The sequence below is a fragment of the Mytilus californianus genome, unplaced genomic scaffold, assembly GCF_021869535.1.
Source record: "Mytilus californianus isolate M0D057914Y unplaced genomic scaffold, xbMytCali1.0.p SCAF_9, whole genome shotgun sequence".
Taxonomy (NCBI): Eukaryota; Metazoa; Mollusca; class Bivalvia; order Mytilida; family Mytilidae; genus Mytilus; species Mytilus californianus.
Window position 1 is genome coordinate 5,465,387 of NW_026262745.1, and position 144,179 is coordinate 5,609,565.

General features: G+C 31.8%; 2 protein-coding genes and 1 pseudogene across 5 annotated transcripts; 1 reads left to right on the forward strand and 2 right to left on the reverse strand.

Moving 5' to 3' along the window:
* The first annotated feature begins 6,727 nt into the window (after nucleotides 1-6,727).
* Nucleotides 6,728-95,774, forward strand: LOC127714139 (uncharacterized). The gene is made up of 10 exons (XM_052220140.1): nucleotides 6,728-6,812; nucleotides 80,989-83,837; nucleotides 86,660-88,541; nucleotides 88,823-89,020; nucleotides 90,386-90,598; nucleotides 91,224-91,400; nucleotides 93,389-93,744; nucleotides 94,112-94,202; nucleotides 95,082-95,161; nucleotides 95,549-95,774. The coding sequence occupies exons 2-10, from the start codon at nucleotides 80,994-80,996 to the stop codon at nucleotides 95,585-95,587; spliced, it is 5,880 nt and encodes a 1,959-aa protein (XP_052076100.1). The 5' UTR covers nucleotides 6,728-6,812; nucleotides 80,989-80,993; the 3' UTR covers nucleotides 95,588-95,774.
* A 6,178-nt stretch (nucleotides 95,775-101,952) lies between these two features.
* Nucleotides 101,953-131,612, reverse strand: LOC127714446 (uncharacterized). 4 transcript variants are annotated; one of them, XM_052220504.1, is made up of 2 exons: nucleotides 131,258-131,612; nucleotides 101,953-103,952 (listed from the first exon to the last, which is right to left on the reverse strand). In XM_052220504.1, the coding sequence occupies exon 2, from the start codon at nucleotides 103,894-103,896 to the stop codon at nucleotides 102,019-102,021; it is 1,878 nt and encodes a 625-aa protein (XP_052076464.1). In that variant the 5' UTR covers nucleotides 103,897-103,952; nucleotides 131,258-131,612; the 3' UTR covers nucleotides 101,953-102,018. The 4 variants fall into 4 exon arrangements, with proteins under 4 accessions (XP_052076464.1, XP_052076463.1, XP_052076462.1 ...); XM_052220503.1 differs by having other exon boundaries at nucleotides 131,085-131,612; XM_052220502.1 differs by lacking the exon at nucleotides 131,258-131,612 and adding an exon at nucleotides 115,487-115,681.
* Nucleotides 131,613-143,073: 11,461 nt separating this feature from the next.
* Nucleotides 143,074-144,179, reverse strand: part of LOC127715762 (uncharacterized) — a 9,597-nt pseudogene continuing 8,491 nt past the window's right edge.

A 144,179-nucleotide genomic window follows, 5' to 3' on the forward strand; every position in this document is an offset into this window, starting at 1 on the left:
TTGAAGAGTCAAAATAGGATGAACGGATCATATAAACCCGAAGGCTAATGTAATACAAGCCCAAACGAAAAAATATAAACAAGTCTTAATTGTAAACAACGTTCAAACCTATGGTTGCGTTGGATAAAAACCGCAATTTTTATACGTGTGCATGCAAAACAAATTTCTTGGTAGAGTGGTCTAAATACAGCACAAACAACATTTTACAAAAGACCAATAAAAGTGAAAAAGTATATTTTAACAAAACGCATTTGACTAGCAGGTCGAACAACGAATGTTCTTAAGCCCTGCTGACTGCCATGGCGATTGCCAAATAAACGGATCACCAGATGTAAAAATGGATCTTAATTATTAATTTAATACCAAACAGAAAACAATAAACTTGCGGAAAAGATGGTATACCGCAAACATGAGGTGCAAAAATGTGTACACCATATCCGGATTTCGACAATTAATGTCTCTTCAGTGATGTTAGGAATCGAAACGGTATTTGGAAGGCCATATAATTTACCTCAATTTGGGATTGACTCTTGAATTTTGTAGAGTCGAAATAGGATGAACGGATCATATAAACACGAAGGCAAATATAATACAAGCCCAAACGAAAAAATATAAACAAGTCTAAATTGAAAAGCCCAAACCTATGATTGCGTTGGATAAAAACCGCAATATATAGGGGTAATCAGCCAGTAGAAAAAAAATTGAAGCTGGTACTCCAGGAGTGTATGCGCATAGCAACATTTTAAACCAATTTTACATCAAGATCATATAGTCTGTTGTACTCGTCGTTTGCTATTTAAGGAGGGAAATGATAACATTAAATGAAAGTTTTGTTTTTATTTCAACTTATTTCTATTTACTAGTATACTTTTTTACCAAAACGTTTTTTTCCCCGTGAATTTATAATTGATAGCGTCCTTGCTAAAACGGGACAAACATTGAAAAGATGTAGTTTTCATGGTTTACAGGGGAGGTAATATTTTGTCACTAGATTTCCTACTGGACACGATCCCGATAAATGAAGTTATATACGACATCATTGAGGCAAACTTTAATCAGTTGTTGAATAAACCTCGATTAATACAGACTTCCCGATAATATTTCATATGTATATTAGATAATATGTCAATTTCTACGAATATTACGCAATTAGACCATAGCAAGATTCTCCAAATATCACGATCCCGATAGAGGGCCACAGAAATATTAGCAAATCTTCTAAAAATGCAAGGCAATGAAAACAAAAGAGGAATTCAGTAAAACTACCAACCAATCAATCAGATTACTTGAAATCCAATTAATCATGAATTTTCAACAATACGTCAATAATGTATGGAAACGTTTCAATGTAATCAAAATTTAGAAAAGACAATATATCTTGTAGTTTTATTTAAAATTTACATAATTATACATCTTTATTTTACAATTTAAATATACACAAAATAATGAGGCTATCACATATGGATATACAACTCAAAGTAAATTCAATCTTCATCGACACAGAGAAAACGCGCCTTATGGATCATTTTTAGGGAGACAATAACGAAAAAAAATGAACACTGCTTTCTACAGTTTTTATTTTGTTCTACTCGTTCAACTTCATTGTCATTTGCGTATTATGTACCATGCGTTAGCCCGATTGGGTGTATATTGTGTCTTAAGTTCGTTTGTTAGTTGTTCTTGAGTGCGTTGTGTTGATCTGATGAGTCAAGCAATTTTCAACTGATTTTTCTAGTTTGTCTTATGTTGTGGTGTTACAACACTTCCAATGATATTTGGTTGAGCGCTGGCAAACATGTCAAACCCCGCCACAATCTGTATGTGCCTGTTCCACGCCAGGAGACTGTAATGCTGTGGTTGTCATTTTGTTACTGTATATCATATTTGTTTTTCGTTTATTGTTTTGAACATAAATCAAGCAGTTAGTTTTCTCGTTTGAACTGTTTCACATATATTATGTCGGGGCCTTTCATAGCTTGCTATGCGGTATATATTTTGCTCATTATTGAAGGCTTTATGATGAACTGTAGTTTCTAACTTCTATTTCATTTGGTCTCTGGTGGAAAGTTATCTTATTGGCAATCATGTCACATAAATATTCTCATTGGACATGATATCAAATCAATTAAATCAAATCTAAAATGATAACGTCTCAAAATAAAAAATTCCATTATTTTATAACTCTCTTTGCATGTAATTTAATGCAAATTTTTTTTATCATTTATAAAACATGAAATTGGTTCACCCTGTCATAACTTTGCATGACCATCCCCATAAACACGTGTATATTTGCATAGAAGTATTATCATGTATCAGCTAAGCCTCCAGGTTTTGGCAATTAAACAAGAAAAAGACAATACAGAGATTTATATTGCCATACAAAAGCAGTGGTAAGGCACCAATTTGGTGACAGAAAAATAGAGGCAATTAAAATTTCATTTCAAATCCAAAAACTATTAAACATCTTCTAAAAGTGTTACTGCATCTGAAAAATTTGAGATAATGACACTATTTCTGTTTTATCAAAAATAATTGCTCTTTTTGGAACAAGTGAAAGGATAATATGATTATTTATTACTTCTGTGTAAATCAGATTTAGTCGTCTCATATCTTCGGGACTAACACCCCTCAGATGTGAGAAGCCTACATCTAATATATACATGTAGTTACCACTTGCCTATCTGTATCGGAAATGTTGTATTGCCATAATTGGCAATTTGTATTTCAATGTTGTATTTAAAGTCATCACTTCGCTGTTTCTCAATGTTCACGAAATTTCCACATGATGTATAATAGTTAGTTCGTACCTATATATTCAGAATGAAAATATTACACAGTAAAGTGCAAAATTCTCCTTATTTTTTTTTTATGAATAACACACATATATCATAATCATGTTGTGTGAAAGAAATAAATTGGAAAAAGTAGACTGTTGTATATTTTTTCGTAACAAACTGCAGATAATGCAGAATTTTTTCCCCAGAAAACACGAGAGAAACATATGAGACATTATTTATTTTTCCTGTTACAATTAATTGTAGCATAATCCACTTATCATTTTTTTTTTATGTTGGGGGAATGTGTTTTCTTTTTTCTTTTTAATATCAATCAAGAACAAACTATTTTTTTTGATAATTGAAAGGAACAGGATTATACTTTAAAGAAATCTTAGGTTTTTTTGTTGTTTTTTTTTTTGTTGTTTATCAATTTTCAATGTATAAAACAAAGTATTTTTCACTTCCCTTCTGGAACAAATTAAAATCTAAAAAAAAATAGAAATAAGATATGCATTCATATAACAAAATTTAATTGGTCTGTGTCTACGGTTTACTTGCTGGCGAGTAGTTCCAACCAACAAAGTGTATTGTTGTGACGACATCGAATAGCGGTTGGGGTAGTGTGGGGTGGGTGGTCGTCAGTTTAGAAATATGTCCCTAGGAGGTCGTTGTGTGCTTTGTAAGAGTAAAATGTGGTTGCCGACAAATCTAAGTGTTTGGTTAATTTGATCCAATTCTCTCTGCTGATAAATATTTACCGTTCCCTTATCAAGCTCTACAAAAAATATTGAACCATACTTTTATAAATTCCTTTATGTTTCGACAAAACATTTGTTCATCAAACATTATTTTTTTCTAAAAAGTTGGTAGGCAACTTGCTAGATAAATCTTAATTTGTCTTGAAAAATTTATCCAAATACTGTTTAGAGATAAAAAATATTGTACTCAAACATTTACTGCAAAAAACATTAAACAAAGTGCAAACTAATAGGAAAGGATTTAAGTTAGATAAGTATCTAGTTGGTTAACCAGACTGAGTAAAGTTTTATTGTTTTATCAAAAAAAGTCATCTGCAAAGACCATGTGACGAAGGCTATCTTCAAGTCAACACATATCTCATAAATATTATCAGTTATCTTATTCGCATAAAAAACAAGTGCTGGACTTCTCAAACTTACTTCATTTTGTATAGGACACAATGAAGGCTGTCCTACATCTTGGAAGATGAAGTTCCGATTTAATTATGATGCAAAATCATCAAGCGATTTCAAGATAATTGCTTTTGTATGGGGAGGCGACACTAAATTGAGATATGGTTTCCACGTCAAGAAAACACAGTAACCGAACAACTAAACAAGGCTAAATAGCTAATTAATGTTTGTAAAGCTTTCGGGTATATATTTTGTGGGATCCTGTAAACAGCTTGTGTATAATTGGATAGAGAATCATTTTAAATGTCAAAGTGTTCTAAAAGTATTACAAGTCTGATTATTCAATGCTCTGCTATAATTCAAAATTCCACTCGATATATGTTCATTTTTAGAAACAACCCGAAACTACAATTCGACTTTAAACATACCGGTACTTTAGAAGTTTAATTGAATTATTTCCCTGGTTTACTTCCGTATAATCTGTTTTATTTTTCTGTTTGTGGTCGAATCAATCTTCCAATTAATATGATTGTTTGGACATCGTTTGTCATCTGTCACAATCCCATTATATTTTTTTTACTTTTTGTTGTTTTTTAGAAGCCTAATATTATTGGTAGGTAATGTTGATTTGTTTGTTTCATTTCTGTGTTTTAGGACTGCATGTAGCCGAAAACTGTCCCTAGGATTAGTGTATAAAAACGTCTGTTTGAATAATTCAGACCAACTGTCTATTTTGAATTGGTTATACTCTTGGTCGTTGGGTAGCTGCATCGGTCTTCGGCTTTCACTCCATACCAATAGATCAAGCCTCATACAAATAATTGATAAAAGACGTGTTATTAATCCTGTTGTATTACATCCTTAATTTCTGGTATCCTCAAATAGCAAAAATTACCAAATTATAAGATTATACTGGTGTGTTTACTGTCGTCAAGTAATTAAGGTAGATTGGGTGTCTAAATTATAATCCATAGAATTTTTTAATAATTTGTCAAAATGTAGTTTATATCATGCTTTTTTTTTTTTAAATAATAAAAAGAATGGGTCACGGGGCTGATTTTCACGCTACAGGTTGTGCAAAATTGACAGATTTTGTATAGATTATGCATGGAAAACGCAATTTTCTGCCATAAAACGAAAACTACACCATAGAATTTTGAGATAAAATATGAGAAGATAGCTCTAATATTATACTTTCAGATAAGAAAAAGAAAAAATGGGGCCACCGGGCCCGTTTTCTTGCTACATAATAAAATAGATAAATTCCTAACACATTCTATTGTAAAAGTAACTTTATCTGAATTATCTGCCCTTACATTTGAGTTGCATCCCCTTATGTGGCAAAGTTGGAAAAAATTGAATTAAACAAAAGTATTCTGTTTTTTGTAAAATACAACCATAAATATAATAAAACATGTCATTTTCTATATCAAAATGAAAATTCTTACACATGAATTACCCACTACTCTCAAAATTTGCACATTTTATTAAAGGTCTAGACCGATTATTTTCTGGTATTTCAAAATCCAAGATGGAGGAAGACACCCTATCTACCTTAAGGCTGTGTTCATATTGAACTAAACTCGGTGTTGTATTGGTATCCTCAACACGTAAGACTTTAATATGTTTCCATTGATGAAATACACTGTTAACATATAGTTTAATTAAATCAGGTTTTGATTACATGCATTCTCGAGTCAATGTAGGTCTTATACGGGTTAAGTATGCATACAACTCTATTCAGAACGTGAATTTCATTAGGAATATTTAAGGGAAGAACATCTATTGAATGTTTACAAACAAAAACGTTCAAGTAGACTCATTAACCCCAGTTATAGACATTATACACATCATTCACTTGAAAATTCTTATCGAATTTAGTGGACGCATTCAGAAACTGAGGCATTAATAGATTTATGGCAGTAGAATCATGGACAGGAACAATTTAATGGTATTTACAGGTCTATTTTCACGTGTCGAGGTATAACTAGATCTAGCAATCAACAGATGCCAAAAAAAGCACAACATCGTGAATTCCTCTCTCTATTTGCTAAATCGTCGATGCTGCAGGCGGGGTTCCATTGTTACATTGGGTTTTCTTACCAGTTTTCATAATTCATCATGCATTTCTGTATTTTCTTTTTTTGGAAATTTGGTGGTTGATTTTTGATACATTTTATATAAAGATTCAAAACATATAAGGATTTGGTATACAGAGGTCAACCTTATGACATTTTGAGCCCAGGTCCGATACGGTAGTTTGTTGTAAAAACAAAACTGCAGAAGATCTGATGTTGGTCGAGAAATACCAAACCCGGTCTGGAATATGCTATGTTAAAATCCATTATAAATAACATCGATCTTTTTGACATTGAATTTTGTTTTTTCCTTAATCCATCTAGATTCTAAACTTATTTCAAAGGATGCAACTTCTGATTTTTTATTACTATATTTTCCCTTCTACTTTCCAAGGCGAAACATTATTAGATCTTCTAACAGCTTTAATTAATCTTTTACCGTTTTATATTTGGTTACAACGCATATATAACTTGTTAGAAGGTTGTGTTTAAGCCGGAAAAGCTTGTTAGGAATGATTAATATAATTAAATCTTAATTAAACTTATTGTTACCAAAATTATTAATAATATGCATAATTAAAATTCATGTTGTGTCTCCTTATTATTACACAATTCCGTCATTTGTTTTATTTATAGCCATATATTACCCCTTTGACAGTATGCTTTGGTCTAGCTCCGTGATGAAAGGTGACAGTGTAATGACAAGCAATGTGCATTTTAAATCGGTGTGTGTAGAAACAGACAGTGCAGGAGTTAGCTCACAGACTGATAGCACGTGGTATGTTTGTATGCTGAAAAAGACAAAGGTATGTTTTTTTCAATCTGTTTCCATTTTGTTTCAAATGTTTTTACATTCTAAACTTACTTCCAGAGAAAAGGTAGTACTAAGTATAATGATTTTAGAACTGATTTTTCGTTTATCAAGAGTTGGCAAGATAAAACGGAAATTATTCATTGTCAAAATAATACAGAGTTATATTTCCATCACATGATAGTTATTTTTCCCATGATCTACGGTCTTCTTATACGGTTCATCACCAGCATTTGTAACAGAGTGCTGAGCCTTTTCTTCTTTCCTGATGTCTGGGTGGGTAATGTCTGGATTTGTAAACAATTTCATTTTCCTCTTTAGCTTTACAATGTATGGGGTATAAATCTAGCTGTTTACTCATAATCGTATTCCGTATAAATTCACTTGGTATTTTGAACTTGGTTATTACTAAAATTCGAAGGAATCTTTGTAGCTAATTTTCAAACAATTAACTGCTAGATTAAGATTTCAAATGCAAATACAACACATTTCTTAAGAATTCATCGAAACTCAAAACTGTTTTTTTTTTCACAATGGTCAACAACACTATGAGGAGAAGAAACTGCTTGCGACTAGAATGTTGCATCTAATTTCACCTCCAATATAGTTTAGGGTTAACCTCATATTTAGTATAACCTTGTTCTGCTTGTTTAATTGTTTCTACCTTTATTAATTCTTTCGTCTATTTCTTGCTGTTGAAATAGATTTTTTTATAATGTACGCTTTCATTCATAAAGTTGTAATAATGACATTGTCGTAAATCTAAATGTTTTGTAAACATGAACAAAGGTGAATAACATTTCTAAGTTTTCTGGAATGCATCACGACTTTGTTGTTATATTATCTATTAGCATTTTTTGTTTGAACGATCCACTTAATACTATTTTGAGTATTTTAATAAAGCGCATTTGAAGGAAAACGTATAAGTTGTATAATTATCAATGAGACAACTATCCATCTGAAACTAAAGGATGAGGATGCCTTTAAACCAAATACCGAATTAGACTTATCACCGGGTTTGTACTTATATGAGCAACACGACGTGTGCCACATGTGGAGCATAATCTGTGTACCATTCCAGAGCAACTGCGTTGGTGGGGTTCGTGTTGCTCAGTCTTTCGTTTTTCATTTTGTGCTTTGTATACTGTTGTTTGTCTTTTGATCATTTTTTGTCATGACATTGTCAGTTCGTTTTCGATTTCTGAGTTTTATTATCCCTTTGGTTTGTTTCGTCTCTCTTTTAAACAATATTATTTCTCCATTCTTTTAATTCTCCGTTGATAAGTGTAAACATTATTCAGAAACTAAGTTCCAACTCCCTCAGGCAATGTTGAAATTAATGAATTTAAATTAGCTATCATCTTTACGTCCCTTTAAGTCAGCAAGCTCCTCACGTATTCTATACATCCGGGGCTTTCAAATCTTTTGGTTTGAACATTCCAGATATAGGTAAATCCAGAAAAGTGCTTCAGACGTACCAAATTTATAACGTGTTATTGTCATTTGATCTTTTATTTGAACCTAGAATATGACTTGCTGTAACGATATTGTCCTAGAATATGACTTACTGTAACGATATTGTCCTAGAATATGACTTGCTGTAACGATATTGTCCTAGAATATGACTTGTTGTAACGATATTGTCCTAGAATATGACTTGCTGTAACGATATTGTCCTAGAATATGACTTGCTGTAACGATATTGTTAGTTGAAGGAGAACACGATTGGTATCATTACATATATAAGATACAAAGACAATTTGTCATTTTGGAATTATCAATTTTTAACGACAATGGCGAAAATGAAAAACTATAAACGGCATGATAATCTTCAAAGAGGTAAAAATTTCCCCTGTGTTTATTACACACCAGGGCCATTTTCTTAAAGTCCTTCAATGTTTGCTAAAATTACCATTATTATAGATTATGCCCAGGGGCGTAGCTGCCGTTAGACACTTTAGGCACGTGCCTACGCATAATTTTTTCACAAATATTTTTTTTTCATAAAAACAAAAATAGTGACAACGTTATCTGTAGATGCACATGAAGTCGTCAAAACTCTTTAATTATCAAATGTCATTTATACAATAGTCTATCATCCTTAGTGAATGGAGTATTGGATAGAATTGTATGTAAATTATGTTAGAGCTTTGGTTCAGATCATTTCACTTCTATCAACAAATACATGAATGAACCTTAACATGCTCAAAACCATGACATTTTATTCTTAGATGCATGATTTTTGTATAAGTTGTTGTTGGCTTTCAACTAGCTTTCCACTTGGTTTTCATCCGACCTACACTAAAACCCTTGCCAAGCGGGGCGTCCGTTTGGCTGTGCGGGATGTATAAATACGCAGTCACGTCTGGACAGAATGTGGGCGTCAAATCCTATGCCTAGTGTAAAGAGAATGTCACGCTCTATGCACGTTAAGAACACTTGCAACAACTCATTGAAGGGTTCGTAGGTGTTCTGCTGAAAGGCAAAATGTCTGTCCCTATCCAATAAACCCTCAATTTCCAATGGCATTTCCAAATTTCCAGACCTTCATCCTGGACGACTCCTATTACAGGATCTACCTGTTGTATTAATTGTAAATTTGTTTTTGTCCTGAACATGCATGGACTGTTTGCCACTGGACGTTTAGCAATCAATTAATCAATCAACTAGCATTCAGTAACTTCCAGTACTCTCAGATCAACGTGTAATGACCATAATTATTCAAATTCCTTAGGTAGGAATTTAACAGTACAGGATATCAGAAAATATGAACTTCTTGAATTTTGTTAGATAGTATGAACAGAACAGAACTTCTGGCTTTATTAGGCATCGACTGTGTGTGTGTATGTGTTTGTGTGGCCGGGGAGAGTAAAGGTTTAAGAATCAAAAGATGAATGGTCGATGCCTAGCTTAAAGGATAGTATTATTATATAGTAGTCTCAGTGTTTACGTGCATATTTTTTTAATGAAGGATCGTCAAAATGTACTATCTATTGACGTATATATATATATATATATATATATATATCAATTATCCTCAATCAAAAAGGAATAGATATGAAATAACTAAGCAGGATGTACTGCTTGATTTAAGGGCTACGCTGATCTACGCTGGACAATGCATATTGTAAATATATATTTTTTTTAGATTTCCGATTGTACTGCGTAAATTCATCAGTCAGATGTTATTGTAAAATTATTTATAATTCTTTGAACTTTTCTTCATGTATACTATGATAAAATTACCATAAAATTTTATGTTTTTGTACACAAAATTTTGCAACCAAAAATGATGAAAACGTTTTCCGTCGGTGGGCTTCGCCCCCCCCCCCCCCCCCCCCCGAGCCAGGATTCTTCCCTGGACATGCTGAGGTCTTGAGTAGCCCCAGACCCCCTGCCGCAATTTGTGTCTACAGTTTATTGGATACCTAACTACGCCCCTGATGCCTACTTCAAAATGTTAACAACATTTTGGATAGTTAACGAACAAAAATTTATGAATGCTTACAGGTGACATGAAACTGCTTTTTTGAAAGATTTTGCCCACAAAAATTTAGTTATTATGAAAAAAGTATAGGAAGAATATATTTAACTAAAACCAAATGTCAATTAGGAATAGTTTTACTATTTGTTTTTCAGATAAAAAAAAAATATGTATATATTGTCCTTCGATGCAGAATTTTACAAAATCATGTAAAATTTGCAAAATTGTCCTGAACAGCAATACGCAGCGATAAATAAAATTTTGACTTTATTCAAGAATGTGAACATTTGGAAAATTCGTTTAAGTGTATTATATATACAGACTCTATACTACTGTAATTCAGAAGGATTTAACAACTTTCTTATGTGTGCATGTGAGTGAAACACGTACATGGGAAATTTGCCAGATTTCTTTTTCTTTAAAACAAAAATAAGTTAGTACTTGTACAATTATGTTAATATAACTCATTCATCAGTTGAAATAAAACTTACGTTTATACAATTTGACTTCTAAAATCATGTTTTCAATAAAAAGCTTTAAAGTACTGTCTTACTCTGCAGTGTTCTGTTCCGATGGTATAGCCCAGTAAATAAATAACAATGATGTTGTGCATGCTTTTTTGGAAAGATGATAACCCATCGAAAGTGTAAGTTTAAGTTCTTTAAAATGATTTATATCTAATCAATCTTTCGCAATCATCATCAATGAGTTTTCTAGTACAACGGATATTGCAGACAGTGTACTGCATATTGCAATAAGTGAACCGTCAATCGCGATAACAGAAGCGAGTGATAAAGGAATGCACCTAGATTCTGGTAATGATTTTGGCATTACATATTGTTTAATTTTACAAACTATATTAGAGTATGTTTTGCAAAACGGTAAGAGATATCGTCCAAAATTACCACAAATTTGTTTTTTTGGAATCAAGTAAAAGTGCAAATATGCATACAACGAACTATAAGAAAACACCAAACGTTAATAGATTCATTTATATCTATCGCTCTGTTTAATGTATTAATAAAAATGCTTTATAATAAGTACATTCTTTTAAAAAAACGCAATGTTCTGAAAATTGGTATTTTAAATGTACAGCATATTGCATGAATTTCAAATATAGTGTACTGCAAATTGTAAAACATAAACGCTCGTTGAATGTATACTGAGAGGCATTCCACCTGAATTAATATACTTAATTGCAGAGGTAAATCAAACGATAGAAATCAGTCGGGGAAGGTATTCTGTTATAGTTTTAGGTCCGGTTTAGGGGAATGTGGTCACAGAGGCATTCTTTGATTCATTTTTGCTGTTTAAAAAAACTTTAAAACTCATCTGTTACCAGATTGAATGGTGTCAAACATACCCCTCTTCCTATAGTAAGGAAAATAAACGACTATAATACAGAATAATACGCTAATAGGGACAACAGATATTGCTTACATTACAGCAGTACTACAGACCACATCAAACAAAGACATCAAACTCATTCGAAAACAGACATAGCGCACACAAACATGTTTAACCTTGTCACATTCTGTATGTGCCTGTGCCAAGTCAGGAACCTGTAGTTCAGTGATTGTTTTTGATTCATGTCTGTCATATTTGTTTTTCGTAAAATCTTTTTGTTAAAAATTATGCCGTTAGTTTTCTCGTTTGAATTGTTTCACATATTTTATAGCCTTTTATACGCCGTTATGGGTTTTCTTTTTGTCGAATGTCTTGCTGTGGCCTATAATTGCTTACATCCACTTCATTTGAACTCTGGTGGATAGTTGTCTCATTTACAATCATACTCCTTATTTTTATACAAACAAAGACAAACAACTGCTACGCTTTTGTACATGCGAGCTTTTTACTGTACTTGTGTATGCACTACATCGTATCATGACATAGGTACCCTTTACTGTACTTGTGTATGCACTACATCGTATCATGACATAGGTATCCTTTACTGGTGGTGACAAAGGCAAATACATTAGATTTTCATTAAAATCATCCACACATCAACCAAACAGTCATCGGCAAATGTATGCAGTATTACTGTTTGGGAAAGTTAAAATTTATTTGTTTATGTTTAAGAAACTGAAACAAAAAGTTAGTCACTTTGGAGCTGCTCTCTTCTGTTTATACTGATTTACTATAACTTTTTAAAATTGATATTGATTTTTACCTAAAATTCATCATTCAAAACTTATTTCATAATCGATAGCGGAGGAAACTGGTTGCTCAAGATTTAAATCGCAAAATGGCAACATACCGCATACATCTAAGGAACAAATCTAAGGTTATACATTGTACCTTTACGTAGATGTGTACATTAAAGTAAATTATTTCAATGTAGAAATTCAACTATTGAGTGTTATCTTATACAAATTATGAAGGGACGGACTGCAAAAAATATTGTTCAAACGAAGGATAATATAAGAACTAGAATTTGAATCGTCTGTTGTCTATTCTTACGCAATCTCAATCTCGTAAAAAAATATCATGTAAATTTGAACGTGTCTCCCCAAAGTGCAATTCATTTTAATAACGGTACACTCCAAACAAGATTCCTGCAATTTACGGTACACCGATTCCGCACTTTTCTCGGCAAATTTTGCAACATTTAAGATATATTCATCATTAAACAATAAATGTACAGATCCATCTTATCTATCTAAACATTTTACATAAACGTTCATACAGTGTTGAAGATCGTACTGTGACCTATAATGGTTTACTTTTATAAATTTTGATTTGGATGGAGAGTTGTCTCATTGGCACTCATACCACATCTTCTTATATCTATATACAAAATCCATTGTGTAATGCGTTATCTGCCAATCAAATCGTTTCCATTGGTCGAAAATCCATTGCGTAATGCGTTATCTGCCAATCCAAACGTTTTTGTGTACGCTTTTGAATGTATTACGCAGATTGCAGTAGATTCTGAAATGGCGAATTTGACATCAATGGAAAGTCACTCAGTTTCATCGTATTGTCAACGTATATTTGTTCCGCCTAACAGAAGTTCCCCTGTTATAAACAATGTCATAATATATGTTCCTGTTGGAACAAATATTCTATACCCTTTATTAATTATGATACAGAAAATTTCTTCCACTTGGAACTTATATTATGAAGGAACTTCTACTAATTCATGACAGTATAACTATTACGATGTTTTTTTTTTTACAATATTTCCAACCAGATGATATAGATTTTCAATAGTTCAATTTTCAATTTTAAACAGTTGTTATTCAACACAAGCCAAACGAACAAATTATCCTGTTGAACTGAATTAGATAAAGCTAATACTAACAATGAACACTGCCCTTTCCTGGATCTTGATATCTATATCTTTAACGGGAAGCTTAATACTAAAATTTACGATAAAAGAGATGATTTTTCATTTCCTTTTGTTAATTATCAATGTTTAGATGGTGACGTTCCCTTTGTACCATTTTATAGTTTTATATATATCTCAACTTGTTCGATTCGCCCGTGTATGTAACAACGTATTAGATTTTAACGAAAGAAATCTCTCTATTATTGAATTTCGTAAATATAAATCAACATGCAGACATCTTATACGTTCAGGTATTTCACATCCCATCTTTTTATGGTAATATTTTATACAAAGCACAAAAATATCGTCATTCACATCAAAAGCTAACCAAACCTTTAAACAGACATATTCAGAAGGGATAAAGTTACGATATTGTTGTCAGTTCATTAAAGATGGCATTTTTTGGAATTAATATTGATTCACTCATAGGGTCTTTACATCGGAAATAAACACATTAATTCTAAAACCAGTTGCTGGCATGCTACTGGTTATGTTCTTCTTGTATATTTTATGATGTTAGGATACATGTCAGTAACTGTTAACAGTCCTTTGTTAATTTATGTTGATCATTGTCATTTTGCTTACTTTCTTCTGTTACCCATTCTAACATCGGACTCGGACTTCTTTTAAACTGAGTTTTACTGTGCGTATTAATGTGTGTTTGTTTATTCCACACTGACTAGAGGTATAGGGGAGGGTTGAGATCTCACAAAACATGTTTAACCCCGCCGCATTTTTGCGCCTGTCCCAAGGTCTTTGTTAGTCTTGTATGTTTTTTTAATTTTGGTTCATTTATATGTTCGGGGTTTAGTACATGGCGTTCATTTTCTGAACTAGTAAACATTATTGTTTAGGGGTCAGCTAAAGCCCGCCTCCGGTTGCGGGATTTTCTCGATGTGTTAAAGACCTATTGGGCTGTTTTCTGCTCTTTGATCGGGTTGTCTCTTTGACACATTCTCCGTTTCCATCCTCAATTATAAATACATACACAAATGATAGTTTTCATTAAGATATATTATATTATATTGTACATCAAAACTATGACTATACCTTAATTGTACTAGTCTTGAATTAATGTAAACGTAAATTAGTATACGAGTTTTACCATTGTGAACAATGCATAAAGTATGTAAATAATAAATAATATACATAATGATAAATTTAAACAATCACACGTATGTTAAAGTCGTGTTGGAGAGACATTTTTATGTTTACTTTAATTTATATACCAATTAATATTGAAATTAAACAAAGACAATTGTAAACACTCTGTATGTTTTAAGTTTACAGACACAGATAGGACAGGTAAAGGGAAAACGGTAGTATTTATTCTTCCATAGGCGACAATTAACATTTTTCTAAATTTAACACTATTTATAAACCTGGACAAAATATGTGTGATACTAGTACTTTATTATTCTGTTTTAGAAATTGAAGTCAAATGATATAATGACCATCTTCGAACGGAGCTTGTTTATGGCATTCATGCCCACTGTCATTTTACATCAAATTTATGAAAATTTGGAAACCTTATCGAATAATTCTCAAGAAAATATTTCAATGTGTTTCAAAATTTATATTGTAAATTGTAAATATACACACTGCACTTATTCACAAATAAGTAAATAAATAAATAGAATATATTATACCCTTTCATCCAATCACAGCTCTCCTAAGTTGACACCCTGCACCTGCCTTGGTTACACGAAAGTCCAACCTAAAGGTGGCACGGTAGTATTTCCTGGCCCATAAGGGATAATGATAGCCTTTTTAGAATTTTCACCACTTTCTAACACTGCTAAAAATTCTACATTCATAGTTAACTGAAGTACTTTCATTTTACTATTCAGAAATGAATTTGAATATGTATCATGACCGTTTACTTTTTTTGCTATCTTTAAGAACCTAAGGCCACTAGTGCTTTTAGGTCTTTTATCGTGCAGTGAATACAAAATTAAAAAAAATTCTCAAAAATTCATTTTCATCTGTATGTAAAATTATTTCATATTTTTCTACACCTGATTCATCCCTCAGTTTGGGAAAGTATGTTCAGTTGATACTGTATTTTTTGTCCAATCATAATGTTCAGATACATTGACTTAAGTAGGGTACACAAAAGAGCAACCTAAATTCTGGAATGCAAATACTACCGTGCTACCTTAACCAAGACATTTCAAACTTGAAATCAGTCATGACACCTATGATGCATAGCCTTCTTACTATGTAACATATTACAATAAAGAATACTAGTCTGCACTTATTTCTTACCAAAAAAAAATGAAAGATTACACCCCTACCCAAGATGGCAGATTTTCACTTTTTTATCATCTTACCATATTTACTTAAGGAGTGAACAAAATCCAAATATATGATGTTTCAAATCAACACAGAAGTCAAACATGGTGATTCAGGAGGAATTATTGGATTGCCAACTCTATTTATAGTTAATCTGACTGAAAGAAACAGTTTAAGCACCAAATCATGAAAAATGATATTAAAGTCCATTCCACATTTTACAGCATGCCTTACATTACTTTAAGCATTTCCAGATTATGAAGGCAACACAACAAGATTCTTTAGATGGCAGTTAACTATTATTCTAAAATCTTTTTGACAATACATGTACTAGAATATATCTCTAAGTTGACTGTTTGTCTATTTCTCATGTATGCATTAAGTTAAATTATGTCCCCTTACATAATCATTTTACCTTTATTGTGCTTTTCATTGTCAGAAAATCAAAACAATTAATGAAATTTGCATGGAAAATGAATAAACTATTTAATCTTGCTGATAAACAATCATAATTACATTCTTTGTCAAAAAAAAATGTCTTGTCAGTGTAAAGAAACCCCTATTGCTATCTCTATTTCAGCCAAATATGAGGGCTAAATGAATAAGTAAGGTCCCCTTAACCACTTGCTGGTTCCAAAAAAGCTCATATTGGTGTCATGTTACCACAGAACTACAAATTAAACCTAAAAAAAGCTAGTAAAGCTGTACTTGTGTGGAAAAAAATAAGAAATTATGCAATTTATTTATTTCGGTGAAAATAATAGGATGTACAGGCAAATAAAATATGTCGCGTCTCAAATTCCAGTGGTTGCACATGTGTCAGACACTGCGAAAAGTTAAAGCAAGCATTTATAATTAAAAATGTATTGCAAGTTACATAAAAATAATGAAGTTCTACTTTCTAGGTAAATTTTTACTTTATTACCCACAGATTAGGCAAAATTTGCTGAATCAGCAATTTTCACTCCCAGGGGTGGAATTTAAGGGCTATTTTTATCATAGTTGCCCTTAATCAACTTTTTATTGATAAACTTACAAATTGCATGGGTAAAAAAAAATCCTTCATTGATTTAGTGTAAACATGTATATCCCCCTTAAGGTGGCACGGTAGTATTTCCTGGCCCATAAGGGATAATGATAGCCTTTTTAGAATTTTCACCACTTTCTAACACTGCTAAAAATTCTACATTCATAGTTAACTGAAGTACTTTCATTTTACTATTCAGAAATGAATTTGAATATGTATCATGACCGTTTACTTTTTTTGCTATCTTTAAGAACCTAAGGCCACTAGTGCTTTTAGGTCTTTTATCGTGCAGTGAATACAAAATTAAAAAAAATTCTCAAAAATTCATTTTCATCTGTATGTAAAATTATTTCATATTTTTCTACACCTGATTCATCCCTCAGTTTGGGAAAGTATGTTCAGTTGATACTGTATTTTTTGTCCAATCATAATGTTCAGATACATTGACTTAAGTAGGGTACACAAAAGAGCAACCTAAATTCTGGAATACAAATACTACCGTGCTACCTTAACCAAGACATTTCAAACTTGAAATCAGTCATGACACCTATGATGCATAGCCTTCTTACTATGTAACATATTACAATAAAGAATACTAGTCTGCACTTATTTCTTACCAAAAAAAAATGAAAGATTACACCCCTACCCAAGATGGCAGATTTTCACTTTTTTATCATCTTACCATATTTACTTAAGGAGTGAACAAAATCCAAATATATGATGTTTCAAATCAACACAGAAGTCAAACATGGTGATTCAGGAGGAATTATTGGATTGCCAACTCTATTTATAGTTAATCTGACTGAAAGAAACAGTTTAAGCACCAAATCATGAAAAATGATATTAAAGTCCATTCCACATTTTACAGCATGCCTTACATTACTTTAAGCATTTCCAGATTATGAAGGCAACACAACAAGATTCTTTAGATGGCAGTTAACTATTATTCTAAAATCTTTTTGACAATACATGTACTAGAATATATCTCTAAGTTGACTGTTTGTCTATTTCTCATGTATGCATTAAGTTAAATTATGTCCCCTTACATAATCATTTTACCTTTATTGTGCTTTTCATTGTCAGAAAATCAAAACAATTAATGAAATTTGCATGGAAAATGAATAAACTATTTAATCTTGCTGATAAACAATCATAATTACATTCTTTGTCAAAAAAAATGTCTTGTCAGTGTAAAGAAACCCCTATTGCTATCTCTATTTCAGCCAAATATGAGGGCTAAATGAATAAGTAAGGTCCCCTTAACCACTTGCTGGTTCCAAAAAAGCTCATACTGGTGTCATGTTACCACAGAACTACAAATTAAACCTAAAAAAAGCTAGTAAAGCTGTACTTGTGTGGAAAAAAATAAGAAATTATGCAATTTATTTATTTCGGTGAAAATAATAGGATGTACAGGCAAATAAAATATGTCGCGTCTCAAATTCCAGTGGTTGCACATGTGTCAGACACTGCGAAAAGTTAAAGCGAGCATTTATAATTAAAAATGTATTGCAAGTTACATAAAAATAATGAAGTTCTACTTTCTAGGTAAATTTTTACTTTATTACCCACAGATTAGGCAAAATTTGCTGAATCAGCAATTTTCACTCCCAGGGGTGGAATTTAAGGGCTATTTTTATCATAGTTGCCCTTAATCAACTTTTTATTGATAAACTTACAAATTGCATGGGTAAAAAAAAATCCTTCATTGATTTAGTGTAAACATGTATATCCCCCTAAACCAAGACATTTCAAACTTGAAATCAGTCATGACACCTATGATGCATAGCCTTCTTACTATGTAACATATTACAATAAAGAATACTAGTCTGCACTTATTTCTTACCAAAAAAAAATGAAAGATTACACCCCTACCCAAGATGGCAGATTTTCACTTTTTTATCATCTTACCATATTTACTTAAGGAGTGAACAAAATCCAAATATATGATGTTTCAAATCAACACAGAAGTCAAACATGGTGATTCAGGAGGAATTATTGGATTGCCAACTCTATTTATAGTTAATCTGACTGAAAGAAACAGTTTAAGCACCAAATCATGAAAAATGATATTAAAGTCCATTCCACATTTTACAGCATGCCTTACATTACTTTAAGCATTTCCAGATTATGAAGGCAACACAACAAGATTCTTTAGATGGCAGTTAACTATTATTCTAAAATCTTTTTGACAATACATGTACTAGAATATATCTCTAAGTTGACTGTTTGTCTATTTCTCATGTATGCATTAAGTTAAATTATGTCCCCTTACATAATCATTTTACCTTTATTGTGCTTTTCATTGTCAGAAAATCAAAACAATTAATGAAATTTGCATGGAAAATGAATAAACTATTTAATCTTGCTGATAAACAATCATAATTACATTCTTTGTCAAAAAAAATGTCTTGTCAGTGTAAAGAAACCCCTATTGCTATCTCTATTTCAGCCAAATATGAGGGCTAAATGAATAAGTAAGGTCCCCTTAACCACTTGCTGGTTCCAAAAAAGCTCATACTGGTGTCATGTTACCACAGAACTACAAATTAAACCTAAAAAAAGCTAGTAAAGCTGTACTTGTGTGGAAAAAAATAAGAAATTATGCAATTTATTTATTTCGGTGAAAATAATAGGATGTACAGGCAAATAAAATATGTCGCGTCTCAAATTCCAGTGGTTGCACATGTGTCAGACACTGCGAAAAGTTAAAGCGAGCATTTATAATTAAAAATGTATTGCAAGTTACATAAAAATAATGAAGTTCTACTTTCTAGGTAAATTTTTACTTTATTACCCACAGATTAGGCAAAATTTGCTGAATCAGCAATTTTCACTCCCAGGGGTGGAATTTAAGGGCTATTTTTATCATAGTTGCCCTTAATCAACTTTTTATTGATAAACTTACAAATTGCATGGGTAAAAAAAAATCCTTCATTGATTTAGTGTAAACATGTATATCCCCCTTAACCAAGACATTTCAAACTTGAAATCAGTCATGACACCTATGATGCATAGCCTTCTTACTATGTAACATATTACAATAAAGAATACTAGTCTGCACTTATTTCTTACCAAAAAAAAATGAAAGATTACACCCCTACCCAAGATGGCAGATTTTCACTTTTTTATCATCTTACCATATTTACTTAAGGAGTGAACAAAATCCAAATATATGATGTTTCAAATCAACACAGAAGTCAAACATGGTGATTCAGGAGGAATTATTGGATTGCCAACTCTATTTATAGTTAATCTGACTGAAAGAAACAGTTTAAGCACCAAATCATGAAAAATGATATTAAAGTCCATTCCACATTTTACAGCATGCCTTACATTACTTTAAGCATTTCCAGATTATGAAGGCAACACAACAAGATTCTTTAGATGGCAGTTAACTATTATTCTAAAATCTTTTTGACAATACATGTACTAGAATATATCTCTAAGTTGACTGTTTGTCTATTTCTCATGTATGCATTAAGTTAAATTATGTCCCCTTACATAATCATTTTACCTTTATTGTGCTTTTCATTGTCAGAAAATCAAAACAATTAATGAAATTTGCATGGAAAATGAATAAACTATTTAATCTTGCTGATAAACAATCATAATTACATTCTTTGTCAAAAAAAATGTCTTGTCAGTGTAAAGAAACCCCTATTGCTATCTCTATTTCAGCCAAATATGAGGGCTAAATGAATAAGTAAGGTCCCCTTAACCACTTGCTGGTTCCAAAAAAGCTCATACTGGTGTCATGTTACCACAGAACTACAAATTAAACCTAAAAAAAGCTAGTAAAGCTGTACTTGTGTGGAAAAAAATAAGAAATTATGCAATTTATTTATTTCGGTGAAAATAATAGGATGTACAGGCAAATAAAATATGTCGCGTCTCAAATTCCAGTGGTTGCACATGTGTCAGACACTGCGAAAAGTTAAAGCAAGCATTTATAATTAAAAATGTATTGCAAGTTACATAAAAATAATGAAGTTCTACTTTCTAGGTAAATTTTTACTTTATTACCCACAGATTAGGCAAAATTTGCTGAATCAGCAATTTTCACTCCCAGGGGTGGAATTTAAGGGCTATTTTTATCATAGTTGCCCTTAATCAACTTTTTATTGATAAACTTACAAATTGCATGGGTAAAAAAAAATCCTTCATTGATTTAGTGTAAACATGTATATCCCCCTTAACCAAGACATTTCAAACTTGAAATCAGTCATGACACCTATGATGCATAGCCTTCTTACTATGTAACATATTACAATAAAGAATACTAGTCTGCACTTATTTCTTACCAAAAAAAAATGAAAGATTACACCCCTACCCAAGATGGCAGATTTTCACTTTTTTATCATCTTACCATATTTACTTAAGGAGTGAACAAAATCCAAATATATGATGTTTCAAATCAACACAGAAGTCAAACATGGTGATTCAGGAGGAATTATTGGATTGCCAACTCTATTTATAGTTAATCTGACTGAAAGAAACAGTTTAAGCACCAAATCATGAAAAATGATATTAAAGTCCATTCCACATTTTACAGCATGCCTTACATTACTTTAAGCATTTCCAGATTATGAAGGCAACACAACAAGATTCTTTAGATGGCAGTTAACTATTATTCTAAAATCTTTTTGACAATACATGTACTAGAATATATCTCTAAGTTGACTGTTTGTCTATTTCTCATGTATGCATTAAGTTAAATTATGTCCCCTTACATAATCATTTTACCTTTATTGTGCTTTTCATTGTCAGAAAATCAAAACAATTAATGAAATTTGCATGGAAAATGAATAAACTATTTAATCTTGCTGATAAACAATCATAATTACATTCTTTGTCAAAAAAAATGTCTTGTCAGTGTAAAGAAACCCCTATTGCTATCTCTATTTCAGCCAAATATGAGGGCTAAATGAATAAGTAAGGTCCCCTTAACCACTTGCTGGTTCCAAAAAAGCTCATACTGGTGTCATGTTACCACAGAACTACAAATTAAACCTAAAAAAAGCTAGTAAAGCTGTACTTGTGTGGAAAAAAATAAGAAATTATGCAATTTATTTATTTCGGTGAAAATAATAGGATGTACAGGCAAATAAAATATGTCGCGTCTCAAATTCCAGTGGTTGCACATGTGTCAGACACTGCGAAAAGTTAAAGCGAGCATTTATAATTAAAAATGTATTGCAAGTTACATAAAAATAATGAAGTTCTACTTTCTAGGTAAATTTTTACTTTATTACCCACAGATTAGGCAAAATTTGCTGAATCAGCAATTTTCACTCCCAGGGGTGGAATTTAAGGGCTATTTTTATCATAGTTGCCCTTAATCAACTTTTTATTGATAAACTTACAAATTGCATGGGTAAAAAAAAATCCTTCATTGATTTAGTGTAAACATGTATATCCCCCTTAACCAAGACATTTCAAACTTGAAATCAGTCATGACACCTATGATGCATAGCCTTCTTACTATGTAACATATTACAATAAAGAATACTAGTCTGCACTTATTTCTTACCAAAAAAAAATGAAAGATTACACCCCTACCCAAGATGGCAGATTTTCACTTTTTTATCATCTTACCATATTTACTTAAGGAGTGAACAAAATCCAAATATATGATGTTTCAAATCAACACAGAAGTCAAACATGGTGATTCAGGAGGAATTATTGGATTGCCAACTCTATTTATAGTTAATCTGACTGAAAGAAACAGTTTAAGCACCAAATCATGAAAAATGATATTAAAGTCCATTCCACATTTTACAGCATGCCTTACATTACTTTAAGCATTTCCAGATTATGAAGGCAACACAACAAGATTCTTTAGATGGCAGTAAACTATTATTCTAAAATCTTTTTGACAATACATGTACTAGAATATATCTCTAAGTTGACTGTTTGTCTATTTCTCATGTATGCATTAAGTTAAATTATGTCCCCTTACATAATCATTTTACCTTTATTGTGCTTTTCATTGTCAGAAAATCAAAACAATTAATGAAATTTGCATGGAAAATGAATAAACTATTTAATCTTGCTGATAAACAATCATAATTACATTCTTTGTCAAAAAAAATGTCTTGTCAGTGTAAAGAAACCCCTATTGCTATCTCTATTTCAGCCAAATATGAGGGCTAAATGAATAAGTAAGGTCCCCTTAACCACTTGCTGGTTCCAAAAAAGCTCATACTGGTGTCATGTTACCACAGAACTACAAATTAAACCTAAAAAAAGCTAGTAAAGCTGTACTTGTGTGGAAAAAAATAAGAAATTATGCAATTTATTTATTTCGGTGAAAATAATAGGATGTACAGGCAAATAAAATATGTCGCGTCTCAAATTCCAGTGGTTGCACATGTGTCAGACACTGCGAAAAGTTAAAGCGAGCATTTATAATTAAAAATGTATTGCAAGTTACATAAAAATAATGAAGTTCTACTTTCTAGGTAAATTTTTACTTTATTACCCACAGATTAGGCAAAATTTGCTGAATCAGCAATTTTCACTCCCAGGGGTGGAATTTAAGGGCTATTTTTATCATAGTTGCCCTTAATCAACTTTTTATTGATAAACTTACAAATTGCATGGGTAAAAAAAAATCCTTCATTGATTTAGTGTAAACATGTATATCCCCCTTAAGGTGGCACGGTAGTATTTCCTGGCCCATAAGGGATAATGATAGCCTTTTTAGAATTTTCACCACTTTCTAACACTGCTAAAAATTCTACATTCATAGTTAACTGAAGTACTTTCATTTTACTATTCAGAAATGAATTTGAATATGTATCATGACCGTTTACTTTTTTTGCTATCTTTAAGAACCTAAGGCCACTAGTGCTTTTAGGTCTTTTATCGTGCAGTGAATACAAAATTAAAAAAAATTCTCAAAAATTCATTTTCATCTGTATGTAAAATTATTTCATATTTTTCTACACCTGATTCATCCCTCAGTTTGGGAAAGTATGTTCAGTTGATACTGTATTTTTTGTCCAATCATAATGTTCAGATACATTGACTTAAGTAGGGTACACAAAAGAGCAACCTAAATTCTGGAATGCAAATACTACCGTGCTACCTTAACCAAGACATTTCAAACTTGAAATCAGTCATGACACCTATGATGCATAGCCTTCTTACTATGTAACATATTACAATAAAGAATACTAGTCTGCACTTATTTCTTACCAAAAAAAAATGAAAGATTACACCCCTACCCAAGATGGCAGATTTTCACTTTTTTATCATCTTACCATATTTACTTAAGGAGTGAACAAAATCCAAATATATGATGTTTCAAATCAACACAGAAGTCAAACATGGTGATTCAGGAGGAATTATTGGATTGCCAACTCTATTTATAGTTAATCTGACTGAAAGAAACAGTTTAAGCACCAAATCATGAAAAATGATATTAAAGTCCATTCCACATTTTACAGCATGCCTTACATTACTTTAAGCATTTCCAGATTATGAAGGCAACACAACAAGATTCTTTAGATGGCAGTTAACTATTATTCTAAAATCTTTTTGACAATACATGTACTAGAATATATCTCTAAGTTGACTGTTTGTCTATTTCTCATGTATGCATTAAGTTAAATTATGTCCCCTTACATAATCATTTTACCTTTATTGTGCTTTTCATTGTCAGAAAATCAAAACAATTAATGAAATTTGCATGGAAAATGAATAAACTATTTAATCTTGCTGATAAACAATCATAATTACATTCTTTGTCAAAAAAAATGTCTTGTCAGTGTAAAGAAACCCCTATTGCTATCTCTATTTCAGCCAAATATGAGGGCTAAATGAATAAGTAAGGTCCCCTTAACCACTTGCTGGTTCCAAAAAAGCTCATACTGGTGTCATGTTACCACAGAACTACAAATTAAACCTAAAAAAAGCTAGTAAAGCTGTACTTGTGTGGAAAAAAATAAGAAATTATGCAATTTATTTATTTCGGTGAAAATAATAGGATGTACAGGCAAATAAAATATGTCGCGTCTCAAATTCCAGTGGTTGCACATGTGTCAGACACTGCGAAAAGTTAAAGCGAGCATTTATAATTAAAAATGTATTGCAAGTTACATAAAAATAATGAAGTTCTACTTTCTAGGTAAATTTTTACTTTATTACCCACAGATTAGGCAAAATTTGCTGAATCAGCAATTTTCACTCCCAGGGGTGGAATTTAAGGGCTATTTTTATCATAGTTGCCCTTAATCAACTTTTTATTGATAAACTTACAAATTGCATGGGTAAAAAAAAATCCTTCATTGATTTAGTGTAAACATGTATATCCCCCTTAACCAAGACATTTCAAACTTGAAATCAGTCATGACACCTATGATGCATAGCCTTCTTACTATGTAACATATTACAATAAAGAATACTAGTCTGCACTTATTTCTTACCAAAAAAAAATGAAAGATTACACCCCTACCCAAGATGGCAGATTTTCACTTTTTTATCATCTTACCATATTTACTTAAGGAGTGAACAAAATCCAAATATATGATGTTTCAAATCAACACAGAAGTCAAACATGGTGATTCAGGAGGAATTATTGGATTGCCAACTCTATTTATAGTTAATCTGACTGAAAGAAACAGTTTAAGCACCAAATCATGAAAAATGATATTAAAGTCCATTCCACATTTTACAGCATGCCTTACATTACTTTAAGCATTTCCAGATTATGAAGGCAACACAACAAGATTCTTTAGATGGCAGTTAACTATTATTCTAAAATCTTTTTGACAATACATGTACTAGAATATATCTCTAAGTTGACTGTTTGTCTATTTCTCATGTATGCATTAAGTTAAATTATGTCCCCTTACATAATCATTTTACCTTTATTGTGCTTTTCATTGTCAGAAAATCAAAACAATTAATGAAATTTGCATGGAAAATGAATAAACTATTTAATCTTGCTGATAAACAATCATAATTACATTCTTTGTCAAAAAAAATGTCTTGTCAGTGTAAAGAAACCCCTATTGCTATCTCTATTTCAGCCAAATATGAGGGCTAAATGAATAAGTAAGGTCCCCTTAACCACTTGCTGGTTCCAAAAAAGCTCATACTGGTGTCATGTTACCACAGAACTACAAATTAAACCTAAAAAAAGCTAGTAAAGCTGTACTTGTGTGGAAAAAAATAAGAAATTATGCAATTTATTTATTTCATTGAAAATAATAGGATGTACAGGCAAATAAAATATGTCGCGTCTCAAATTCCAGTGGTTGCACATGTGTCAGACACTGCGAAAAGTTAAAGCGAGCATTTATAATTAAAAATATATTGCAAGTTACATAAAAATAATGAAGTTCTACTTTCTAGGTAAATTTTTACTTTATTACCCACAGATTAGGCAAAATTTGCTGAATCAGCAATTTTCACTCCCAGGGGTGGAATTTAAGGGCTATTTTTATCATAGTTGCCCTTAATCAACTTTTTATTGATAAACTTACAAATTGCATGGGTAAAAAAAAATCCTTCATTGATTTAGTGTAAACATGTATATCCCCCTTAACCAAGACATTTCAAACTTGAAATCAGTCATGACACCTATGATGCATAGCCTTCTTACTATGTAACATATTACAATAAAGAATACTAGTCTGCACTTATTTCTTACCAAAAAAAAATGAAAGATTACACCCCTACCCAAGATGGCAGATTTTCACTTTTTTATCATCTTACCATATTTACTTAAGGAGTGAACAAAATCCAAATATATGATGTTTCAAATCAACACAGAAGTCAAACATGGTGATTCAGGAGGAATTATTGGATTGCCAACTCTATTTATAGTTAATCTGACTGAAAGAAACAGTTTAAGCACCAAATCATGAAAAATGATATTAAAGTCCATTCCACATTTTACAGCATGCCTTACATTACTTTAAGCATTTCCAGATTATGAAGGCAACACAACAAGATTCTTTAGATGGCAGTTAACTATTATTCTAAAATCTTTTTGACAATACATGTACTAGAATATATCTCTAAGTTGACTGTTTGTCTATTTCTCATGTATGCATTAAGTTAAATTATGTCCCCTTACATAATCATTTTACCTTTATTGTGCTTTTCATTGTCAGAAAATCAAAACAATTAATGAAATTTGCATGGAAAATGAATAAACTATTTAATCTTGCTGATAAACAATCATAATTACATTCTTTGTCAAAAAAAATGTCTTGTCAGTGTAAAGAAACCCCTATTGCTATCTCTATTTCAGCCAAATATGAGGGCTAAATGAATAAGTAAGGTCCCCTTAACCACTTGCTGGTTCCAAAAAAGCTCATACTGGTGTCATGTTACCACAGAACTACAAATTAAACCTAAAAAAAGCTAGTAAAGCTGTACTTGTGTGGAAAAAAATAAGAAATTATGCAATTTATTTATTTCATTGAAAATAATAGGATGTACAGGCAAATAAAATATGTCGCGTCTCAAATTCCAGTGGTTGCACATGTGTCAGACACTGCGAAAAGTTAAAGCGAGCATTTATAATTAAAAATGTATTGCAAGTTACATAAAAATAATGAAGTTCTACTTTCTAGGTAAATTTTTACTTTATTACCCACAGATTAGGCAAAATTTGCTGAATCAGCAATTTTCACTCCCAGGGGTGGAATTTAAGGGCTATTTTTATCATAGTTGCCCTTAATCAACTTTTTATTGATAAACTTACAAATTGCATGGGTAAAAAAAAATCCTTCATTGATTTAGTGTAAACATGTATATCCCCCTTAACCAAGACATTTCAAACTTGAAATCAGTCATGACACCTATGATGCATAGCCTTCTTACTATGTAACATATTACAATAAAGAATACTAGTCTGCACTTATTTCTTACCAAAAAAAAATGAAAGATTACACCCCTACCCAAGATGGCAGATTTTCACTTTTTTATCATCTTACCATATTTACTTAAGGAGTGAACAAAATCCAAATATATGATGTTTCAAATCAACACAGAAGTCAAACATGGTGATTCAGGAGGAATTATTGGATTGCCAACTCTATTTATAGTTAATCTGACTGAAAGAAACAGTTTAAGCACCAAATCATGAAAAATGATATTAAAGTCCATTCCACATTTTACAGCATGCCTTACATTACTTTAAGCATTTCCAGATTATGAAGGCAACACAACAAGATTCTTTAGATGGCAGTTAACTATTATTCTAAAATCTTTTTGACAATACATGTACTAGAATATATCTCTAAGTTGACTGTTTGTCTATTTCTCATGTATGCATTAAGTTAAATTATGTCCCCTTACATAATCATTTTACCTTTATTGTGCTTTTCATTGTCAGAAAATCAAAACAATTAATGAAATTTGCATGGAAAATGAATAAACTATTTAATCTTGCTGATAAACAATCATAATTACATTCTTTGTCAAAAAAAATGTCTTGTCAGTGTAAAGAAACCCCTATTGCTATCTCTATTTCAGCCAAATATGAGGGCTAAATGAATAAGTAAGGTCCCCTTAACCACTTGCTGGTTCCAAAAAAGCTCATACTGGTGTCATGTTACCACAGAACTACAAATTAAACCTAAAAAAAGCTAGTAAAGCTGTACTTGTGTGGAAAAAAATAAGAAATTATGCAATTTATTTATTTCATTGAAAATAATAGGATGTACAGGCAAATAAAATATGTCGCGTCTCAAATTCCAGTGGTTGCACATGTGTCAGACACTGCGAAAAGTTAAAGCGAGCATTTATAATTAAAAATGTATTGCAAGTTACATAAAAATAATGAAGTTCTACTTTCTAGGTAAATTTTTACTTTATTACCCACAGATTAGGCAAAATTTGCTGAATCAGCAATTTTCACTCCCAGGGGTGGAATTTAAGGGCTATTTTTATCATAGTTGCCCTTAATCAACTTTTTATTGATAAACTTACAAATTGCATGGGTAAAAAAAAATCCTTCATTGATTTAGTGTAAACATGTATATCCCCCTTAACCAAGACATTTCAAACTTGAAATCAGTCATGACACCTATGATGCATAGCCTTCTTACTATGTAACATATTACAATAAAGAATACTAGTCTGCACTTATTTCTTACCAAAAAAAAATGAAAGATTACACCCCTACCCAAGATGGCAGATTTTCACTTTTTTATCATCTTACCATATTTACTTAAGGAGTGAACAAAATCCAAATATATGATGTTTCAAATCAACACAGAAGTCAAACATGGTGATTCAGGAGGAATTATTGGATTGCCAACTCTATTTATAGTTAATCTGACTGAAAGAAACAGTTTAAGCACCAAATCATGAAAAATGATATTAAAGTCCATTCCACATTTTACAGCATGCCTTACATTACTTTAAGCATTTCCAGATTATGAAGGCAACACAACAAGATTCTTTAGATGGCAGTTAACTATTATTCTAAAATCTTTTTGACAATACATGTACTAGAATATATCTCTAAGTTGACTGTTTGTCTATTTCTCATGTATGCATTAAGTTAAATTATGTCCCCTTACATAATCATTTTACCTTTATTGTGCTTTTCATTGTCAGAAAATCAAAACAATTAATGAAATTTGCATGGAAAATGAATAAACTATTTAATCTTGCTGATAAACAATCATAATTACATTCTTTGTCAAAAAAAATGTCTTGTCAGTGTAAAGAAACCCCTATTGCTATCTCTATTTCAGCCAAATATGAGGGCTAAATGAATAAGTAAGGTCCCCTTAACCACTTGCTGGTTCCAAAAAAGCTCATACTGGTGTCATGTTACCACAGAACTACAAATTAAACCTAAAAAAAGCTAGTAAAGCTGTACTTGTGTGGAAAAAAATAAGAAATTATGCAATTTATTTATTTCATTGAAAATAATAGGATGTACAGGCAAATAAAATATGTCGCGTCTCAAATTCCAGTGGTTGCACATGTGTCAGACACTGCGAAAAGTTAAAGCGAGCATTTATAATTAAAAATGTATTGCAAGTTACATAAAAATAATGAAGTTCTACTTTCTAGGTAAATTTTTACTTTATTACCCACAGATTAGGCAAAATTTGCTGAATCAGCAATTTTCACTCCCAGGGGTGGAATTTAAGGGCTATTTTTATCATAGTTGCCCTTAATCAACTTTTTATTGATAAACTTACAAATTGCATGGGTAAAAAAAAATCCTTCATTGATTTAGTGTAAACATGTATATCCCCCTTAACCAAGACATTTCAAACTTGAAATCAGTCATGACACCTATGATGCATAGCCTTCTTACTATGTAACATATTACAATAAAGAATACTAGTCTGCACTTATTTCTTACCAAAAAAAAATGAAAGATTACACCCCTACCCAAGATGGCAGATTTTCACTTTTTTATCATCTTACCATATTTACTTAAGGAGTGAACAAAATCCAAATATATGATGTTTCAAATCAACACAGAAGTCAAACATGGTGATTCAGGAGGAATTATTGGATTGCCAACTCTATTTATAGTTAATCTGACTGAAAGAAACAGTTTAAGCACCAAATCATGAAAAATGATATTAAAGTCCATTCCACATTTTACAGCATGCCTTACATTACTTTAAGCATTTCCAGATTATGAAGGCAACACAACAAGATTCTTTAGATGGCAGTTAACTATTATTCTAAAATCTTTTTGACAATACATGTACTAGAATATATCTCTAAGTTGACTGTTTGTCTATTTCTCATGTATGCATTAAGTTAAATTATGTCCCCTTACAGAATCATTTTACCTTTATTGTGCTTTTCATTGTCAGAAAATCAAAACAATTAATGAAATTTGCATGGAAAATGAATAAACTATTTAATCTTGCTGATAAACAATCATAATTACATTCTTTGTCAAAAAAAATGTCTTGTCAGTGTAAAGAAACCCCTATTGCTATCTCTATTTCAGCCAAATATGAGGGCTAAATGAATAAGTAAGGTCCCCTTAACCACTTGCTGGTTCCAAAAAAGCTCATACTGGTGTCATGTTACCACAGAACTACAAATTAAACCTAAAAAAAGCTAGTAAAGCTGTATTTGTGTGGAAAAAAATAAGAAATTATGCAATTTATTTATTTCATTGAAAATAATAGGATGTACAGGCAAATAAAATATGTCACGTCTCAAATTCCAGTGGTTGCACATGTGTCAGACACTGCGAAAAGTTAAAGCGAGCATTTATAATTAAAAATGTATTGCAAGTTACATAAAAATAATGAAGTTCTACTTTCTAGGTAAATTTTTACTTTATTACCCACAGATTAGGCAAAATTTGCTGAATCAGCAATTTTCACTCCCAGGGGTGGAATTTAAGGGCTATTTTTATCATAGTTGCCCTTAATCAACTTTTTATTGATAAACTTACAAATTGCATGGGTAAAAAAAAATCCTTCATTGATTTAGTGTAAACATGTATATCCCCCTTAACCAAGACATTTCAAACTTGAAATCAGTCATGACACCTATGATGCATAGCCTTCTTACTATGTAACATATTACAATAAAGAATACTAGTCTGCACTTATTTCTTACCAAAAAAAAATGAAAGATTACACCCCTACCCAAGATGGCAGATTTTCACTTTTTTATCATCTTACCATATTTACTTAAGGAGTGAACAAAATCCAAATATATGATGTTTCAAATCAACACAGAAGTCAAACATGGTGATTCAGGAGGAATTATTGGATTGCCAACTCTATTTATAGTTAATCTGACTGAAAGAAACAGTTTAAGCACCAAATCATGAAAAATGATATTAAAGTCCATTCCACATTTTACAGCATGCCTTACATTACTTTAAGCATTTCCAGATTATGAAGGCAACACAACAAGATTCTTTAGATGGCAGTTAACTATTATTCTAAAATCTTTTTGACAATACATGTACTAGAATATATCTCTAAGTTGACTGTTTGTCTATTTCTCATGTATGCATTAAGTTAAATTATGTCCCCTTACATAATCATTTTACCTTTATTGTGCTTTTCATTGTCAGAAAATCAAAACAATTAATGAAATTTGCATGGAAAATGAATAAACTATTTAATCTTGCTGATAAACAATCATAATTACATTCTTTGTCAAAAAAAATGTCTTGTCAGTGTAAAGAAACCCCTATTGCTATCTCTATTTCAGCCAAATATGAGGGCTAAATGAATAAGTAAGGTCCCCTTAACCACTTGCTGGTTCCAAAAAAGCTCATACTGGTGTCATGTTACCACAGAACTACAAATTAAACCTAAAAAAAGCTAGTAAAGCTGTACTTGTGTGGAAAAAAATAAGAAATTATGCAATTTATTTATTTCATTGAAAATAATAGGATGTACAGGCAAATAAAATATGTCGCGTCTCAAATTCCAGTGGTTGCACATGTGTCAGACACTGCGAAAAGTTAAAGCGAGCATTTATAATTAAAAATGTATTGCAAGTTACATAAAAATAATGAAGTTCTACTTTCTAGGTAAATTTTTACTTTATTACCCACAGATTAGGCAAAATTTGCTGAATCAGCAATTTTCACTCCCAGGGGTGGAATTTAAGGGCTATTTTTATCATAGTTGCCCTTAATCAACTTTTTATTGATAAACTTACAAATTGCATGGGTAAAAAAAAATCCTTCATTGATTTAGTGTAAACATGTATATCCCCCTTAACCAAGACATTTCAAACTTGAAATCAGTCATGACACCTATGATGCATAGCCTTCTTACTATGTAACATATTACAATAAAGAATACTAGTCTGCACTTATTTCTTACCAAAAAAAAATGAAAGATTACACCCCTACCCAAGATGGCAGATTTTCACTTTTTTATCATCTTACCATATTTACTTAAGGAGTGAACAAAATCCAAATATATGATGTTTCAAATCAACACAGAAGTCAAACATGGTGATTCAGGAGGAATTATTGGATTGCCAACTCTATTTATAGTTAATCTGACTGAAAGAAACAGTTTAAGCACCAAATCATGAAAAATGATATTAAAGTCCATTCCACATTTTACAGCATGCCTTACATTACTTTAAGCATTTCCAGATTATGAAGGCAACACAACAAGATTCTTTAGATGGCAGTTAACTATTATTCTAAAATCTTTTTGACAATACATGTACTAGAATATATCTCTAAGTTGACTGTTTGTCTATTTCTCATGTATGCATTAAGTTAAATTATGTCCCCTTACATAATCATTTTACCTTTATTGTGCTTTTCATTGTCAGAAAATCAAAACAATTAATGAAATTTGCATGGAAAATGAATAAACTATTTAATCTTGCTGATAAACAATCATAATTACATTCTTTGTCAAAAAAAATGTCTTGTCAGTGTAAAGAAACCCCTATTGCTATCTCTATTTCAGCCAAATATGAGGGCTAAATGAATAAGTAAGGTCCCCTTAACCACTTGCTGGTTCCAAAAAAGCTCATACTGGTGTCATGTTACCACAGAACTACAAATTAAACCTAAAAAAAGCTAGTAAAGCTGTACTTGTGTGGAAAAAAATAAGAAATTATGCAATTTATTTATTTCATTGAAAATAATAGGATGTACAGGCAAATAAAATATGTCGCGTCTCAAATTCCAGTGGTTGCACATGTGTCAGACACTGCGAAAAGTTAAAGCGAGCATTTATAATTAAAAATGTATTGCAAGTTACATAAAAATAATGAAGTTCTACTTTCTAGGTAAATTTTTACTTTATTACCCACAGATTAGGCAAAATTTGCTGAATCAGCAATTTTCACTCCCAGGGGTGGAATTTAAGGGCTATTTTTATCATAGTTGCCCTTAATCAACTTTTTATTGATAAACTTACAAATTGCATGGGTAAAAAAAAATCCTTCATTGATTTAGTGTAAACATGTATATCCCCCTTAACCAAGACATTTCAAACTTGAAATCAGTCATGACACCTATGATGCATAGCCTTCTTACTATGTAACATATTACAATAAAGAATACTAGTCTGCACTTATTTCTTACCAAAAAAAAATGAAAGATTACACCCCTACCCAAGATGGCAGATTTTCACTTTTTTATCATCTTACCATATTTACTTAAGGAGTGAACAAAATCCAAATATATGATGTTTCAAATCAACACAGAAGTCAAACATGGTGATTCAGGAGGAATTATTGGATTGCCAACTCTATTTATAGTTAATCTGACTGAAAGAAACAGTTTAAGCACCAAATCATGAAAAATGATATTAAAGTCCATTCCACATTTTACAGCATGCCTTACATTACTTTAAGCATTTCCAGATTATGAAGGCAACACAACAAGATTCTTTAGATGGCAGTTAACTATTATTCTAAAATCTTTTTGACAATACATGTACTAGAATATATCTCTAAGTTGACTGTTTGTCTATTTCTCATGTATGCATTAAGTTAAATTATGTCCCCTTACATAATCATTTTACCTTTATTGTGCTTTTCATTGTCAGAAAATCAAAACAATTAATGAAATTTGCATGGAAAATGAATAAACTATTTAATCTTGCTGATAAACAATCATAATTACATTCTTTGTCAAAAAAAATGTCTTGTCAGTGTAAAGAAACCCCTATTGCTATCTCTATTTCAGCCAAATATGAGGGCTAAATGAATAAGTAAGGTCCCCTTAACCACTTGCTGGTTCCAAAAAAGCTCATACTGGTGTCATGTTACCACAGAACTACAAATTAAACCTAAAAAAAGCTAGTAAAGCTGTACTTGTGTGGAAAAAAATAAGAAATTATGCAATTTATTTATTTCATTGAAAATAATAGGATGTACAGGCAAATAAAATATGTCGCGTCTCAAATTCCAGTGGTTGCACATGTGTCAGACACTGCGAAAAGTTAAAGCGAGCATTTATAATTAAAAATGTATTGCAAGTTACATAAAAATAATGAAGTTCTACTTTCTAGGTAAATTTTTACTTTATTACCCACAGATTAGGCAAAATTTGCTGAATCAGCAATTTTCACTCCCAGGGGTGGAATTCAAGGGCTATTTTTATCATAGTTGCCCTTAATCAACTTTTTATTGATAAACTTACAAATTGCATGGGTAAAAAAAAATCCTTCATTGATTTAGTGTAAACATGTATATCCCCCTTAACCAAGACATTTCAAACTTGAAATCAGTCATGACACCTATGATGCATAGCCTTCTTACTATGTAACATATTACAATAAAGAATACTAGTCTGCACTTATTTCTTACCAAAAAAAAATGAAAGATTACACCCCTACCCAAGATGGCAGATTTTCACTTTTTTATCATCTTACCATATTTACTTAAGGAGTGAACAAAATCCAAATATATGATGTTTCAAATCAACACAGAAGTCAAACATGGTGATTCAGGAGGAATTATTGGATTGCCAACTCTATTTATAGTTAATCTGACTGAAAGAAACAGTTTAAGCACCAAATCATGAAAAATGATATTAAAGTCCATTCCACATTTTACAGCATGCCTTACATTACTTTAAGCATTTCCAGATTATGAAGGCAACACAACAAGATTCTTTAGATGGCAGTTAACTATTATTCTAAAATCTTTTTGACAATACATGTACTAGAATATATCTCTAAGTTGACTGTTTGTCTATTTCTCATGTATGCATTAAGTTAAATTATGTCCCCTTACATAATCATTTTACCTTTATTGTGCTTTTCATTGTCAGAAAATCAAAACAATTAATGAAATTTGCATGGAAAATGAATAAACTATTTAATCTTGCTGATAAACAATCATAATTACATTCTTTGTCAAAAAAAATGTCTTGTCAGTGTAAAGAAACCCCTATTGCTATCTCTATTTCAGCCAAATATGAGGGCTAAATGAATAAGTAAGGTCCCCTTAACCACTTGCTGGTTCCAAAAAAGCTCATACTGGTGTCATGTTACCACAGAACTACAAATTAAACCTAAAAAAAGCTAGTAAAGCTGTACTTGTGTGGAAAAAAATAAGAAATTATGCAATTTATTTATTTCATTGAAAATAATAGGATGTACAGGCAAATAAAATATGTCGCGTCTCAAATTCCAGTGGTTGCACATGTGTCAGACACTGCGAAAAGTTAAAGCGAGCATTTATAATTAAAAATGTATTGCAAGTTACATAAAAATAATGAAGTTCTACTTTCTAGGTAAATTTTTACTTTATTACCCACAGATTAGGCAAAATTTGCTGAATCAGCAATTTTCACTCCCAGGGGTGGAATTTAAGGGCTATTTTTATCATAGTTGCCCTTAATCAACTTTTTATTGATAAACTTACAAATTGCATGGGTAAAAAAAAATCCTTCATTGATTTAGTGTAAACATGTATATCCCCCTTAACCAAGACATTTCAAACTTGAAATCAGTCATGACACCTATGATGCATAGCCTTCTTACTATGTAACATATTACAATAAAGAATACTAGTCTGCACTTATTTCTTACCAAAAAAAAATGAAAGATTACACCCCTACCCAAGATGGCAGATTTTCACTTTTTTATCATCTTACCATATTTACTTAAGGAGTGAACAAAATCCAAATATATGATGTTTCAAATCAACACAGAAGTCAAACATGGTGATTCAGGAGGAATTATTGGATTGCCAACTCTATTTATAGTTAATCTGACTGAAAGAAACAGTTTAAGCACCAAATCATGAAAAATGATATTAAAGTCCATTCCACATTTTACAGCATGCCTTACATTACTTTAAGCATTTCCAGATTATGAAGGCAACACAACAAGATTCTTTAGATGGCAGTTAACTATTATTCTAAAATCTTTTTGACAATACATGTACTAGAATATATCTCTAAGTTGACTGTTTGTCTATTTCTCATGTATGCATTAAGTTAAATTATGTCCCCTTACATAATCATTTTACCTTTATTGTGCTTTTCATTGTCAGAAAATCAAAACAATTAATGAAATTTGCATGGAAAATGAATAAACTATTTAATCTTGCTGATAAACAATCATAATTACATTCTTTGTCAAAAAAAATGTCTTGTCAGTGTAAAGAAACCCCTATTGCTATCTCTATTTCAGCCAAATATGAGGGCTAAATGAATAAGTAAGGTCCCCTTAACCACTTGCTGGTTCCAAAAAAGCTCATACTGGTGTCATGTTACCACAGAACTACAAATTAAACCTAAAAAAAGCTAGTAAAGCTGTACTTGTGTGGAAAAAAATAAGAAATTATGCAATTTATTTATTTCATTGAAAATAATAGGATGTACAGGCAAATAAAATATGTCGCGTCTCAAATTCCAGTGGTTGCACATGTGTCAGACACTGCGAAAAGTTAAAGCGAGCATTTATAATTAAAAATGTATTGCAAGTTACATAAAAATAATGAAGTTCTACTTTCTAGGTAAATTTTTACTTTATTACCCACAGATTAGGCAAAATTTGCTGAATCAGCAATTTTCACTCCCAGGGGTGGAATTTAAGGGCTATTTTTATCATAGTTGCCCTTAATCAACTTTTTATTGATAAACTTACAAATTGCATGGGTAAAAAAAAATCCTTCATTGATTTAGTGTAAACATGTATATCCCCCTTAACCAAGACATTTCAAACTTGAAATCAGTCATGACACCTATGATGCATAGCCTTCTTACTATGTAACATATTACAATAAAGAATACTAGTCTGCACTTATTTCTTACCAAAAAAAAATGAAAGATTACACCCCTACCCAAGATGGCAGATTTTCACTTTTTTATCATCTTACCATATTTACTTAAGGAGTGAACAAAATCCAAATATATGATGTTTCAAATCAACACAGAAGTCAAACATGGTGATTCAGGAGGAATTATTGGATTGCCAACTCTATTTATAGTTAATCTGACTGAAAGAAACAGTTTAAGCACCAAATCATGAAAAATGATATTAAAGTCCATTCCACATTTTACAGCATGCCTTACATTACTTTAAGCATTTCCAGATTATGAAGGCAACACAACAAGATTCTTTAGATGGCAGTTAACTATTATTCTAAAATCTTTTTGACAATACATGTACTAGAATATATCTCTAAGTTGACTGTTTGTCTATTTCTCATGTATGCATTAAGTTAAATTATGTCCCCTTACATAATCATTTTACCTTTATTGTGCTTTTCATTGTCAGAAAATCAAAACAATTAATGAAATTTGCATGGAAAATGAATAAACTATTTAATCTTGCTGATAAACAATCATAATTACATTCTTTGTCAAAAAAAATGTCTTGTCAGTGTAAAGAAACCCCTATTGCTATCTCTATTTCAGCCAAATATGAGGGCTAAATGAATAAGTAAGGTCCCCTTAACCACTTGCTGGTTCCAAAAAAGCTCATACTGGTGTCATGTTACCACAGAACTACAAATTAAACCTAAAAAAAGCTAGTAAAGCTGTACTTGTGTGGAAAAAAATAAGAAATTATGCAATTTATTTATTTCATTGAAAATAATAGGATGTACAGGCAAATAAAATATGTCGCGTCTCAAATTCCAGTGGTTGCACATGTGTCAGACACTGCGAAAAGTTAAAGCGAGCATTTATAATTAAAAATGTATTGCAAGTTACATAAAAATAATGAAGTTCTACTTTCTAGGTAAATTTTTACTTTATTACCCACAGATTAGGCAAAATTTGCTGAATCAGCAATTTTCACTCCCAGGGGTGGAATTTAAGGGCTATTTTTATCATAGTTGCCCTTAATCAACTTTTTATTGATAAACTTACAAATTGCATGGGTAAAAAAAAATCCTTCATTGATTTAGTGTAAACATGTATATCCCCCTTAACCAAGACATTTCAAACTTGAAATCAGTCATGACACCTATGATGCATAGCCTTCTTACTATGTAACATATTACAATAAAGAATACTAGTCTGCACTTATTTCTTACCAAAAAAAAATGAAAGATTACACCCCTACCCAAGATGGCAGATTTTCACTTTTTTATCATCTTACCATATTTACTTAAGGAGTGAACAAAATCCAAATATATGATGTTTCAAATCAACACAGAAGTCAAACATGGTGATTCAGGAGGAATTATTGGATTGCCAACTCTATTTATAGTTAATCTGACTGAAAGAAACAGTTTAAGCACCAAATCATGAAAAATGATATTAAAGTCCATTCCACATTTTACAGCATGCCTTACATTACTTTAAGCATTTCCAGATTATGAAGGCAACACAACAAGATTCTTTAGATGGCAGTTAACTATTATTCTAAAATCTTTTTGACAATACATGTACTAGAATATATCTCTAAGTTGACTGTTTGTCTATTTCTCATGTATGCATTAAGTTAAATTATGTCCCCTTACATAATCATTTTACCTTTATTGTGCTTTTCATTGTCAGAAAATCAAAACAATTAATGAAATTTGCATGGAAAATGAATAAACTATTTAATCTTGCTGATAAACAATCATAATTACATTCTTTGTCAAAAAAAATGTCTTGTCAGTGTAAAGAAACCCCTATTGCTATCTCTATTTCAGCCAAATATGAGGGCTAAATGAATAAGTAAGGTCCCCTTAACCACTTGCTGGTTCCAAAAAAGCTCATACTGGTGTCATGTTACCACAGAACTACAAATTAAACCTAAAAAAAGCTAGTAAAGCTGTACTTGTGTGGAAAAAAATAAGAAATTATGCAATTTATTTATTTCATTGAAAATAATAGGATGTACAGGCAAATAAAATATGTCGCGTCTCAAATTCCAGTGGTTGCACATGTGTCAGACACTGCGAAAAGTTAAAGCGAGCATTTATAATTAAAAATGTATTGCAAGTTACATAAAAATAATGAAGTTCTACTTTCTAGGTAAATTTTTACTTTATTACCCACAGATTAGGCAAAATTTGCTGAATCAGCAATTTTCACTCCCAGGGGTGGAATTTAAGGGCTATTTTTATCATAGTTGCCCTTAATCAACTTTTTATTGATAAACTTACAAATTGCATGGGTAAAAAAAAATCCTTCATTGATTTAGTGTAAACATGTATATCCCCCTTAACCAAGACATTTCAAACTTGAAATCAGTCATGACACCTATGATGCATAGCCTTCTTACTATGTAACATATTACAATAAAGAATACTAGTCTGCACTTATTTCTTACCAAAAAAAAATGAAAGATTACACCCCTACCCAAGATGGCAGATTTTCACTTTTTTATCATCTTACCATATTTACTTAAGGAGTGAACAAAATCCAAATATATGATGTTTCAAATCAACACAGAAGTCAAACATGGTGATTCAGGAGGAATTATTGGATTGCCAACTCTATTTATAGTTAATCTGACTGAAAGAAACAGTTTAAGCACCAAATCATGAAAAATGATATTAAAGTCCATTCCACATTTTACAGCATGCCTTACATTACTTTAAGCATTTCCAGATTATGAAGGCAACACAACAAGATTCTTTAGATGGCAGTTAACTATTATTCTAAAATCTTTTTGACAATACATGTACTAGAATATATCTCTAAGTTGACTGTTTGTCTATTTCTCATGTATGCATTAAGTTAAATTATGTCCCCTTACATAATCATTTTACCTTTATTGTGCTTTTCATTGTCAGAAAATCAAAACAATTAATGAAATTTGCATGGAAAATGAATAAACTATTTAATCTTGCTGATAAACAATCATAATTACATTCTTTGTCAAAAAAAATGTCTTGTCAGTGTAAAGAAACCCCTATTGCTATCTCTATTTCAGCCAAATATGAGGGCTAAATGAATAAGTAAGGTCCCCTTAACCACTTGCTGGTTCCAAAAAAGCTCATACTGGTGTCATGTTACCACAGAACTACAAATTAAACCTAAAAAAAGCTAGTAAAGCTGTACTTGTGTGGAAAAAAATAAGAAATTATGCAATTTATTTATTTCATTGAAAATAATAGGATGTACAGGCAAATAAAATATGTCACGTCTCAAATTCCAGTGGTTGCACATGTGTCAGACACTGCGAAAAGTTAAAGCGAGCATTTATAATTAAAAATGTATTGCAAGTTACATAAAAATAATGAAGTTCTACTTTCTAGGTAAATTTTTACTTTATTACCCACAGATTAGGCAAAATTTGCTGAATCAGCAATTTTCACTCCCAGGGGTGGAATTTAAGGGCTATTTTTATCATAGTTGCCCTTAATCAACTTTTTATTGATAAACTTACAAATTGCATGGGTAAAAAAAAATCCTTCATTGATTTAGTGTAAACATGTATATCCCCCTTAAGGTGGCACGGTAGTATTTCCTGGCCCATAAGGGATAATGATAGCCTTTTTAGAATTTTCACCACTTTCTAACACTGCTAAAAATTCTACATTCATAGTTAACTGAAGTACTTTCATTTTACTATTCAGAAATGAATTTGAATATGTATCATGACCGTTTACTTTTTTTGCTATCTTTAAGAACCTAAGGCCACTAGTGCTTTTAGGTCTTTTATCGTGCAGTGAATACAAAATTAAAAAAAATTCTCAAAAATTCATTTTCATCTGTATGTAAAATTATTTCATATTTTTCTACACCTGATTCATCCCTCAGTTTGGGAAAGTATGTTCAGTTGATACTGTATTTTTTGTCCAATCATAATGTTCAGATACATTGACTTAAGTAGGGTACACAAAAGAGCAACCTAAATTCTGGAATGCAAATACTACCGTGCTACCTTAACCAAGACATTTCAAACTTGAAATCAGTCATGACACCTATGATGCATAGCCTTCTTACTATGTAACATATTACAATAAAGAATACTAGTCTGCACTTATTTCTTACCAAAAAAAAATGAAAGATTACACCCCTACCCAAGATGGCAGATTTTCACTTTTTTATCATCTTACCATATTTACTTAAGGAGTGAACAAAATCCAAATATATGATGTTTCAAATCAACACAGAAGTCAAACATGGTGATTCAGGAGGAATTATTGGATTGCCAACTCTATTTATAGTTAATCTGACTGAAAGAAACAGTTTAAGCACCAAATCATGAAAAATGATATTAAAGTCCATTCCACATTTTACAGCATGCCTTACATTACTTTAAGCATTTCCAGATTATGAAGGCAACACAACAAGATTCTTTAGATGGCAGTTAACTATTATTCTAAAATCTTTTTGACAATACATGTACTAGAATATATCTCTAAGTTGACTGTTTGTCTATTTCTCATGTATGCATTAAGTTAAATTATGTCCCCTTACATAATCATTTTACCTTTATTGTGCTTTTCATTGTCAGAAAATCAAAACAATTAATGAAATTTGCATGGAAAATGAATAAACTATTTAATCTTGCTGATAAACAATCATAATTACATTCTTTGTCAAAAAAAATGTCTTGTCAGTGTAAAGAAACCCCTATTGCTATCTCTATTTCAGCCAAATATGAGGGCTAAATGAATAAGTAAGGTCCCCTTAACCACTTGCTGGTTCCAAAAAAGCTCATACTGGTGTCATGTTACCACAGAACTACAAATTAAACCTAAAAAAAGCTAGTAAAGCTGTACTTGTGTGGAAAAAAATAAGAAATTATGCAATTTATTTATTTCATTGAAAATAATAGGATGTACAGGCAAATAAAATATGTCGCGTCTCAAATTCCAGTGGTTGCACATGTGTCAGACACTGCGAAAAGTTAAAGCGAGCATTTATAATTAAAAATGTATTGCAAGTTACATAAAAATAATGAAGTTCTACTTTCTAGGTAAATTTTTACTTTATTACCCACAGATTAGGCAAAATTTGCTGAATCAGCAATTTTCACTCCCAGGGGTGGAATTTAAGGGCTATTTTTATCATAGTTGCCCTTAATCAACTTTTTATTGATAAACTTACAAATTGCATGGGTAAAAAAAAATCCTTCATTGATTTAGTGTAAACATGTATATCCCCCTTAACCAAGACATTTCAAACTTGAAATCAGTCATGACACCTATGATGCATAGCCTTCTTACTATGTAACATATTACAATAAAGAATACTAGTCTGCACTTATTTCTTACCAAAAAAAAATGAAAGATTACACCCCTACCCAAGATGGCAGATTTTCACTTTTTTATCATCTTACCATATTTACTTAAGGAGTGAACAAAATCCAAATATATGATGTTTCAAATCAACACAGAAGTCAAACATGGTGATTCAGGAGGAATTATTGGATTGCCAACTCTATTTATAGTTAATCTGACTGAAAGAAACAGTTTAAGCACCAAATCATGAAAAATGATATTAAAGTCCATTCCACATTTTACAGCATGCCTTACATTACTTTAAGCATTTCCAGATTATGAAGGCAACACAACAAGATTCTTTAGATGGCAGTTAACTATTATTCTAAAATCTTTTTGACAATACATGTACTAGAATATATCTCTAAGTTGACTGTTTGTCTATTTCTCATGTATGCATTAAGTTAAATTATGTCCCCTTACATAATCATTTTACCTTTATTGTGCTTTTCATTGTCAGAAAATCAAAACAATTAATGAAATTTGCATGGAAAATGAATAAACTATTTAATCTTGCTGATAAACAATCATAATTACATTCTTTGTCAAAAAAAATGTCTTGTCAGTGTAAAGAAACCCCTATTGCTATCTCTATTTCAGCCAAATATGAGGGCTAAATGAATAAGTAAGGTCCCCTTAACCACTTGCTGGTTCCAAAAAAGCTCATACTGGTGTCATGTTACCACAGAACTACAAATTAAACCTAAAAAAAGCTAGTAAAGCTGTACTTGTGTGGAAAAAAATAAGAAATTATGCAATTTATTTATTTCATTGAAAATAATAGGATGTACAGGCAAATAAAATATGTCGCGTCTCAAATTCCAGTGGTTGCACATGTGTCAGACACTGCGAAAAGTTAAAGCGAGCATTTATAATTAAAAATGTATTGCAAGTTACATAAAAATAATGAAGTTCTACTTTCTAGGTAAATTTTTACTTTATTACCCACAGATTAGGCAAAATTTGCTGAATCAGCAATTTTCACTCCCAGGGGTGGAATTTAAGGGCTATTTTTATCATAGTTGCCCTTAATCAACTTTTTATTGATAAACTTACAAATTGCATGGGTAAAAAAAAATCCTTCATTGATTTAGTGTAAACATGTATATCCCCCTTAACCAAGACATTTCAAACTTGAAATCAGTCATGACACCTATGATGCATAGCCTTCTTACTATGTGACATATTACAATAAAGAATACTAGTCTGCACTTATTTCTTACCAAAAAAAAATGAAAGATTACACCCCTACCCAAGATGGCAGATTTTCACTTTTTTATCATCTTACCATATTTACTTAAGGAGTGAACAAAATCCAAATATATGATGTTTCAAATCAACACAGAAGTCAAACATGGTGATTCAGGAGGAATTATTGGATTGCCAACTCTATTTATAGTTAATCTGACTGAAAGAAACAGTTTAAGCACCAAATCATGAAAAATGATATTAAAGTCCATTCCACATTTTACAGCATGCCTTACATTACTTTAAGCATTTCCAGATTATGAAGGCAACACAACAAGATTCTTTAGATGGCAGTTAACTATTATTCTAAAATCTTTTTGACAATACATGTACTAGAATATATCTCTAAGTTGACTGTTTGTCTATTTCTCATGTATGCATTAAGTTAAATTATGTCCCCTTACATAATCATTTTACCTTTATTGTGCTTTTCATTGTCAGAAAATCAAAACAATTAATGAAATTTGCATGGAAAATGAATAAACTATTTAATCTTGCTGATAAACAATCATAATTACATTCTTTGTCAAAAAAAATGTCTTGTCAGTGTAAAGAAACCCCTATTGCTATCTCTATTTCAGCCAAATATGAGGGCTAAATGAATAAGTAAGGTCCCCTTAACCACTTGCTGGTTCCAAAAAAGCTCATACTGGTGTCATGTTACCACAGAACTACAAATTAAACCTAAAAAAAGCTAGTAAAGCTGTACTTGTGTGGAAAAAAATAAGAAATTATGCAATTTATTTATTTCATTGAAAATAATAGGATGTACAGGCAAATAAAATATGTCGCGTCTCAAATTCCAGTGGTTGCACATGTGTCAGACACTGCGAAAAGTTAAAGCGAGCATTTATAATTAAAAATGTATTGCAAGTTACATAAAAATAATGAAGTTCTACTTTCTAGGTAAATTTTTACTTTATTACCCACAGATTAGGCAAAATTTGCTGAATCAGCAATTTTCACTCCCAGGGGTGGAATTTAAGGGCTATTTTTATCATAGTTGCCCTTAATCAACTTTTTATTGATAAACTTACAAATTGCATGGGTAAAAAAAAATCCTTCATTGATTTAGTGTAAACATGTATATCCCCCTTAACCAAGACATTTCAAACTTGAAATCAGTCATGACACCTATGATGCATAGCCTTCTTACTATGTAACATATTACAATAAAGAATACTAGTCTGCACTTATTTCTTACCAAAAAAAAATGAAAGATTACACCCCTACCCAAGATGGCAGATTTTCACTTTTTTATCATCTTACCATATTTACTTAAGGAGTGAACAAAATCCAAATATATGATGTTTCAAATCAACACAGAAGTCAAACATGGTGATTCAGGAGGAATTATTGGATTGCCAACTCTATTTATAGTTAATCTGACTGAAAGAAACAGTTTAAGCACCAAATCATGAAAAATGATATTAAAGTCCATTCCACATTTTACAGCATGCCTTACATTACTTTAAGCATTTCCAGATTATGAAGGCAACACAACAAGATTCTTTAGATGGCAGTTAACTATTATTCTAAAATCTTTTTGACAATACATGTACTAGAATATATCTCTAAGTTGACTGTTTGTCTATTTCTCATGTATGCATTAAGTTAAATTATGTCCCCTTACATAATCATTTTACCTTTATTGTGCTTTTCATTGTCAGAAAATCAAAACAATTAATGAAATTTGCATGGAAAATGAATAAACTATTTAATCTTGCTGATAAACAATCATAATTACATTCTTTGTCAAAAAAAATGTCTTGTCAGTGTAAAGAAACCCCTATTGCTATCTCTATTTCAGCCAAATATGAGGGCTAAATGAATAAGTAAGGTCCCCTTAACCACTTGCTGGTTCCAAAAAAGCTCATACTGGTGTCATGTTACCACAGAACTACAAATTAAACCTAAAAAAAGCTAGTAAAGCTGTACTTGTGTGGAAAAAAATAAGAAATTATGCAATTTATTTATTTCATTGAAAATAATAGGATGTACAGGCAAATAAAATATGTCGCGTCTCAAATTCCAGTGGTTGCACATGTGTCAGACACTGCGAAAAGTTAAAGCGAGCATTTATAATTAAAAATGTATTGCAAGTTACATAAAAATAATGAAGTTCTACTTTCTAGGTAAATTTTTACTTTATTACCCACAGATTAGGCAAAATTTGCTGAATCAGCAATTTTCACTCCCAGGGGTGGAATTTAAGGGCTATTTTTATCATAGTTGCCCTTAATCAACTTTTTATTGATAAACTTACAAATTGCATGGGTAAAAAAAAATCCTTCATTGATTTAGTGTAAACATGTATATCCCCCTTAACCAAGACATTTCAAACTTGAAATCAGTCATGACACCTATGATGCATAGCCTTCTTACTATGTAACATATTACAATAAAGAATACTAGTCTGCACTTATTTCTTACCAAAAAAAAATGAAAGATTACACCCCTACCCAAGATGGCAGATTTTCACTTTTTTATCATCTTACCATATTTACTTAAGGAGTGAACAAAATCCAAATATATGATGTTTCAAATCAACACAGAAGTCAAACATGGTGATTCAGGAGGAATTATTGGATTGCCAACTCTATTTATAGTTAATCTGACTGAAAGAAACAGTTTAAGCACCAAATCATGAAAAATGATATTAAAGTCCATTCCACATTTTACAGCATGCCTTACATTACTTTAAGCATTTCCAGATTATGAAGGCAACACAACAAGATTCTTTAGATGGCAGTTAACTATTATTCTAAAATCTTTTTGACAATACATGTACTAGAATATATCTCTAAGTTGACTGTTTGTCTATTTCTCATGTATGCATTAAGTTAAATTATGTCCCCTTACATAATCATTTTACCTTTATTGTGCTTTTCATTGTCAGAAAATCAAAACAATTAATGAAATTTGCATGGAAAATGAATAAACTATTTAATCTTGCTGATAAACAATCATAATTACATTCTTTGTCAAAAAAAATGTCTTGTCAGTGTAAAGAAACCCCTATTGCTATCTCTATTTCAGCCAAATATGAGGGCTAAATGAATAAGTAAGGTCCCCTTAACCACTTGCTGGTTCCAAAAAAGCTCATACTGGTGTCATGTTACCACAGAACTACAAATTAAACCTAAAAAAAGCTAGTAAAGCTGTACTTGTGTGGAAAAAAATAAGAAATTATGCAATTTATTTATTTCATTGAAAATAATAGGATGTACAGGCAAATAAAATATGTCGCGTCTCAAATTCCAGTGGTTGCACATGTGTCAGACACTGCGAAAAGTTAAAGCGAGCATTTATAATTAAAAATGTATTGCAAGTTACATAAAAATAATGAAGTTCTACTTTCTAGGTAAATTTTTACTTTATTACCCACAGATTAGGCAAAATTTGCTGAATCAGCAATTTTCACTCCCAGGGGTGGAATTTAAGGGCTATTTTTATCATAGTTGCCCTTAATCAACTTTTTATTGATAAACTTACAAATTGCATGGGTAAAAAAAAATCCTTCATTGATTTAGTGTAAACATGTATATCCCCCTTAAGGTGGCACGGTAGTATTTCCTGGCCCATAAGGGATAATGATAGCCTTTTTAGAATTTTCACCACTTCCTAACACTGCTAAAAATTCTACATTCATAGTTAACTGAAGTACTTTCATTTTACTATTCAGAAATGAATTTGAATATGTATCATGACCGTTTACTTTTTTTGCTATCTTTAAGAACCTAAGGCCACTAGTGCTTTTAGGTCTTTTATCGTGCAGTGAATACAAAATTAAAAAAAATTCTCAAAAATTCATTTTCATCTGTATGTAAAATTATTTCATATTTTTCTACACCTGATTCATCCCTCAGTTTGGGAAAGTATGTTCAGTTGATACTGTATTTTTTGTCCAATCATAATGTTCAGATACATTGACTTAAGTAGGGTACACAAAAGAGCAACCTAAATTCTGGAATGCAAATACTACCGTGCTACCTTAACCAAGACATTTCAAACTTGAAATCAGTCATGACACCTATGATGCATAGCCTTCTTACTATGTAACATATTACAATAAAGAATACTAGTCTGCACTTATTTCTTACCAAAAAAAAATGAAAGATTACACCCCTACCCAAGATGGCAGATTTTCACTTTTTTATCATCTTACCATATTTACTTAAGGAGTGAACAAAATCCAAATATATGATGTTTCAAATCAACACAGAAGTCAAACATGGTGATTCAGGAGGAATTATTGGATTGCCAACTCTATTTATAGTTAATCTGACTGAAAGAAACAGTTTAAGCACCAAATCATGAAAAATGATATTAAAGTCCATTCCACATTTTACAGCATGCCTTACATTACTTTAAGCATTTCCAGATTATGAAGGCAACACAACAAGATTCTTTAGATGGCAGTTAACTATTATTCTAAAATCTTTTTGACAATACATGTACTAGAATATATCTCTAAGTTGACTGTTTGTCTATTTCTCATGTATGCATTAAGTTAAATTATGTCCCCTTACATAATCATTTTACCTTTATTGTGCTTTTCATTGTCAGAAAATCAAAACAATTAATGAAATTTGCATGGAAAATGAATAAACTATTTAATCTTGCTGATAAACAATCATAATTACATTCTTTGTCAAAAAAAATGTCTTGTCAGTGTAAAGAAACCCCTATTGCTATCTCTATTTCAGCCAAATATGAGGGCTAAATGAATAAGTAAGGTCCCCTTAACCACTTGCTGGTTCCAAAAAAGCTCATACTGGTGTCATGTTACCACAGAACTACAAATTAAACCTAAAAAAAGCTAGTAAAGCTGTACTTGTGTGGAAAAAAATAAGAAATTATGCAATTTATTTATTTCATTGAAAATAATAGGATGTACAGGCAAATAAAATATGTCGCGTCTCAAATTCCAGTGGTTGCACATGTGTCAGACACTGCGAAAAGTTAAAGCGAGCATTTATAATTAAAAATGTATTGCAAGTTACATAAAAATAATGAAGTTCTACTTTCTAGGTAAATTTTTACTTTATTACCCACAGATTAGGCAAAATTTGCTGAATCAGCAATTTTCACTCCCAGGGGTGGAATTTAAGGGCTATTTTTATCATAGTTGCCCTTAATCAACTTTTTATTGATAAACTTACAAATTGCATGGGTAAAAAAAAATCCTTCATTGATTTAGTGTAAACATGTATATCCCCCTTAAGGTGGCACGGTAGTATTTCCTGGCCCATAAGGGATAATGATAGCCTTTTTAGAATTTTCACCACTTTCTAACACTGCTAAAAATTCTACATTCATAGTTAACTGAAGTACTTTCATTTTACTATTCAGAAATGAATTTGAATATGTATCATGACCGTTTACTTTTTTTGCTATCTTTAAGAACCTAAGGCCACTAGTGCTTTTAGGTCTTTTATCGTGCAGTGAATACAAAATTAAAAAAAATTCTCAAAAATTCATTTTCATCTGTATGTAAAATTATTTCATATTTTTCTACACCTGATTCATCCCTCAGTTTGGGAAAGTATGTTCAGTTGATACTGTATTTTTTGTCCAATCATAATGTTCAGATACATTGACTTAAGTAGGGTACACAAAAGAGCAACCTAAATTCTGGAATGCAAATACTACCGTGCTACCTTAACCAAGACATTTCAAACTTGAAATCAGTCATGACACCTATGATGCATAGCCTTCTTACTATGTAACATATTACAATAAAGAATACTAGTCTGCACTTATTTCTTACCAAAAAAAAATGAAAGATTACACCCCTACCCAAGATGGCAGATTTTCACTTTTTTATCATCTTACCATATTTACTTAAGGAGTGAACAAAATCCAAATATATGATGTTTCAAATCAACACAGAAGTCAAACATGGTGATTCAGGAGGAATTATTGGATTGCCAACTCTATTTATAGTTAATCTGACTGAAAGAAACAGTTTAAGCACCAAATCATGAAAAATGATATTAAAGTCCATTCCACATTTTACAGCATGCCTTACATTACTTTAAGCATTTCCAGATTATGAAGGCAACACAACAAGATTCTTTAGATGGCAGTTAACTATTATTCTAAAATCTTTTTGACAATACATGTACTAGAATATATCTCTAAGTTGACTGTTTGTCTATTTCTCATGTATGCATTAAGTTAAATTATGTCCCCTTACATAATCATTTTACCTTTATTGTGCTTTTCATTGTCAGAAAATCAAAACAATTAATGAAATTTGCATGGAAAATGAATAAACTATTTAATCTTGCTGATAAACAATCATAATTACATTCTTTGTCAAAAAAAATGTCTTGTCAGTGTAAAGAAACCCCTATTGCTATCTCTATTTCAGCCAAATATGAGGGCTAAATGAATAAGTAAGGTCCCCTTAACCACTTGCTGGTTCCAAAAAAGCTCATACTGGTGTCATGTTACCACAGAACTACAAATTAAACCTAAAAAAAGCTAGTAAAGCTGTACTTGTGTGGAAAAAAATAAGAAATTATGCAATTTATTTATTTCATTGAAAATAATAGGATGTACAGGCAAATAAAATATGTCGCGTCTCAAATTCCAGTGGTTGCACATGTGTCAGACACTGCGAAAAGTTAAAGCGAGCATTTATAATTAAAAATGTATTGCAAGTTACATAAAAATAATGAAGTTCTACTTTCTAGGTAAATTTTTACTTTATTACCCACAGATTAGGCAAAATTTGCTGAATCAGCAATTTTCACTCCCAGGGGTGGAATTTAAGGGCTATTTTTATCATAGTTGCCCTTAATCAACTTTTTATTGATAAACTTACAAATTGCATGGGTAAAAAAAAATCCTTCATTGATTTAGTGTAAACATGTATATCCCCCTTAACCAAGACATTTCAAACTTGAAATCAGTCATGACACCTATGATGCATAGCCTTCTTACTATGTAACATATTACAATAAAGAATACTAGTCTGCACTTATTTCTTACCAAAAAAAAATGAAAGATTACACCCCTACCCAAGATGGCAGATTTTCACTTTTTTATCATCTTACCATATTTACTTAAGGAGTGAACAAAATCCAAATATATGATGTTTCAAATCAACACAGAAGTCAAACATGGTGATTCAGGAGGAATTATTGGATTGCCAACTCTATTTATAGTTAATCTGACTGAAAGAAACAGTTTAAGCACCAAATCATGAAAAATGATATTAAAGTCCATTCCACATTTTACAGCATGCCTTACATTACTTTAAGCATTTCCAGATTATGAAGGCAACACAACAAGATTCTTTAGATGGCAGTTAACTATTATTCTAAAATCTTTTTGACAATACATGTACTAGAATATATCTCTAAGTTGACTGTTTGTCTATTTCTCATGTATGCATTAAGTTAAATTATGTCCCCTTACATAATCATTTTACCTTTATTGTGCTTTTCATTGTCAGAAAATCAAAACAATTAATGAAATTTGCATGGAAAATGAATAAACTATTTAATCTTGCTGATAAACAATCATAATTACATTCTTTGTCAAAAAAAATGTCTTGTCAGTGTAAAGAAACCCCTATTGCTATCTCTATTTCAGCCAAATATGAGGGCTAAATGAATAAGTAAGGTCCCCTTAACCACTTGCTGGTTCCAAAAAAGCTCATACTGGTGTCATGTTACCACAGAACTACAAATTAAACCTAAAAAAAGCTAGTAAAGCTGTACTTGTGTGGAAAAAAATAAGAAATTATGCAATTTATTTATTTCATTGAAAATAATAGGATGTACAGGCAAATAAAATATGTCGCGTCTCAAATTCCAGTGGTTGCACATGTGTCAGACACTGCGAAAAGTTAAAGCGAGCATTTATAATTAAAAATGTATTGCAAGTTACATAAAAATAATGAAGTTCTACTTTCTAGGTAAATTTTTACTTTATTACCCACAGATTAGGCAAAATTTGCTGAATCAGCAATTTTCACTCCCAGGGGTGGAATTTAAGGGCTATTTTTATCATAGTTGCCCTTAATCAACTTTTTATTGATAAACTTACAAATTGCATGGGTAAAAAAAAATCCTTCATTGATTTAGTGTAAACATGTATATCCCCCTTAACCAAGACATTTCAAACTTGAAATCAGTCATGACACCTATGATGCATAGCCTTCTTACTATGTAACATATTACAATAAAGAATACTAGTCTGCACTTATTTCTTACCAAAAAAAAATGAAAGATTACACCCCTACCCAAGATGGCAGATTTTCACTTTTTTATCATCTTACCATATTTACTTAAGGAGTGAACAAAATCCAAATATATGATGTTTCAAATCAACACAGAAGTCAAACATGGTGATTCAGGAGGAATTATTGGATTGCCAACTCTATTTATAGTTAATCTGACTGAAAGAAACAGTTTAAGCACCAAATCATGAAAAATGATATTAAAGTCCATTCCACATTTTACAGCATGCCTTACATTACTTTAAGCATTTCCAGATTATGAAGGCAACACAACAAGATTCTTTAGATGGCAGTTAACTATTATTCTAAAATCTTTTTGACAATACATGTACTAGAATATATCTCTAAGTTGACTGTTTGTCTATTTCTCATGTATGCATTAAGTTAAATTATGTCCCCTTACATAATCATTTTACCTTTATTGTGCTTTTCATTGTCAGAAAATCAAAACAATTAATGAAATTTGCATGGAAAATGAATAAACTATTTAATCTTGCTGATAAACAATCATAATTACATTCTTTGTCAAAAAAAATGTCTTGTCAGTGTAAAGAAACCCCTATTGCTATCTCTATTTCAGCCAAATATGAGGGCTAAATGAATAAGTAAGGTCCCCTTAACCACTTGCTGGTTCCAAAAAAGCTCATACTGGTGTCATGTTACCACAGAACTACAAATTAAACCTAAAAAAAGCTAGTAAAGCTGTACTTGTGTGGAAAAAAATAAGAAATTATGCAATTTATTTATTTCATTGAAAATAATAGGATGTACAGGCAAATAAAATATGTCGCGTCTCAAATTCCAGTGGTTGCACATGTGTCAGACACTGCGAAAAGTTAAAGCGAGCATTTATAATTAAAAATGTATTGCAAGTTACATAAAAATAATGAAGTTCTACTTTCTAGGTAAATTTTTACTTTATTACCCACAGATTAGGCAAAATTTGCTGAATCAGCAATTTTCACTCCCAGGGGTGGAATTTAAGGGCTATTTTTATCATAGTTGCCCTTAATCAACTTTTTATTGATAAACTTACAAATTGCATGGGTAAAAAAAAATCCTTCATTGATTTAGTGTAAACATGTATATCCCCCTTAAGGTGGCACGGTAGTATTTCCTGGCCCATAAGGGATAATGATAGCCTTTTTAGAATTTTCACCACTTTCTAACACTGCTAAAAATTCTACATTCATAGTTAACTGAAGTACTTTCATTTTACTATTCAGAAATGAATTTGAATATGTATCATGACCGTTTACTTTTTTTGCTATCTTTAAGAACCTAAGGCCACTAGTGCTTTTAGGTCTTTTATCGTGCAGTGAATACAAAATTAAAAAAAATTCTCAAAAATTCATTTTCATCTGTATGTAAAATTATTTCATATTTTTCTACACCTGATTCATCCCTCAGTTTGGGAAAGTATGTTCAGTTGATACTGTATTTTTTGTCCAATCATAATGTTCAGATACATTGACTTAAGTAGGGTACACAAAAGAGCAACCTAAATTCTGGAATGCAAATACTACCGTGCTACCTTAACCAAGACATTTCAAACTTGAAATCAGTCATGACACCTATGATGCATAGCCTTCTTACTATGTAACATATTACAATAAAGAATACTAGTCTGCACTTATTTCTTACCAAAAAAAAATGAAAGATTACACCCCTACCCAAGATGGCAGATTTTCACTTTTTTATCATCTTACCATATTTACTTAAGGAGTGAACAAAATCCAAATATATGATGTTTCAAATCAACACAGAAGTCAAACATGGTGATTCAGGAGGAATTATTGGATTGCCAACTCTATTTATAGTTAATCTGACTGAAAGAAACAGTTTAAGCACCAAATCATGAAAAATGATATTAAAGTCCATTCCACATTTTACAGCATGCCTTACATTACTTTAAGCATTTCCAGATTATGAAGGCAACACAACAAGATTCTTTAGATGGCAGTTAACTATTATTCTAAAATCTTTTTGACAATACATGTACTAGAATATATCTCTAAGTTGACTGTTTGTCTATTTCTCATGTATGCATTAAGTTAAATTATGTCCCCTTACATAATCATTTTACCTTTATTGTGCTTTTCATTGTCAGAAAATCAAAACAATTAATGAAATTTGCATGGAAAATGAATAAACTATTTAATCTTGCTGATAAACAATCATAATTACATTCTTTGTCAAAAAAAATGTCTTGTCAGTGTAAAGAAACCCCTATTGCTATCTCTATTTCAGCCAAATATGAGGGCTAAATGAATAAGTAAGGTCCCCTTAACCACTTGCTGGTTCCAAAAAAGCTCATACTGGTGTCATGTTACCACAGAACTACAAATTAAACCTAAAAAAAGCTAGTAAAGCTGTACTTGTGTGGAAAAAAATAAGAAATTATGCAATTTATTTATTTCATTGAAAATAATAGGATGTACAGGCAAATAAAATATGTCGCGTCTCAAATTCCAGTGGTTGCACATGTGTCAGACACTGCGAAAAGTTAAAGCGAGCATTTATAATTAAAAATGTATTGCAAGTTACATAAAAATAATGAAGTTCTACTTTCTAGGTAAATTTTTACTTTATTACCCACAGATTAGGCAAAATTTGCTGAATCAGCAATTTTCACTCCCAGGGGTGGAATTTAAGGGCTATTTTTATCATAGTTGCCCTTAATCAACTTTTTATTGATAAACTTACAAATTGCATGGGTAAAAAAAAATCCTTCATTGATTTAGTGTAAACATGTATATCCCCCTTAAGGTGGCACGGTAGTATTTCCTGGCCCATAAGGGATAATGATAGCCTTTTTAGAATTTTCACCACTTTCTAACACTGCTAAAAATTCTACATTCATAGTTAACTGAAGTACTTTCATTTTACTATTCAGAAATGAATTTGAATATGTATCATGACCGTTTACTTTTTTTGCTATCTTTAAGAACCTAAGGCCACTAGTGCTTTTAGGTCTTTTATCGTGCAGTGAATACAAAATTAAAAAAAATTCTCAAAAATTCATTTTCATCTGTATGTAAAATTATTTCATATTTTTCTACACCTGATTCATCCCTCAGTTTGGGAAAGTATGTTCAGTTGATACTGTATTTTTTGTCCAATCATAATGTTCAGATACATTGACTTAAGTAGGGTACACAAAAGAGCAACCTAAATTCTGGAATGCAAATACTACCGTGCTACCTTAACCAAGACATTTCAAACTTGAAATCAGTCATGACACCTATGATGCATAGCCTTCTTACTATGTAACATATTACAATAAAGAATACTAGTCTGCACTTATTTCTTACCAAAAAAAAATGAAAGATTACACCCCTACCCAAGATGGCAGATTTTCACTTTTTTATCATCTTACCATATTTACTTAAGGAGTGAACAAAATCCAAATATATGATGTTTCAAATCAACACAGAAGTCAAACATGGTGATTCAGGAGGAATTATTGGATTGCCAACTCTATTTATAGTTAATCTGACTGAAAGAAACAGTTTAAGCACCAAATCATGAAAAATGATATTAAAGTCCATTCCACATTTTACAGCATGCCTTACATTACTTTAAGCATTTCCAGATTATGAAGGCAACACAACAAGATTCTTTAGATGGCAGTTAACTATTATTCTAAAATCTTTTTGACAATACATGTACTAGAATATATCTCTAAGTTGACTGTTTGTCTATTTCTCATGTATGCATTAAGTTAAATTATGTCCCCTTACATAATCATTTTACCTTTATTGTGCTTTTCATTGTCAGAAAATCAAAACAATTAATGAAATTTGCATGGAAAATGAATAAACTATTTAATCTTGCTGATAAACAATCATAATTACATTCTTTGTCAAAAAAAATGTCTTGTCAGTGTAAAGAAACCCCTATTGCTATCTCTATTTCAGCCAAATATGAGGGCTAAATGAATAAGTAAGGTCCCCTTAACCACTTGCTGGTTCCAAAAAAGCTCATACTGGTGTCATGTTACCACAGAACTACAAATTAAACCTAAAAAAAGCTAGTAAAGCTGTACTTGTGTGGAAAAAAATAAGAAATTATGCAATTTATTTATTTCATTGAAAATAATAGGATGTACAGGCAAATAAAATATGTCGCGTCTCAAATTCCAGTGGTTGCACATGTGTCAGACACTGCGAAAAGTTAAAGCGAGCATTTATAATTAAAAATGTATTGCAAGTTACATAAAAATAATGAAGTTCTACTTTCTAGGTAAATTTTTACTTTATTACCCACAGATTAGGCAAAATTTGCTGAATCAGCAATTTTCACTCCCAGGGGTGGAATTTAAGGGCTATTTTTATCATAGTTGCCCTTAATCAACTTTTTATTGATAAACTTACAAATTGCATGGGTAAAAAAAAATCCTTCATTGATTTAGTGTAAACATGTATATCCCCCTTAACCAAGACATTTCAAACTTGAAATCAGTCATGACACCTATGATGCATAGCCTTCTTACTATGTAACATATTACAATAAAGAATACTAGTCTGCACTTATTTCTTACCAAAAAAAAATGAAAGATTACACCCCTACCCAAGATGGCAGATTTTCACTTTTTTATCATCTTACCATATTTACTTAAGGAGTGAACAAAATCCAAATATATGATGTTTCAAATCAACACAGAAGTCAAACATGGTGATTCAGGAGGAATTATTGGATTGCCAACTCTATTTATAGTTAATCTGACTGAAAGAAACAGTTTAAGCACCAAATCATGAAAAATGATATTAAAGTCCATTCCACATTTTACAGCATGCCTTACATTACTTTAAGCATTTCCAGATTATGAAGACAACACAACAAGATTCTTTAGATGGCAGTTAACTATTATTCTAAAATCTTTTTGACAATACATGTACTAGAATATATCTCTAAGTTGACTGTTTGTCTATTTCTCATGTATGCATTAAGTTAAATTATGTCCCCTTACATAATCATTTTACCTTTATTGTGCTTTTCATTGTCAGAAAATCAAAACAATTAATGAAATTTGCATGGAAAATGAATAAACTATTTAATCTTGCTGATAAACAATCATAATTACATTCTTTGTCAAAAAAAATGTCTTGTCAGTGTAAAGAAACCCCTATTGCTATCTCTATTTCAGCCAAATATGAGGGCTAAATGAATAAGTAAGGTCCCCTTAACCACTTGCTGGTTCCAAAAAAGCTCATACTGGTGTCATGTTACCACAGAACTACAAATTAAACCTAAAAAAAGCTAGTAAAGCTGTACTTGTGTGGAAAAAAATAAGAAATTATGCAATTTATTTATTTCATTGAAAATAATAGGATGTACAGGCAAATAAAATATGTCGCGTCTCAAATTCCAGTGGTTGCACATGTGTCAGACACTGCGAAAAGTTAAAGCGAGCATTTATAATTAAAAATGTATTGCAAGTTACATAAAAATAATGAAGTTCTACTTTCTAGGTAAATTTTTACTTTATTACCCACAGATTAGGCAAAATTTGCTGAATCAGCAATTTTCACTCCCAGGGGTGGAATTTAAGGGCTATTTTTATCATAGTTGCCCTTAATCAACTTTTTATTGATAAACTTACAAATTGCATGGGTAAAAAAAAATCCTTCATTGATTTAGTGTAAACATGTATATCCCCCTTAAGGTGGCACGGTAGTATTTCCTGGCCCATAAGGGATAATGATAGCCTTTTTAGAATTTTCACCACTTTCTAACACTGCTAAAAATTCTACATTCATAGTTAACTGAAGTACTTTCATTTTACTATTCAGAAATGAATTTGAATATGTATCATGACCGTTTACTTTTTTTGCTATCTTTAAGAACCTAAGGCCACTAGTGCTTTTAGGTCTTTTATCGTGCAGTGAATACAAAATTAAAAAAAATTCTCAAAAATTCATTTTCATCTGTATGTAAAATTATTTCATATTTTTCTACACCTGATTCATCCCTCAGTTTGGGAAAGTATGTTCAGTTGATACTGTATTTTTTGTCCAATCATAATGTTCAGATACATTGACTTAAGTAGGGTACACAAAAGAGCAACCTAAATTCTGGAATGCAAATACTACCGTGCTACCTTAACCAAGACATTTCAAACTTGAAATCAGTCATGACACCTATGATGCATAGCCTTCTTACTATGTAACATATTACAATAAAGAATACTAGTCTGCACTTATTTCTTACCAAAAAAAAATGAAAGATTACACCCCTACCCAAGATGGCAGATTTTCACTTTTTTATCATCTTACCATATTTACTTAAGGAGTGAACAAAATCCAAATATATGATGTTTCAAATCAACACAGAAGTCAAACATGGTGATTCAGGAGGAATTATTGGATTGCCAACTCTATTTATAGTTAATCTGACTGAAAGAAACAGTTTAAGCACCAAATCATGAAAAATGATATTAAAGTCCATTCCACATTTTACAGCATGCCTTACATTACTTTAAGCATTTCCAGATTATGAAGGCAACACAACAAGATTCTTTAGATGGCAGTTAACTATTATTCTAAAATCTTTTTGACAATACATGTACTAGAATATATCTCTAAGTTGACTGTTTGTCTATTTCTCATGTATGCATTAAGTTAAATTATGTCCCCTTACATAATCATTTTACCTTTATTGTGCTTTTCATTGTCAGAAAATCAAAACAATTAATGAAATTTGCATGGAAAATGAATAAACTATTTAATCTTGCTGATAAACAATCATAATTACATTCTTTGTCAAAAAAAATGTCTTGTCAGTGTAAAGAAACCCCTATTGCTATCTCTATTTCAGCCAAATATGAGGGCTAAATGAATAAGTAAGGTCCCCTTAACCACTTGCTGGTTCCAAAAAAGCTCATACTGGTGTCATGTTACCACAGAACTACAAATTAAACCTAAAAAAAGCTAGTAAAGCTGTACTTGTGTGGAAAAAAATAAGAAATTATGCAATTTATTTATTTCATTGAAAATAATAGGATGTACAGGCAAATAAAATATGTCGCGTCTCAAATTCCAGTGGTTGCACATGTGTCAGACACTGCGAAAAGTTAAAGCGAGCATTTATAATTAAAAATGTATTGCAAGTTACATAAAAATAATGAAGTTCTACTTTCTAGGTAAATTTTTACTTTATTACCCACAGATTAGGCAAAATTTGCTGAATCAGCAATTTTCACTCCCAGGGGTGGAATTTAAGGGCTATTTTTATCATAGTTGCCCTTAATCAACTTTTTATTGATAAACTTACAAATTGCATGGGTAAAAAAAAATCCTTCATTGATTTAGTGTAAACATGTATATCCCCCTTAAGGTGGCACGGTAGTATTTCCTGGCCCATAAGGGATAATGATAGCCTTTTTAGAATTTTCACCACTTTCTAACACTGCTAAAAATTCTACATTCATAGTTAACTGAAGTACTTTCATTTTACTATTCAGAAATGAATTTGAATATGTATCATGACCGTTTACTTTTTTTGCTATCTTTAAGAACCTAAGGCCACTAGTGCTTTTAGGTCTTTTATCGTGCAGTGAATACAAAATTAAAAAAAATTCTCAAAAATTCATTTTCATCTGTATGTAAAATTATTTCATATTTTTCTACACCTGATTCATCCCTCAGTTTGGGAAAGTATGTTCAGTTGATACTGTATTTTTTGTCCAATCATAATGTTCAGATACATTGACTTAAGTAGGGTACACAAAAGAGCAACCTAAATTCTGGAATGCAAATACTACCGTGCTACCTTAACCAAGACATTTCAAACTTGAAATCAGTCATGACACCTATGATGCATAGCCTTCTTACTATGTAACATATTACAATAAAGAATACTAGTCTGCACTTATTTCTTACCAAAAAAAAATGAAAGATTACACCCCTACCCAAGATGGCAGATTTTCACTTTTTTATCATCTTACCATATTTACTTAAGGAGTGAACAAAATCCAAATATATGATGTTTCAAATCAACACAGAAGTCAAACATGGTGATTCAGGAGGAATTATTGGATTGCCAACTCTATTTATAGTTAATCTGACTGAAAGAAACAGTTTAAGCACCAAATCATGAAAAATGATATTAAAGTCCATTCCACATTTTACAGCATGCCTTACATTACTTTAAGCATTTCCAGATTATGAAGGCAACACAACAAGATTCTTTAGATGGCAGTTAACTATTATTCTAAAATCTTTTTGACAATACATGTACTAGAATATATCTCTAAGTTGACTGTTTGTCTATTTCTCATGTATGCATTAAGTTAAATTATGTCCCCTTACATAATCATTTTACCTTTATTGTGCTTTTCATTGTCAGAAAATCAAAACAATTAATGAAATTTGCATGGAAAATGAATAAACTATTTAATCTTGCTGATAAACAATCATAATTACATTCTTTGTCAAAAAAAATGTCTTGTCAGTGTAAAGAAACCCCTATTGCTATCTCTATTTCAGCCAAATATGAGGGCTAAATGAATAAGTAAGGTCCCCTTAACCACTTGCTGGTTCCAAAAAAGCTCATACTGGTGTCATGTTACCACAGAACTACAAATTAAACCTAAAAAAAGCTAGTAAAGCTGTACTTGTGTGGAAAAAAATAAGAAATTATGCAATTTATTTATTTCATTGAAAATAATAGGATGTACAGGCAAATAAAATATGTCGCGTCTCAAATTCCAGTGGTTGCACATGTGTCAGACACTGCGAAAAGTTAAAGCGAGCATTTATAATTAAAAATGTATTGCAAGTTACATAAAAATAATGAAGTTCTACTTTCTAGGTAAATTTTTACTTTATTACCCACAGATTAGGCAAAATTTGCTGAATCAGCAATTTTCACTCCCAGGGGTGGAATTTAAGGGCTATTTTTATCATAGTTGCCCTTAATCAACTTTTTATTGATAAACTTACAAATTGCATGGGTAAAAAAAAATCCTTCATTGATTTAGTGTAAACATGTATATCCCCCTTAAGGTGGCACGGTAGTATTTCCTGGCCCATAAGGGATAATGATAGCCTTTTTAGAATTTTCACCACTTTCTAACACTGCTAAAAATTCTACATTCATAGTTAACTGAAGTACTTTCATTTTACTATTCAGAAATGAATTTGAATATGTATCATGACCGTTTACTTTTTTTGCTATCTTTAAGAACCTAAGGCCACTAGTGCTTTTAGGTCTTTTATCGTGCAGTGAATACAAAATTAAAAAAAATTCTCAAAAATTCATTTTCATCTGTATGTAAAATTATTTCATATTTTTCTACACCTGATTCATCCCTCAGTTTGGGAAAGTATGTTCAGTTGATACTGTATTTTTTGTCCAATCATAATGTTCAGATACATTGACTTAAGTAGGGTACACAAAAGAGCAACCTAAATTCTGGAATGCAAATACTACCGTGCTACCTTAACCAAGACATTTCAAACTTGAAATCAGTCATGACACCTATGATGCATAGCCTTCTTACTATGTAACATATTACAATAAAGAATACTAGTCTGCACTTATTTCTTACCAAAAAAAAATGAAAGATTACACCCCTACCCAAGATGGCAGATTTTCACTTTTTTATCATCTTACCATATTTACTTAAGGAGTGAACAAAATCCAAATATATGATGTTTCAAATCAACACAGAAGTCAAACATGGTGATTCAGGAGGAATTATTGGATTGCCAACTCTATTTATAGTTAATCTGACTGAAAGAAACAGTTTAAGCACCAAATCATGAAAAATGATATTAAAGTCCATTCCACATTTTACAGCATGCCTTACATTACTTTAAGCATTTCCAGATTATGAAGGCAACACAACAAGATTCTTTAGATGGCAGTTAACTATTATTCTAAAATCTTTTTGACAATACATGTACTAGAATATATCTCTAAGTTGACTGTTTGTCTATTTCTCATGTATGCATTAAGTTAAATTATGTCCCCTTACATAATCATTTTACCTTTATTGTGCTTTTCATTGTCAGAAAATCAAAACAATTAATGAAATTTGCATGGAAAATGAATAAACTATTTAATCTTGCTGATAAACAATCATAATTACATTCTTTGTCAAAAAAAATGTCTTGTCAGTGTAAAGAAACCCCTATTGCTATCTCTATTTCAGCCAAATATGAGGGCTAAATGAATAAGTAAGGTCCCCTTAACCACTTGCTGGTTCCAAAAAAGCTCATACTGGTGTCATGTTACCACAGAACTACAAATTAAACCTAAAAAAAGCTAGTAAAGCTGTACTTGTGTGGAAAAAAATAAGAAATTATGCAATTTATTTATTTCATTGAAAATAATAGGATGTACAGGCAAATAAAATATGTCGCGTCTCAAATTCCAGTGGTTGCACATGTGTCAGACACTGCGAAAAGTTAAAGCGAGCATTTATAATTAAAAATGTATTGCAAGTTACATAAAAATAATGAAGTTCTACTTTCTAGGTAAATTTTTACTTTATTACCCACAGATTAGGCAAAATTTGCTGAATCAGCAATTTTCACTCCCAGGGGTGGAATTTAAGGGCTATTTTTATCATAGTTGCCCTTAATCAACTTTTTATTGATAAACTTACAAATTGCATGGGTAAAAAAAAATCCTTCATTGATTTAGTGTAAACATGTATATCCCCCTTAAGGTGGCACGGTAGTATTTCCTGGCCCATAAGGGATAATGATAGCCTTTTTAGAATTTTCACCACTTTCTAACACTGCTAAAAATTCTACATTCATAGTTAACTGAAGTACTTTCATTTTACTATTCAGAAATGAATTTGAATATGTATCATGACCGTTTACTTTTTTTGCTATCTTTAAGAACCTAAGGCCACTAGTGCTTTTAGGTCTTTTATCGTGCAGTGAATACAAAATTAAAAAAAATTCTCAAAAATTCATTTTCATCTGTATGTAAAATTATTTCATATTTTTCTACACCTGATTCATCCCTCAGTTTGGGAAAGTATGTTCAGTTGATACTGTATTTTTTGTCCAATCATAATGTTCAGATACATTGACTTAAGTAGGGTACACAAAAGAGCAACCTAAATTCTGGAATGCAAATACTACCGTGCTACCTTAACCAAGACATTTCAAACTTGAAATCAGTCATGACACCTATGATGCATAGCCTTCTTACTATGTAACATATTACAATAAAGAATACTAGTCTGCACTTATTTCTTACCAAAAAAAAATGAAAGATTACACCCCTACCCAAGATGGCAGATTTTCACTTTTTTATCATCTTACCATATTTACTTAAGGAGTGAACAAAATCCAAATATATGATGTTTCAAATCAACACAGAAGTCAAACATGGTGATTCAGGAGGAATTATTGGATTGCCAACTCTATTTATAGTTAATCTGACTGAAAGAAACAGTTTAAGCACCAAATCATGAAAAATGATATTAAAGTCCATTCCACATTTTACAGCATGCCTTACATTACTTTAAGCATTTCCAGATTATGAAGGCAACACAACAAGATTCTTTAGATGGCAGTTAACTATTATTCTAAAATCTTTTTGACAATACATGTACTAGAATATATCTCTAAGTTGACTGTTTGTCTATTTCTCATGTATGCATTAAGTTAAATTATGTCCCCTTACATAATCATTTTACCTTTATTGTGCTTTTCATTGTCAGAAAATCAAAACAATTAATGAAATTTGCATGGAAAATGAATAAACTATTTAATCTTGCTGATAAACAATCATAATTACATTCTTTGTCAAAAAAAATGTCTTGTCAGTGTAAAGAAACCCCTATTGCTATCTCTATTTCAGCCAAATATGAGGGCTAAATGAATAAGTAAGGTCCCCTTAACCACTTGCTGGTTCCAAAAAAGCTCATACTGGTGTCATGTTACCACAGAACTACAAATTAAACCTAAAAAAAGCTAGTAAAGCTGTACTTGTGTGGAAAAAAATAAGAAATTATGCAATTTATTTATTTCATTGAAAATAATAGGATGTACAGGCAAATAAAATATGTCGCGTCTCAAATTCCAGTGGTTGCACATGTGTCAGACACTGCGAAAAGTTAAAGCGAGCATTTATAATTAAAAATGTATTGCAAGTTACATAAAAATAATGAAGTTCTACTTTCTAGGTAAATTTTTACTTTATTACCCACAGATTAGGCAAAATTTGCTGAATCAGCAATTTTCACTCCCAGGGGTGGAATTTAAGGGCTATTTTTATCATAGTTGCCCTTAATCAACTTTTTATTGATAAACTTACAAATTGCATGGGTAAAAAAAAATCCTTCATTGATTTAGTGTAAACATGTATATCCCCCTTAAGGTGGCACGGTAGTATTTCCTGGCCCATAAGGGATAATGATGGCCTTTTTAGAATTTTCACCACTTTCTAACACTGCTAAAAATTCTACATTCATAGTTAACTGAAGTACTTTCATTTTACTATTCAGAAATGAATTTGAATATGTATCATGACCGTTTACTTTTTTTGCTATCTTTAAGAACCTAAGGCCACTAGTGCTTTTAGGTCTTTTATCGTGCAGTGAATACAAAATTAAAAAAAATTCTCAAAAATTCATTTTCATCTGTATGTAAAATTATTTCATATTTTTCTACACCTGATTCATCCCTCAGTTTGGGAAAGTATGTTCAGTTGATACTGTATTTTTTGTCCAATCATAATGTTCAGATACATTGACTTAAGTAGGGTACACAAAAGAGCAACCTAAATTCTGGAATGCAAATACTACCGTGCTACCTTAACCAAGACATTTCAAACTTGAAATCAGTCATGACACCTATGATGCATAGCCTTCTTACTATGTAACATATTACAATAAAGAATACTAGTCTGCACTTATTTCTTACCAAAAAAAAATGAAAGATTACACCCCTACCCAAGATGGCAGATTTTCACTTTTTTATCATCTTACCATATTTACTTAAGGAGTGAACAAAATCCAAATATATGATGTTTCAAATCAACACAGAAGTCAAACATGGTGATTCAGGAGGAATTATTGGATTGCCAACTCTATTTATAGTTAATCTGACTGAAAGAAACAGTTTAAGCACCAAATCATGAAAAATGATATTAAAGTCCATTCCACATTTTACAGCATGCCTTACATTACTTTAAGCATTTCCAGATTATGAAGGCAACACAACAAGATTCTTTAGATGGCAGTTAACTATTATTCTAAAATCTTTTTGACAATACATGTACTAGAATATATCTCTAAGTTGACTGTTTGTCTATTTCTCATGTATGCATTAAGTTAAATTATGTCCCCTTACATAATCATTTTACCTTTATTGTGCTTTTCATTGTCAGAAAATCAAAACAATTAATGAAATTTGCATGGAAAATGAATAAACTATTTAATCTTGCTGATAAACAATCATAATTACATTCTTTGTCAAAAAAAATGTCTTGTCAGTGTAAAGAAACCCCTATTGCTATCTCTATTTCAGCCAAATATGAGGGCTAAATGAATAAGTAAGGTCCCCTTAACCACTTGCTGGTTCCAAAAAAGCTCATACTGGTGTCATGTTACCACAGAACTACAAATTAAACCTAAAAAAAGCTAGTAAAGCTGTACTTGTGTGGAAAAAAATAAGAAATTATGCAATTTATTTATTTCATTGAAAATAATAGGATGTACAGGCAAATAAAATATGTCGCGTCTCAAATTCCAGTGGTTGCACATGTGTCAGACACTGCGAAAAGTTAAAGCGAGCATTTATAATTAAAAATGTATTGCAAGTTACATAAAAATAATGAAGTTCTACTTTCTAGGTAAATTTTTACTTTATTACCCACAGATTAGGCAAAATTTGCTGAATCAGCAATTTTCACTCCCAGGGGTGGAATTTAAGGGCTATTTTTATCATAGTTGCCCTTAATCAACTTTTTATTGATAAACTTACAAATTGCATGGGTAAAAAAAAATCCTTCATTGATTTAGTGTAAACATGTATATCCCCCTTAAGGTGGCACGGTAGTATTTCCTGGCCCATAAGGGATAATGATAGCCTTTTTAGAATTTTCACCACTTTCTAACACTGCTAAAAATTCTACATTCATAGTTAACTGAAGTACTTTCATTTTACTATTCAGAAATGAATTTGAATATGTATCATGACCGTTTACTTTTTTTGCTATCTTTAAGAACCTAAGGCCACTAGTGCTTTTAGGTCTTTTATCGTGCAGTGAATACAAAATTAAAAAAAATTCTCAAAAATTCATTTTCATCTGTATGTAAAATTATTTCATATTTTTCTACACCTGATTCATCCCTCAGTTTGGGAAAGTATGTTCAGTTGATACTGTATTTTTTGTCCAATCATAATGTTCAGATACATTGACTTAAGTAGGGTACACAAAAGAGCAACCTAAATTCTGGAATGCAAATACTACCGTGCTACCTTAACCAAGACATTTCAAACTTGAAATCAGTCATGACACCTATGATGCATAGCCTTCTTACTATGTAACATATTACAATAAAGAATACTAGTCTGCACTTATTTCTTACCAAAAAAAAATGAAAGATTACACCCCTACCCAAGATGGCAGATTTTCACTTTTTTATCATCTTACCATATTTACTTAAGGAGTGAACAAAATCCAAATATATGATGTTTCAAATCAACACAGAAGTCAAACATGGTGATTCAGGAGGAATTATTGGATTGCCAACTCTATTTATAGTTAATCTGACTGAAAGAAACAGTTTAAGCACCAAATCATGAAAAATGATATTAAAGTCCATTCCACATTTTACAGCATGCCTTACATTACTTTAAGCATTTCCAGATTATGAAGGCAACACAACAAGATTCTTTAGATGGCAGTTAACTATTATTCTAAAATCTTTTTGACAATACATGTACTAGAATATATCTCTAAGTTGACTGTTTGTCTATTTCTCATGTATGCATTAAGTTAAATTATGTCCCCTTACATAATCATTTTACCTTTATTGTGCTTTTCATTGTCAGAAAATCAAAACAATTAATGAAATTTGCATGGAAAATGAATAAACTATTTAATCTTGCTGATAAACAATCATAATTACATTCTTTGTCAAAAAAAATGTCTTGTCAGTGTAAAGAAACCCCTATTGCTATCTCTATTTCAGCCAAATATGAGGGCTAAATGAATAAGTAAGGTCCCCTTAACCACTTGCTGGTTCCAAAAAAGCTCATACTGGTGTCATGTTACCACAGAACTACAAATTAAACCTAAAAAAAGCTAGTAAAGCTGTACTTGTGTGGAAAAAAATAAGAAATTATGCAATTTATTTATTTCATTGAAAATAATAGGATGTACAGGCAAATAAAATATGTCGCGTCTCAAATTCCAGTGGTTGCACATGTGTCAGACACTGCGAAAAGTTAAAGCGAGCATTTATAATTAAAAATGTATTGCAAGTTACATAAAAATAATGAAGTTCTACTTTCTAGGTAAATTTTTACTTTATTACCCACAGATTAGGCAAAATTTGCTGAATCAGCAATTTTCACTCCCAGGGGTGGAATTTAAGGGCTATTTTTATCATAGTTGCCCTTAATCAACTTTTTATTGATAAACTTACAAATTGCATGGGTAAAAAAAAATCCTTCATTGATTTAGTGTAAACATGTATATCCCCCTTAAGGTGGCACGGTAGTATTTCCTGGCCCATAAGGGATAATGATAGCCTTTTTAGAATTTTCACCACTTTCTAACACTGCTAAAAATTCTACATTCATAGTTAACTGAAGTACTTTCATTTTACTATTCAGAAATGAATTTGAATATGTATCATGACCGTTTACTTTTTTTGCTATCTTTAAGAACCTAAGGCCACTAGTGCTTTTAGGTCTTTTATCGTGCAGTGAATACAAAATTAAAAAAAATTCTCAAAAATTCATTTTCATCTGTATGTAAAATTATTTCATATTTTTCTACACCTGATTCATCCCTCAGTTTGGGAAAGTATGTTCAGTTGATACTGTATTTTTTGTCCAATCATAATGTTCAGATACATTGACTTAAGTAGGGTACACAAAAGAGCAACCTAAATTCTGGAATGCAAATACTACCGTGCTACCTTAACCAAGACATTTCAAACTTGAAATCAGTCATGACACCTATGATGCATAGCCTTCTTACTATGTAACATATTACAATAAAGAATACTAGTCTGCACTTATTTCTTACCAAAAAAAAATGAAAGATTACACCCCTACCCAAGATGGCAGATTTTCACTTTTTTATCATCTTACCATATTTACTTAAGGAGTGAACAAAATCCAAATATATGATGTTTCAAATCAACACAGAAGTCAAACATGGTGATTCAGGAGGAATTATTGGATTGCCAACTCTATTTATAGTTAATCTGACTGAAAGAAACAGTTTAAGCACCAAATCATGAAAAATGATATTAAAGTCCATTCCACATTTTACAGCATGCCTTACATTACTTTAAGCATTTCCAGATTATGAAGGCAACACAACAAGATTCTTTAGATGGCAGTTAACTATTATTCTAAAATCTTTTTGACAATACATGTACTAGAATATATCTCTAAGTTGACTGTTTGTCTATTTCTCATGTATGCATTAAGTTAAATTATGTCCCCTTACATAATCATTTTACCTTTATTGTGCTTTTCATTGTCAGAAAATCAAAACAATTAATGAAATTTGCATGGAAAATGAATAAACTATTTAATCTTGCTGATAAACAATCATAATTACATTCTTTGTCAAAAAAAATGTCTTGTCAGTGTAAAGAAACCCCTATTGCTATCTCTATTTCAGCCAAATATGAGGGCTAAATGAATAAGTAAGGTCCCCTTAACCACTTGCTGGTTCCAAAAAAGCTCATACTGGTGTCATGTTACCACAGAACTACAAATTAAACCTAAAAAAAGCTAGTAAAGCTGTACTTGTGTGGAAAAAAATAAGAAATTATGCAATTTATTTATTTCATTGAAAATAATAGGATGTACAGGCAAATAAAATATGTCGCGTCTCAAATTCCAGTGGTTGCACATGTGTCAGACACTGCGAAAAGTTAAAGCGAGCATTTATAATTAAAAATGTATTGCAAGTTACATAAAAATAATGAAGTTCTACTTTCTAGGTAAATTTTTACTTTATTACCCACAGATTAGGCAAAATTTGCTGAATCAGCAATTTTCACTCCCAGGGGTGGAATTTAAGGGCTATTTTTATCATAGTTGCCCTTAATCAACTTTTTATTGATAAACTTACAAATTGCATGGGTAAAAAAAAATCCTTCATTGATTTAGTGTAAACATGTATATCCCCCTTAAGGTGGCACGGTAGTATTTCCTGGCCCATAAGGGATAATGATAGCCTTTTTAGAATTTTCACCACTTTCTAACACTGCTAAAAATTCTACATTCATAGTTAACTGAAGTACTTTCATTTTACTATTCAGAAATGAATTTGAATATGTATCATGACCGTTTACTTTTTTTGCTATCTTTAAGAACCTAAGGCCACTAGTGCTTTTAGGTCTTTTATCGTGCAGTGAATACAAAATTAAAAAAAATTCTCAAAAATTCATTTTCATCTGTATGTAAAATTATTTCATATTTTTCTACACCTGATTCATCCCTCAGTTTGGGAAAGTATGTTCAGTTGATACTGTATTTTTTGTCCAATCATAATGTTCAGATACATTGACTTAAGTAGGGTACACAAAAGAGCAACCTAAATTCTGGAATGCAAATACTACCGTGCTACCTTAACCAAGACATTTCAAACTTGAAATCAGTCATGACACCTATGATGCATAGCCTTCTTACTATGTAACATATTACAATAAAGAATACTAGTCTGCACTTATTTCTTACCAAAAAAAAATGAAAGATTACACCCCTACCCAAGATGGCAGATTTTCACTTTTTTATCATCTTACCATATTTACTTAAGGAGTGAACAAAATCCAAATATATGATGTTTCAAATCAACACAGAAGTCAAACATGGTGATTCAGGAGGAATTATTGGATTGCCAACTCTATTTATAGTTAATCTGACTGAAAGAAACAGTTTAAGCACCAAATCATGAAAAATGATATTAAAGTCCATTCCACATTTTACAGCATGCCTTACATTACTTTAAGCATTTCCAGATTATGAAGGCAACACAACAAGATTCTTTAGATGGCAGTTAACTATTATTCTAAAATCTTTTTGACAATACATGTACTAGAATATATCTCTAAGTTGACTGTTTGTCTATTTCTCATGTATGCATTAAGTTAAATTATGTCCCCTTACATAATCATTTTACCTTTATTGTGCTTTTCATTGTCAGAAAATCAAAACAATTAATGAAATTTGCATGGAAAATGAATAAACTATTTAATCTTGCTGATAAACAATCATAATTACATTCTTTGTCAAAAAAAATGTCTTGTCAGTGTAAAGAAACCCCTATTGCTATCTCTATTTCAGCCAAATATGAGGGCTAAATGAATAAGTAAGGTCCCCTTAACCACTTGCTGGTTCCAAAAAAGCTCATACTGGTGTCATGTTACCACAGAACTACAAATTAAACCTAAAAAAAGCTAGTAAAGCTGTACTTGTGTGGAAAAAAATAAGAAATTATGCAATTTATTTATTTCATTGAAAATAATAGGATGTACAGGCAAATAAAATATGTCGCGTCTCAAATTCCAGTGGTTGCACATGTGTCAGACACTGCGAAAAGTTAAAGCGAGCATTTATAATTAAAAATGTATTGCAAGTTACATAAAAATAATGAAGTTCTACTTTCTAGGTAAATTTTTACTTTATTACCCACAGATTAGGCAAAATTTGCTGAATCAGCAATTTTCACTCCCAGGGGTGGAATTTAAGGGCTATTTTTATCATAGTTGCCCTTAATCAACTTTTTATTGATAAACTTACAAATTGCATGGGTAAAAAAAAATCCTTCATTGATTTAGTGTAAACATGTATATCCCCCTTAAGGTGGCACGGTAGTATTTCCTGGCCCATAAGGGATAATGATAGCCTTTTTAGAATTTTCACCACTTTCTAACACTGCTAAAAATTCTACATTCATAGTTAACTGAAGTACTTTCATTTTACTATTCAGAAATGAATTTGAATATGTATCATGACCGTTTACTTTTTTTGCTATCTTTAAGAACCTAAGGCCACTAGTGCTTTTAGGTCTTTTATCGTGCAGTGAATACAAAATTAAAAAAAATTCTCAAAAATTCATTTTCATCTGTATGTAAAATTATTTCATATTTTTCTACACCTGATTCATCCCTCAGTTTGGGAAAGTATGTTCAGTTGATACTGTATTTTTTGTCCAATCATAATGTTCAGATACATTGACTTAAGTAGGGTACACAAAAGAGCAACCTAAATTCTGGAATGCAAATACTACCGTGCTACCTTAACCAAGACATTTCAAACTTGAAATCAGTCATGACACCTATGATGCATAGCCTTCTTACTATGTAACATATTACAATAAAGAATACTAGTCTGCACTTATTTCTTACCAAAAAAAAATGAAAGATTACACCCCTACCCAAGATGGCAGATTTTCACTTTTTTATCATCTTACCATATTTACTTAAGGAGTGAACAAAATCCAAATATATGATGTTTCAAATCAACACAGAAGTCAAACATGGTGATTCAGGAGGAATTATTGGATTGCCAACTCTATTTATAGTTAATCTGACTGAAAGAAACAGTTTAAGCACCAAATCATGAAAAATGATATTAAAGTCCATTCCACATTTTACAGCATGCCTTACATTACTTTAAGCATTTCCAGATTATGAAGGCAACACAACAAGATTCTTTAGATGGCAGTTAACTATTATTCTAAAATCTTTTTGACAATACATGTACTAGAATATATCTCTAAGTTGACTGTTTGTCTATTTCTCATGTATGCATTAAGTTAAATTATGTCCCCTTACATAATCATTTTACCTTTATTGTGCTTTTCATTGTCAGAAAATCAAAACAATTAATGAAATTTGCATGGAAAATGAATAAACTATTTAATCTTGCTGATAAACAATCATAATTACATTCTTTGTCAAAAAAAATGTCTTGTCAGTGTAAAGAAACCCCTATTGCTATCTCTATTTCAGCCAAATATGAGGGCTAAATGAATAAGTAAGGTCCCCTTAACCACTTGCTGGTTCCAAAAAAGCTCATACTGGTGTCATGTTACCACAGAACTACAAATTAAACCTAAAAAAAGCTAGTAAAGCTGTACTTGTGTGGAAAAAAATAAGAAATTATGCAATTTATTTATTTCATTGAAAATAATAGGATGTACAGGCAAATAAAATATGTCGCGTCTCAAATTCCAGTGGTTGCACATGTGTCAGACACTGCGAAAAGTTAAAGCGAGCATTTATAATTAAAAATGTATTGCAAGTTACATAAAAATAATGAAGTTCTACTTTCTAGGTAAATTTTTACTTTATTACCCACAGATTAGGCAAAATTTGCTGAATCAGCAATTTTCACTCCCAGGGGTGGAATTTAAGGGCTATTTTTATCATAGTTGCCCTTAATCAACTTTTTATTGATAAACTTACAAATTGCATGGGTAAAAAAAAATCCTTCATTGATTTAGTGTAAACATGTATATCCCCCTTAAGGTGGCACGGTAGTATTTCCTGGCCCATAAGGGATAATGATAGCCTTTTTAGAATTTTCACCACTTTCTAACACTGCTAAAAATTCTACATTCATAGTTAACTGAAGTACTTTCATTTTACTATTCAGAAATGAATTTGAATATGTATCATGACCGTTTACTTTTTTTGCTATCTTTAAGAACCTAAGGCCACTAGTGCTTTTAGGTCTTTTATCGTGCAGTGAATACAAAATTAAAAAAAATTCTCAAAAATTCATTTTCATCTGTATGTAAAATTATTTCATATTTTTCTACACCTGATTCATCCCTCAGTTTGGGAAAGTATGTTCAGTTGATACTGTATTTTTTGTCCAATCATAATGTTCAGATACATTGACTTAAGTAGGGTACACAAAAGAGCAACCTAAATTCTGGAATGCAAATACTACCGTGCTACCTTAACCAAGACATTTCAAACTTGAAATCAGTCATGACACCTATGATGCATAGCCTTCTTACTATGTAACATATTACAATAAAGAATACTAGTCTGCACTTATTTCTTACCAAAAAAAAATGAAAGATTACACCCCTACCCAAGATGGCAGATTTTCACTTTTTTATCATCTTACCATATTTACTTAAGGAGTGAACAAAATCCAAATATATGATGTTTCAAATCAACACAGAAGTCAAACATGGTGATTCAGGAGGAATTATTGGATTGCCAACTCTATTTATAGTTAATCTGACTGAAAGAAACAGTTTAAGCACCAAATCATGAAAAATGATATTAAAGTCCATTCCACATTTTACAGCATGCCTTACATTACTTTAAGCATTTCCAGATTATGAAGGCAACACAACAAGATTCTTTAGATGGCAGTTAACTATTATTCTAAAATCTTTTTGACAATACATGTACTAGAATATATCTCTAAGTTGACTGTTTGTCTATTTCTCATGTATGCATTAAGTTAAATTATGTCCCCTTACATAATCATTTTACCTTTATTGTGCTTTTCATTGTCAGAAAATCAAAACAATTAATGAAATTTGCATGGAAAATGAATAAACTATTTAATCTTGCTGATAAACAATCATAATTACATTCTTTGTCAAAAAAAATGTCTTGTCAGTGTAAAGAAACCCCTATTGCTATCTCTATTTCAGCCAAATATGAGGGCTAAATGAATAAGTAAGGTCCCCTTAACCACTTGCTGGTTCCAAAAAAGCTCATACTGGTGTCATGTTACCACAGAACTACAAATTAAACCTAAAAAAAGCTAGTAAAGCTGTACTTGTGTGGAAAAAAATAAGAAATTATGCAATTTATTTATTTCATTGAAAATAATAGGATGTACAGGCAAATAAAATATGTCGCGTCTCAAATTCCAGTGGTTGCACATGTGTCAGACACTGCGAAAAGTTAAAGCGAGCATTTATAATTAAAAATGTATTGCAAGTTACATAAAAATAATGAAGTTCTACTTTCTAGGTAAATTTTTACTTTATTACCCACAGATTAGGCAAAATTTGCTGAATCAGCAATTTTCACTCCCAGGGGTGGAATTTAAGGGCTATTTTTATCATAGTTGCCCTTAATCAACTTTTTATTGATAAACTTACAAATTGCATGGGTAAAAAAAAATCCTTCATTGATTTAGTGTAAACATGTATATCCCCCTTAAGGTGGCACGGTAGTATTTCCTGGCCCATAAGGGATAATGATAGCCTTTTTAGAATTTTCACCACTTTCTAACACTGCTAAAAATTCTACATTCATAGTTAACTGAAGTACTTTCATTTTACTATTCAGAAATGAATTTGAATATGTATCATGACCGTTTACTTTTTTTGCTATCTTTAAGAACCTAAGGCCACTAGTGCTTTTAGGTCTTTTATCGTGCAGTGAATACAAAATTAAAAAAAATTCTCAAAAATTCATTTTCATCTGTATGTAAAATTATTTCATATTTTTCTACACCTGATTCATCCCTCAGTTTGGGAAAGTATGTTCAGTTGATACTGTATTTTTTGTCCAATCATAATGTTCAGATACATTGACTTAAGTAGGGTACACAAAAGAGCAACCTAAATTCTGGAATGCAAATACTACCGTGCTACCTTAACCAAGACATTTCAAACTTGAAATCAGTCATGACACCTATGATGCATAGCCTTCTTACTATGTAACATATTACAATAAAGAATACTAGTCTGCACTTATTTCTTACCAAAAAAAAATGAAAGATTACACCCCTACCCAAGATGGCAGATTTTCACTTTTTTATCATCTTACCATATTTACTTAAGGAGTGAACAAAATCCAAATATATGATGTTTCAAATCAACACAGAAGTCAAACATGGTGATTCAGGAGGAATTATTGGATTGCCAACTCTATTTATAGTTAATCTGACTGAAAGAAACAGTTTAAGCACCAAATCATGAAAAATGATATTAAAGTCCATTCCACATTTTACAGCATGCCTTACATTACTTTAAGCATTTCCAGATTATGAAGGCAACACAACAAGATTCTTTAGATGGCAGTTAACTATTATTCTAAAATCTTTTTGACAATACATGTACTAGAATATATCTCTAAGTTGACTGTTTGTCTATTTCTCATGTATGCATTAAGTTAAATTATGTCCCCTTACATAATCATTTTACCTTTATTGTGCTTTTCATTGTCAGAAAATCAAAACAATTAATGAAATTTGCATGGAAAATGAATAAACTATTTAATCTTGCTGATAAACAATCATAATTACATTCTTTGTCAAAAAAAATGTCTTGTCAGTGTAAAGAAACCCCTATTGCTATCTCTATTTCAGCCAAATATGAGGGCTAAATGAATAAGTAAGGTCCCCTTAACCACTTGCTGGTTCCAAAAAAGCTCATACTGGTGTCATGTTACCACAGAACTACAAATTAAACCTAAAAAAAGCTAGTAAAGCTGTACTTGTGTGGAAAAAAATAAGAAATTATGCAATTTATTTATTTCATTGAAAATAATAGGATGTACAGGCAAATAAAATATGTCGCGTCTCAAATTCCAGTGGTTGCACATGTGTCAGACACTGCGAAAAGTTAAAGCGAGCATTTATAATTAAAAATGTATTGCAAGTTACATAAAAATAATGAAGTTCTACTTTCTAGGTAAATTTTTACTTTATTACCCACAGATTAGGCAAAATTTGCTGAATCAGCAATTTTCACTCCCAGGGGTGGAATTTAAGGGCTATTTTTATCATAGTTGCCCTTAATCAACTTTTTATTGATAAACTTACAAATTGCATGGGTAAAAAAAATCCTTCATTGATTTAGTGTAAACATGTATATCCCCCTTAAGGTGGCACGGTAGTATTTCCTGGCCCATAAGGGATAATGATAGCCTTTTTAGAATTTTCACCACTTTCTAACACTGCTAAAAATTCTACATTCATAGTTAACTGAAGTACTTTCATTTTACTATTCAGAAATGAATTTGAATATGTATCATGACCGTTTACTTTTTTTGCTATCTTTAAGAACCTAAGGCCACTAGTGCTTTTAGGTCTTTTATCGTGCAGTGAATACAAAATTAAAAAAAATTCTCAAAAATTCATTTTCATCTGTATGTAAAATTATTTCATATTTTTCTACACCTGATTCATCCCTCAGTTTGGGAAAGTATGTTCAGTTGATACTGTATTTTTTGTCCAATCATAATGTTCAGATACATTGACTTAAGTAGGGTACACAAAAGAGCAACCTAAATTCTGGAATGCAAATACTACCGTGCTACCTTAACCAAGACATTTCAAACTTGAAATCAGTCATGACACCTATGATGCATAGCCTTCTTACTATGTAACATATTACAATAAAGAATACTAGTCTGCACTTATTTCTTACCAAAAAAAAATGAAAGATTACACCCCTACCCAAGATGGCAGATTTTCACTTTTTTATCATCTTACCATATTTACTTAAGGAGTGAACAAAATCCAAATATATGATGTTTCAAATCAACACAGAAGTCAAACATGGTGATTCAGGAGGAATTATTGGATTGCCAACTCTATTTATAGTTAATCTGACTGAAAGAAACAGTTTAAGCACCAAATCATGAAAAATGATATTAAAGTCCATTCCACATTTTACAGCATGCCTTACATTACTTTAAGCATTTCCAGATTATGAAGGCAACACAACAAGATTCTTTAGATGGCAGTTAACTATTATTCTAAAATCTTTTTGACAATACATGTACTAGAATATATCTCTAAGTTGACTGTTTGTCTATTTCTCATGTATGCATTAAGTTAAATTATGTCCCCTTACATAATCATTTTACCTTTATTGTGCTTTTCATTGTCAGAAAATCAAAACAATTAATGAAATTTGCATGGAAAATGAATAAACTATTTAATCTTGCTGATAAACAATCATAATTACATTCTTTGTCAAAAAAAATGTCTTGTCAGTGTAAAGAAACCCCTATTGCTATCTCTATTTCAGCCAAATATGAGGGCTAAATGAATAAGTAAGGTCCCCTTAACCACTTGCTGGTTCCAAAAAAGCTCATACTGGTGTCATGTTACCACAGAACTACAAATTAAACCTAAAAAAAGCTAGTAAAGCTGTACTTGTGTGGAAAAAAATAAGAAATTATGCAATTTATTTATTTCATTGAAAATAATAGGATGTACAGGCAAATAAAATATGTCGCGTCTCAAATTCCAGTGGTTGCACATGTGTCAGACACTGCGAAAAGTTAAAGCGAGCATTTATAATTAAAAATGTATTGCAAGTTACATAAAAATAATGAAGTTCTACTTTCTAGGTAAATTTTTACTTTATTACCCACAGATTAGGCAAAATTTGCTGAATCAGCAATTTTCACTCCCAGGGGTGGAATTTAAGGGCTATTTTTATCATAGTTGCCCTTAATCAACTTTTTATTGATAAACTTACAAATTGCATGGGTAAAAAAAAATCCTTCATTGATTTAGTGTAAACATGTATATCCCCCTTAAGGTGGCACGGTAGTATTTCCTGGCCCATAAGGGATAATGATAGCCTTTTTAGAATTTTCACCACTTTCTAACACTGCTAAAAATTCTACATTCATAGTTAACTGAAGTACTTTCATTTTACTATTCAGAAATGAATTTGAATATGTATCATGACCGTTTACTTTTTTTGCTATCTTTAAGAACCTAAGGCCACTAGTGCTTTTAGGTCTTTTATCGTGCAGTGAATACAAAATTAAAAAAAATTCTCAAAAATTCATTTTCATCTGTATGTAAAATTATTTCATATTTTTCTACACCTGATTCATCCCTCAGTTTGGGAAAGTATGTTCAGTTGATACTGTATTTTTTGTCCAATCATAATGTTCAGATACATTGACTTAAGTAGGGTACACAAAAGAGCAACCTAAATTCTGGAATGCAAATACTACCGTGCTACCTAAAGCCGGGAAATGTAATACTACTTTTTTCCCTATAGATCGGAGTAAGATAAATCCGTCTTTGAGAAGATCCCGGAAATTCATATCCCCTACCAATATGATAAACTGTATCTGAATATCTAAAAAATACTGATATATACGTAGGCTTTTATACTTCCAGAGATACATTGAAATACGTACATAAGGTTATTAATGTGTAGAATTCACAAGCAAAGTGGTGAAAAATATGCATTTTGTTCACTGTAATGGATTTGTCGAAAATCCGTTCGTATAACTTTTTTTATACAATTCTGTAGATTGAAGCCGTCATAACGTTGCAATTTTCATGTCGTTTCGACCCTGTTGGCGATTCATATCGATTATTAATTCTACTGAAAGAAGAAATCCGGTGGCCCCCTAATATTTTCATATTATTAAAATGGAAGTATTTACCACAATAACATAATTTTTTTTATCAAATTGATGTGGACGAGTTTTCGAAAAATCGCAATTTAAAGTGAAAAAAAAATACATATTTGTCGCAACTTGTACGTAAATTAAATACATTTAGAGACTTATTTTACAATTTAATTGATTGTATCTGTGGAAGTATAAATGCTTCATATATGTACATAATTTTATGATATGCAGATGCAGTTCAACGAGTTATAAATGCATTCAAAATATCATCAAAATTCTAGATACCGCCACATTACGCGTACCTTTGCTAAATAATTCAAAATTTGGTGACTATGTTGAACGCATCTATCCCATCGAACTTGAGATAAAGGATACAAAAGACACAGTTAAGTCTGCCTCATATCTTGACTTACATCTAGAAATTGACAATGAGGGTCGGTATAAAACAAAGCTTTATGACAAAAGAGATGAGTTCAGCTTCCCAATTGTGAACTTTCCATTTCTATGTAGCAACATTCCAACAGCGCCTGCATACGGAGTATATATCTCCCAGTTGATACGATATTCGAGGGTCTGTATTTCCTATCATGATTTCCTTGATAGATGGTTGCTGCTCACAAGGAAGCTATTAAACCAATAGTTTCATGTGGTGAAGTTGAAATCATCCCTTCGTAAATTTTACGGACGCCATCAAGAGTTGGTTGACTGTTACGGAATATTTTTCACATATGATAGCGGATATGTTCCTGATGTCGTAACTACAATCCCGTCCCCTTTTCCCGAATGTGACCTACCAAATTAGATTTATTACCGGGTTTGTATTAACATGAGCAACACGACGGGTGCCACATGTGGAGCAAGATCTGCTTACCCTTCCGGAGCACCTGAGATCACCCCCCCCCCCCCCCCACCCCCCAACCCACCCGTTTTTGGTGGGGTTCGTGTTGCTCAGTCTTTATATTCTATGTTGTGTTTTGTGGACTTGTTTGTCTGATTGTCTTTTTCTTTTTTAGCCATGGCGTTGTCAGTTTATTTTCGACTTATGAGTTTGAATGTCCCTTTGGTATCTTTCGCCCCTCTTTGCAATAAGAGTAGTTACGGATACAAAATGATTGGATCCCTTTTTCGTGCTTGCAGATCTGGTTAAGTTAATGTTATGCTTAATGAAAGCTCGAAAATAAATCATTTTAAAAATCAAATCGGCGGAGCACAATGGCGTTCTTTGATAAAGATTTTGAACTTACATAAACATTTCTGGTCGTTCCATCTGTATGAAAGAGTAATTAAATGGGCATGAATTTGTAACAGAGCAAAAGATACTACCAAAGACTGACAGCCGTAAAGAGTTGGTTATTAAAGTTAACCTTTATTGTAGAAACCTAAACGCTATATACGCTCTATTGAAGAAAAACGTCACATAAGTATCTATATTTAATTTCATGCTTAATTTTGATGATTCTTCCTATTTAGCTTTAGGCGAGGATAATTGCTATGAATCAAAATATCAAAGAAATATAAATGTTATTTTGATATTTGTAAATAAGTGTTGTCTTTCATTTATTTGTTACCGTTTCCGCTGAGGAGTAATTTCTTAAATGATTTTAGAATCTTTCATTTAACTATTCAACTCCAATGATAACACTTTTAAAATACTATTTTTCATTTACTTTGTTAGAATTTGACATCTTTACTGTGTTATGATTCTTAAACCTTCAGTCTTTTTTCAAATTTTATCATTCATCTTTTCTTACCCACTTCATGCGTCACTGGCCTATGTTTAAGGAAAGTGTTACCATTTATTCCTATCGTGTCTCACAAAATGACGCTCTTAAATTTCCCTCATATTTTTTTTCCTTAAAAAGAGAATATAATTTTAAAAGTTTACAATCCATTACATTTCAGATAAAATGAACATCCTCGGGATTGCACTCATCTTTATTGTCAATATTCAGTATGCGTATAGCGGAACAATACAATGTACTGTAAACTGTAATAAAGCTAACTCCGGATCAAGTCCCGCTAAAAGCTTTCCTTCTGATAGTCTTTTGTCAGCTCCGATAATAGATGGCCCATCAAACATAGCAGAATCGAACAGATCTCCGGTAGGACCTCCTATAGATGCTGGGCCTAGATATAAGATAAGTAGCAAACCACCAAAGAGAGGTTTCGCTCCACTTCCTCCTCATATTCAAGCTTGTATTGATGGCAAAGGTGGAAAGAACTGTCATCGATATGCAAGAATAAACACGGACGCTAACAGGAGGAGATTCCTGATGAAAAATCGACCAAGTTCAAGTAAAACTAAATTCCGATTTATACAGAAACAGAAGAACAGATCCAAATCATCATCTAAACCAGGCCAAATACCTTCAAAGAAACTCAAAGCGAATGCAGAAATGTCAGTTTCAGATAGCGTAAATTCTCTTGTAAATTCATTAGTAAAAACATTAGATACGGGTACAGGCGACAAACTTTCAATTAAAAGCGGTAAACGTACCAAAAAAGAAGGTGAAAGTTCTAAAAGTGAAAGTAACATTTCATCAAGACAGTCCAGTTCGAGCACCGCTGTTGTGTCTTTCTCGCCGTCAAAATTGTCATCAAGCGGTAAGTCAAGTAAACATTCACAAGGAGAGCGATCGCGAAGCAGGTCGAACAAACGTAACATGTCAATGTCTTCAGGTATAAAAAGGGGAAGTGGTGGTTCTGCTTTAAAAATGATATCTGGAAATTTGCCGTCGGCATCACAGACAAAGGCTAGAATTGCTAGAAAAAGGTTGTCAAAAATAATATCTGGTTCTTCTGGGAGTGGATCGGCAACATCACAAACGCTATCTGGTTCTACAGGCGCTTCTTCTGTGTCTGGAATGACATCCGCTGCAGGAAGAGCTTCATCGTTGTCTGGAATGTCATCCGCTGCAGGAAGAGCTTCATCGTTGTCTGGAATGACATCCGCTGCAGGAAGAGCTTCATCTGTGTCTGGAATGACATCCGCTGGAGGAAGAGCTTCATCTGTGTCTGGATTGAAATCCGCTGCAGGAAGAGCTTCATCGGTGTCTGGAATGACATCCGCTGCAGGAAGAGCTCCATCTGTGTCTGGATTGACATCCGCTGCAGGAAGAGCTTCATCGGTGTCTGGAATGACATCCGCTGCAGGAAGAGCTTCATCGGTGTCGGGAAAGACATCCGCTGCAAGAAGAGCTTCATCTGTAACTGGAATGACATCCGCTGCAGGAAGAGCTTCATCCGTGTCTGGAATGACATCCGCTGCAGGAAGAGCTTCATCTGTATCTGGAATGACATCCGCTGCAGGAAGAGCTTCGTCTTTGTCTGGAATGACATCCGCTGCAGGAAGAGCTTCATCGGTGTCTGGAATGACATCCACTGTAAGAAGAGCTTCATCCGTGTCTGGAATGACATCCGCTGCAGGAAGAGCTTCATCGGTGTCTGGAATGACATCCGCTGCAAGAAGAGCTCCATCCGTGTCTGGAATGACATCCGCGGCAGGAAGTGCTTCATCGTTGTCTGGAATGAGATCCGCTTCAGGAAGAGCTTCATCCGTGTCTGGAATGACATCCGCTGGAGGAAGAGCTTCATCTGTGTCTGGATTGAAATCCGCTGCAGGAAGAGCTTCATCGGTATCTGGAATGACATCCGCTGCAGGAAGAGCTTCATCTGTGTCTGGATTGACATCCGCTGCAGGAAGAGCACAATCTGCAACATCCGATATACAAAAATATGTTGATATGCATAATGAAGATGGTTCTAAAGGAATGAATCAAGACGACTCAAAAGGATTCAATCAAGACAAAAATAAAATACAGAAGCTTGAATTCGAACAAAAACAAAACGAAGTATCAATGCAAGACACGCAAGATAAGCAGACAATACAGAAAATAGAAATTGAAATAAAACAGGTCGATGTTTCCAAACCAGACGAACAAAAATCAACTGGAAGGAATAAATTTAGAGAAGAAGATGGCTCTAAAGGACAAAACCAGGACGGTTCACAAGGGAAAAATCAGGACAGTTCACGAGGACAAAACCAGGACAGTTCCCAAGGAAAAAATCAGGATCAAGATAAAAGAAAAAGTTCATGGGTTATTATTGGACATACAAACACGGGAAGTTCATCACAAAATTTGGGTATGTCCCAAAGTTCAGCTACTGCATCACACCAACCCAAACAGCCTTCGGTGAGTTTGAATATGCATGCGGCTGCAAAAGGTGTCAATCCTAATATTAGAAATACAGCTATCAATCTTCAACTCAAAAACAAACAAACTATAGCCAACCAAATGAGATCATCTAGACCTTCGCAAAGCATCAGAAATGCCGCTGTTACACGTCAACTTAAAAACCAACAAACACTAGCCAACCAAATGAGATCACCCAGGCCTTTGAAAAGGGTGCCACAGCCTTCAAAACCAATAAACTCCAGGTCTATGCCAGTTCAAGGAATTGCCTCGTCATTGGCTCATACTACTTCTGGATCTACGAACATGGAAATACTAGCAGCACTTAATTCAGCAGCAAGGGTTCAGGCTATAAGGCCATCTAAACCGCTCATACAACGACCTATAGTCCCGGTAGTAGATACAAAACGACCACGACCCGCATTTCTAGATGATTTTTCCGGAACATCTTCAAAAGAATTGAAAATACTTAAGTCTGCTCTTCCATCAGATCCGCCAGGAAATGGTATACAAGGATGCTCTTGTGCTCAGGCAACTTCGCATACGTCCAAGCCACAAGTAAGTTTTTACATTGAATATGTTTTAAGAAGATGAAGGGTATAAGTCAATGATACAGCAATCTAACGACAACATATAACCAAAATAAAACATCTTGAGGTCAATGTACAACTGAGATCACCATAAGTTTTTTGGTGGGGTTCGTGTTGCTCAGTCTTCAGTTTTCTATGTTGTGTTTTGTGTACTTTTGTTTGTCTGTTTGACTTTTTTTATTTTAACCATGGCGTTGTCAGTTTATTTTCGACCTATGAGTTTGAATGTCCCTTTGGTATCTTTCGCCTCTCTTTTACAATTTATGGTAATAGACAGATGTCTATTTATTCCAAGTTCTAAATCGAAACGAGTCTAAAAATAAATGTAGCAGAACTTATCAAAGATCTACAATCAACACCAAGTTCTCCAAAAAAGAAAAGTCTTTAAAATAGGACAAATGGCAATTTCTGACGAGTTATAAACATGTGTACTTTAACAACAAAGTCTTTTGAATCAACGAAAATATTTCACTATTTCTTTGTAATAAATTAACTGTTGTTGCCGATGTAAATGTCGAAAACGGTTGTATTATTATTATTACGGCAATTGTCCATACTAATACTATAACTTAGAATTAGCCATAGTAAATTCACGGCATTGCGACCTTTTATGAAATTTTGTATGCATTTAGAGTTCGCTGATCTTCATCTAAGGATAAAAAAAAATATCTCTAGTATTCATAACTCCAACGTTACAATTAACTTAAATTTTCTGATATTGATCTTAGAATGTATAAAATGCACAAAAATTAAGCGTAAAGCCGTGACAGCGTCACGCTGCAAAATGGTAGTTTTTCATGTTTTTTTTAACACATCACTCAAACCTAAATGATTAGCAAGCAAAGCGCAGCAGGTGGTCCCATGTAATTTTCATATCATTAAAAAAACAAGGTTTAAAACAATAACAAATAATTTTTAAAAGAATGCTTAGGGCAGAATTTCGAAAAATTGGTATTCAAAGCGGAAACTTTTTTACGTGTCTTCTTTACCTTTATGGGTCTATTAAACATTTTAATTGAGTATAATATTTACATAGAATGGTTTCTCAAATTTGTGGATGAAGCTTAACGGGGTTTAAATGCATTCAAAATTATATATATTGATCCGAAATACCTCCAAATTATTTATACTTTGCCTTAAGATTTTTAAACGAATACATGTATGTTTTTTGTTTTTGTTTTTTATGGGTTTTTTTAATTGATAGAGCATTATATTTCCTAATATAAAGTTTCCATTACCATTTAAAGTTGACTTCTAGTTGTATAAAATTTTTAAAAAATGTGTGCAGGGTATTCGGTACTCATTTTTTTTTTTACATTATACAATCTTTTACATTCAAAAACACATAAACGACTAAGACATCAAGTAAATTATTATTCCGAATAATTTTTGCTCGTTAATTAATGTCTCGCATGTGCTAAGACTAATTTTCATCTAACAATATTAAATGCCTACATATAAGTAGAATAACAAGACTTTAAATTATTAAGCTAATTAATGCTTAATTTAAACCAGTGATTCACTCATTTATATTCATATATTCCATAGTCTATGTCAATTTACGACAACAAAAACGAATAATTACTCTAAAGTTATGTCATAGACTACAAGCTATTTAATAACAATAGAAAGTAGCTCCTTTCTTAATAATGTACAAATAAAGTACCAGAAGAGAGTTTAATTTATAAATAGATTAAGTACTAGTATTTAACATCATAAAAATAATGAATTTCTAATTATAAATATTAATGTTACTATGCTTAAATCTATATTTTAGTGAGGAAACTAATTCCTGTATAAAAGGGCATCTGGAAAATAAGTTCTGAACATGTTTACATATTTTATAAATGAATGTTTCTAAATTAGGCTTTTTATAATTAACATAAACATGAAAATCTTAACAAACAAAAATTAATAGATGGCAAAAAAAGTTAGACTTTAAAGGTTGATTTTGCGTTAATTGGCGTTTACTAGATAGAGTTATTGGATTTCACAACCTTATCTTTAGAGATCATATTTTAAGTCATACGATAGTCTTTTAAACTAGATCAGTGCTTAAGTTGGTATCAGAATTCAGTAGAATTAACAACATATTTGTGACAGAAACAAAGCCAATTCTGATTCAATATTGAATGAGAGAGAGAGAGAGAGAGAGAGAGAGAGAGAGAGAGATTTGGCATCACTTTCTATCATGGTACGATATTAAAACTGCTTTAAATACTTTTCTTTGCTATCTTATTTGAAATTATACTTGGGAATGTAATGAATAATACCAATGGCTTGTCTTTTATAAGATACAAATAATAATGCACACATATATACTTTAAAAGGTTTAATTTACATTTAGCTTGACATAAAAATGTAAATACTTTCTCTAAAGCTCCCGCGCGAAAATAATCTTACTACCAATGAAAGCTTTAAACAAGATATAGTTTCTTTAGGTAACTTTAGTTATTATGTGTCATACCAATAAAAGAAATGTGGGGTATATATCAATAAGTCACGTCAACAAAACAAAATCATCAATGACAGCATGCCAATTAATTATGTCAAATCTTTAGTTAGTTTATATTTACACTAATAAAAAGAATTTTCAGGTTGATTAACATATACTTCATATAGTGAACTAAAATGTAATTTTATGTTAAAAAATAATATTTCAATAAAATTCTCTTTATTCATAATTTTCCCTAAAAGTTCATGTTATTGAATTTTTCCATTAGAAAACCGACTATTTGCTACAAATAAATTCTCAACCGTTTTAGATTGAAACAAAATTATTCTTTTCAGCTGATACAGGCTACGGCAAAATTAGCAATTGTTGGGGATAGAAATGTTCTTATAGCAAAAATGCCTAGAGCAAAAGTTGTAGATGCAGACGGAAAGGGTGATTTTCACTTAGAATTTCCTAACTTAATAATACAGCCAACACTTACTGAAAAAATTGCTTCACCATCTGAATTATTCGGCATGAACATGAACACCGGAACAGGCTCGACTGACGACTCGGATATACTGGTTGTTGCAATGTTACCTAAAGGATCTAAACTGGGTTCAAAGATGTTTAAAGGTTCAAAGAAGGATTTAGATTTTAATACCCCATTTGATGCAGACATAGGTACCCAAGTTAGCGAATTAAATGTAAATAAACCATCAGTTACGAACTTAGGTATACCGCTTAGCGATTCAAATGTAAATAAACCATCAGCTACGAACTTAGGTATACAGCTTAGCGATTTAACTATAAATAAACCATCAGATGATACGAACATAGGATCAAAGCTTAGCGATTTACCTATAAATAAACCATCAGATGATACGAACATAGGATCAAAGCTTAACGATTTATCAATAAATAAACCATCAGATACAAACACAGGCGCAAAGGTTAGCGATTTACCTATAAATAAACCGTCCGATACAAACACAGGTGCAAAGGTTACCGTTGATACTAGTAAGGATGATGGGAAATTGAAAATTAAAGTTCAAGCTAAAAATGTAAAAGATTCGACGATATCTGCTTTAAAGGACAATTTATCAAAGATAAAATCAGACAAAATAAGTGTTGATACAAGCAAAGATGATGGGAAGCTTAAAATTAAGATCAAAGCCTATTTGAAAAAGACCGATGATAATCCCGATACCAATGTTGTGAAAACAGTTCAAAGCATTGGAAGAGACAAGGACAATTCAAACTCAAAATTAGCAAATTATAAAGAATTGAAAGCATTAGCTGGTCAAGTCAAATCTGAAAGAGACTCAAAATTGGCAAATTATGAAAAATCGAAAGCATTGGCTGGTCAAGTCAAATCTGAAAGAGACTCAAAATTGGCAAATTATAAAAAATTGAAAGCATTAGCTGGTCAAGTCAAATCTGTCACACCTAATGTCCTTTCAAAGAAGGGGTCTACAAATGTCATGTTAACGCCAGGAAAACCAGATGTTATTATGTCCGAGGCTAAGGTACTTCCTTCTGATCCTGTTACGCGGGTCAAGATTGAAAAGAGTAAAGATGACGGAAAGTTAAAATACAAAATAAAAACTCAAACAGGACAGGGTGATAACAAAGCAAAAACAGATATAAAACTGACAATAGATAAATACGGCAATATAACACCAGATATTCAGGTTGAAAAGCAGGTTGGGGATAAAACTATTTCAATGGAGAGATCATCTTTTGTTCATACTGGTAATCATGTTAATACGAACCAGATAACGGTAGCCGGGAAGCAAACTGATAAGTATAATAATCATGAAGAAGATGGTGATAATACACACACAATAAGAAAGGGAAAAGAACATGATTTATCGAGTGGTGCCGCGTCAGTGAGTATAGGTTCAGACTCATCGAAAACCACAAAGATAGCAGAAGCAGTGAAAGCACTCACAGCTTTACAGAAATTACAGGCAACAAATCAAGCTATAGCAGGAGGAAGTATAAGGTTAAAACCAACATTGCCTGATACAACATATAAACTACCTGTAAATGGTGGAAGCCTAAATACACTATCAGAAAAATTATCACAACAAATAAATCTAAAATTGAAAACTAACGATGTGGAAGTTTTATCTAGAAAGAGACTTCTCTCTGCAGTTTTAGGCAAACAACCATTGCTTACAAAAGTAGCTCCTTCAGCGCCTGTAGCAGCAACGGCTTCTCCTAACTTAGAAGGTTAGTAAATTTTCCTATCTGATCTGTTTATAGCGTTTTACCATTATTGAAAGTCAAATATGGATCCAAAAACAATTTGAATGTTAAACGTTCTGATAAATGTACAAGTATAACTCAAATAAATGCCCATTTCAAGAAAAGCAAATGATATTTAATACACCAGAGTCTCAACTTCCAAAAACCGTTTTAGTTATATTTAATTATGTTAAATTGCTTGTCTCAATATTTTAAAAACAAACATTTTTTTAATGATTTTCGAACTTGCAACTTCTCTATTTAAGCCTTGTGTTTGCTATACCTGGGCGCATTCATCGACTCCATTGGATACGCACCATTCCCTGGTAAATGTAATAAATTGGTACAATGTTTCTATCTTGGTGGAAAACTTCAAACTGTTGCCAGAGATTGTCCAGCTGGTATGTTCTGGGACCAGAAGCAACTGCTGTGTAGACCACCAGATGATGTTATTTGTCTTGAAGGTAAATATAATGTGTTATTTGTCTTGAAGGTAAATATGATGGTCTTCGTCATCTTTTGTCATTGGGAATACATATATATTTTTTTTTTTGCTCTCGGAAGAACAAATTTACACTGTCGATAGAAAAATAAAGTTCTAATATTATGCCACTCTCCGTTTGCTTTGTAAACAAAGCCATGTTTTAGTTCAAATAAAAGATGGGGACCACGTGCTTGAATTATAGCTTCAGTTGTATTTGAATGACGCTGTAGATCAAAATGGGCATTTTTGCAGGAGTTGCTGACTATGAAATTCAACGAAATTTGCTAAAAAAGGTGGATTTTTTTGTGTTTGTGTTTGTACACTTTAAATCGTGAAATTCCTGGTTATTTCAGAAAGATTTTGATTCATCAATCGAAAATGTCTGCCTTTTGAACGTGTCTAAAAATGTTTTAACTTTTCATTTAGGGTCGTAATTAGTTCGTGTCATGATCTATGCTGATATTAACATGGACATGCACTATATATGTTAAAATCAGTGTAAGCTTGACATGACAGAAGTATTTCTTTAATAACAAATGTCACATTATTGTCATAAATTACTCTGTCATACAAATAAATTACGTATTGATAGTACCCATTCTTAATATTTTATTGGCGGCACTTATACAAATAAAGAAACTTGTGAGCTTCTTTCTAGAAACAATAAAAAAGGTTAGGTCTCAATAATTCGTTTTGGAATGGTGATAACCTAGCGATATAAAATAAAGCGCAGGATTTCAATGAAAAATTATCATACTAAAGCGTTATTCTTCGGAGTGATTTGTTATATGTACATCTAGGCTATCCAAATTTATTTTCGCATTTTCAAAACACTTTAAACATATCCGTTATATGTAACTTTTTAAGGGAATGTAGGACGCTTTATCAAAGATCCATCGAAATCAATTTCTTCAAGAACGTCGGTTCTTCAATATTTTAGTTTTTTAATGCATCTGGGGGAGACCTTTGTTTACAAGCTTAATATATTGAACTTGCATAATTAAATGCGTTCAAATTCAAATAATAAAGACTGAAAGTATTAATGTTTTTCTGTCATTAAACGATGTTTTTTTCGTAGCATGTTTAATTCTAATGTGGGAGGTCATCGATTCAACCATTGGCCTCATTAAACTAAAGTCTTTAGAATTGGCATCTCCTCAGTACAATGTCCGAGTACAGTTACTTGTACCATGTTAGCAAGCACAAAAAAGGCAACACATAAAGCATATTATCGTCCTTAATATGCATGTAATACTTGCCGCTGAAAGTTTAGCATATATCAATATAAAAAATCAATGTTCGGCTACATAATGAAATAACAGGATAAATTTGGTATTCTTTTCAGACCAGTGTTTGATTCATGGGACTAGACATTACAGGAGAGATGGAGGATGTAATTGTTTCTACAAATGTATAGAAGGGATATCAGTACCTTCCTGTTGTCCTAAAGGTTATCGCTATGACGACGATAAAGAATGTGTCAGAGCATCAGGCAGGGATATGTGTGACGATGAGTGTGAAACTCCCAGCATTTTAACAAGACAGCTTGCTCAAACATGTAAATAGATTATCATTACTGGTATTATTATTATTTTTTTTGTAGGCGGAATGAGATATAAGATCTATAGTTTATGTTAAAATGTATGCTCATGTTTTATATTGTTGAGTTTTCTATGGTTAAGTCTTCGTACATGTTCATCTAAAATAGAACATCAGTTCTTTTTTTTATTCTATGAAATACGGTTTCGTTGAAAATCAAGTTGACGTCTTCACTTCTTAATATGCAGGTGTATTTTCGGGCATAAATTACTGTTTGCAAAAGGGGTTCATTCCGATGATGCTTCAAAATTTTGTCTTTAATTAAGTTTGCGACCTAAGTGTAAAACGAAAACAAACTGGTTGTTGAAATCCGAAAATATTCTTACAATCATAACTTTACATTTTCACTGTATTGTTGGCAGAATTTATTTTGGACAACCAAATTAAACAAATATAACGGAAGTATTTTCTATATAAAGTAACTGTCACTATCCAATGACCTTTGTGAAAGTAAGAGAGATGGAATAAACACAACAGTAAATACTTACGTTCCTATTTGCTCGTTTTCTTGTCTTTTTTCTTCCCATCTTACTTTCATTTAAGGATTCCCTTTGTATAATATCACAAAAACATTTCTTAAACAGCTTGCCCAAGTTTGCCAGATCCAATGAACAGATACGGTTACCTTGCTCCTCAGTATGGCGGACTCAGAATTCGAGCTTGTCCATCTGGTACTATTTACAGTGAAAATCAATGCAGGTGCAAATCAAACATGAATGGAAATGGAGGTTTACGAGGAAGCGCTAGAAAACAATTCAGACGTAAGTAGCAATACCAAAATGCAGACAATGTGTAAGTTACAATACCAATTTGCAGACAACGTGTAAGTAACAATACCAAAATTCAGACAACGTCTAAGTAACAATTCCAAAATGCAGACAATGTGTAAGTAACAATACTAAAATGCAGACAACGTGTAAGTAACAATACCAAAATACAGACAACGTGTAAGTAACAATATTAATATGCAGACAAAGAGTAAGTAACAATACCAAAATGCGGACAAGTGCAATGTGTAAGTAACAATAACAAAATGCAGATAAGTTCAACGTGTAAGTATCAATACCAAAATGCAGACAACTTGTAAGTAACCATGAAAAATAGCAGACAACGTGTAGGTAACAATACCAAAACGCAGACAACTTTTAAGTAACAATACTAAAATGCAAGCAACTTGTAAGCAACAATGACAAAATGCAGATAACGTCTAAGTAACAATACCAAAATGCAGACAATGTGTAAGTAACAATACCAAATTGCAGATAAGTTCCACGTGTAAGTAACAATATCAAAATGTAGACAAGGTGTAAGTAACAATACCAAAATGCAGACAATGTGTAAGTAACAATACTAAAATGCAGACAATGTGTAAGTAACAATACCAAAATGCAGGCAACGTGTAAGTAACAATACCAAAATGCAGACAATGTGTAAGTAACAATACCATATTGCAGATAAGTTCCACGTGCAAGTAACAATATCAAAAAGCAGACAAGGTGTAAGTACCAATACCAAAATGCAGACAATGTGTAAGTAACAATACTAAAATGCAGACAACGTGTAAGTAACATAACCAAAATACAGACAACGTGTAAGAAACAATTTTATAATGCAGACAACGAGTATGTAACAATACCAAAATGCAGACAACGTGTAAGTAACCATACCAAAACGCACACAATATGTAAGTAACAATACCAAAATGCAGATACGTTCAACGTGTAAGTATCAATATCAAAATGCAGACAACGTGTAAGTAACAATACCAAAACGCAGACAACTTGTAAGTAACAATACCAAAATACAAACAATGTGTAAGTAACAATATCAAAATGCAGACAACGTGTAGGTAACAATACTAAAAATGAAGACAACATGTAAGTAACAATACAAAAATGCAGATAACTTGTAAGTAACAATACCAAATTGCAGACAAGTTCAACGTCTAAGTATCAATATCAAAATGCAGACAATTTGCAAGTAATACTGACAAAATGCAGACAACGTGTAAGTAACAATACCAAAATGCAAGCAACTTGTAAGCAACAATGACAAAATGCAGACAACGTCTAAGTAACAATACCAAAATGCAGGCAACGTGTAGGTAACAATTCCAAAATGCAGACAACGTGTTAGTAACAATACCAAAATGCAAACAATGTGTTAGTAACAATACCAAAATGCAGACAATGTGTAAGTAACAATACCAAATTGCAGATAAGTTCAACGTGTAAGTAACAATATCAAAATGCAGACAACGTGTAAGTAACAATACCAAAATGCAGACAATGTGTAAGTAACAATACCAAAATACAAGCAAGTTCAACATGTACATAACAATATCGAAATCCAGACAAGATCAACGTGTAAGTAACAATACCAAAATACAGACAACATTTAAGTAACAATACCAAAATGCAGACAACGTGTTAGTAACAATTCCAAAATGCAGAAAACATGTAAGTAACAATACCAAAATGCAGAAAAGGTGTTTGGCGTCTGTCAAAATACAACTATAAAATATCAGGTCAATGTCAGAAATATAAAATTTCTTGTGTTTAACTTAAATGATAGAGAAGAGCGAAATTTACTGAGCCGTTTGATTGTTTCGCACCGAATACAAAAAGTGGACAAAATTTTAATACCGGTATCTATGAGGAGTATCTTTCTTGAAGTCTATAAATAGTAACAAAACTATACTCTCTTTACTTAAAGTATATTGTATATTTTCTTGTACATCTTCTTTCAGAGTGCAGTGCAGAATTTAAAATTAATTTTGATGACGGTTTTAAAGATATTTCGAAAGGTGGATTAGCATTTGATTACAGCCATATATCCCTACGTCGTGGTAAAGGTGTTTTCGTTGGAAATAGTAAATTGTATATTTGGGGCTTCCAAAGCCGATACCTCGGTAAAACATTTGCAATTAGAATGAAAGTCAAGATCAAACGTGGAGCTGGAAAATACAGACCAGAACCAATTATATCTAACTGTGGCCCCAATGGCGATTCCAGTGTTGAAATTGTTGTCCATCGAGGAAAAGTAATTTTCAAGGCTAAAACATCTGATAATCCAGAGGCTGTATTCATCACAGAAGATTATGATGTAAGTCCATTTCTATAAATCTATTTTAAGAATAACATTTATTTCAAAAATTAAGGTCGTAGAATCGTGACAGCATTTTATATATAAAATAAGGCCTGATTTCGTGCATTTAACGTGAATGAAAACGAGAAAAAAAGACAATAAGAAATGTGTATTAAGAACTCCAAAATCGAATACTTTAAAAGTTGCTCGAAGTTCGAGAACCCAAAACAAAAAGATATTTTTACTCAAACTATAATATCAATTAAAATGGCATTTACACTTTAATAAACATTAACTTATAATTTCCGTGTTTTTTCCTGATTAGTCAAAACTTAAATGATAAAATAGGTATCAGGCGTTTTTATGATAATATATTTGCTTACAGGATGATAAATGGACAGATTTAACATATTATTATGATGGAAATCATTTTGGTGGAAGTTGTAATGGTCGACCGTTCAGACAGAGAACTGGAGGTATATTTCATTCTACACATCGTTTGAATTTTATCTACAAAAAATATAACTCCATTTTCCTTGTCTGTGAATATGCAATGAACAGATACAGTTTAGACAAAAACGTACTTTTCACATACAGTTGTGCATAATAAAAAAGGAAAAGGGCATGCGAGATGAAAGGCATTGATATTAAAACTCTAATATCTTAAGTCACCTAAACTACACTTATAAAAGTTCTTTTATTGTCTTCAACGATAAATTACAGACTTTCACCTTCTTTAAAAAGTAGCAACATAGATTTCAACCATGGACAACCGTTTACAAAATCTTAATTTACGTTATAGCTTCAATCCTCGACAGCATTTCACAAAGTCACAATTTTTAATAATACGAAAAGTTTTAACAATCGTCTGCACAATTGCAAGTTATACGGAAACGACATAATCTACAATCATGGACAACGGCCAAAAAAAATGCAAGTTCCAATGATACCGTATTTAACCCAAGGACAACCATTTGATTTATAAAGACGTATTAGAATAAGGAAAACACTTTTCAGATGGACAGACACACAGTTCCAACATGTAGTGGACCATTCTGTTAATGATTTACGAATGGAATTCTCTATCAACACTGACTTTAAAACAATCTTCTTTTTCGATGTCTTAAAACCACCTTACTGGCTTGGTGTTGTCAGTTTCGGTACGAAATATTACTTTCATTTTGTACGTATCATCATTATCTTGAACTTCCATATTCTGCCAATGTGTACCATTATAATGTTCAGCATCATATTGATAGTAAAAGTATCCCATTTACTTGTATAATAATAATAACTTCTTTTCTTGTGTGTTAAAATGTAATAAGTGACAATAACCAATTGTTTTATTTATATAGGTAATTTAGAAATCCGTGATAACCCAATGACCATAGGTTTGTGTACTGGACAAAATGGTTTCCATGGAGAAATAGACGAGGTAAATATAAGTCATTTGAGACAAAAAAAGACAATGAGGATATACATGAGATAAAATTCGCAAAAATCCATGTGACCAAATTCTCCAAGATATGCTGATACAGTTGTCATTTAATGAATTGGTTAATGAAACAAAAACGACATCGACGACCATATGAATCTTCTATATAAATCAGACGGAAATTTATGTATCAACAATATTTAAATTTTTAATGAAACGATATAGATGGTTTTGGAAAATCCATTTTTTAAGACAATTGTAACAATGTTTCTCGTCGACAAAACTTTTAAGAAATTTACATATCATTATACAAACTCAATGGTGCTCTTATATTTTTCAGTTGTATTGAAATCAGTGACTTATATGTGTTTTCATTTTTTGTTTCAGTTGGAAATTTATACAGCCTGCATACCAAAGGATATGTAGATATGTAGAGAAAGGACAAATGTATCAATATTACACTGCTTTGTTTGATTTCTTTACCTTTTCTTTATCTTTTTATAATTTGTAAATAAAATGCACAAAAAAACACAAAAAGAAATTAAATTTCAAACATATATTACTGTTAAAAGTAAGACTAATAATAAAAAATAATAAAAGCTACAAAATAAAACTTGTGTTGAGTAGAATTTAACTTCTTCATTTTAGATACCACAACTCTGAGAATATGATATATATAAGCGTGTGTAAATATGTATTACATTATTGTATATAGCAGCAACGTACAGAACGGAACCAAAAGTTGACATGCAAATAAAGCATTAAAATCGATGACGTCATCAGTTACAAAACATGCTTTTTCTCGCTGCATTGAAGACCCATTGGTGGCTTTCGACTGTTGTCTGCTCTATGGTCGGGTTGTTATCTGTTTGACACATTCCCCATTTCCATTCTCAATTTTATTAGAACAATTTTTCAAGCTTTGATAAACAATAAAAGGGTTAGTGCATGAATATCTGTTAATAGTATATGCATCGTAAAATATGTATTGCATTCGCAAGTTTGTGCAATATAAGCATCTACTCGGGACAATATTCACCAATATTCATGCAATAACCCTATTTTATTAAATTTTTCCAATAGTGTGTCATAAAATAAGTACCAACTACCAAGACCATAGGTGGTAAAAAGAGAGACAATACTATGACGAGAAGATGATAATGAATGGCTAATTAACGTCCAGCGGCAAATTAAATGCATAATCAGGACGAGAACATCTCAATGCAATATGAATATTAACCCTGCTTTGTATTAGACCGACACGCTGAGTCGAATTTTTAACATGCTAGTTCACAGTCCGCAAGAAGACTTGTCATCCTACATGGACACATTGTTCGGACTCCGAGCCGATCAGTCATAAGCTCTTAATTACTCCTTAATGTTGCCTACCCAGTGGAGTGGAATACAAATGTTAAAGTCTAGGAAATTTTATGACGGATGTTTACTCTGTCGAAGAACTTATCTTTACTTGGTTTATCATGTTATTACGCAAGAATGCGAGTAGTGTGACCCGATTTTTGAAGAAAAAACATTATTAAATCATTTATTTATGGGGAGAGTCTGTTAGCATTTTATATGAGCTATCCTCTCATATTTTGTTTCAAAACTCTTTCATCAAGTTTTTCTTTCAAGTCGCACAATAGTGCTTTTTCCTTATGTAATACATACAAAACATGGGAGTTTGACTTAATCTGTAGCTTGAAAATAAGCTCAGTCACCTATACATTTATATATTTTTAAGAATAGCTAGATGAAAACTATATTTTCATTGTGACCCAAATGACCTTTCATACCTTTTACGGGTTCATACCTATACTGCATAGCCATACTATTTCAGGGTATAAAATATACATACAATGAAAAATAACGGACTCTCTTTTATAGTTACGAATCATTGCTTCAAGAACCTTTTTTAACGATAACAGGCTCGGGCAATCTACGTCATAACATTTACCCAATACGTGCTTTAGCGTTCACGTCCTTAAGGGCATACGATACAGTTTCGATCCCACGGTGATTTTTCTTTAAAAATTTGCATAAAAGCTCTTTTTCACCTTGTCAATTAAGATATGTAATAAAAAATATACCTTCATTTGCTAAATTTAGAGATATATTGGGTCGAAATTTTAGACATTTACCTAAAACTACAGTTTCTTAGACATTGCTATCCTTTGGATAGACATATTAAACTTTTCTGTTTCAAAAGATAAACGCATACGGATTTTTGTAAAACGATTTGGAATATCTTCTTTACAAAAGTATTCTCTTAATTTGTGTAACAATTCTTTGGAAATAATTCATTTTTATTAAATTGTCAAGATTATAGAAAAAAACGGCATTTTTTGCTGTATATTTATGTAATTTAAAATAAATTCATCGGTGATTTCTTCATAAAAATTGGAATAAATAATTTTCCTACAATATCAAGTCAAATGTCATTTTAAAAAAGACGGGTCCATGTACTCGTTTTCAAGCTAATGAAAATCACTCAAAAAATGCATCTTTTCCCGATATGTCGCAGCTCGACGTCGCGAAAAATAACATATTACGTTAGCAACATCATAACCTCCCCTGTAACTGTATCGTATGCCCTTAATAGACTGGATAGGACTTCGTATAATTTCATTCCGTATAACCGTAGGGCTTCAACAATGTAAAAATTGTAACCAGTTACAATTTTGGTAACAGCGAATGAAATTTTCGGACCAAAGGCTTTTCAAACCAGAATATGTCATTTTGATATTTGCTAAAAATTGAAATGAAACAAAAATGATTATATAATCTCCTAAACATCCCCAAAATCAAATGGTCTTCTAAGCAGAAATAAGATTTCCTTTTAAGACCAATAACGATTTGAAGATCTAAAGTTGTATCAATATTATTGATTACGATTTCTCTTCCTTTTATTATTATTACGCTTAAAAGTAATAAAAATCATTATAACAGGACAATAATTCAATTAATGAATATTCTGACAATTTTGATAAATTTACAACTTGACTTTCCAAGCATTTTTCCCCTGGTTTTTTTTAAAAGAAATTAGACATTGTTTGCATTTACCCTTTTGAATTAATTCTATCCATGGCGGCCATTTTGGTTGATAGAACGAAATGTAATGCAAATAATTCATACACCTTGGGAACAATCATGTCAAGTTTGATTTAACTGATTCAACAGAATGTGTGTAGAAGATCTCCGAGAAAAATTACGACGGATGCCATGTGATCATGATAAAAGCTTATTTTACCAATAAAGAAATTTTTTAAATGTATATGTTGAAAATGCGTCAAACGGTGATGCATTAAAGAATATTTGACCTTTCATTGAATTTTTAACTTTCTAATTTTATACCACATACTTAAAACCTTCTATATTTATACCACATGTACATTTGTACTTAACACTTCTATGTTTGTCTTACCGTGTCTTAAGTGTGACAAACAGTGCAAACAATGAAAACAACTACACAAATGTATATCAAAATCAAGTACCCAACCACCTGTTGTCGTTTGTGTGTTGTAATATTTTTTGGTAGGGCCGGTGCTGATACCGTATTTAATTCATCATATACTTAGAGTTAATAACTTTTAATTTTTACAGTATGATATTAGTATCAGAATTATGAGCAAAATACCATTTTCGCTGAAATGTTTGTCGATGTTCTGAATTTTAAATTGATTGGTATTTAACGTTCAGTGGCAAATATTTCTTATATGATTTGTATATCTAAAAATACTTTTATACTGTCGTTTAATTTTAATTTCTGTCCTTAGTTTACACTTCGATAAAACATGTTGCAGCAGCTACTTGTGTAACCGATGTAAACACTTAGACTGGTTCCTTTCTAAGGTTCTGATTATTTCGATTCAATAAAAAAACAAATAATGATGTTTCAGTCTCTCGAATGTTACTTTTAAAAAGCATAGGGCATTAGCTACGAAGTTGACAAAAAAATCATATTTCAAATATTTATGAAAGCGGAATTGTGAAATAGCATTTCGCTATCAGCAGTTAGTTTTGGTTATATTCGATGATGTATTATTGGCTTGCAAGTCCATATTTCAACTCATTTGATTCCATATTCATGCGAACTTCAATTTAACCCTCAACTAGGGATTGGCTATGCATGGAGGAAGCATGTTTAGTTATTAAGACAAAAAGGGGAAAATGTCAACATTGAAAAGTGAAACAAGGCAGCCACCAGGAAGATCCCTCAAACACTTATAAAAGCGGAACTGTGAAATAATATTTCGCTATTTAGCTGTCCATTTTGGTTAAATTTTGTCAAAAATAAGCTAAAAAAATCGATGATGTATCATTTATTTGGCTTGCAAGTCCATAATACAACTTGTTTGAATCCATATTCATGCAAACTTTAATTTAACCCTTAACTAGGGATGGGCTACACATTGGCTAAGGATGTTACGTTATTAAAAAGAAAAAAAAGGAAAGAATGTCAGCATTGAAAAGTGAAAAAAGGCAGGCACCGCGAAGATCCCTTTCGTTGACTGATTCTGCTCATAACAATCATTCAAATACAGGTAATACATAATTTTTTAATCTATGATAAGCTAAGAAATCAGAGAGGCCTAAAACATCGTCATTATACGATTGCACGTGCTTGCCTATGTATTTATATTTATATTGATGTGTACATCAGGTCATGTGACCTACGGCATTCTTAGATCATTTCTGTGGTTGATTAGATGGCATCTATTCTAAAATACACACGAAATGTTGATACATTATAACGAGTCCATGCATTGTAAATTGCTTCTTTAGAACTTTCTGTAATTTGGATATACGTGTTAGTATGTTATACGGTAAATCAAATATGAGATTTTTGAGTCGAATCGGTGAACATGAATTTTACAACTAATTTTTTGTTTGTTTGATATTTTGTTAGGCTACCAAATTAAAACTTTCTACCAAATAAAAACTTTTAAGTATTTCAATGACGATAAATGGTCACCCTTCATGTATGTTTCGGGGTCCATTTTAATTTACTGTGGTTTGGCATTTTCCTATTGTTGAACAAACGACCTTTAAATCTTCATTGAGACATAATTTGTCTAATATTTCATATCAGTCAAGCAAAACGTATAATAGATTTATAAATAATTGTGTCATTCGCTTCCATTTAAAGTATGAAGTTTAAACAAAATGTTTACCCTTTGCTTCAATATAAGTGATCATGACATAAATATAAGTTTGTAATGACCACGGTTTAACAAGGTTTAGAAAATATTGACCAATCTATGTAACATTTAAATGTCAGTATTTTGTTCTTTCCAAACCCCAAAGGTTGACTAGAGTATAGAAATACAATCATCTCTGAACTTCTCCCATCCGGCAGTAAAATCCATGCTGGAGAAGCACGTCCATTTGGTTGTGTGGGATGTATACTTACGCAGTCGGTATTGAGACTTTAAATCCAATGCATCGAATGAATGTGTAAAGCAACAGTCTCTGTGAGTTAAGGAACCCCTGCAACAACTATATGGGGGTTCCTTAGGTAGCATGTGGCAAGGCAAAATATATACCATTATACAACATATCCTCATTTTTAAATGGCAGTCGTAATTCCCACCCTTCCACTGGTAGACCCACCTTGCAGCACCTACTTATTGGATTTATTGTTGTACGTTATACCACTGTCAAAGGTTAAGGAAGGATTGGGACATGTTCAACCCATCCACATTCTATATGTGCCTGTCCCAAGTCAGGTTCGTGTTATTCAGTGGTTGTCAGTCGTGTTGTATATCATCTTTGTTTTTCGTTTATTGTTTTGTACATTATTCAGTTCGTTAATTATCTCGTTTGAATTGTTTTTTTTTCATTTTGGGGCCTTTTAATGCTTGATATGCGGTATCAGTTTGCTCATTGTTAAAGGCTGTACGGTGACCTTTAGCTGATAATCACAACGTCATTTGTCTCTTGTGGAGAGTTTTCTCATTGGCAATCATACCACATCTTCATAATTCTATAATATTCAATCAATCGTTCTGCTCAAAGCTAGGGTTTTTTAGCGTATGTGTTTGTATATGTGTAATTTGTGTTTTATCCTCTGGATTTCGATTGTCGATCGTTCCATCTTTTTTCAACATAAAGATTCTTGATCTTCTACCTTCAGTTGTTATTCGTGATAGAGCGCAATTCCAAAGCCACACGTGAATATCTTAATAAAATGGGGTTTTTTTTGTATCGTATAATATTGGCGAAGGTCTCGAAAAAATAATAGATTTTTGCTATGCAATCATTAAGTTTAAGTTTTTCATCAAATCAGAAAATGTAAATTTACTTGTTTTATTTAGTCTCTACTTAAACGTTAAAAATCTTTTTCTTTTTCAAAACAATTTTTGTTTGCAAATAAAAATGTTCTGGCAATACATTCAATTTTACAGAAAAATATTCATTTTATAATCTAGTGAAAAGTAGTGATTTCAAAGACGGTACTGTGTGGATGTTGTGCAATGTTATAGCATAGCGAGGCAGATGTTTGTTTAGTTTTGATGCATGTGATATGTTCTTTTTGCAGGGGTAATAAATCATAACGACCTAAGTTAACATTATAGTGTTTTGCGATGAGTTCATTGTTTGTGAGAAGTACACCAGTCACGTGGCTTTAGTTCAAATCATCATAAGTTGTTCTGTGGAATTGTAATTATATGTTATGTATAAAGAACTGGACTTGAATAATTATATGTTATGTATAAAGAACTGGACTTGAATATATTGAATTGGAACAAAATCATTCGATTGTTTAAATGATCATTATCAATACGAAAGAATAAATTTCACATTTTTTTAATATCTTCGATAAATAGTATAACAAATAATTCAGTAAGAGTATTTCTTTAAGCACAAAAACAATATTGTCGTAAACTTGTATAAGTAAAATCTTGTTCTGATACACATCTCGATTGATTTCCATAAGAGTTAAGTCTGTCTATATTCCCTATTAACTTAGCCTCATTGGTATGACTGTATTCAACACTCGCTTCAAAAATACCATATCCAGGAAATGTCTTAAAAACAACAACATAACGGACTGATGAAATTTGATTTGTATTTGAGTTTTGTGGAATGCGCTGAATTTTTGCAGAAACTACCTCTATTAAACCCAAAGTTTTACACGAGAAAGGGCTCTTTGATATCATTTCGTTGATTTTTGAAACAACGAACATCGCTGATTGCTGTACAACTTTATCGTCTGCATTTGTTGGTTGGTAAGAATAACACGGACAGTAATTTTCAACAATCGATGCATCGTAGCAACTTCTTCTACTTGGTATTCGACGGAACAAACTTATTCCTCTAGGGAGAATACAATTATCAGTGAAGTCTATCTTCTCTTTAAAATTTTGTGTAAAAATATCTAGAAGTGTTTCATGTAAATCGAACGGCGTTGTAAGTTGAGCGGCATTATACTTAAGGTTTCGGTGAATATGAGGATATCTAGATTTTAAATGAGGTGGCAAGTATAAAGATAGCAGAGGAAGATTTTTTGTCATTCTTCCAATTTCATGTTCAGTTAAAGTTCCATAACGTGATCCGTGGTCACTAAATAAAACAAAAGCTGTATTTGTAAGCTTTCCCGTCTCATGCATCCATTTTAGTAAACTGTGTGCGTCATCATCTCCCAAGGATAAGTATTCGGGATGATGATGCGCAAGCTCAGTGACCCACATAAACACATACTTTCGTTTGTTTCTGTATTTTTCAATGCATTGTTTTCCATAATCTAGTACAATATTGTGTTTAAAATCGTTCCCAAAACAAAGTTTTTCGTCTTGCGTTTCGAATGTGTTGTTGTTATTAAATGTTTGTTGAAACATTTTAAATTCAGATTGTTTACTGGCCACCACTATGCTTCGGAGATAATGCGTGTAATTCGGGTATTTCACGAGATGAGGTGGCAGGAATGGTGCCCAATCTTCCGAGTAGCAGTCGATGTACTTCCGCTTTAGTATTTCCTTGTACAGAGAAGGATAACCGGAAGTAGACAAAACAGACTCTACAAGAGTCTTTCCCGTTAATGCAGCCACAATATTTGGCAGAGTATTGTCGCCAATTCTTGTATAGCCTTTCAGAGGGTAAGCTTCAAGTGTATTTTCAAAAAAGTCCAGTGTTTTTGGTAGTTGTTTTTCAGCTAAAAACCTAGATGTAGAGTCAATACCAAGTATCACAATATTTAATTGGTCTTGTGTGTCGGGCAATAACACTCTTTTGTTGATTTCTGTATTAACATTATAATGAAAATTAGCATAAACAGTTTTTCTGTTTAATGTCTTACAAACGACATATACAAAATCGTTTGGAACGTAAGTAGGTTTTATTAAAATTGTTTTATCCACAAGTTTACTTCCGTGAAATCCGTCCATTATAACTATAGCATATTCACAAGTAAGTTGACTTTGATTAAATCCTGCAGCATATATAGCACTGTGATTTAGATTCAAGTATCCTGTATTGTCAAAATATACAAATGAATTCCACACGTTACATTTAACTTCTTTTTCTAGTTTTAAAGTTTCCATCACTGATGAAGAAAATGGAACCTTTTGGAATTGGCACGGTTCCCTTAAATCCTTTCTTCCTCTTGCTCCAATATAATACCATATAACACACGAAGCCAAGAAAATGAATAACAATTTTTTTACCGAACATTCTGTGTCAAAGTAACGTTTTAAATTAGCATAACGGATGTGTATAAATCCCACAAAACTCTCCATTTCTGGTTTCTTCGAACTTTTACGTTTTTATAACATTTGGTCTATGATGTAATGAACTGAAAATAAAAAAAAAAAGATAATATTAAAATTAAAAAATTAATCTAGTTCTTGCAAAATGTCATATTCTTTATTAGGTTGATTTGATTTGATTTTTGGTGTTTAACGCCACTTTTAAACACCGCTTTTGGGCTATTTCGTGGCGGCCAGTTTTTATAGGTGGAGGAAGCCGGAGTGCCCGGAGAAAACCACCGACCTTCGATAGGAAAACTGACAATCCTAGTCAATTAAGATTGGAGTCGAGTGCACCCGCACGAGCGGGGTTCGAACTCACAACCTCAGTGTTGACTGGCTAGTGATTACAGTAGTAACTACTTAGACTGCTCGGCCACCGAGGCCCCTTCTTTATTAGGAGACAAATATCTGGCAACTATAATCAGTACTTTTGACCTCTTTAAATATATATACAGTCAACAGCTCATTTATAACAACTATATTGATGCCACTACTGGTGACTTGCAAGTCCTTGAATGTGCCACTGCTGGTGACTTGCAAGTCCTTGAATGTGCCACATGCTCTGTAGTCAGTTCTTTTGTACTGGTATCATATTACTTTGAATTTAATGTTTAACAAACTTTGTGTCGACTTAAAAACAAAAAAAAAAACAAAAAAAAAGGCCCGGAATGACAAAAATGTAATACAATTCAAGGGTAAAATATTATAGCATAAACTCGTCATCGCTCTGCTCGGTGGTATATATGTCGTTTTCTGGTATTACGACCAACCGCCCCAATTCAGAAATCCTGGATTCGCCCCAGAAAGTAGTGCAAGAATAAACACGAAAAATACATTGATACATAAACTGTACTCTTTTAAGTCATTGTTTTTATATTTAACTTATATTGGAGATTAATTGCTTTCCGGATATTCAAATGTATGTATTGTATTATGCACGGTTTTATGCAATCTTCATGTTATTATGATTATTTATAATATGATTGTCATGTCTTTTTATGGTAAATATTTGATAACTAACTGACCTCAGATTAAAATGAATATATAATTTAAATACAATTTCCGTTGTTTTCCTTTTATAGTTGATGTGTTTCCCTCGGTTTTAGTTTGTTACCCGGAATTTTTTTTCTTAAATGAATTATGACTATTGAACAGCGGTATACTACTGTTGCTTTTATTCATTTTAATATCATTTGATAATTTTGCATGCATTATAACTTATTGGGTTAAACTAGATATCCACATACAGAACCTCATTTTATCAAATTACGTCATTCAACGATTTGGGTATCGTCTGTCAATATTCAGTGCATCAACAAAAATTGAGAAGTCCTCACATAAACTGGCAGGGCTTAATATGCATGTGAGCACTCAATCGCCTTTCTAACACTGGACATCACAACTATAGAACAAACTGTAAACTGTTATCTCCTAGTTTGTTTTAAGGCCATATCCTCTATTATTTTGTCATTTTTTCCATAATGAAATCGCTCTTTGGATGTAATAAATAATTGGCTTAGACATTTTGGAAAATAAGATTTTTTTTTATAATAACAACATTTAGAGTATTCATAACCAACGCTTAAACATGAATGAAAAGTGAAGCTTACCTAGTAATTTGGTTTGGTTTATCTGAGCATGACTGAGGAGTGCTATGTACATAAAATGCACGTCTGGTGTACTTAATCGTAAACCCGGTAACAGAGATGACTTTTAGTTATTGTTTTCTAACGTATTCCTATATTTTTATTTTGTCATAGAAATGCTTGCCGTCGTTAAGTGGCTACTAACGACCCAGTCTGTAATGTGTATTGTTTGATTTGTTCAGTTATTTACTTTAAATAATAGATTTAAAATTAAGTTAAATACACAAATTGAGTTTTCTTGTTAGAAGCAAAAACAAATAAATTAATGAAAATTATAAAATTGGATGACTTGAAACTGTAATAAATAATTAAATTCCACAATCATATACAAAATACTTGTAGTTAGTAAATGTTTTTAAAAAACATTCACAATTCTAAAACATTTATAAATGGTTAGAGATAAATTGTCGTGAATTTATTAAATATTGCCATGATTTAAAAATATATACTAGTAACCAAATTGATTTCAGTGTTATACCCATATATACTAGTGCGTTTGCCATTAATTGGTAAATTAAATGTTTTATATTCGGACACTCGAAGTTTTCAAACAGGAATATTTCCAAATGGAAGCTAGACCGAATTACAAATTATACATATATTACACAAAACAAATAAAGTGATGCAAGAATATATGAAATAATAAAATTAATTAAATTGTAAAATACCTGTCTTTTAACACGACACTGGAACTTTAAATCTATTCTAAATACTACTTACTAGGTGAGTGAAAACGTCCGTAAACAATCTAGGGTCAGAATAACAATTCACAGTAAACTCAGTGTTACGTTGTTCAAACAGGATTATTATGTAAAAGCTAAACGGAACTGAATATTAAGTTTAAAATAAAATGTTAATTTCCACTTTTTTTTAATAAAAAATATATGCAGGTTTCGACTAATCAATATGCAATTGTACACCACGTGCTAAGATTAATTTGTTGTCATTTTCCTGTGAAGTTTTTGTAATTAAGAGTTTTTAAAAAGTGAGTTGACACTGTAGGGGACATATTGATTAGACAAATTGTAACGTTTAATTTAATTAGGATTTTGATTTCAAATATTTTGGCCTCGAGCAATTCTAAATGTTACTGTAAACAAATTATAAGGGAACTTATGTAATATACTATTCAAAGCATTTTCGAATTTAAACATCAAATATACATTCAAACAAAGGGATTGAACAAATGGCAAATTCTTTCACATACCAAATGTATTGAAAAATCTAGTACTATTTGATATATTTCTTATTCATAGAGGCCCCCAAGGGTGACTGGGGAATAGAAGTATGGTCACCATTGGTCTTCCTCCGACCGGCAGTAAAACCCGTGCTAAAGTGGGGCGTCCGTTTGGCTGTGCGGGATGTACAAATTTGCAGCCACGTCCGGTCAGAATGGGGACGTTAAATCCGATGCCTCGTGTAAAGAAAGTGCCACGTTCTTTGCACGTTAAGAACCCTTGCAACAACTCTTTGAGGGGTCCGTAGGTGACCTGTTGCAAGGCTAAATTTCTGTCCCTATCCAATATACCCTCATTTCCCGTGGCAGTCTAAATTTCTCCGACCTTAATCCCTTAATCTATTACAGAACCTACCTATTGTATTTATTGTGAACTTGTTCTCGTCCTGAATATGCATGAAATATTTGCCACTGGACGTTAAGCAACCAACAATCAATCAATCAATCTTATTCATAGATCATTTAAGTACTTTTACATATCTGTCACTAATCTGTACAAATTTTATTATAAAATCGTCACAATTCATCGAGGACTAAAAAAAAACTGTTTGTATTACTGATTATATATTATGAAACGTTTTTTCTTCATAATCTTTACTTATTTAAAGTATATATGACACATATTTGTCAATGCCCATGCCAAGACTGTCAATTTTTGCAAAATGCGTATCCTCTAGTATGGTCAAGGAAATGTAAAGTAAGTCTTATTATATAAATCCTTGGTATGGTCAAGATTCTGTCATCAAACATATCTAAGTCTATAAGCATAGATGTCGCGTGTAAACAGCTGGTCGAAAACTAATTTGTGCTTCAAGAGGTTAAATTTTATCAACCCGCCTTCAACTGTTGAACTACAGTTCGCAAAAAATTTCAGTGCCTTTTAGAAAATGAGCGCTGCTTTGTCCGTACTATCGACATCTGAAATATGTGTCTTTCAAGAAGCTTTAAAAAAAATACGCGTAAATTAACGCATAATAATCGCATGGTTATTTCAAGAGAATCGTGCTTGGCAATTTTTCAACCAAACTTCACGCCATAACACACAATCTTTTGGCATAAAAAATAAATAACCTTTTTGTCATAAGTTATCTTCCAAAATGATATCATTATGCACAACTTGACAAATGCAGGTCAGTTCGAAGTCTAGCGGTCATTTTCGAAATTCTGTAGAGCTGTAAGATTTGTAAATTCGAGAACACAAAAATGACAGGAGGCAGTTCGATTTTGTAATATTTTCACATATATTATAGAAAATTTCAGTCGCTTCAACATTAAAATGTGATTTTATTAGATTTTATGGCAAATATTTATACTTAACATATCATATATCATTTTATTTTTTTTCAGCATTTTCCGTGTCTCCCTTATATGTTACTAAAGAGACATTGTTCGTGTGTTTTTTTCGGTACTATAATAATTTAGGGTAGTTCAAATTTGTGACCGACAAATGACCTATGGAAACAATTTTTTTTTTTTTATACCAAAATATGAATTTTTTAAGGTTTCAATTAAGCCTTAAAAGTTAAATGTCCAGGAAACGCCCAATTATTCATCAGTTTCTAATAAGTTGTCCGTGTCGCCCCAAAATGTTACCACGTCCAAATTGAACGTGTTTGCATGGAAAGTCAATGTAAATTGATATTATAATATATTTTTTCATTTCCATTGGCTTGGAGTTTCGTATGTGTATGTCCCATGAATATGATCATATTATATCCCACCTGTACAAATTTTATTGAAATCCATTCAGTAGTTTGTACTTTTTTCGTCAAGTAGTTTTGATATGAATGGTTGGATTTTGTTGTTAGTCTTACACGGCAAAAATACGGCTATAAACACGGAATCATCGCCTAATTATAAAATAAAACATAAGACTAAATTTATTAAGATTCGTCGTTATTTGAATTCGATTCAAATGGTGAATCAAGACAGTTAACTGTTTAATAATACGCAGAATTCATTTGTTTTAAAACTTTTAAAAATAGTTATGTACTAGTTATTTAACAAGCAAATCGTTATATGTCATTTAATCTGCACGGCTCGGGTTGACCCTACTTACGTCGTTCTGAAATACTGAACTTTTGTGATATTCAGGTTTTCTCCTAAATTGTTATATTATTTGGAGAATTTGGCAGATCTTTGATTGTTTCTGTTTGATTTATTCACAATTTGTATATGTATTCGTGACTTTTGAGAACTTGAAATATTGTGTTGAAACCTGTCTAATATGAGGTGGCTTCTGTTGAAAACTATATGTTGCCCTCTAGGTGTCATTAGAATAGGTTGTTTTTGTCGTTTGATTGCTGGCTTATTGACGTATAACCCACATCTCCTACAGTTTTAGTTCTGTTGATGTACTTTTAAATCGGTTTGTGACATATAATACCTCAAATAATTCATTATTGCATTAAGTCACAGGAGGCAATCTCCCGTTCTTAAAATTTTAATTGTGTATGCACATTTCTCTAATTCTTAGCCGATTTATCCTTTTCCTGACCTGTTGACTATTTCTATTCAATCAACGTGTGGTTCGTTTTATCCTGGTTCCCGGGACTACGTTCCAGGTATTAGTAATTAGATGTAAGAAGGTGTGGTATGAGTGCTAATGAGACAACTCTCCATCCAAGTCACAATTTGTAAAAGTAAACCATTATAGGTCAAAGTACGGCCTTCAATACGGAGCCTTGGCTCACACCGAACAGCAAGCTATAACGGCCGGGCCCCAAAAATGACTAGTGTAAAACCATTAAAACAGGAAAACCAACGGTCTTATCTATATAAAAAAAACGAGAAACGAGAAACACTTATGTACCACATCAACAAACGACAACCACTGAACAACAGGTACCTGACTTAGGACAGGTGTAAACAAATGCTGCGGGTTAAAACGTTTTAACAGGCGTCAACCTTCACACTAACCTGAAACAATAATGTAACAACACAACATAGAAAGACACACTATAAAATATCAATTTAAATGGCTTAACTCAATCAAAACACATATTAACAAAAACAAGTAAACATACACTGAACGAAAAAAAATTGATCTTTGACACAATGTAAATACAAAATAAACAAAGAAAGGGGGAGATGTTAAACAATATCAGAAAGACAAGCACAACCTTGGACAAAATGCCGCCAAATAAGATAACGTACACACGTAAATAAAAATAATTATGTTGTAAGGTATACATGGAGTACGGAAATATTTCTTACAAAATAAATAATTTTGTTGTTCATAGTACGAGAACAGAAGTGATTTATCGGCATACCAAACACTTATCAAATGTGGTATATGTTAAAAATAGTGAGACGAGATATAACACTAAATAAGTAAACATTAAATAACAAAAATGCATTACAAATTGTATCAACAGGTCAACTTAACACGAAAGTACAATTTGAGAGTACTCGCAATTACTGAAAGCTAGTTAAAAGCTAAAACAATTGATAATAAAAAAAAATCATGCATCAGAGACTAAAATCAACTAAAACACATCCCAGGGATTTAGTGTTTTAACGTCATGGACAGTCAAAGAAGATATGACTTAAGCAATGCCAAAATAAAAGTATCGACAGACAGTAGATAGTCAGGAGTTAACCTTTTAATAAATATGTATAATGTTATATATAGATAAAGTAATCTCTATATGGAAAATGAACGTGGATGTGAATTTCTCTAATTCTTACCCGATTTAACCTTTTCCTGACCTGTTGATTATTTTTGTTTAATCAACGTGTGGTTCGTTTGATCTCAGTTTGTCATTGGTCAAAAATGGATTATGACGTCAAATTTTCTTGCTTTCCTCTGAGATTCCTATTGTGACGGCATGAAAAAAGGCGACCATGCCCGATGACGTCACATAGAAAGAACACATCTTTTTGCAGATCATTCGAAAAGAAGGATTATGATTGGCTGCATATCGTCTAAAAATCATTAGAGAGAAACAGATTCCACCACCAAATCTCGTGCAATACGATATTTATCCACTCTCGACAGTTAAATTTTAAATATTCAAAACGCTCGTCGAGCCTCGCGTTTTAAATCTAAAGTTTTAACTGTCTCGAGTGGATAAATATCGTACCACACTCGATGCAGCGGTAGAATCTATATTTATACATCCCAAAAACTGTTTAAAAAGAATACACATCTAGTATAATGCACATATATCTATATGTATAACATACTGAATATTGCGATTGGAAACCAGTCTAGGTTCGTTTGATCCCATCAGTTATTCATTTGTCAAAATTTAATTATGACGTCAAACTTTCTTGCTTCGACAGCATTCGTCACAACTTGGCCGATTCCGTACCTTCATCTAACCTCGTCCGTGATACCAAGGTAAAATCTGGAAGATCAGGCTTTTACCATAGCCAGTCTGTAACACTGAAATGCAGTCTTTGTTAAAATACAACGCCTTTAATGTTTCCAACTGCTTCTCTTTTAAAATTATATCTGACGATGAGAATAAGCCACTTTCAATCATACAAAAGTTAATGCAATCTTCAAAGGAAGCCATTTTGAAATTTTATCCTTCCACTAGCAGTAAACCGTTCATCTTCAGGCGAAGAAATGTAAGGCGTAGACACATATCACATTACGTATTACAGCCGAGGGATAGAAGGAGAGTAGCGGAATTACCCGAGGATTGTCGATTGGCTTCGACAGCTTTCCTCTGAATTTCCTATTGTGACGTCACGGGAAAAGGCGACCATGCCTGATGACGTAGCATAGAAAATACACATCTTTTTGTAGAACATTGATCATCATTGGATAAGAAGGATTAATTTTGTCTGCATATCGTTTAATAGTCATTAGAGAAACAGATAATTTATAACACTAAATGTCGTGCAATACGATATTTCTCCACTCTTAACGATTAAATTTTAAATATTTGAAATTTAACAGTCTCGAGGGGAGAAATATCGTATCACACTCGATGCAGCTGTAGAATCTGAATAAATAGTTATTATTAATGAGACATAATAGCAGGTTCAAATCTTTAAACAAATAATTCATATTCAAATATTAAATCATATCAATAAGATAGAAAAAATAATCTAAAAATACACACTCTTTTGAGTGAAACAACACGCTGCAATAGAGTTATTCTACTAATACAGATATTAAGACTTCGGTTGCACGTTAATTTTGAAATAATTCTTATATGATTTGCATATCTATAAATACTTGAAACGGATTGGTCAATTAGAATTTTTTACCTTGGTTTACACTTCGATAAACCATGTTTCCGAAACTACTTTCGTACCATCTATTCATGCGCGATACACATGCATATGCAGGGAGTCCGGGATTTTCAGCAAATTGAGATTGAAAAACAAAAACATAACAGTTTTTTTTTCTATTTTAATGCATATGTAACCAAAAAACATTACATTAAAGCTTTGAAAATGCATAAAATTAAAATTCATGAAAAATTCTGCGAAATTTCATGACTGATTTAGCGCATTTACGTCATGGCAAAACACGACGTCATACAAATGAAAACTTTCAAGCGAAAGATTATTTCGTTACTTGTACGCTTCAAATTCGGATAATATCTCATTAAAATGCAGTTTTTGAGGTAGGTGCTATTTCATTTTAGATTCTGTTGCATTTATCGAATATTTACGGATTTTAGAAATTCAATATGGCGGCTAAATCCTTAGTTATGACATGTGCATTTGATGGTAGTAGCCATCAAACAAAAAATCTTAACTAAAAATCGCGAATGTTTGACTGAAGAATTATAAGGATTAAACACGTTTTTTCTAGAGGTTATTGATGTGTAAACCGGGGCTCTTACTCACAAACTTAACATAAAAGTCCTTCGGACTTTTATTCAGTTTGTGAGTTAATCGCCCCGGTTTACACATCAATAACCTCTAGAAAAAATGTGTTTAATCCTATAATACAACTTTTGACAGTATACCATCTTGATATTATAAATTTAAGATATTATCGTGATTATCATAACATGAGAACTAAAAAAAATATATCAAATGAACATATTTGCAAACAAATAGTTTAAACATAATTATTTTATTGTTTTAGAAACTTAACAATATCAATTTAATTTTTTGTAGATTTGTATTTGTTAGGTGAGTGAAAATTAACTACGTAGTTGCACCGTTATAGACATTTTAAACAGTTATATTCTTTAATCAGATATATTATGATAAATCTTCCACTTTATTTATTTATTGTTGGACAATACGTAAATATATCTGTACTTTCATCAATTTTAATTCTAAACAACCACGTGGTAGGCCATCAAGATTACTCTTTTTAAATACCCTTAGTTTTCAAAAGAGCTCAGATCTCCAACAAGATATACAAAGAACATACATAAAGGAAATAAAAGTTATTCAATATAAGCTGTCATCGAACGAACATGTTATTATTATAATACATCATTTCAATAGAAATCAAAGTACCGAAGTACTGAACATCGGATGACCGCAAGTTCTGGTGGATAGTCACAGGCACTTGTCTCAGAAAAAAATAAAATATCTGTATAGCTGAAAGTTAGGTTGAGGTACATAGATTTTTTTTTCTGAGACAAGTTCCTGTGTGGATGATGAATAAATGACAGAGGAATTCAACCTCACCGTAATAATTATTATGTTGTAGTGATATAATCATGGTACAATCATGTGTTATCAGTATAATCTGGTTTGTTGTTATATATTATATTAGTATTTGCACAACAGTTATATATATAGCAGATCATCTTAATAACTCTACCGGCAAATTTTCATCCATTTATACCATTTTCTATTCTACTATTCTAATGATAGTGCAGTGCAAGTGCATGGTGGACACTCTTCTGTAATAATTCGTTTTTCTAATAGGTTTGATTTGAGTAGGCATTCATATTTCTCCCGCTAATGAATATGTATTGATGAAATTAATATATAACAAGCGATAAGAGATATTCATCCGCAAACACAATTTTTCGGTACGTGTGCATAGATATTAATGATTTTTTACTTATATATATATATATGTATATATATATTTCTCACGACAAAACATTTTCATATTATTTATTTATGTTCTTAAAAATATTTTCATGAGTATTCATTGAAGAAATGAATTTATAACAACCGATAAGAAATGTTATTTTGCACTCGATAATATCCCCGTATTTATACGAAATACGTTCGGTTATCAGTTAAAAACGCAAGTCACGTGGGTAGAAATGTCTGCGGCAACATAACACCGGAATGCCCTCAAGGTCATCCGCTGTAAAAAAATCTTTATTGCAAAATGGTCTCATTTTTATTTGTAAAAGAAATTTAATGTTGAAGTGAAGAATATCAAAATGCTTTAATGATAAGATTCTTTAAAGAAAACATACAGATCATCAAGACACAATATTTTAGAATATTGTTCTCTGCTGTTTAGTATGTGTCACAATGTAAAACTGTTTGTGTTGCTATAGCATGTAACTACTGCTTTGCAATAAAGAATGCATTTATTCATTCATTCAAGACACAACATTATTTATCGATTCATAATTTGAGGTTGAATTGTATAAACTTTTTTGGAATGTTTTTTTTTTATGTCTCTACATAGTTGCATTGAGGATATTGTAACGTGACAGTCCGTCCGTCCGCTACACATTAGAAGACACTGAGAGTTTCTCAAATTATTTTCAACACACTTGATGTTCACATTCAATTTAGGTAGGGCTAGAAGCATCTTGTTTTATTAAGTTCAAAGGACAAGGTCAGATTTAGTTGCAAGGGAGTGATCCGCTTATTGGTATCCTTATTAATGTTGATGTACATCTTATATGGATTGGAAATAAATAAAAATCAACTACCCGATCCTATTTAGTAATTTTCCAATTGCACCTGCTTATGCAGATTATTCTTCTCACCGTATACATTAATAGAGAGTCGGTTTCCAGTACAGAGTCTTATTGGACTGGACCAAACTGCCGACTCTAACAGGGTTATTTTGTCCCATGATAAAGGTAACCTTTCGGAAGTTTTAAAGCCGTCATCACTTTTTTTCCCCTTTTGTTTTTAATTATGTAAACGTGTCATGGTGTTTCGGGGGTTGGAATGCCCCTTTCAAAATGGCTGGATCCGCGCCTGAATATCGTTGTTGTCAGACAATTGTTAGTAATATTCATATAATATTTTTGAGACAATCCTTGAGTTAAGGACGCCAATTTTGGTGTGTAATTGTTGTCTTTAGATATTCCTAAATTTAGGATGCATTTTGGTATGACTTACAGTGATGAAATTGTTAATCGATCTTAATCTACTACGTATTTTAGGGAAGAAGCACAGATTTGCCGATGAACAATGTAATGCGACAATTAGAATTCAACTCACTCAACAATAGAGACTTATTTGTAATCATGATATTTATATTTTATATACCAATAAAACACAGCACCTATGACTACACATGCTCTCCGTCACAACGTTTCTACTATGCTTAGGAATATTTTATTAAACAAACAAAACGAACAAAGCGAAATCAAGAACTCAATATGCGGTATTAAATCCCTATGAAATAACGACATTTTATCAATAGTTTCAGTAAACAAAATTGCAACGTAATTTGCTGCCTCATTATCACATCCTCTTGTTAGTGAGATTATTGCATGATTATAAGCATGTTAATTACACAGCATGAAATGTGGCACCGTTACATAATTAAAATTCTTACCTTAAGAATATATGCTGTGAAACTTTTACGAAAGTAAAATGTCATTTCACCTAACTCAAAATCAGTAAGGCATACACCTGTCCATTCATAGGTTAGATATCGTTTGTTTAAAGAGACAAAACCCTCAAATATCAGGTTACTGGAAAACATATAATTTTTGCTTTTATTTTAAGTTGAAAGATCCGGCCAGTGTTAGCTAATAGTTATGCATAAATATTTATATAGCAACATATCATATTAAACGACCTTTGCAATTCAGCGACCTTAGTTACAACTCACTGTTGATATTTATAAACAGTTGTTAGTTTTAAATATCACAGTTACAAATTTAGTCAGGGGCGGATCCTGGACTTTTGAAAGGGGGAGGGGGGCTAATTCCCTAAAAGGGAAAAAATAGCACCAAGCGAAATAAAATTGGACGATCTTATGCTAAAAAATTATATTTTTTCCAATCAAAGGAGCATACGATCTAAATGTGTTGTACTTAACGAAAAAGCAGCTGATGCCAATTTTCAAGTCTTTGGTTTAACCGAACAGGGTTCGATCACACGACTTTCCTCTCGCGAGGTTAACACGCTACCACAAGACATCCGAGGCGGTTGTAATTAAAACTAAAATTATATTATGTTGAATTATATTGACAATGTTAACTTTATTGATAAAAAAAAACATTTATAAAAGGAGAAAATCACAGCATTGTAAAACAAAAGTTTTTACATTTTTTCCGTAGCATGTCTTTTACTTTATATACATACTAGAACACACCGCGAAATCGCGGACATTTAGAGCGTGGTTGAAAGTATGTAAATTGTTGCAAGTAGGATGAATTTTCGTAAAATATTTTATGATGGAGAATTTCAGGAAAGGTATCAAAAGTATCTTAAACATGAACTGATATCAATATAACATTTTGAATTTTTCACCACTTCAAAATATTGGATGTAAATCTAGAGAATGTCACACAAAGGTCAACTATTTGTAGTAACATGAACGCACAATTTTTAGGAGTCGAGTTGCTTTTTCGCCATGCTTTTTGTTTCGTTGTGCAGAAGACAGAATAATCGATATGTTAACCTTTTCAATTTCAGTCGATCGAAACGGATTCCACTAATGAAATCGGATTATTATGTGATATTTGCAAATAAGAATTGAATTATGAATAGAGCCATAATAAAATATTCAATAAACAATGCGATTTGTGCACAAAACCGTCATATTTTACTGAAATCTGGAAATGGCATCAACCTTAATAAGGTGTTGGACTTTGAAGAAAGGAAATAAATTCTAATAAGGGATGCTTATTACGTCATATTAATAGAGCCATTATAATAACTCAATAAACTACAACCACTATAAATCGACGACGTCACAATGCGATTTTTCAGTCGGAAACTTTACCATATTAGAATCAAAATGATTCATGCATTCCATAGATTTGTTTTCATTTTCACATGGCCTGCGTCGTTATATTCGTTAATTGTATCCCTTGCTTACGGTCTGGATAAATTTCCAATATAACGACCCAGGCCATGTTAAAATTTTCAAAAATTAAATCGGTTCCAGGGGTCACAAGAAATCGGATTTTTATCGCTTCCAGGGACCGAAGGAATGTTTGATACCGGTTCCTGTAGATTAGGTACCCAAAACATTGAATGTAATCAAGTTAGGAATCAAGGGTTGTTTGTAAATTTACCAAAATTCTATGTAAGGGAGCTACCATTTGATTTTTATGGGGGGAGGGCTAGGATGAAATTTGAAAAAAAAAGCAGGACATGAGTTTTGAGTAAAAAAAAAGGCTGGATAAGCAACATGGTAAAAAAAGTCAGGATAAACTAATAAAAAAAAGGCAGGACCGATTAGAGTGAAAAATAAAAAGGCAGGACAAAGATTACAACTAAAAAAAATGTAGGACAAAATTTTTCATCCTAGCAACCCCCCCCCCCCCCCCCCCCCCCCCCAATAAAAATCAAATGGTAGCTCCCTATTATTTTAAACAGTCCTAAACGGAAGTCTTGTCTATGACTTAAAAGTCAGTCCGATGACGGAAACAATATCCGGACGCCTTTATTTTCGTTTTCCTCCCAAAATAACCCAAACGGAATAATCTTAAGCGAGGATGACAAATGCAACTATGCATGGTACCTATAGGACACAAAGGCATGACGATTCATTTATTGTGGAAGAAAGAGAAGCGACACACAAAATGAGGTCTTCTCATGTAATAGTATAGATACTTAATGCTTCTTTATCACGAACAGAAAGCAGTATTTCTGATGAATAAGAATGTGCAAACATCTAGCAAATTAAACTTCAACTTTTGCATTATATGATATTATGATAATAAAAATAAGAATATGTGGTATGATTGCCAATTAGACAACTCTCCACCAGAGACCATCCGACGTAAAAGTTAGCAGCTAAAGGGTACAATATGGTCTTCAACAATGAGCAAAACCCATACCTATAATCGGATCCGCTACTTTTGTTTCTGAATTTTCGCTTATGTTTCGTAACATTTCGATACGATATTTGATATGGCATTGAATATTAAATGGGCTTTAAAGCACACCTTTTTTATCCAAACACTTTTCCATATTGTAGTTATCTCCCCGTATACGTTTTTTGTGTTATCGCTACTCCTCAGAAAGCGTAAAAGTTATCGCTCAATTTTTTTCTCGAAAATGTTTGTTTCTATCTCAGGTTGAATTGTTAGACCCTAAGAGCCCGGTTGCATGTAAAAGACATTTTATCAAGAGAAGCACTATCACTTTTTTTTAAATTTCAAGGGGGCGCATTACATTTGCGCGCTTTTGAGAATTAAAATTTTTTGCGCACAGATTTTGATTACATTTGCGCGCGTTAATTTCACAAGTAGCAAAGGTAAAAATAAAGATAATACTATAGTTATTAATTTTGAACATATTTGTAAATTTAAATTATATATTTTTTTATATTGAATTCTAAAAAAAAAAACACTAGCAGTCAGTGGTGATTGTTTTGCAGAGGAAAAGTTTGAAGTTGTTCCAAATGATCAGCGCTGTATAAAGTTTGCAGATTACTAGTCTAGCCGAAAGAAACATTTCACAAGATTTCCTATTTCATCGAAGTCTTTGGGCATCAATACCGTCAGCAGACTCCAGGGGTGCTACAAAAGGCCCGAAATAAATCCATTCTTACTTAAATGATAAATTTCATTCAGCACGTCCATGTTATTTGTGTTTCTTGACACTATTTTAGAATTTCAAACCTCCACACTAAGAGGGCTGAATACACCAGTAGTAGTACGTAAAAGTAAGAAAGAGAAAACAGATTATCTGATGGAGCAATTCCGAAAATACCAGAACGGAGAAGTTGAGAGAATTTCATTTCTTTAAGCAGTGCGCTTGAAATATTCAGCACGTACCGAAATGTAAAATCAGCACTTTGACTCTTTAGATTTGCTATGGTTTTACATATTCATTTAATGTATTTCCAGGACTAAGTGATTGTGCATAATAAAACGGACTTATCATGCTTAAAATCCCACTTTCACCTCTTAGACTAACGGAAAAGGGGGCTTTGTACTTTTAAACAGTTCAATGAATAAATAGATATGAAAATAATAGGTAAATAGATTAATAAATCGGCACGTTACGTCTGCGCGTCAAAACGCTTTACGTTTGCGCAAGTTTACCTGTTCGAAATATACTACGTTATTAATTTTATTTTATATTAAGCAAATCAATTTAAACATTATTGAAACAATCATAACTCTGAAATAAGCAAAATAGATTTAAATTGAAAAACAAAGAAATGAAATGACAAGGTGAAAATCGACATTCAAATTGGAGTTTACCATCTCTGAAACAAACAAAGGATTTTTTTAAAGTCCTTGATACTCGGAGGATGTATATTACTTCTAGATATAAAGTTGAATAAAAAATGGAGACGACATTCCCTGGAGATGAACCAAGAAAATATGCAAATATCAGATAAGGACTGATCATGAATGTAAAGTTTTGCTTACGGGGAAAATAGAAAGACAACAAGTAATACTTATTAAGCTGCAAGTTTAGGCGACCAATACCCCAGCTTGTGCACAGACACGGACAAAATTCAGCTCAACGAATAAAGACTTCTCTGATTATATATTTATCAGGTTTTTAAAAACAGGTCAAAACTCATGTAAATTAAGGTAACATTGCGCAAAGTGAATACCATTTGTTCGCGCAAACATAATACCTCTCAAAGTTAAAATTCGAGCAAATGTAGGTCGCCCAAATATATAAGTATAATCTACCTGTATTTGCCTGAGTTAACCTGAATACTGAATGCGCGCAAATGCAATCAAAAGCTGCGCGCAAACGTAATGATTTTTAAGTGCAAATGTGATGCACTGTGACATGGTACATGAATAGTTATATCATTAAAATTTTTGAATTTCTGGATCTCACCCAAAATAGCTAGTTTACTACATTAACATTAGAATTACTTTTGTTTTGAAAATATTGCAGGTTCGGTACCAGAATTTTTTGAAAGGGGACGTAATCTGAAATCTGTATAATAAATGCTGCCAGTCAAGGCACACCTCCAGATATAGCTGAAGTGATATCCACCACCACCACGAATATAAATTATTATCACACAATTAAAAGTTCAATACTCCATAATATTATATACACAAACTGTCAGTTCATAACGTACGCGACAGGTTCATTTAAAATCTAAAGTTATTTGAATAAATATTGATAATTTGGACTGTCTTAATATGCAGAGTCACTTACATACTTTTTCTATGTTGTGATGTTACACTATTGTTTCAGGTAGAGTGAAGGTTGGCGCCTATTAAAACGTTTAAACCCGCAGCATTTGTTTGCACCTGTCCTAAGTCAGGAACCTGGTGTTGAGTGGTTGTCGTTTGTTGATGTGGTTCATAAGTGTTTCTCGTTTCTCGTTTTTTTTATATAGATTAGACCATTGGTTTTCCTGTTTGAATGGTTTTACACTAGTCATATTGGGAGCCCTTTATAGCTTGCAGTTCGGTGTGAGCCAAGACTCCGTGTTGAAGGCCGTACTTTGACCTATAATGGTTTACTTTTACAAATTGTGACTTGGATGGAGAGTTGTCTCATTGGCACTCATACCACATCTTCCTATATCTACTTAAATTTAAACCTTAAACTTTTCTTCTCCTTTTCGGTTGTTTACTATCGTAACCAAGTATTCTATACCGGAATACCAGAAAAAGGAAATTGATACTGCCAAAACAATTTAAGGACGATTTTATCCTTAAAAATCCCATTGAAAATAGGCTATACTATGTAAGCTTTTATGGGATATCGCAGACTTTTTTCTATGCACTGTTTTTAAAATATTTTATGATACTATTTTAAAAGTATATATATTATTTGTCTTGTCTTGTCTTGTGAATATTTGCCATATATGTGCTTGAATTTGCCTGAATAAAACTATACTATAGATTCCAAGGTGTTAGTCATTTTAGCTTGTAAAAACACATACACATTAAACAAAGAAGAATGACATAATTAACAGTGACTTAAATACTGTCTGGATTACTGCTAATTAATTGATCTTTTGATCCGATTAATCTGGATAGCAAAAACAATGAGGTAATCATTTTAAAACACTGATTGACAGGTGTCATTTACATATTTGTAACGGTTTTTGTTTATATTACAATATCCGAAATTTCGGCTTGCTTTATAAGACTAACTTAAGTTTACTTAAGTTTTGACATCTAACAATCCTTTCAATTAGAAATACAGTAATAATTTGTCGGATCTCGGATTTATATATTGGTCCTCTAAATATCCTATTCATATACGTTCATGTGGCCCAAGAACACAGTTATTAGTAGTGCAATTCTATTAGAAAATACATGCAAAAAATATCGCTTCTGCTTTTTCTCAAGAAGCTTTTTACAGTGCAGTGCACTACTTTTTGGACAAATTATATAAAAAATATAGAACAGTCTACCAGCTCTAACTCAAGATATGGACAATTTTATGTCAAAGGATCAGTATTCAGTTTAACAGCTTCAGACATACTAGTTTTAGATATTTTTCAACTAGACCAAATCACTACTTAACTTTAAAAAATTTTTACCCAATTTTTTTTCTCATGCAATTCCTTCTCCCTACTTCCTTTTTTTTTTTGCATAAGATATAAAGGAATAAATCTGGAAGCTATATACACAAAATTGGGCAAGCTATACATTGTCTCACTATATTTATGTCTTGCCGCGAAAAAAAATATGTCACGAAAATTTACCTGTTTACATTTTCAGGACAAGAATATCTTACATGTAATGCGATATGAATGTCAATCCTGCTTTGTTCTAGACCGACACGCTGAGCCAGATTTTTAACTTGCTAGTTTACAAGGTATCATCAGGAAGAAAGAAGAAATGTAAGCCTATCCGGACACATTATGCTGACTCCGAGCCTACCAGTCTTTGCTTTTACTCCTTAATGCCGCATGCTAAGAAAAGATTGGAAAGGGAATATTTACTGATGTAAGAAATAAAAATAACAAAAATGATAAAATTAGTACACTTTGTTTTTTCAAAACAGTTTTCAATTTCGAACCCTACTTTAACCTGTTCAACTTTAAACAATGACTATTATGAACAAAACATAGAATTGGGGATCATCATCTGAAAATTACAAACGAAAGATACACACAAAATCTATCTTCTGAACGTATATGTAAACTTTGCCAGGAGAAAGTGGAATATAAGGCCCACTTTCTCCTCACTTGTAAAACAATATACATCAAATAGCTTTGTAATACATATCCTAATTTGAAGAAATGTAATCCAGAAAATAAGTTTATATGGCTAATAGACTGTGAGAATTCAGAAGTTCTAAAAAAAAAACTCATGTAATTTGATAATCAATTTCTGGACTGAAAGAAAATAGGCTTTAAAAGTCAATATGAGTGCAAACTAAATTGAATGTGAGTGTACTGACCTGGCGAATAATTCCTAGGCCAGCGTTACAAAGTATAATATACATGTACATTTTTGTCACCATTTTGTACACTGCTATACAACTATTATATTTTTACTTTATTTTGTCATTACTTATCACGAAGAAGGTAGATATAAGAAGATGTGGTATGAGTGCCAATGAGACAACTCTCCATATAAGTCACAATTTGTAAAAGTAAACCATTATAGGTCAAAGTACGGCCTTCAACACGGAGCCTAGAATCGACAATAATCATCGAAATAAATTGTTTGTAATTATACCTCACTTTGTGGCGTTTTTAATAGACTATACAATTGTTGTACTGTATTGTATTTTAAAAAGATTTTTTTTTTGTGTGATTGACATACGTAGTATGTTGTGTAACATAAATCATAAGACATAGAGACATATAGGTTTTTGATATGAGGTACTTGGTCCATTGAGGTCAAGGTCAAAGGTCAAGGTTATGTTCTAACTGTTATCGCAACTCCTCAGAAACCGTAAAGTATATTGACATATATTTTTGGCTAATTGTAAGTTGAGACATGATGCAACGCCAATGCATGTGGGTCTATGTTGTCTGGTATTTTTTTTAGTAAATTTCTCCCCTTAAATATGTTAAATGAGAAGATGTTTGGCAGGATAACTTCTTTGCCATTCATAGTATAGAACTAGGGTCTTTTGATTTTAGATCCACAACCATGATCTTGAAATTGAGGTCAAGATCAATAGGTCAATTTAACGTTCCAGATTTTCACCTTTGCTACTTTATTTTTGTACATGATAAAGCGATACAGTATTTTGCGTTGGGCTTGACGACATTTGACAATGAAACAGTTCAACCGGAAGTTACCTATTGTAAATCGGAAGTAGTGAGTATTGCTCTTATTTCATTTAAAGTACCTAGAAACCATATATATTTTTTAAGAATTAGTGTCAAATGACATATCATTTGCAACCGGAAGGACATTTTGTAAACCAGAAGTTGACAAACGTCTCTCTTTTTTCTAGCAAAAGTATAGAAAACCCATATATTATTCGAATCAGTATAATGAAAGATAGCATATGACACCGGAGGTCAGGTATTTTATACACCGACAGTAGCTAATTATCTTCCTAATTTCACAGGAAATACATAGAAACCATTTTTGTTATCAGTAAAAAGTAAGCTAAAAAGTAAGTGAAAAGTCAGTTGACACCGAAAATAGCTGATAATCTTCTTTATTTCAAAGAAAAAAACTACAAACTACATGTTTTTGCTTTTGCAATCTGTGCAAGATAAGTTATCTTCAGACCCCATTTGTGTTTACGAACTCTGAAAGTTTTTGCATTATATCTGTATAAAAGTTCATTTAATCCCTAATTATCAACATGTGAGGTGGAAAGACCTTCAATTGCTTCTGAAGCATTGCAGTTAATTATCATTAGTAATAGAAGTAGTGGTACTTTTCTTAGACAATACTTCTATGTATAACTGAAGTTAAAAAAAATGCAATTATAAATCATTATATACAAATATAGGTAGACACAAATCAGACCTATAAGAGTTAAACGCCTTTTAAATCGTACAAGCTCTACAAGTTGCCCGAGTATGAACAAGTTGGAATGAATACGACAGATGAGACCAACAAATTTGAACTTTTAGTAAACGGTTAAATTATTTCAAGTTGACAGGTTTTAATTTACCTCGATCCTTGACTTCAGTCTTTTTTTTTTTTTTTTTTTTTATCTATTAATAAAAAAACATAAGGATTTAGTCTCTTATCGGAATTAAGTATGTCAAAGAAATGGATTAACAAGGTTTTGACCAGGACCCTCATGACGTCAGCTTGAACTAGCACGTTAAAACGAAGTTGAGACTCTTCTTCAATGTCAATTATCTATACGAAATTTAATGACGATTGATCAAAGATTTGTTCTTTATCGTTGTGCAAATGTTGTTATAACCCACAGACGGACCGTGAAAAATGCACACACAAACACTAATTCCACAGACAAGCGCTGTCGATTTTCATTTCCACATTCAACTTCGTTCAGAAAAGATAATCATTTGTATATCATTAAATTAATAATATTAAAATGAAATCTTCAATAATACACAATGTCCAGACTATTTTATCCTTTACACTTATAAGATTGTTATATGTAGGCTTGTTAATGACGTCTTAAACTAAATCCACTGTAGGTGTCCTGATTGATATTTTAGTGTGTGAAAACATGAGCTATTTATTATTTATTTGGCTTTGAACTGGCTACTGGGTCGATGCCACTGCTGGTGGAGATTCGTCTCCGACTCACTTCTGTGCCGACATGAAACATAATTGAAGTTGTCATTTTCTGTAATTTAAATGCACCAGAAATGCTTAAATCGTTCAAAAATTCATCACGGATAACGACACATGACATATAGATGGTGTTAGCCAGATTTTGCACACCTTTTTAGTGTATTGCGTTTCAAAGCGCTTCAATTGCGTGATTTAAGCTCTAATTGGATAAGATCACATTGACATTCACAATCTCTTATAAATCATACGCCTACTTCATTCATAAAGCAAGAAGTATATCGACATGAATATAGCATTGAACTAAATCACCTCAAATTTTATATATCAAGTGAACTCAATTGCAGAAATGATTATATGTGGGTGTTAACAGTGATTGGGTGGGTGTTAACAGTGATTGGGTGGGTGTTAGCAGTGATTGAGTATGTTTACAGTTATTACTAATGCAGATTTTTAAGTATGAGGTCGAACGTCGGTGCAATCTTTTTATGATTTTGCAGTTTGTGATAAGTGTTGTATGAATTTTTACTAAATAAAACGTAAAACAAGAAAACAATATCTACAATATCTTCGATACTGTATCTACTTGACACACACAACCGTCCCTTTTTCAATAACTTTAACGGTTATGTTTAAGTTAGCGAATATCAGATGCTTTGTTTTTAAAAGCTTCAAGAGCAGTAAGCGAGTTTGTGCACTGTATATAAATATTAAATATATGAACGTTGTTTTAAATTTAGACTTGTTTATATTTTTTCGCTTGGGCTTGTATTATATTTGCCTTCGGGTTTATATAATCCGTTCATCCTATTTCAAAATTCAAGAGTCAATCCTAAATTGAGGTAAATTATATGGCCTTCCAAATACCGTTTCGATTCCTAACATCACTGAAGAGACATTAATTGTCGAAATCCGGATATGGTGTACCAATTTTTGCAACTCATGTTTGCGGTATACCATCTGTTCCGCAAGTTTATTGTTTTCTGTATTAAAGTAATAATTAAGATCCATTTTGTTACATCTGGTGATCCGTTTATTTGGCAATCGCCATGGCAGTCAGCAGGGTTTAAGAACATCCGTTGTTCGACCTGCTAGTCAAATGCGTTTTGTTGAAATATACTTTTTCACTTTTTTAGTCTTTTGGAAAATGTTGTTTTTGCTGTATTTAGACCCCTCTACCAAGAAATTTGTTTTGCAAGCACACGTATAAAAATTTCGGTTTTTATCCAACGCATGCAATCATAGGTTTGAACGTTGTTTTCAATTTAGACTTGTTTATATTTTTTCGTTTGGGCTTGTATTATATTTGCCTTCGGGTTTAAATAATCCGTTCATCCTATTTCGACTCTTCAAAATTCAAGAGTCAATCCTAAATTGAGGTAAATTATATGACCTTCCAAATACCGTTTCGATTCCTAACATCACTGAAGAGACATTAATTGTCGAAATCCGGATATGGTGTACCAATTTTTGCAACTCATGTTTGCGGTATACCATCTTTTCAGCAAGTTTATTGTTTCCTGTTTAGTATTAAATTAATAATTAAGATCCATTTTTACATCTGGTGATCCGTTTATTTGGCAATCGCCATGGCAGTCAGCAGGGTTTAAGAACATCTGTTGTTCGACCTGCTAGTCAAATGCGTTTTGTTAATATACTTTTTCACTTTTTTGGTCTTTTGGAAAATGTTGTTAGTGCTGTATTTAGACCCCTCTACCAAGAAATTTGTTTTGCATGCACACGTATAAAAATTGCGGTTTTTATCCAACGCAATCATAGGTTTGAACGTTGTTTTCAATTTAGACTTGTTTAAATATATGAAGGATATAGAAAGGCTCCCGTTGACTTACTTATTTAAAGATGTCATTGGCGTAAATATATCTTGTACCCTATGATTGATAATGTAATTTTATATTTTACGTTATGAATATTTAAAACATTCCTATGGACAGGCACACCTCTAATAATATTAGAATATAAGGGTAATTCTGTAGAGACAAACAATTCGTTTTTTAAATTACTATGTTTTTATTTCTTTTTTTTTGTATTTCAACAAATTATGTACTGCACACTATATAGACTTTTTCTCTCTCCATGAATGTCACTTTAAAATTTATATAGTTCTACACTGAGATTATCAGTTTAAAGGCTCATTAACAATGATGCATTTGTCTATTTAATTGTCATAGGGTTTAAAGAAACTTTAAATCATCGTGTTTGATACGGAAGCGTATTAGCATCACACAAAACTTTTTTTTTTATATTTCTTCCTATATTTGCGTTATAACGCAAACCTTTGCGAAATAATGCAAACCTTTGCGATATAACGCAAACCTTTGCGTTATATTGCAAACATTTTGATTTTAATTATTCATTAAGTTTTGTATTTTTTATAATCAAAAACTATATTGAAATTTACGGAAGCTTATTAGCGCCACATAAACTTTTTTTTTTATTTCTTCCTATGTTTGTGTTATAACGCAACCTTTGCGAAATAACGCAAACCTTTGAGAAATAACACAAACCTTTGCGAAATAACGCAAACACTTGTTTTATCTTATTTCTTATTTAGGTTTCAAGGGAAGCAGCTGTTATAAATGGAGGAGGCTGCATTTATAAGTTTTTCTCACTATTTGCACTTATTGCAAAGTAAAATGCTGGAGTGTAGCATATATGATGTCATAATAATGAGCAGGAGAATATTACAAAGAAAATTGACTAAATTGAAGTTATACCGAAGAAAATAAAAAAATCGACCCGGTTAATGTAGCCGAATTTGAATATACTTATACTATATAGTGTTTGCGTTATTACGCAGAGGTTTCGTTTTAACGCAAATTTTTGCGTTATTTCGCAAAGGTTTGCTTTATAACGCAAACATAGAAAGAAATATAAAAAAGGTTGTGTGGCGCTGACGAAACTTAATAGCAGACAAATAATATTACAAAAAGATGACAAAATGAAAAGTTTTGTGATTGTTTTCTCATCTTACATTTCACAAGATGTATTATGATTCTGTAGCAGTCACGTGCACTAGATACCGGTTTAACAATATTTACATCAGTAATGTGTTATCTTGATTATTAGAGAGACAGATAAAACAAATAATCAAATAAACAAAATGATAACCTATTATATATTCAAAATTTTACGCATTTCGCTGTATTTATAGTTTTAATCATTTTACAAAACTATAAGTACTAAGATTTTTATGGTATTGTTCTCATTTCTGTTATACGTCAATCTCAACAGTAATTACACCATAATGACGATATACAACATCAAACCCATGCTCAACTCATTAATTCTCTTTTATTCACCGTTGTTTTTTAGTGGGGCGCCAAATTTTAAAAGTAGAGCATGTTTCCCTTCCAAAATTAACACTGGACTAGTTCGAGGGCAGTGGAAGTCTCGTTGATCATAAAAAAACTGTTTTGGTCTTTTACTGGCAATTTGCTAATGTGTCCTCGTTTAAACTGTTAAACTTGCCAACAAATACTAAAATAAATACAGTTATCTTCTGTTTGTTATTCTTAATGAAATTGGAGAGGGGGTATAATTACACAGAATGTAGGGTGATATTAACAGTTTATAAATTATATCTGGCAAATTAATCTAATAAATACTGGTATAAATTGCCTAACAATCTAACCGTATAATACAGAACCAATACAAACTTAGACAACCACGGGACACATAAAAAATATATATCAAATAATTTGTCAGGAAACTGAAAAGGGCAAACTATTCGGATGGACTTCATTACAATTCAATAAACAAACTTGCTGAAAGTGAGATAATGAAGTAACACATAAGAGAAGTTATCATATCACATATTTACATCGAAGAACACAGATGAAGTGTAATATTAACATTTTTTAAATTATATCTGGCAAATAAATCTCACATTTACTTTCATAAATTGCCCAAAAATCCAACCGTTTATACAGAAACAATACAAACACAAACGGTGACCTATAGTTGTTAACTTCTATATCATTTGGTCTCTTGTTGATGTTGTCTCATTGGCAATCATACCACTTCTTCTTATCTTCATACTTAGACAACCACGGTTCACATCAAAATGTATATATTTTAAAAGTTACTTGTCATGAACTACATATAAATAGGACAAACGATTCGGAAGGGCTCTACAGCAATTTCAATGCCCCAACTGTGAAAGTATAAGAACATACACCTCAATAACGAAGAGCCAATTGACGGCCTCTGCACAGCACCAGACAAATACCGTGTTAATATAATAGAGTTATTGGCCCGCTTGGCTTTGGGTGCGTCTAATTTAAATTAAGATATTATAAAGAAACTAATATTTCAGCTCCCTCACGCAAAGTTAACCGTGGATGAATTTTGCTATTCTTTTAGGTCCATTTTGGTTATACAGTTCCTAACGTTTCTACGTATTTACACATCCCTGGCTTTCAAATATTTATGTTTAAGCGTTCCTGATGAAATTAAGTTCAGAAAAGCGCTTCGGACGCACGAATTGTATAAAGTGTGTTATTTTCATTTACAAGCACTGGATCGATGCCAACGCTTGCGGACTGTTTGTCCCGAAGGTATAGTCAGGTCAATAGTCAGTGCTTTGACACTGACATGATTCATGACATACAATTCTAAAATACCCTGTTGATAAATTAAGAAATTATTTTAAAAAAAAGTTCAACTCCCTCAGGCGAAATTGACCTAAGGTCATTTACTAGCACTGGGTCGATACCACTGTTGACGAACTGGAGGTTTCATCAGCTAAGTAGCCAGTGATTCGATACTGACATGAGTTATACTATTATAAAATTCCCCGTTAATGTATTAAGAAAGTATTAAGAAACTAAGTTTTCAACTCCCTCAGGCAAAGTTGACCTTAAATGAATTTGGCTATTCTTTTTAGTCCCCTTTTGGTCATATCAAACCCTCCCCAACGTTCTCTCTTTATGGGCAGACAATGTTCACCAGCTTATCTACGGGTCCATATTTATTCTGGCTTTTGAATAACTTGTTCTTGTCCTCAATACGACCTTCGTAAGTAATTTTAGCCACTGAAATCAATCAATTGAAAAATCTGGTTAATTTTAGTCGCAGAAATATGTTTTATGATTAAAAAAAGGATAATAAGATATTGGTTTCAAATTTTTAACATCAAAACATGCAACATAAATTTAAGCTAATAACACGAAACGAAAAACATTAATGGCAGACTGCTTCAATGAAAATCACAGCACTAAAGACTATTGGCTCGGAACAGGAAAATAAACAATGTTGGGGGATAAAAACACGTTTGATAGCGCTCACATTCTTTTTTTACCTCTGCCAGGAGTGTAACAAGATAACAAACGGAAGAAAAAACTGTGAAAATCGGTAGAAAAGTCTCCACTAATCAAATCGATCATCGAGCACAAAAAAACAACTAAAAAATCATAAAAGACACAAAATACCGATTACAGGGCACATGTGGTTACTGAAAGGTAGTTAAAGGACTGATTTCAACTTATGAATAGGCAATTTTTTCCCATATTAAAGTATCGTTCAGTACACCTAACACGTTCTTAAGTTAAGAGTCTGGGAAGAACATTACCCTGTGCAATGCCAAAATACAAGTATCGACATTTATTGTTATTGTAAATCATCTTTGCTTTTCATTTATTGTTTTGTACATAAATCAGGCCGTTAGTTTTTTCGTATGAATTTCTTTACACTTGTTATTTCGGGGCCCTTTATAGCTTGCTATGTCTACGTCATTTGGTCTCTGGAGGCAAGTTGTCTCATTGGCAATCATGTTATTTTTATATTAAGCTGTTACAATAGTGAGTATTTTATCAACGTAAAACCCACACTTTCCTATATGGTTTAATCGGCTCTTCAACGTTTTGTGTTTCAAATATGTTGATCTCGAGTGTCACTGAAAAGACATTTATGGTCGAAATGCCCATCTAGTGCAGTGCATTTTGGTACCGTAAATAATGTTCACCACTTGCAAGAATAATGAGACTTGAGCGTGATTTGAAGTGGTGAACTTTTCAGTTATTTAAATTGTTTTCAGTGGTTTCAACTTGGATAGATCATGTAGCAAATGACACCCTTTGTGAACGATAAAGCTGTGATCTGAAATATATATATATTATTTTAGATAGCTTCATCGTTAGCCAAATTCTTATCTTTATTTGTTATCTAGGTTACAGAAGGAACTGACAGTTCCGAATATTATACTAATATGTCATTTACATAGTATAATTCAAACGGGTGTTATTCTAAATGATAGATTTGATTTTAAAAGGACGATTAGAAAGAGATTTACTATAGAGTAAAACAATGAATCGGTGAAATACTCACAAAGAACGCATATAGACATCCAAAATATCAATCCTCTCTTTACTTTTATCAATGTTTTTTTTTATCTCTATCATATAGACGTAAACATATCCATTATCATCATATAGACGTAAACATATCCATTATCAATCACTTAATGATTAGTATTTTAATATTTATCTAAACTCTATTACCATATTTAATATATCATGCATTTCTTTAGGTTGTCAAAACTTCTATCTCCTTAGAAGACGTATTTACTGTTCAAGAAAGTGTATAAAATCGCCTAAACGAAATGGGTGTCTTGGATTTAACCGATTCGAACATTTCGGTTCAATTTTGTTCATTTGTACAGTTTTCCTACTGCAGATTTGTCTTCAAGTATAAATCCAAGTAACAATCATGCATTTTTTTTAAATTGACTCATTTCAACGTAATTTCGTCATTTGACTCACGGTTGAATACACATTAAGAAAATGAGTAATACTAAGTAGTCCTTTCATACTATAAATAAGGAGCTGTAGTATGGGTGCAAATGGGACAACTATCCACCAGAAACCAAAGGAAGTGGATGTAAAAAAATATAGGGCACTATTTATGAAAGAACATTTACTCAAAAATACGAAGAAATGTAGTGCAGATCATGCAATTATTTCCATGTACAGAATGTTCATAATACATTCCATATGATTTATATTTCTGTAATTATGGTAATTTGATAATTATGTAATGTAAAATATTTAAGTAAACAAGTTTCAATATTTCATTTAAAACTTATAAATTTCTTAAATAATTATATGGCAATTGCCAACGTTATCATCTTACAACATGTACAAGGTACAAGTGGTTTAAAAAATAACAAGATTACCACTCAGCCCATAATATTATATTACCGTGGATATAGAAATTTTTAAAGTAAAATACTACCCATTTCATTTAACATGACACAAAGGATTCAAATAATGTTTTGACAACTTAAACTTAATCCTGTAATCGACCTTTCTACTATACAAATACAGGTTGACAGATAATATGAAGCGATAAACGTATAGTATAGTTAGTAGTTTCCGGTTATATTCAAATTAATGTTTATGTCACAGTTTAACATGGGGTCTTCATTGTGGCTTGTGTTTAAGTCATGCTGATTTCATTTAGAAACAAATCCAACGTTTGGGAAGTAAAGACAAATTTACGTTTAGTGTAAATGTTAAATTGCAGGACAAAAACAATATTCGTACATTGTAGACAAAAGCCTCGCTTTTCTCTCTGTTTCTAAAGCTCGTAAAATAAATTTTAAATTTTCCTACATTGTACAAATATTATCTATATAACCATTCCCCATGTACATATTGCTAGTTCTTTTCTATTGTCTAATTAAACAAAAAAATATAGTTGAGTAATTGAATTCCCACTAAATTGTCCTGAAAACATAATAACAGTATATGTAAGAGCTTCACGATTAAGTACGAGCAATAGGAAAAGGATTATCATTCTCTCTCATATACTTATATCATATTCAAACTTAGAATATTGTAAAGTACTTCAGGCTCAAATTACCTCTTGATTGGCTTATATTCAAGAATTTATTGCATTCCATATAATTATTGAATAACTTCCGTTTTAATCATTTTAGCTATTTCAGTTATACTAGTCTTAGTGATGAAAGGAATTTATTATATTTAGGGAAATTTTAATAAAATGTGATTTAGGCATTAGATGACACAGAAGTACGACGAAAGGTATAAATTTCTTAATTGTAAGTATGAAAGTAAATCATGTTATCTTTTAGTGATGAATTGTCTTTTGTTTATAATCAGTTGAAATTAATAAATTTCACAATTTGAATTACAAGTATATTTCATTCAAACCCAATGACCTCTGTTCATCTAATCCTACTTCTTGATGAAATTCAAAGTAGATTTTACTCTCTGTTTAAAAGTATCGGAATATTTGAAATTGGTATTTTTACCACAGGTCTAGTGTCCAGAGTTTAGTTAAACACATGACCTAAATGTTTAGGTAATATTTCATTTATCAGATTTCATTCTATTTATATTTTCTTGATATTGTTTTATTTTTTTAGTCATTTTGGAGTAAGCAGGGTCTTGGCAGTTATTCATATTCACTTAAAATATTTTGATTTTGATTTTGGTTGTTTAAAACAATAAGATTTTTTCAATTGGAAATCCTGTCAAATTTCTAAGTCTATGTCTGTATAGTAGTTACCTTGGTTACCATATTGAAAAAAGTCATCATTAACCAAGAAACACAATGGCATACACAATTTTAATCCTGGTATCTATGATGAGTTTATTTTTGTCAGGGGAGTTGTAACGCATTTATATCTTTTTTTAACTGTATGTTAGAACTTAGAACATGTTTTACATTCATTCTTCAGTTATGAAATATGAAATACTACAATTTCAATGGTTGAAAGCACTTTACTATATTCTAAGGTTATCTAAAGTAGTGCTCCCGAATTGTGTAAAATGAAAATGATATAACCAATTGAAACCTTCCACAATAAGATTTCTGAACTAAAACGTATTTTAATTGGTGAATGAAACGGGTACAATCAGCACTTGGTGTTAGGGTCTTAAATATGCAACCATTAAGTACCAAACATCACTTGTATGTTTTAACTCAGAATGAAGATAAAACTGACAACTTATTTTTTTTATTCAACAATAGGCCTCGTAAGTTATCCTACTGTTTATAATTATAAATTTTGAATGGAAAGAACATGACACCACGGATCGCTTCGACGTTCTAAGGGAGGGGTGGCAACTTTCGCAGACTCCCCTCCGCTTTCCCATTTAAGAGAAATGATATAATACCATTGGGAGAAACCATGTACTAGTAATATCTGAGTAGTTTCCCCTGATGGTTATCTTCAGCAGTGCCAGTTTTTCGACGCAGACAATAATTGGCATTGAAAGGAGAAAGCCGAATCTCAAAGAACAGTTTACAATTTGTGTTGTCGGATTTGTGCCAAAAAACGTTATTTGTGTGAAACTATGTAGATAGTATTTTAAGAATTGAAATATAATTTAACTTCGTCGACATTTCAGATTGATGTTAAATCGTAAGCGTACGAAATAAATCCCATAACTGGTATTCGAAAAACCATTGCGACTAGGCAAAATTGTATAACAAAAATACCGAACTCCAAAGTAAATTCAAAACGGGAAAGTCCATAAAAACAGACAAAATCAAACGACATCAACCAACGGAACCAGTGAAAACAACTGTCATATTCCTGACTTGGTACAGCCATTTTCCGAACTTTGGACTTTTAAACAGAGGATTTTAAATTAACAGTTTTTGTTACTCTTTGTGTAATTAGTATATCTATATTTTTTTATGTCATGACAACGTGAAAGAAAAACAAAGAAGTGATCTTTAAACAACAAGTAATATAAAGTTTTATAAACTAATGTTAGTAAGGATAAGTGTATATCATACATTCAGTAAAATAAACTTAACTTGAGAAAATAAATGTAAACATAAATATGATTATAGAAAAAAATCAAAAAAAAAAAAAAAAAAATTCTCTAAAATATCCTTTAAATTCAAGGATTGTATAAAAGAATAGAAAATAAAAATAAAAAATTGGAGACTTTAAAATCTTATATTGTTTGGAAGTTAAAGTTCAGGTGGTTCAAATTTATTAAACTGTTAAGGATGAAAAGAAATGCATTTGTTTAATTGAGAGCCATAAAAGAATAAGATATTAATTCACGTGTAAAAATAAAATTGTGTTGGTTCATTGTTCAAAGTATTAAATATGTACTTCAGCGATTACAATAGTAAATGATAAGTTGACGATTTACTTTTAAATCCCTTTAAAGAGAATCATAATCATAACTATAGTTAGCGTCAATACTGTAGATTTATAATTGAGGAGTTTGATCTATCCTATGAACCGTGATTATAGCTATTGGTATAACTTCTCTTATAGACAAATTTTGATTAAAGTCAAAGCTTAATCATAACAATAAAATGTTGTGGAAAATGTCCATTGTTAAACAAACAATAAACCCAACAAAAGTGAAATATGTAGTAAAATCAAAGCAATAGCTAAAATAGGGTATGACTATCGGTAGTTCTGTAGTCGTAGCAAACTACCAAGGAAAACGGGTTTACTCCAAAGAGAGGGTATAATCGTGGTATGTTTGGAGTTCTAGTAGACTACCAAGAAAAGCGGGCTTATCCCATCAGAATAAGTACTGATAAAAAGAGGATACTAAAAAATTAAAACACCAGTTCTACTCTCCATAGAATTGAAACATTAACGAATGTAACATATAAAAGATGTAAGTAACAAACAGTATGAAAGTAAAACTTAGATGAAACAAAATAAGAAACACGCAGAGGTATTTAGATCGCCTAAAACAGATTGATAATTATAAAAAGAAATAAAATCATATACTGTTATAAAAGATATCTTGCGATCGAGTAAATAATATCAACGTTATCATCTTAAAAGGTACTAGTAGTTTAAAAGAAAAATGATAAGATATTCCCATAGTCCATAATATTATTTAGCCGTTTTTGAAGTAAAATACTTCCATTTTGATTCAATTCAACACTAAGCATATAAAAAGTTGTCCTTTCCATTGTGTATACCCTCGTATTTATATGTGACCATCCATGAGATTTTCAGGCTAATGGAGGTGCCAGGGTCAAAATGAGTTTTTTTGGATTTTTTTTAAGTATCCATAGATTCAAAACACCCTGACAAGTTGTTTGCTATATTCTTCAAAATAACAAATTATGGTTGGTCATTTTTGTTAGTTTCGATTTTATTAAAAAATTTCATTTTTTTTCACAATTGTTTGCACATTTATGTTCATGTATTATGGTTGGTATGTCATAAAAGGTTGTTTTTTTTTTTTTTTGGGGGGGGGGGGGGGTTAAGTCTTTTTTAATTAATTAAGATGTTATTGTAGCTTTAATAGCTAATTAACTGAAGAATTTTTATTCGGTTGCTATAGCAACAATGTACCGGAATCTGTAATCAAAATCATAATTTCTTAAACTTTTTTCTTTTTTCGTAAGGAAAACTACATTAATGCTAAAAAAGGTAAATACCAAGATATATATTAAACCATCAAGGAGCTGTGGATTATTAGATATGCTTTCTAATGTTCATCTATTATCTTATTGTGAGTACATATTGTACTTGTATCCTGACAAAGTGATTAAATCAAAGATCTGTTAATGCAGAGTAAGATGAAAAATCAAACAGCATGACCAATGATATTAAGGTATGTAGGTAAAAGGGATGCAAAAAAAAACTGTCAACAACACATGCATATATTATATGAAAATAATTGGTGTACCTGCTGCCAATCTGTTTAGGGAAAGTTATAATTTCGATACTTTATTTTTCTAAATAGTATCTTGCAATGGTAATATAGTTTAAACCATTTTTTATAATCGAAAACATATTAATGATTCAGGAGAAAGTGATTTACGCGATGAAATATAAAAGATAAATTGTGTGAATTTAGAACACGATTCGAAACGGAATTTTAACCTAAATTATTACTTTTCCGTAAAAGATATACTTGTTTTGTGCATCTTAATATAAAATTCAAACTTCCTAAAGTCATAAAAAAAATAAAACTTTATTTTACCGCATGATATAATTGGACATTCGATAACAAGTGCCCCGGTTGCGTTACGTGAGTTTACATCGACGTTTTTTCATTATGACGTTCCCTCAGTTTTAGTTTGTAACCCGGATTTGTTTTTTTCTCAATCGATTTATGAATTTCGAACAGCGGTATACTACTGTTGCCTTTATTTACCGCCATAAGCCTGGGAATGTTATGGCGGGTAACATATATGTTACTTAATTTGTATTATTGGGAAAGTGTGCATTTGTCATGTTGTTTTACTATACTGTACTATCAACTGCAAAACCTGTTTTTGTTGGCGTCTTTGTAAGAGTCCGTGTATATTTTTTGGGATTATATATTTTCTTTTAAATTACTTTGGAGTTCGGTGGATTTTTTTTAATACATTTTTAGTTAAGGGACTTTCCGTTTTGAATTTTCCTTGGAGTTCGGTATTTTTGTTGTTTTACTTTTTACACTATTTAGGCTGCTGAATCCCAATTATTCTAACGTTTACCGAATATGTCTGTTTGTGTTGCACAAACAATATGTCAACATAACGGAACTATAAACAGATTAAGCTAGCTTTATTAACACGTTAATATTTTCTTCGGAAAATTCTGTACCAAGTCAGAAATATGCCAGTTGATTTTTGAGTAATTCTGTTGGCATTTGATGAAGTCCTTAAAATAAAAACCAGTCCCCAACTGTTAATTGCTAAATTTTGAATAATGGAAGTGTGAAACCACAATTCACACCGACGCTCTAACCGGGGGAGGGGGTGGCAACTTCCACAGACTTTCCTCCTCTTTCCCGCATAAATTTCTTTTGAACGGGAGTTTTTAGTAGAAATTAACGGTAGCGTTTGATATAACTTTAAAATGGTTTCAAAGATTTGTTGGAATGGCAAGAACAAGTACATATCATAACGTAGAATAAATGACAAGTTACAACGAGCACTTAGCTCTATAGTACCGGTATTACAGACGATGAAAACATACACATAATACACTTATAATAATACTTTGTTTCTCTGAAAATAAATCGCATTTTGAAACAGTAGTAAAATGCAGGTTGAATTTGACAGTGATTACGTTTAATCAAATAATTTTTAAAACAGATTTTGTAAAAGAAGTTTTCATATTTCACACCTAGAAGTAGGGATATTTATTTAAAGTGTATGATGTATATCTGCAGGTATTGTTGAAGAAAACACCAATGAAGTGATGTTTTGTTGTGTCTTTGCAGAAATAAAACGAAATTGATAAGGTTTCTTGTCAAATTTAAGAAGCGAATACATAGTGAGAACCTTGTGTTGTTTATTATCAGCTTTCAGTTCAGTCTTTATTAAAATATTCGCTTGTTACTAAGGCTGCCTCATCACATAACTGTTTGTGGTTTGTTTGTCGTTGCTTTTTTATATTTCTCATCTTAATTATAATATTCTTAGTTACAACATAAAATAAGACGGACCTGAACTGGTAGCTCAAACATGACAATAGATACAATATTAATTATGACAAAAGTCTACGGTAACTGAAAGCAAGTTGAATCGTGAGAAATATTATTCACGCTAATTAAAAGGTAAATTCATTCAAATATTACTGATGTTAAGCCTGGGAATTGATGAGACAAATAGACTATCTAGTATGTAGTTGAATAAATAATCCTTGTATGTTCTTGTCAAATTTTTCTAAATTGTTATGAAAATTGATTGTCTCTCCAAAAATACAGAAACTGGTATAACAAACAGCATTATCGACCAAATATGTTACAATTGTGTGCATCTTATCAAAAGGAATACCCACACATTCATATCTTTTAAGGATAAATGTGCACACTTAGTCATAAGGTACTTGAGTGTCATATGCAAGAAAGTTTTTTTTCCCAGTTTGTTAACTGCGTTCATCTGTTTTCCTTCCTGACTTTTTTTAATTTGTTCAGAATAAGTAGAAAATGGCAATTTTGTTATCGGTAAAAATGTGTTTAAACATATTTTTTTTTAATTTGCATAATTTCGTAGTTACTAAAATTCCTCACTGGATTTGTAATCTAGGTCCCATGCAGAAGAAACTGACAATGTTTATTTTAATACTAATATACCATGTAATACATTTAAAACAGATCTGCTTGATATATTTCATTGAAAAAGGAAGATTTGTCGTACTGATACAAATACAAAAGTATTTGTGCTCTTAGGTTCGTGTTGCTCAATTTTTAGTTTTTCTATGTAGTGTTTTATGGACTTATCGTTTTATGCCATGGTATTGTCAGTTTTTCGTCGACTTATGAGTTTTACATTCCACTTTGGTACCTTCATCCTCTTTTTTTAAGAGTTAACCAATGCATCGACGCATAAACACATCCCAACACATTCCTTTCCTTGCATTTATAATTCTTTTCAAATTCATTGTGCATTTTCAATAACATAATGATTAGTATTTTTTTTTCTATCAACTTCCCAAAAACTTATTATGTTATTTAGTACATCCTCATCGTGCCAGATTTGGGATGTCTGTTTTTTTTTTTTTTTATCTCTGTAGTACATGTCTCAGCTTTGTTTACATTGGAGGGGGCTACTTATTTATCTATATTTTCATTAACCATTGAAGACCGTGAAATAATAATAAATCGGTTAAACCAAATTTTGATGTTTTTCTGCTTTGAATTGATCTCAAGAGTTAAGCCTTTTTCAACTGATTTTTATAGTTTGTTCTTATGTTGTGCTGTTACACCACTATCCCAGGTTAGGCGGAGGGTTGGGCGCTCACAAACATGTTAAACCCCGCCACATTCTTTATGTGCCTGTACCAAGTCAGGAGCCTGTAGTTCAGTGGTTGTCGTTGGTTCATTTCTGTCATATTTGTTTTTCGTAAATTGTTTTATTATAAACTAGGCCGTTAGTTTTTTCAATTGAATTCATTCATATTTTTCATGTCAGGGCCTTTTATAGCCTACTATACGGTATGGGTTTTTCTCATTGTAAAAGGCGGTACGGTTGCTTATAATTGCTAACATCCACTTCATTTGAACTTTGGTGGATAGTTGTCTCATTGGCAATCATACCACATCTCCTTATTTTTATATTGAATTCTATCGATTCCAACATATTCAATATTTTTTATATTTTTTCCATACATTTTTTCTAACCGAAAATTTGTCTTTAAATCTCTCTAAATATAAATGTTACTTTTACATAGCAAACACCATAAAGGGTCATACTTTTTCCTGGCTACAAACCACGGGTAAAGGGGTAAAGTACATGCAGTGCAGAGAATATCACCGTTGTTTTGGAGTTGTAAACAACAAGATTGATTTGTCAGTAGTAATTATGTTCAGTTACAGATTTCAGATTAAGATTGAAATAAAACGTGCTAATATTTCATAATCAAATGTAGGCATTTCGAGATGCTTAAAAAATAAGGAGATGTGGTATGAATGACAATGAGACAACTATCCACCAGTGTTCAAATGACAAAGATAAAGGTAATTATAAGTCATCGTACGGCCTTAAACAATGAGCAAAAGCCTAATCGTATATAGTCAGCTATAAAGGGCCCCGACATGAAATGCACAAGAACAAACTGTAAAAATCTGTTGCGAATGGCTTAACTCAATAAATCTGTACGAAGCAAAAAAAAAAACAAAAAAACGAACAAAAACAAATAGACACAAATCACCGATTAAAAGTACTTGCAGTTACTGAGAGCTAGTTCAAAGTCAATTACAACTAATTTTTAAGTCATTTTCCCCAAACGTAAGTGTCAATCAGTACACATCCAACGGGTTTACTATAAAGATCCATAAACATCATAAGTATTAAAATGAATGGCAACAAAAAGAACATAGAGAAACTTACACCATCGGTATAACAAACGACAAAAAAAAAAATACACGTTATATAGATAATCATAACAATGCCGAATGTCCATGGTTACTTAAAAAGCAAAGCAAACTTGAAAGCTAGCTCAAATTACATGGACTATTTACAGATCATATGTCTTTGTTGGATATGATTGAAATTTGTACATAAAGTGCGTTTTATAACAGTAAAGAAACAAATTTACGACAAAATATGCACAATTAGGCAATGTCAGAATACATTCAGAACACTCGGATTGTCATGTTATCTTAGTATTAACTTTGCTCTAATTAGTCTATTTTTGTTAATGACTTTGAAATCGTTAGACATGTTTCAACTTCAGTTGCTGGTAGACTATCCGTCCAACGTAGTATCATAACAGTAGCAAGTCATCCAGCATTGTATTGACTTTATACAAAATTGACAATGAATTACTAAACAGCAGTAACACAACATATCTTTTATACTTAAATATTAAATTGTTGGGTGAAGATAGAAAACGAAACGTAACATGTCTTTTGTTGCTTTGGGAGCAAATACATATCAAGAGTTAAATTGAGTTTAGTTCTAATTCATGTGACGTATTGATGCAGTAGACGTAGTAAAATTAGACAACTAGAAGTTTAATACCTCGATAAAGTAACTACGTCAAACAATAAACAGATTCTGGTTGTGATCATTTTATTTGCTATGTAACGCAGTATGAGGTGCTGTGAACAGTTTCAAATAAATTACTAGAGGTAATTCCCGAATAAAAATAATCATGGAGGGAAATTCCTTTGTACTTACATAATTTGTGAAAAGTTTCATGTTTTTTTTTCGTTTTTGATTGCAATGATTAGTTAGTTAGCTTTTAATTAAAACAGGTGGAATGATCAGAATTATTTTAAAGTTTTACAATTGATATACTTGTTTAAAGGGGAGTTGACACTGTAAACTTCCTGGGTTTTTTTTTTTTGGTAGTGAAAACTGAAAACTTATTTTTAGCTATTGTAGCTATTTCCGGAGGAGGCGGATGTACCCTGAAGTGAGACTGTTTCAAAAGACCAGGTTAAAATCTATTGAAATCTAACAGTTTTGATCATCTGAAATGAAGGCACGTACATCGGTTTGTTATAAAGCAAGAATAAATCACGATGGCCCGATGGTTTTTTTTTCTTTCTGTAAGCAGTTTGACAGAGTTATTTTCTCATATTTAGTTTTAAAATTCTGTCATTTTGTTTTCCTTCCTTCTTCAACTTGAAAACAAGCTTGATAACCTACGTTCAGTATTCAAATATCGTTTTTTACCGTGTGAGCTGGCTTCATTTTTGTCACCCGCGTAACGCGTTGCGGAGGACATGGAAATACCGAGCGTCCGTCCGCCCGTCCGTCCGTCCTTCCGTCCGGTCTTGTTAGCGCTCTCGCGTGCACAATTCTTGCCAAATTTTTATGAAACTTATATCATCGGTTTATATCATCAATGTCTTGGACGAGTTCGAAAATCAATGCCGATCAATTATTTTTTAAAAGAGTTATGCCCCTTGGACACATTCATTTTATAGAAAATTGCGTCGTTAGCGCTCTCATGTGTATAATTCTCGCCCGAATTTTATGAAACTTATATCATTAGTTTATATTAGCAATGTCTTGGACGAGTTCGAAATCAGTGCCGATCAATTATTCTTAAAAGATTTATGCCCCTTGGACACATTCATTTTATGGAAAATTGATTCGTTAGCGCTCTCATGTGTATAATTCTTACCCGAATTTTATGAAACTTATATCATAGGTTTATATCAGCAATGTCTTGGACGAGTTCGAAAATCAGTGCCGATCAACTATTTTTAAAAGAGTTATGCTCCTTGGAAACATTAATTATATGGAAAATTGCCTTATGAGCGCTCTAATGTGTACAATTCTTGCCAGATGAAATTTATATTATAGGTTTATATCATCAATGTACTTGAAGAGTTAAAAAATCAGTGCCGATCAATTATTTTTAAAAGAGTAATGCCCCTTAAAAATATTGATTATATGGAAAATTGCAATGTTATCGCTCTCATGTGTTCAATTCATGCCAGAATTATATGAAACTTATATAATAGGTTTATATCAGCAATGTCTTTGACTCTTTCGAAAATAAGTTCTGATCAAATATTTTAAACGAGTTATGCCCTTGGAAATTTAAATTATAACAGAAATCACATTGCATTTGCTCTGAAGCCTTCATTTCTCTTAAGATATTAATAAAGTCCTTTTTTTGTTATTGCTCTTGTACCTCGAATAGATAAAATATGTGCAACCTGTGGGACATTGGAACTCTATTCTTTTTATTTTTAAATTTCAACATGATAGTATTGCAAAACTAAACTATTAATCTTAAGAAGAAAGATAGAAATAAGAAATAATCAGTTAAAAACGACAAACTCGCGGTGAATTTATTATTTTTCGCGGGAACTTACATATTAATTTGTTGTTTTTTTTGTGTGTTTTTTACATTAAATGAGTTACAAATGAATACTACATATTCGATTTTATTCAATTATCCGATGATTGGGTGGTACTGAGGTAAGAGTGCCAAAATATATCCGGTGAATGTGCAGTAAACTTGATCAGATTCTCCATATAAGACTGTGTCATAGCTTTTTATGTCTAGGAAAACTTCATCGCCTTGTACATGTATCAGCTCTAGAGATGCCGAATTACTTCCTGTTACCTTACCAGACGGAACGTGACCATAAATAGAGTTCACATAGATGAAATTATGGTAAAGATGAAGCCAAATTGTCTTGTCTGAGTGAGATAAAGCATGAAAATGGAAGACGTATATACCACTATATTTCGAGGTAAATTTTCCAGTTTTCGTTCATACCCTGAGCCACGGTTTAAGAACACTCTGTAAAAAATTGCTGTTTGACCCTGTGTTGGTGTAAAATGAGTTGATATTCCAACAGAAAAAGCTATATATGATTTGCCATATTCTACAAATAGAAAAAATATTTACTCGATCCTTTGACATTTTTAGCATTCAGATAAGAGATTTGACAAAAGTAATTACCGTACATAATTAAATTAACATTCAAAACAATAGAACTATGATTTTACTTTATTTTAAATTGACCTCGTCAGGATGTATGAAAAAAAGACATGATTTCAGTTCAATTTGAAAAAAAGAGTGGAAATCTGAATATATTTTTTAAATGTTCATGTACGTTTTTGCCGTTAAGGTGCAAAATTGTGGTTTCCCTGACTACCTTACAGGAGACATTTACATGTATATGATAAAATCAACAAGAGGTTGCTGAAGGCTTAAATTGCCATTTTGTTTGCGGACGTGTGCCGTATGTAGATGTCTATTGTATAAACACAGATACAAAATTTAATGCAGTAAGCCTTTGGTAGTTCAACGATTGCAAAAATGTCATTGTAACCGGAACAACATGACATTTAAAACAAACAATTGATCTCAGTTTTTTTAATGTTGACTTTTTCTTGATTTACTTTCATCAGGAACACTCGGAACCATTGAAACGACTAATGCAACAAAAAATACTGGATTAGTACCATAGAGATAATGTACATGTAAAGCAGGATCTGCTTACCCTTCCGGAGCACCTGAGATCCCCCCTCCATTTTTTGGTGGGGTTC

What these genes read in the sequence shown, in the direction of transcription:
- LOC127714139 (XM_052220140.1), top strand. Translation starts at nt 80,994, where the DNA reads ATGAACATCCTCGGGATTGCACTCATCTTTATTGTCAATATTCAGTAT. An exon ending in CGCATACGTCCAAGCCACAA is followed by an intron (nt 83,838 to 86,659) that starts GTAAGTTTTTAC and finishes TATTCTTTTCAG; the next exon opens with CTGATACAGGCTACGGCAAA. An exon ending in TGATGTTATTTGTCTTGAAG is followed by an intron (nt 89,021 to 90,385) that starts GTAAATATAATG and finishes TATTCTTTTCAG; the next exon opens with ACCAGTGTTTGATTCATGGG.
- LOC127714446 (XM_052220504.1), bottom strand. Translation starts at nt 103,896, where the DNA reads ATGGAGAGTTTTGTGGGATTTATACACATCCGTTATGCTAATTTAAAA.